At 28.8% G+C, this 144179-nt stretch overlaps 4 protein-coding genes across 4 annotated transcripts in view; 3 read left to right on the forward strand and 1 right to left on the reverse strand.

The window, feature by feature from the left end:
• The first annotated feature begins 17870 nt into the window (after positions 1-17870).
• LOC107451157 (transcription factor E2F5) lies at positions 17871-30612 on the forward strand. The gene is made up of 9 exons (XM_016067172.3): positions 17871-18031; positions 19467-19576; positions 21482-21752; positions 22941-23048; positions 23162-23401; positions 24038-24197; positions 26325-26420; positions 28049-28096; positions 30242-30612. Exons 1-9 carry the CDS (start codon positions 17924-17926, stop codon positions 30361-30363), a joined length of 1263 nt encoding a protein of 420 aa, XP_015922658.1. The 5' UTR covers positions 17871-17923; the 3' UTR covers positions 30364-30612.
• A 6943-nt stretch (positions 30613-37555) lies between these two features.
• On the forward strand, positions 37556-91300 carry pav (kinesin family member pavarotti). The gene is made up of 24 exons (XM_087161367.1): positions 37556-37721; positions 40050-40233; positions 42782-42881; positions 44275-44411; positions 46237-46346; positions 49118-49279; positions 50739-50973; positions 52218-52323; positions 52912-52994; positions 53905-54024; positions 55025-55157; positions 56427-56479; positions 60985-61096; positions 65506-65564; positions 74241-74369; positions 75350-75481; positions 76310-76571; positions 82084-82208; positions 82890-82980; positions 85714-85859; positions 86494-86600; positions 87447-87492; positions 88103-88146; positions 90682-91300. The coding sequence occupies exons 1-24, from the start codon at positions 37711-37713 to the stop codon at positions 90692-90694; spliced, it is 2700 nt and encodes an 899-aa protein (XP_087017493.1). The 5' UTR covers positions 37556-37710; the 3' UTR covers positions 90695-91300.
• A 375-nt stretch (positions 91301-91675) lies between these two features.
• Tmx3 (Thioredoxin-related transmembrane protein 3) lies at positions 91676-117223 on the reverse strand. Its single transcript, XM_016067162.3, has 13 exons — positions 116935-117223; positions 116795-116849; positions 115189-115228; positions 111450-111613; positions 107624-107704; positions 105076-105190; positions 103058-103208; positions 98859-99036; positions 98157-98210; positions 97367-97565; positions 95633-95701; positions 95025-95163; positions 91676-91916 (listed from the first exon to the last, which is right to left on the reverse strand). Exons 1-13 carry the CDS (start codon positions 116969-116971, stop codon positions 91891-91893), a joined length of 1308 nt encoding a protein of 435 aa, XP_015922648.1. The 5' UTR covers positions 116972-117223; the 3' UTR covers positions 91676-91890.
• A 13637-nt stretch (positions 117224-130860) lies between these two features.
• sing (MARVEL domain-containing protein sing) overlaps positions 130861-144179 on the forward strand; it is a 20261-nt gene continuing 6942 nt past the window's right edge. The window contains exons 1-3 of the mRNA XM_016075276.4: positions 130861-131099; positions 137318-137500; positions 138601-138741. Of these exons, the coding sequence (XP_015930762.1) occupies positions 130986-131099; positions 137318-137500; positions 138601-138741 (438 nt within the window). The 5' untranslated portion in view covers positions 130861-130985. The remainder of the gene's footprint in view (positions 131100-137317; positions 137501-138600; positions 138742-144179) is intronic.

Consider the following 144179-nt stretch of genomic DNA (forward strand, 5'->3'; position numbering starts at 1 on the left):
TAAGTTGTTTATGTTATACATTTTTAGAACTTTACTTTTTTAAGAATATATATATATATATATATATATATATATATATATATATTATATATATAATCTTTTTTTGCATTTGCTAGGAAAAAATTTGTTGTACCAATTATTCTTTCATTGTATTATTTTTCACTGTTCATTATGTATTCTTCATTTATTTTATTATTTTTTCAATTGTTTGTTTATCTTTACTATACTTGTAAATTATTTCATTTTTGTAAGCTACTTCATTATAGTAACTACTTAATATATTTTGGTTTAATTTATTCATTTTCTTTTTATTTAGAATTGTGTTATGTAATTTTTCAATTTTTGTTATACTATGAATACTTGAAATTGTATTGCATTACCTTATCTATCAAAAATATAGTCATTTAATACAAATAAATACTATATTTTTAATAAAAATAAATTTAATTTTAATAAAATTAAAAATAATTAATAAAATTTATTTCTTACAATTAAATTTTGATTTTTAACTATGTTTTTATTTACTAGCTTTTGTCTCTGTAACGATGGAATCTTACAGCTAAAATTTCGACCACCTGCCCAATTCGACACTTTATTTGATCTCTATGATCATGTTTCCTGACTACTACCAAAAGAATTTTTCTCACTGTTTTGTCAATCTAAATTTTGATCATAATGATCCTCAATCGACAAGCTTGAGTTCTCAAACTTCAACTGGAGCTTTGTCCTTGATGACAATATTGTGATGCAATTGTAAAAATCCAACTCTTCTCTGGATCACTTGCGTTGTTCTTTAAATTGAACGCAAGAATATGTGCTACAATGGTATCCACAGGGTTCAAGAAAAAATTAATTCCCTTACATTGCTCTCATAGAAATTCCGACCACCATCCGACATTAAATTCTTAATAGATTATTAAAAAAAAAATTTCTAGAAATAATCAAACTTTTACAAGTCACATTTTTCAAATAAACTAAAACGATAAAATTTTTGTCACGCTTTAAAGAAAAAAAATAAGCTCTATCAGGTTGTCCGTATAATAGTGTTAAAAAGCTATCTTGTAAATATGTTACGGTGAATGACCGAAGTCTCGAAAATGTCGACATTCACGTAGTCGCTTGGTGTATGTCCGAAATATTTGCTAAATACCCTTATTTCTGACTTTCACCGGTGAATGTCAACAATCACATAGTCGCTTTGGTGAATGTCCGAAATATTTGTTACATTCGATTTGATATGAATTTATTCGTGGATATAATTACATTTATTCGATATTTTAATACTCACTGGCTATAGATCAGAAGAAACATCAGTGTTTGGAGTATCGGGCCACATTTGTCCGGTATACATTTGCTCGGTATACTCTACACTGATGATTTTTTAAAGTTAAGTGCCACTGCCCGGTATACAACAAGTATCGGGCAAATATACACCGGGCAATGGCACTTGACCTTAAAAAAACATCAGTGTAGAGTATACCGGGCAGTGGCACTTAACCTTAAAAAACATCAGCGTAGGGTATACCGGGCAGTGGCACTTAACCTTAAAAAAACATCAGTGTAGGGTATAGCGGGCAGTGGCACTTAATCTTAAAAATGCATCAGTGTAGAGTATACCGGGCAATTGTATACCGGGCAGTGGCACTTAACCTTAAGTGGCTCGGTATACCCTACACTGACGTTTTTTTAAGGTCAAGTGCCATTGCCCGATACTCCAAACACTGATGTTTCTTCTGATCTATCGTCAATAAGTATTAAAATACAGAATAAATATAAATATATCAAATAAATATAATAATATCAAGGAATAAATTAATATAAAATTGGATATAACAAATATTTCGGACATTCACCAAAGCGACTATGTGATTGTCGACATTCACCGGTGAAGGTTAACAACCACCTATTTCGGTCATTCGCCGTAACAAATACATTTCATACATAAAAGTTTGATTAAAAAATAAACAATATATATATATATATATTACATAATGTTTAAAATTCTTTACCAAATTCGAAAGTGATTTTCTTTTCTTGATTACTGATGGTAGAAATCTGATCAAACCATGAAACTTTTCACACATCACAATCAAACCATGAAACTTTTAGCCCGTAAACATCTTCAACTGCAGCTCCTGTACCTTTTGATTCTTTAACTTTTTGTAACTCTTGTTTAAAGGTTGTCCTAATGCTGTTTATCTTGTTGTTAACTTCTGCCGGTCCCACTCGGGGAATATTTATGGCTTTCGTTATTCATAATAAGGCTGAGTCCCTTCTTGCTTCCATTTTCAACTATCTAGTTTATCTATCCTACAGCGCTATTTCAAGTTTGAAAATGAATTTTGAAGAACTGGGAGGAGATTTGTAGAAAGCCCTCTAGCGGCCGAAATATTCTCAAATCCAGATTTTATCGAACTTCTTTATTTTAACAAAGATTTCTGTAATTTGATTGGATAAGACTCCAGCTCGCCGCGGTACGTAGTACGCGCGGAAGAAAGGTTGTTACAGGGCTCGAAAAATCTCAGAAATTTTACCCGTCCCCGAGGACAGGGCTAAAGAGAGTAGAAGGGCTGGTTCACTCCTTTGAAGTATCTTTCGCCGCGCCGATCCTCCGACGTCACTCTAGTGACGTCACTTTGGCGCAAAGCTCTCACTTTTTCTTTAAGAACGGAGCGTTTGGCCTTACTAGCTCTAACTAATATTGGATCATTTCTTTTTGCGAGATATTCTAAGACATTTGTTATTTTCTATAATGACTTTCCTCAGTCTTTGCAGTGAATTTACAAGAATTTAAAACTATTATCGAAATACCAGTTTGCGCGATTGCAACTTGCAAAAATTCGGATATAAAAACAAAAGGAAAAAGTATAATTTTTTGCGTGCTCCCTAAAGTAAATGAACAACTATGTAAAGAATGGATTCCGAAATGACACAGTTAATATAAAACAGCAATACGTTTATTCTGTCGTAAAGAACTTTTATAAAAATTCATTATCTAAATAGAAACCGCCTCGTTACTTCATAAAGAAAGGCAGGTGAAAAGAATTAAAAAATAGATAAAGTCAAAGAAAATTAAAATGTAGGTAAAAAGTATAAATAAAATATATAGTATATAGTTGAAATTCTCCTAATTTCATAACATATTTTTTAATGTAGTTATTCTAAATATTTATGATTTTTTTTAAAAATTATGCTCTCTTCAATTTAAATATCTATAAATTATATCATTTTAAATTGAAATGTCTATAAGCAATTGTAAAATTTCTAATGTCATTATGAACCTAAATTATTATTTTGTTTCAGTAATTAGCATTTAAGGTTGATGTTTCCTAATGATTAAGTATGAACAAATTGCTATTAACCACATAATTTAAAATCAGGGATTCTAAATTTAACTTAACTTATCTTTATAAAAGAATAAGTAGATAAAAAAAGTGTCGATATATGCCCTTCATTTTTCTTAATAGTTAAAGTTAAAACTGAACTTTTTAAAATAAAGTATTTATCGTGTCATTTTCACCAACTAGCAAAACATTTTTATAAGTTTAAAATTGTATTTTTTTTAATATAATAACCAAGAAAGTTTTTTTTTGAACTATGTTTATGAACGGAAATAATGTGTTAATTACGTAAAGTTTGAAGGCTAATAACCAGAAAAAGTCTAACTTATTTCTACAAAGAGAAAGATGCAAAGTTATCATATCTTTGCTTGCGATCTCCGAGATCTGTGGACACAGTGACGTCATGAGGAGGGAAATCGTAACTTCAGCTCTAAGAGCGCAGTGAACTAGCCCTTGTATTCTCTTTAGCCCTGCCCCGAGGACGGCTTGTCCAACAATATACCAGTCCTCCTTAGAAACTGACCCGTAGCTTCTAAATAAATAAAAATTTAATTTTCTCTTATTTATTACAAACATTTATATAAATTGCACAATGAATTAGTAGTTACTTCGATTACAAATACTAGGATTACATTATACAGTAATAAAAGAAATACTAGGTTACTAATAGTAACCTAGTATTGCTTTTATGAAATAATTTATTTCTTTTATGAAATAATTTAAATGACAAAGGTCAAGACGGGAAAATGCCGTCCGCGCGGACGTCGGATTCGAGAAATTCGTTGTCCGCGGGGAATTTTTGACCGCCGAGGACGGGCGGACGGGCGGTTTTTCGAGCCCTGGGTTGTTATAAAAAAAGAGTGTGAAAGTTTTTTAATAAATGCATACTAATGTGCAACAAATGTGATTAGAAGTTTGTAAATTCATATTGTATGGATGAAATATGATTGTTTTAATAAGGTTTAACATTGCCCATCGCTGATCGGAACGAAGTATCCCTTTATTAACGATATTGAGTATTCGGCCCACGACCTACAAAGGCCTTAAGCACTTAAAAGATTTTGGTACTCCTTAAATGTAATTAAAAATATCAACACAAATAAAAAGAAATATTTTCTTAAATGAAATTAAAGTGAGTTTATAAAATTAAGCAGTTTTTCCAGGGGATTTTTAATGGGAATAAAATATTTTTCATGACTCCTTGAAAAGTTTTTAATGCTAACCACAAATTCTGTGATATTAGAGCTGAATTAAAACAATTTTGACAGTTCTGTTGTTTTATTTTTTTAAAAAATTCCGTGTCCCACCAGCTATTTTTCTTTTTTTCATTTTAATTTTATGAAATATAACATAATTTTTTATTTAAACTTTCCGTGTGTTCCGTGATGTTTTTTTCATATGCTTTTTAAATTTTTCCTAAAAATTAATTAAAAAAAAGAAACATTTTTACTCAGGGTCTCATGTTAATATGCATATAAAATAAGTATTGAACTCTACTGAATTTTTATAGAGATAAAAAATGCATATAAAAGCTCAATACTGTATAACAGCGGAAGTAATAATCAATAAAAATAAGAAACAACTTTTTTTTTCATCTCTGAGAGTGTTGGGGAACCTGTAACGATTCTCCGTGAATTTATAAAAGTTTTACTATTATCTACAGCATTTATTATTATTTTTAACTAAGTTAGCACGATTTTGAGAGAGAGAGGGAGAGAGAGAGAGATCAGATTTTTAATTAATTGTTAAAATAACTTAATTTAACTAGTATGTTTTATTGTGTTCAGGATCTTTAATCCATATAAATAATCTAATACTATTTTGAAAATTTTCATATTGTTCAATTATGATTTTAAAGATGGATTAGAAATGTTTTAATACATAAAGCTAATACATTAGTATAATATGCTGTTTTATTTATGTAAAACAATATATTATAAATCATATTTCACTAAAACTGTTAATTAATTTTCATTTTAACAGTGCACACATTCAATCTTACAACTACTTTTTTTTAACTGTTTCCTACTCTTTTTATTTAAAGAAAATATAAGAATTCATAAAGCGTCACTATAGTAAAGTAATTAATTAAGTTATTAAAATGAAAGTTATTAAATTTAATCTATTAAATTATGAAGAAACACATAAGGCTTGTTAAATTAGCTGACTTTGAACAACCTATTTTTCAATTTATACTAAACTGGTTTTAATTATATTCAAAATACTGATGCAAATTTTAACTTTAAAAATAATGTATTCAATAATGTAGTGTCTAAAGAATAAAATAAAAAATTTTATCATAAAAATGAAGAGTATAAAAAAAATTAATCTGACATATTCAATATTTTTTAAAAATAAAAACTTCTAAAACTGTGTCCCATAACATGAAGAAGAAAAAAAAACAATTAGAGAGAATTTGAAAATCGATTCGATGTTTTCTAATAAAAAATTTGTCACCCCGAATAACTTTTCATTAAATAATCAGATTTTCCTGTATGTGATAGTGGGTCAAATCTTAAATGTGCTTGTTGATTAATTCAAACGATGTTTTAATTATACAGTAAATTACGAATTCAGACACAAAAATGTACTTTCTCTCAAAAACGTGCCTTATTTCTGCGGATATATAATTCTGATCCTCAAAATATAGATGTTAGGTAATCGCAATCTGGAAAATATGGTCTCAAAAGTTTAAATAAGAGGGCAGTCGACAGTTTGGAACTCTTAACCTAAATTTCACCCTTTTTGCGTATCCGCTAAATCTCGAGATATTTTTAAGGAATCAAAAGATTAGTTTGTATATAGTTATAAAATTCATTAATCCAAAAATAATTTAATTTATAAACAGTTTTTATAATTATTTTATCTAACAGTAGACGAAAAATTTCTCTGTTGTAATATGTACAAGCTCTTACACCATTATTAAAGTATGTAATTTTAAATAACAGTCTACAAAATTTGAATAATGTCTGAGTTAATAAATTATTAAAAGTCATGTATTTAAAACTTCATTTCTCGAAAACCATTTCCCCAATTTCATTTAAATTTTGTATTTTTTTCCATTTAAAATTACAAACTTAACCATAATACCTTACAATTTAAATTCCCGTCATTAGATGAAATGTATTATAATATTTATTATTTCATAAGAAATTATATTCGAATAAAAGAATTTTATAATTGTGTACAAGAACCATTTTGATTCACTTATCAATTTCTCGAGATACAGCGAAGTACGCAAAAAGAAGAATTAAGATGAAAGGGTTCAAACTTTTAATCGCTCACCTGTATAAATTATTGAGATAATATTTTTCAGATTGTGGTTTACTACCCCATATTTAAAAATACCAAATCTGTTGAAAAAATTTAAAAAAATATGTTTATTCTGAAAAAGTGCTTTTTTTGTGTATGATTTTATCACTTTAATCGTCGTCAACATCAATTAATTAACATGTTTAAAGGTTAAGTTCATCTTCGTCAATCGAAGTCTTAAATCGACTATTTCGAATATATATGTTCAGTAATACAGGGTGCCCTTACACTGGGTGTCTCAGGATACTTAAGGTTGGTAGGAGGTGTAGTGCGTTATATCGCAATAGCGAGAATGCGCCTTGGGCATCGAACTTTCAGGTGTGTGAATGGCAACGGTTTGAAAAAGGATGAGCTGAAGAAGATCGTGAGCAGTTGGACACGAAGCACGATCAGTGAATGACGCGCTATGTCCTATTGGACCACTCTCAACACGAATGTTTAACTATGTAATTTCTCTCTAATATTTTATTTCTAATTTATTAATAAATATGTAGTCTAGTTGATTTAACTTTTTATTTTTTTATCTCGATTTATAATTAACAAGGTTATCTATAGAGGCCCCCACAAGGATCAAAAATTACATAGCTACCCGTGGTCGGAAGCGTCATGGGAATGGAAAAGAAGTATGATAGGTGAAACAAAATAATACGAGACTAAGATAATGTTTATTGATCAAAGAAATTACGTGTGTTGTGGTAGATGATGAGTGAAAATGTCACCATCACTGCTAACGATGCATGCGTTTACACCGTCAGGCCAGGGATTGGGGAACTTGCAAAAGCGTAGACGATTCTTGCAACCAAATCCATTTCGGAATCCACAGGTGTTACACTTTCCATTGCATCTCAAAGAAAGAAATCAATGCTGCTTAAATCAGGAGAGCGTGGTGGCGGAACTAGATGCACACTTTGTTCGGCTTAAACGGTTTCTGTTTACATCACAGATAATTTATCAAACTCTATTAATTTAAGTCATTATGAAAAAAAGTTTTATATTATTGTCAACAAATTTTTAGTGAGTACTCTCCTCTTGGGAACAGAAACCTGATAAATGAAATATATTTCGGGAAAAACTTGAAAATCAGGTTCTCGCTTGCATCTTCGAATCGGTAAGCGCAACTCGTCACGTGCAGTGTGAATGGTCCTTGGATTGCGTGAAAATGGTCTTTACTTATTATTGTGTGTCCCGCAATGGACTGATCATTTAGACACGGTTCCCAGCAGATCACCGAAGTCAAGCATCACTGGCTGCGGTCAGTGTGCGGGTGGGTGACCCACTTGGATCAGTCTGTGTAGGGACCGAGGGTGTGCGGTATTGGTCCTCGTTAAACTGTGCTACCGTAAAGTGCTCGACTTCGCGTGCAGGTCGTTGGGCTACCGAAGCGGGGGTGCCATCCCCTCTGCAGAGGATCAAAATTGTGATGGTATTTCTTCGGATCATCCTCCATGATGTTTCCCAGACTGTCGCCAATAGCCCATTGTGCAGCTCTAGTGCGACGTAAGTTAACAACAACAACTACTTATTATTGTGACAGAATTCTTCCACAAATTATATATGTAAAATTATGAAATGTAGTTATACAGTTTCTCTTATTTTCTTCAACACACATGTCCTTGTTGTGTTTAAGTTTAAAAAAAAAAACTTAAAATTTGTCTGTACTTAATTGTAACCATCAAAATCAATTAACAATCTAGCTATTTCTCTGCATAAAACAAAAAAAATCATCTTTTTACGCTTTTTCAAAATTGACTCTTATCAATTTTAGTACTCTCTCCGGGATGTATGTCATGGATAACAATCAATTACCGATACCCACAACTGGCTCAATTATCGCAATTTGAATCAAAGTAGGAATAAAAGTGGAATATCCATCTAAGTAAATTACGTCACATCAAAGTTAGAGACAATTTCAAATACAGGGAACTTTTCTTATATTTATTTAATTTTAAAAAGAATAATTTCGCGCTTTTCTTTAACTCTTATTTCTCGCTTATTTTCTTATATAAATGTCTAATTGGTGATCGAAACGGACTGCAGGTGGCGTAGAGCTGAACTCTCTACCTATGACAACACTTCACATGCTTTCCCCATTAGAGTGTGGAGAGTCATAGAGGAAGGAAGTACGTTAGTTTCTCTCCTGATTTTCTCGAGTATATTTGAGGTCACCTCAAAACTATTAAGATTGAATCCAAGAACCCCTATGAATATCCGATCAAAAGTTATTGAGGGTAGTCCCCGTTTGCTTGTTTATTTATTTATTGATAATACATTTATTTATTGATTTATTTATTGATTTCTGAATATTCTCTCAATGGTAAATTTTTAAAATGTGGCTATATATGTCAATTAAAAAAATTTAAAAAAAAACGTCTATAATTTCCATAACGCGAGCTAAAATTTTTAGACATGAGACCAATAAATAATTTTCATTTTTGTAATGGTTTGTCTTGAAAAGACCCTCACAACGATACAGTAACCGAATTAAAAAGGTTTATAAAATTGATATTTTATTAACATTTTATTTGGAGGAAAAGAGTAGACAACATAAATAGCTTTTTTTTTTCCTAGTCAGATTTCTTCTGTAAGATGTCGCAAGTTGGTAACATTAATGTAGAGCGAGCAAAAAAAAAGGACCACCCTGAATAACGTTTGATTTAATGATCCGATCTCCACGTTTATTTGAACACCATCGTATAGTTCGAGGGTGTGACCTCAAATATGCTAATTAATTAGTGCAGACAATATTTTAAGTTACATAATCAGACATAAAAACATACTTTCTCTCAATAACATAACTTTTGTTCAATGGTTTCGATTTTCTAACCCCCGTAATATAGGGGTATCCGTAATCTGGGAAATATGGTCTCTATAGTTTGGTCGGGTGGGCTATCCTAGGTATGGACCCCCAAATGAAAATTTTATTTTTTTGTATTTCGCCATAGCTCGAGAGCTTTTCATGGGAATTAAAAAAAATTTGCACACTATTATAAAATTCTTTTATCCAAAGATAATTCCATGCAAAAAATAACTTATGGTAAATATTTATTATTTTTCATTTAATACGAGTCTGAAAATATTTTGAATTGTAAAGTATACAGTTTTTTGCATCATTTTAAAGTATCTAATTCCACGTGGAAAAATACAAAATTTGAGCGAAATTTTGCATTTTGTCATGTGGATAACTTTCAATATTTCATAATCCACTTTATATGTGAACAAGTAACTTGTTTTCATAAATATATTTGCTAACATGATACATAAATAGCTGCTGTTGTTGTTAATTTACGTCGCGCTAGAGCTGCACAATGGGCTATTGGCGACGGTCTGGGAGACATCCCGGAGGATGATCCGAAGACATGCCATCACAATTTCGATCCTCTGCGGAGGGGATGGCACCCCCGCTTCGGTAGCCCAACGACCTGCGCGCGAAGTCGAGCACTTTACGATAGCACAGTTTAACGAGGACCAATATCGCACACCCTCGGTTCCTACGACATAAATAGCTAAAATGACGGTTCGAGATGGAGTACAGAAACTTTTTGAGTGGGATCCCGGTCAAAAATTTTGCCCCAGGGCCTAGAGATCCGAAGTTACGGCACTGGTTACAGCACCTTCATTATTTAAGTTGCAAAACTTTCAGAATTTGGAATTCAAATATAGCCGACATCCACAAATGCTGAAGAGGAAATGAACTTTAAAATGTATTTTAGTTATTGTTGAAATCAATTTTAGTTATTGTTGAAATGAGTTTCAACAGTGTCCGCCTAATACGAAAACATGTTCTTGTGGGGATGGAGTTTTCGATCATGCCAACCTTCATCTATCAAAAGGTACCTCGTGATCGAATCAAGTTAGCGTGTTGTTGTGATAATCAATTTAGGCAGACATAATAACTTAATAAAGCTTTAATTAGCAAAATTAGGCTAGCCGCTGAGGACTACGTACTTATAAACATAAATAGTAAAACAATTGAAAATCAAGCACAGTTACAGTTAAAACAAGATGTTAATAAATATCACCACATTCACCCCGAGCTATTTTAAGAGTTCAGGGAGTGACTTGAATCAGTCAGTAACAAAGTCTGAAAGATAAGCAGGTTGTCTTCGTATTGTGGATGTAGTAGGAGGCAAAGTCTCTTCCTGTTTTGGTCTCAAAAATGAGTCAGTGTTTTCCGAAGAACAGGTCTCATCAAGTGAGGATTCCAAAAGTTGATCATCAGTAGCCTCGTGGGAGCTGTCAGCAAGTGGGGTTTTTAATAGAGGGGTTGCTAGCATATCTGCATCAAGGGCCTTTTCAGGAAGTAACCCTCTAGGAGCCAGATGACGGACATTAACAGTAGTTTCCCTGCCGTCAGGTAACCTGACATGAGCATATCCCGGATTAGCCTCCAACAGCTCCACTTCTTGAACCATGGGCTGATACTTATTACTACGATTGTGGTTTTTCATTAGAATTGGGCCAGGAATGGTGAGCCATGTAGGTAGAGAGCAGCCAGTGTGGGAGCGTCTCGGATGTGCAAACATTCTTTCATGAGGGGTCTCATTAGTGGCAGTACATAGTAATGATCTAATCGAGTGGAGAGCAGGTTGTATCATGGCTTGCCATTGATTTGTTGGAAGCCCTTCAGATTTAAGAGCCAGCTCAATAGTTTTCCAAATTATGCCATTGTATCTCTCGACCTGGCCATTACCCGCTGGATTATAGGCTGTTGTTCGGCTGGTAGCAATTCCTTGAGCTGTCAGGTATGATTTTAGTTCGTGAGACATGAAAGAAGTGCCCCTGTCTGAGTGGATATATGCAGGCATTCCAAAAAGATAGAAGAGAGTCTGCAAACAGGAGATGACAGTTGAAGTTGAGATATCGGAGCACGGAAAAGCAAATGGGAATCTGGAGTATTCATCAACAATTGTCAAAAGAAATCGATGTTTAGAAGAGGATGGTAAGGGGCCTTTAAAATCTAAGTTGAATCTTTCAAACGCTGAGGTTGCTTTGATGAGGACTCCAGAGTTTTTGATAAATTTTGGTTTCAGTTCTCTGCAGATGTGGCAATTGTTGACAGTAGCTCTCACATCAGTGATTGAGTATGGTAAATTTTTAGAACGGATCCAGTGGAACATTCTGGTAACACCTGGGTGACAAAGAGAAAAGTGGAGGTCTTTAAGGTCAGAAACCTGAGGGACAATAGATGCGGACACTCTGGACAAAGCATCAGCAGTCGAATTCTTGCTTCCTGGGCGGTAGACAATATCAAATTTGAAGCAGGCAAGCTCAAGACGCCATCGCAGTATCTTCTCATTTTTTATTTTGCTATTGTGTTGTTGATTAAACATAAAAGAGACTGAGCGTTGGTCGGTAAACACCTCAAAGTGTCTCCCTATAAGGTAATGCCGCCAATACTTCAGAGATTCCACTATGGCATATGCTTCTTTTTCAATAGATGAATGTCTTTGCTCTGATTGATTTAGGGTACGTGAAAAAAAGGCTATAGGGCGACCAGCTTGGCTCAATGTTGCCCCAATGGCAAAGTCAGAAGCATCAGTTTCTACACGAAATGGAATGTCATTTTCTATTGCAGCAAGAGATGCATTGGCTACATCATCTTTTACTGACTGGAAGGCTGTGGTAGCTTCCTGAGATAAAGGGAAAGAGTTGCAAGCCAAGAGGGGACGAATTTTTTTTGAGAAAGAAGGGATCCACCTTCCATGATGGGCGAACATTCCCAGAGCACGTTGCAATGAAGCAGTATCTTTAGGGACAGGTAGACTTAAGAGTGGCTTCAGACGTTCTGGATCAGGTTTAATATTTTTATTCTCAATTATGTAACCAAGTAGGGATATAGATTGAGAAGAGTAGTTACATTTTTCTTCATTTAGTGTAAGATTAAACTTGATTGCAGCAGATTTGAACCTTGCAAGATTTTCATCATGTTCCTGTTGGTTTGTACCACAAACAGTCACATCATCTAAGTAAGGGTAGGTATCTGTAAGACCTTCTTCTTGTACAATTTTATCAATTGTTCTTTGAAAGCATACCACACCATTGGTAACTCCAAAAGGGACACGTTTAAACTGAAAAAGCTTTCCGTCTGCCTCAAAAGCAGTCATGTGTTTTTCAGAATCCAAAATCGGGAGCTGATGATATGCATTTCTTAAGTCTATTTTACTAAACACTTGGTAGGTAGCAACCTTAGATATGAGTTCCTCAATTTTAGGTAGAGGATAAGCATCTAACATTGTAAATCTGTTGATTGTTTGAGAGTAATCGATGACCATCCTAGATTTTTTGTTTTCACCTTTCACCACAAAAGCTTGTGCTCTCCAAGGAGAGTTGCTGGGCTCGATGACCTCTTCTTCAATGAGTTTTTGTACCTCTGAGGTATTAAACCGTTGATCTTCTAGAGCAGGGGTGGCGAACCTTAATACACCAACGTGCCATTTTCTTTAAAAAATTGCTTAATGAGGTCATAAACGTGCCGTCAAATAATTTTGACTTCGTGATTATTGGGAAAATAATAATACTAAATACTCAAAACTCTTTATTTACATTGAAAAAAATATATAGTATATATTTTGCAATGTCTCAGTTATACACGTAATTCAACTTAAAGTAATATCAGTGTGACTTCTGTTGTTGCAGATTAGATGACCAATAACTTATATTAGGTTGTAAAATGTTAGTTTAAGCAGGACTGTTGATTTTTTTGCTAGTTATTTACTGTTAGCTTGCTTTTTGCGGTTATTAATTGTTTTTTTAGTATTAATTTTTAATTTTTTTATTAATAATTGTTTATTATTTTGTTTGTTTCTTGTGAATTTTAATTTAATTGTTACATATGCTTCATAGTGTAATAACATTTGTGTAATAACAATTCATAGTGTAACAACAATTGTGATCGGTGGAGTGCCCAAAATATTTTGGTTCGCCATCCCTGTTCTAGAGGGAGACGTCTTGACTTAGTTTGCACTGGTTTGCAATCAGGCGTCAGGTTAGAAAACAATGATACAGGTTGAATTTTAGCAACAGCTAATGAGCAAATTTGGAGGGGCGACTTGCTGCCGTCAAAATTGATGACTAAGGAGGAATGGAGTTTAAGAATGTCATGACCAATCAGAAAGTCAGCACATAAATTCTTCATAACCAGTACTTCAATCTGTTCATACTTGTGATCTAGAAGGTCAAGAGTTACAGTTGCACGCCCAACCACACTTGAGGTAACAGCAGAGTTGGCCATAGTGATAGTTCCAGAGTATGACTTCAGTTGAAGATTGCATTTCTCAACATGTTTATAGTTTAAGAAACTGAGTGAACTCCCAGTGTCTATTAGAGCAACCAATTTTACACTATTTACTGTAACAAATGTGAGGGATTTTTGGAGACAACCAGGGGCTGGCGACACAGAAGCAATTAGATGAGCAGAGGCAGTAGTATTTATTTTATGATGCCGAGTTTTCGCTCTACACACACGTTGATAGTGACCTTTTTTTCCACACGAATGACAAACACTGTTTCTAGCCGGACAGTTATTTCGTATATGATTATCACTATTACCACAGAAAAAACATGATCCACGAGGAATTGCTGCAAGGGTTTCTTTTTCAAAAGCATCATCAGTACAGTCTAGTGCAGCAGAAGGCATAGGTTGTGAGTTAGTGAGATATGAAGCAGAATGAGCTTCAGCCAGTTCAAGAGCACGGGCTTGGTTGACTGCATTGTCTAAAGTGATTGTTGTATTTTCGAGCAGACGCTCTCTAATGCGGGTATTCCGCAACCCTCTAATGAAAGCATCACGTATATACTCATTTTTATAAGTTTCAGCCGAGACTTGTGTGAAGTTACAGTTTTTACTTAGTTGCTTTAAAACTTGAAGAAATTCGTTAACAGTTTCATTAGATAGTTGGTTTCTTGAGGCCAAGCAATGACGAGCGAAAATTTCATTCCTCTTTACTACGTAGAGTGCATCCAAAACAGAGATAGCGGCCGAGTAGCTGGTGGCTTCACTTATTGACTGAAAAACATTTGCTGATACATAATTAATTAGGAGTGGGAGTTTATTATCTTCAGCAAGATTAGGCACCTTTGACAAAAAGTTTTCGAAAGTTTTCTTCCAATGTAGCCACTTATTTTCAGCGTTAGCACACGTGGGGTCGAAGTCGAAACGTTCCGGTTTCAGAAAGTTTTCCATGACGATGAATACCAGTACTCACATTTATCAGAATATAATTTTGCTAATTAAATTGTTGTGATAATCAATTTAGGCAGACATAATAAGTTAATAAAGCTTTAATTAGCAAAATTAGGCTAGCCGCTGAGGACTACGTACTTATAAACATAAATAGTAAAACAATTGAAAATCAAGCACAGTTACAGTTAAAACAAGATGTTAATAAATATCACCACACGTGTCTTATATACCAGTGAATTGATGTTTAATATTCGTAGTGGTAGTTACGCTACAATACTCCCCCACTAGAATTTTATCAGGGATAGAATTCGATGAACGTATACCACTAGTTGCAGTATTTGTGAAAGACCGGGAGAGCTGAATTAAGGTCACCGGGTTTTAGCGTGTGGAAAGTCTTAGAGGAAGGAAGTGCGTTAGTTTCTCTCATGATTTTCATATAGATTAGAATCTCTTAAGTTGAAAAACTGTATGGAACTGAAAACTACATTGAACATAGTACTAAAGAAAAGTATCACGGAAATTTTAATAAATATTTTTATTAAATAAAAAGGAAAAATATTAAGAAAAGGGAAAATACCGTAGTAAATTCCTATACAACTGAAAAGAGGAGGAAAGGGAAGGGAGAAGAGCCAAATGCATTAAACCAGTCTCTCCCCAGATGGCGTATTCGAGCGTTGCGATCGCCAATACAATATGATTTAATTTTTTAAACTTCATTAAACAATTTTACAATTTGAATGAATTTTATAAACACAGAGATCGAGATTATTCATTTGATATACCATACTCTCAACCAGGGCTAAAGAGAATAGAAGGGCTGGTTCACTCCTTTGAAGTAACTCTTGCCGCGCCAATCCTCCGATTTTCTCTAGTGACGTCACTTTGGCGCAAAGCTCGCACTTTTACTTCAAGAACGGATCGTTCGGCCTTACTAGCTCTAACTAATATTGGATCATTTCTTTTTGGGAGATATTCTAAGACATTTGTTATTTTCTATAATGACTTTCCTCAGTTTTTGCAGTGAATTTACAAAAATTTAAAACTATTATCGAAATGCCAGTTTGCGCGATTGCAACTTGCAAAAATTCTGATACAAAAACAAAAGGAAAAAATATAATTTTCTGCGTGTTCCCTAAAGTAAATGAACAACTATGTAAAGAATGGATTCCGAAATGACACAGTTAATATAAAGCAGCAATACGTTTATTCTGTCGTTAAGAACTTTTATAAAAACTCATTATCTAAATAGAAACCGCCTCGTTACTTCAAAAAGAAAGGCAGGTGAAAAGAATTAAAAAATGGATAAAGTCAAAGAAAATTAAAATGTAAATGAAAAGTATAAATAAAATATATAGTATATAGTTGAAATTCTCCTAATTTCATAACATATTTTTTAGTGTAGTTATTCTAAATATTTATTATTTTTAAAAAAAATTCTATTCTCTTCAATTTAAATATCTATAAATTATATCATCGTAAATTTAAATATCTATAAACAATTGTAAAATTTCTAATGTCATTATGAACCTAAGTTATTATTTTGTTTCAGTAATTAGCGTTTAAGGTTGATGTTTCCTAATGATTAAGTATGAACAAATTGCTATTAACGACATATTTTAAAATCAGGGATTCTAAATTTAACTCAACTTATCGTTTTAAAAGAATATATCTCAACTTATCGTTATAAAAGTGTCGATATATGCTTTCATTTTTCTTAATAATTAAAGTTAAAACTGAATTTTTTAAAATAAAGTATTTATAGTGTCATTTTCACCAACTAGTAAAACATTTTTATAAGTTTAAGATGGTATTTTTTTTAATATAGTAACCAAGAAAGTTTTTTTGAACTATGTTTATGAACGGAAATAATGTGTTAATTACGTAAAGTTTGAAAGCTAATAACCAGAAAAAGTCTAACTTATTTTTACAAAGAGAAAGATACAAAGATACATATCTTAGCTTGCGATCTCCGAGATCTGTGGACACAGTGACGTCATGAGGAGGGAAATCATAGCTTCAGCTCTAAGAGCGGAGTGAACTTGCTCTTTAGCCCTGACTCTCAACAACAGTGGATGACTTTTTTTCCCCATCGCATTTTCCCTTTTCCCTAAAATTTCGTAGTTCCCATTTTTGCTTTATTTACTTTTATGATGTACTTTGAATGCGCGCGCTTACTTTGATCGTGTCAACCTGCCTTTATACAATTAACATAGGGTTATAAGAGGATTGATGGATAAAAGCTAGCGCCAAGTTCACTCCGCCCAGATACCAATATTTTTTCTTTTCTTAATATTTTTCGTATTTCATTGTTAAAAATATTTCTTAAAGTTTCCTTCCTGAAATTTCTTTTAGAGCTATGTTTAATGTAGTTTTTAGTTAAATGTAGTTTGCTAACTAAATTGATTTTAATCTATTTGAAAGTTAAGACAGAAAGTAACATATTTACTTCTTTTATGACTTTCCATGCTCTAATAGTGAAAGTATGTGTGGCGTAACTACCATTGCAAATATTAAATACCAAATCACTAGTATATAAGACATGCTAACTTAATTCTATCATAAGGCACCTTTTGATAGATGAAAGTTAACATAGTCAGTAAAACAATTCCCCTCATTCGTGACCTGCGAACGTGATAAGAACTTGTCAATATTGATTCATGATCCACATTAAACAGTTGATTTGCTTAAATATATACTGCTCGAAGAAGTCAAACTTCCCCCATACAAATACTGAACGCAAGTGCAAAGAGTTGACATGATTAAACAATTTTGTTTGCTGTAAACGCCATCTAGAGGTAATTAAGACTAAATGCGAAATCATTTAAGCGCCATCTATAACTTATTCATATTCTGACTGTATACATTTGTCATTTTTTTAAACTTCAGAAATTTCTATATACTGAAAATAGAATAATGTAAAAAACTATGTTTATATTTTTAGCATGTTTATCAAAATTTTTTGACACTTTAATGAAGAAATATTCAGAATAAATTTTTTTTTGTTAGTAAAGTTTTGATTATTTTATTTTTATGATTTCGATTCCGAAACTGGCATTGTTGCATCATACAACAACAACCGTTATCCAAAATGGCTGATATTATTCCTAGTAGACATGAAAAAAGCCTAGGATTATTGACTACAAAATTTGTATCGTTATTGCAAGAAGCTAAAGATGGTGTCTTAGACCTCAAAGTAGTAAGCGATATGTGCATGAACGAAATTTCTTGTTTAGAACTATATATTTCTATCGTTGAATTCGTATCACAAAACGTCAATGGCGCCAGTTTAAATAGCACAAGTTAAAATTGCCGCTTAATTGCGCGTAAGGTTGTTTATATAATGTACTTTAAGTACAATTCAAAAATCAAAATTTAGTGATATAATATTATTATTTACTCTTTGAATGCAATTTTCTTTATATTTGTGTATTGTTACTCTTATTGCAGCATAAAAACACACACAAAACTACTTTTCCTAAAGATATTTCAAAAAAATAAAAGTTTCGTTTTCAATATTTGTACAGTGATCAGATTTATAAACATTTGTCAAAACATAGTTTACTTGAATTTTTTTAAACTGTGCTTAAGCCGTTGTTATTGTTTAACAAAAGTTTTTCATTGTTTACAAACATCAACACGTGACCGTTACATTGACAGGGGTATGTGGGAAAATAAAATCTGTCATATCTATGTGAAGACAATCATATTCTAAGAAATGAGAAGGACATCTATCAAAATTGTTCTTTCTCGTCAAACTTCTAAACATACTTCTTTTGTAAAAGTAAAGTAATTTTAATGTATAAATGTGTCACTTAAAGGAACATACTCTTATTGATACAGGCCCTTAATGGTCAAATACTTCCTAACTTCAAGAAATACAGTACTTTAAATACATAAATTATATTGAATTCAACACTTATCTATATAGTAAACAAAGCTCAGTTATAATTAAAATATAATTAGTATCATAAATAACATGAACTTCATTGTTAACAGTGTATGCCAATGTCTTTGTGAATTATCTGATTATACAAATATCGTAGAATAATAAAGAACAGTTAGTGTATGCCAATGTATACTGGACATCATACTAACGTGAATAAAGTGCACTCATTTTGAACTTTGTTTAGTCTTAAGGAATTGTCTCATAAAACAATTACAAATATCAGGATAATAAAGAACAATTAAAGCACTTCTTATATTCTGAATTTGTTATTTATATAATCAATGAACCTTGGTACAACCTAATTTGTAAATGATCTTGTGAAAGAATATTATGGAAATATTATAGTTATATGTGTGTAATTCCAAGGTGACTAAAGTTACATTTTAATAGATTTTCATATTTTTTTTTAACTTTTTTTCTTTCATAAATATTTCATAATTTTTTATAAAAAACAATGTATGGAATGTTTTGGAAAAGATTTATGCAAATTGAGTTTTATGCAAATTAAACAAGTGAATGAGAAACTATGTTATACTGTTTATCTTAGGCTACAGATACCCTAGTAATAGAGCCAAGTATCTAGTGCTTGTTTAGCAGGAAAAAAAAATTTTTCTTGTAAATCATGTTAATTGATATTTATACAAATTTAAGATTTTTAATGAGAAAATGTTACTGTTCATCTTAGGCTGCAGATACCCTAGCAGTGCGACAGAAAAGGAGAATATATGATATAACCAATGTCTTAGAAGGTATTGGCTTAATTGAGAAAAAATCAAAAAACAGCATACAATGGAAGTAAGAACAAAATATATTTTTACTTATTTTATTGGTACTTGAAATATAAAAATTAGTTAGTAAACATATTCTAACTAATCCATCTATGTATTGGCATTGTTTCTCTTGAAATACTTAAGTTTTATGATGCTTTAAGAAATTGTTTCTTTTACTCTGCGGACTTTTGATTTAACAAACGCTGAAATAAGCCAACAAGGAGTAACACGTAGTTGGTAACAAGAAATCTGGAAATCTTGAGACCTAAAGTTTTAAAACTCTAGCTATTCTGTAATAGTAATTGTTAAGTTTTTATATGGTTACTAGCTATAAAAAAAAATTCAAATATATTAATTGTATTTTTTTTATATATTCAAAGTTGAAGAAAAAATACTAAAAACCATTATTTATTTATTTTTTGTTTAACCAGGTCTTTTTGGTTTATTTAAAACAAAAGGTTGAATTGAATGTTCTTAATTATTCTTAATTGAATTCATGTTCTTAATTAAAAGTATTGTAAATTGTTAGTCAATTTATGTATGAAAATTCTCGCTTTCTAGGATTATTTATAGCCATTAATTAATTATATTCAATTTACAATATTTGTATCAATTTAATTAGTATAATGTATATGTTCCCCAGTTAAATTTGAACAAACTTGAAGGAGAACATAAAAAATTTACGATAATTTATTTTTAAATTCAAGAATATTGGAATGATGAAAAGGACTAAAAACATTAAATTGGCTGGATACATGTATTTTTAATAGTAAAAATATGTTGATGTCATATGAATTTATGATAAATGAGAAATAAAATACTTTTTTTGTAATTTTAAGTATATCAATATACTTGTAAACAGTATTAAATAAAATAATATACATTGATAAAATTTTAAATTAATTTTTAATATTTTTTTAATTACGCTCTTTTATATAAGCATTGTATTTTGAAAATATTAGAATCAATAGAAACATATGTGCAAATAATAATTTGTTTGCGTTGATAATAGAGAAAATTTAAAAATAAACTGAAATGTAAAATTCAAAAAAGTACCTCATTCCCATTTATACTTTTGATAGTAACAAGCGTTATGTATTTATGCTTGCTACATTCGAAAGCATAATTAACAAGATTAAAAAATTCTTCTGAATTCAACTTGCTCTATAATTGCAATCTTTGAATAATTTTTAAAACTATCTGAACATAAATGATGTTCTGCATTATAATTATATCTTAGTAAAAGAGCAATAATACATGAACTTTTAAAAATTACATACCACATTTATTGATTTAAAGTAACATAGACTCACATTAGAAATTAAACTCAAAATTTAAAAGATTTTTATGGGAAAATATGCTATTTTTCAATCAGTTAGGTTATATTTAAATTATATTTATGTAAATAAAACTAGTTATTTAACAGATCTTTTTTCTCTTAACCCCTTAACGATCGGTTAATTTTCAAGAAAGCGGTCATAAAAGTGCCTATTTTGCCAAATACACATATTTGATTAGTGCTGACATCTGGTTAAAAATAAACCATTTACAATTACCTTAAAAATATCCTGGTACTGCCATCTGGTGTGTAAAATGAGAAATAAAAAATTTTTCAGGCAAAAGAAATGAATTAAGTTTTATTCTTATTGGCACGTTACTACTGAACACTCCAGCCCGAAAATTTCACGGGAGCAATAAATAGAGGGCGAAACCGTACCCCATCATTTTCACCGGAGCGAGAAGAAAAGGGTTAAAAATCACCTTTTTTTTTTTTTTTTTTTTTTTTTAAGCTTTTGTTTAGATCATGTTTTAAATCACAATGGTTTAAACCAACCAACTCAGTTATATATAAATATTTATAATTATTATATATAATTAAGTTATATATAAATATTTATACTAATTTTTTTCTCTCATTACTTTCTTCTAGGGGTGCTGGTCCCGGTTGCAATACAAGAGAAATATCGGATCGTCTCATTGTCCTGAAGAAGGAGCTGGAGTATCTTGAACAAAAAGAGAAAGAATTAGAACAACATGAACAGTGGATGATTCAGAGCATATCTAATATCAGAGATGAGCCAGAAAATAATGAGCTTTCTTATGTTTTATATGAAGATATATGCAATGCATATGAAGGTGACACTATGATAGCAGTGGAGTGCCCAGTTGGAACTGAACTTTCAGTCCAAAATGTTGAAGTTGTAAGCAATAGTTATAATTTCCTGTGAAACAATTCTTAATGCCTTTACAAGTTGACTTGAATTTGAAATTTTTTATGGCTAGTAAAAATAATATGCAGTGATTGTGCTTACACATTATATTATGTTGAATGGGTCCACAATTTGTTAGAGGGACAGGTTAAAAAGATTATGATGTGTCTTTGTGACTGGTAATTTACTGTTGCAAGAAAAAACAGTGCTTTAACAGAATGTAGCAAGGATTGAATTAAATTTTATAAAATTTACTTATTTTTATTATGCATTATTAGCAAGAGGAGAACATTAAAATAATTTTTAATTTAATTGATTTAGAGTTTTTCCTTATAATTTTTTTAAACTATATCTGAATAGGATGCTAATCATATTTTACTTTGCTTGCCAAACCATCATACAAAATCTATTAATATATCTTAATATTATATAAAGATAATATAACCAAACAGTTGATACTTCTAACCTAAAAGTTTAGGATAATTATTTAATTGTTACGAACTAATCGCTGAAGGAAATGTTTATTTTTGTACAAACATATCATCCTTACATTTTATGGACAAGAAGTCAATTTGTTATCTAGCGAAGAGTTAATTAGTTTATATCGGAATACATTAAGGAAAAGAATTATTAAAAGTTTCTCTCTGCAGAACAGGTCTTTATTATTGGTATAAGCTAATTGTGGTATGGTGTAAATGCTAAAGGGGTATAATTGAAATCAGTTTATTACCAGTAATTTATTTTATATACAGCTTATGGAAAGTTATAATTTAAAAGCTGTATGCCACTTAAAGTATCTCCCCCCCCCCTTTTTTTTTTAGTATACTTTAAAACATAATTAATATACTTAAGTTCCTCTTTCATCATATCTTTGGATAAAATCTTCGTTATCAATGAAATTTAACATTAAAAAATATTTTCTACCTTAAGAATATATTTATTAATAATATTGTATAAAAGTATTTTTGACTTATGATTTATTATTAAAAAAAGCAATCGGTTTTGCATCACTATTTTTTTTTTTTTTTAATCATACTCAAATCATGATTTTAATCATTTTTTGAATCATGCCAACCCTTTTAATTAATGGAAAAGAATTTTTTACTAATATTTTAAATTCAATGTATGTATTAAGTTTATTTGGTGTTTGTGCTAATATTTTTTTTAAAAAATTTCTAGGTTGATGGACCTATACCACAAAACAAATACCAATTGAATATGTCATCATCATCAGGTCCAATAAATGTGTTGCTTGTTAATAGAGATTCAGCTCAAATGCCTCCCAAGGTACTTTATTATTATTAATAATTTTATTCTAGGAAATTTCAATTATGTTTAATTTTAATCATTTCTAATTCTCATCTAATGATAAAAACTGAACCTTTTAAAAAAATTTCCAGGAAATTATAAAAGAGCCTCCTGTAGTTCAAGAACACTCTGAATTACCTAAACCAGCTGAGCCCGTACAAATTGTTCCAACACCACCTCCGCCAGAACCAAAGAAAGAAACAGTACAACCTAAAGCACCCAGTCCCCCTAGAACATACAGTCGCCAAACCAGACAAGCTTCCATAGGGGTCAAACGAACTATAGCAGCAGTTATTGGAAACCGGTCCCTTCAAAGAAAGAAAGAACTTGAAGTAAATAAAAATTTGAACATATAAATAATATTTGTATAATAAAATATAAATGAAGTTTAATTTTGAGTTCTCTTAACTGCTGCTCGCTGGATGAAAAAAAGAAGAATATTGTTATTTTTTAACTAATTCAATATGTTTGCACTTATTTATTATTATTTTTTTTAACTGGCTGTTGAAATTTGGTCTCATTGTTATTTTTTAACAGTTGGTAAAATTATCGACTTGTTTGGATGTCATTAGATAATCTTGTATTATATTGAGTAGAGAACACTAAATACATTTATTTCCAGTTTTTCTTATTGAAATTAGGCATTTTTGTACTGTAATATGCTTTTAAAAATTATAGCACAGGTTTTTTTTTCTCCCTTTCTCAGAATTCTGTTTGGCAGTTTAAATATTAAAATCATTTTCAGTAAATATAGCCATTGTTTAAAATCAACTTTGTATGCATTTCAAATTATTTTTATTTCCTGTCTAATCATGTTACAGTGTTTAATTATTGAAGTATATTTATTTTTAATACTGTAGTATATTTTAAGCATTCAGTTTCCCATTATAAACTTTTTATATATTGTTAAATTGAACTGATATTGTGTTTTCAAAAAAATGGATTATTATTTATTTATTTAATTATAGGCAGCTGCTGAACAAGAGAGCAATGCTTTAAATTCAAATCGAATGGCCACACGGCAGTCTCCTCGTAAAGGTCCACCACAACCATTACCTTCTTTAAGTCCAGTTACGCGGCGTCAAAAAGTGAACCCCAAACCAGAAAATATTGAAACCAATTCAGCTGGTAAGCAAATTAGTAATAAAGTCATCTTAGTACATATACATTTGTGTATGATTGAAAAATACTAGAGCTTTCATTAATCTAGGGTTTGGCTTACATATGAATTCATTTAACTAACAAAAAAGAATGCAAAAATCTAATTAAAACGGCATATTGTGTAAACACAACGATATGAGATTGCCCAGATGATGAGGTTCTGTTAAAAATCCTGAATGTCTGCTTTGTTATTGTAAATGTTTTTTGTTCTGCATAGAAAAAATTGGGACACATTTTGTAAAATAAGTACAACGTAAGTATAAAGAAAACAGTAATTTTATGCATAGATGTCAAAGACAGTTGTAAATAGATATGATTCCTACCTATTTCTAGAAGTGATTATTGGTGAAAAAATTTTGTTATATTTTTATGTGAACTATTTAAATTATATCAGATTAAGGAGTTATATTAGCTTTCATGTTATTAAAAGAAATTCATGCAATGTAATAATAGCTAAAACAGTGATTGAAATCGTAAATAGTCCTAGACCTTTAAATTTAGACTGATCACAAGAAAAGAACCTTTAGTAATCTGAGGTCTAAGTCAACGGTACATTATATGTATATGTTAGATATGTTTTATAAACAGTGAAAAATCCCATATCTGAGACCGTCAGGACTTCAGCTAGTCCGGAAAGTAGATTTTTCCGGATAATAAGTTTTTAAGGTAAACAAAGAAGCATAAGTCAGAAAGGAATGAATGAACAAAATCAAGGGTGGGTCAATGATATCATCAGCTGTAAAACAAACGCTTCCCCTGCGTTTTTTCCAGGAAATATGACTCTTCCACTAGTCATGGGGTGCCTTTTTTCTTCAACTGGTTGTTAAAAACATTTGAATGTTAGATGAATAAATGGCACTGATGAGCTTGGGATGACCTTGTATATTCTTACTATTAAAATGTCAAAGAAGAATTTCTAGCTTTCAGCTGAAGGTCAGTAAAGAGGGGGAAAAGCAGTATGTGAGAATTTTACACGTGGATAAAAGATTGACCGCCCTAAACAGAGTCAGTTTTAAAAAAAAAATCTGTTTTCTGAAGCCTGATTTAAGAAGCGAAAATGGGGAATATAGAAAATTGTTTTAAATGCTTGGGAGCGCGCTTTTCCTTTCTTTTTCTTTTTTCATTGCTGATATTTCTCTCTTTAGAGTTTGATCATCTTCCCCAGTTTATTTATTTTTTTTATCGCTTAATCTTCAATTCTGATCTTCTGTTGCATTTTTTTTATTAATATTTTTGTTTTATTGAAATTTTGATATAGCTTGTTTTTAAGTAATACATTTTAAACGCCTCCCATTAAGAGGAGGAATTATACTGCTGCATTTAAGCTGTCAGCAATTGAAAGGGAAAAAGAAACTGTGATAAATGGCTTCAAAAAAGTGGAAATCATCTGAAGACAAAATGAAAGTGTGAGTGATGAGGATGAACCCGAAATAAACAATGAACTAATATACCTATTTTGCTCTTATACAGAGAGTTCTGATTTTGAGGGATTTTAAGTGCAGTGATATGAATATATAGTGACATGGGATGTCTAAATAAATTATTCTTTAACAGAAAAGTGAAGGATTCTCTTACCTGCATCCTTTTTTTTTTACAAGTTTTTGTATATTTTGGTTGTTAAAATGTGTCCAGAAGAAAAGAAAAAAATCCAGTAAACAGTTGTCCAGATATGGGACTTTGTTCTGTATTTAAGTTTATTGACAATTTTTATTTTTAAAAATTTGAGCAAATATGAGAACATGCATATTTTATTGTTAAACTTTAATGCAAACCAATCATATTGTTTGAAGAGCATCAGACTTGTAATTTTTTATTTTTCAAAAAGTGTTTAAAAGGCAAAATCTGGTGAGCTTGTCAAGTTTCAATTTGAATTTTGCTTCCAGATTAAGGAAACAGACTTATATTTGTAAAAAAAAAAAACTTTATACTGTATCTGTGTGAGGAAAAAAATGACTTGTGTAACAATGATTCTTATGTTTAATGTTTTATATGATTCTTGTGTTTTTTATGATTATGTAAAAAATGACTCTTATGTTTAAATGTTATGCAGTAATTTAGGTTATTTGTTAATTTTTTTAATCTTATATTTTACAGCTACATCACAAGCTAGTTCCACCAATGACCCAAATCTAGATAACCTTGATAACTTACTCGACATTTCAAGTGATCTTCTGTTTAACCCACTTTATGGTATGGAAATTTTCTTATTAGAGCTTTATTTTAAGGTATAAAAACTTAAAAGGAGACATAAACTTTATCTTATTTACCCTTACATTATATTAAAAACATTAACTCTATCAAATCTCATTTTAAAACACATCAAATTCCTTCCTTATTAAAGAGCAAAGGTTCAAGTTTATTTATTTTATTTTCATGTATATACATATATATTGATTTAACAATTTTGTAAGGAACAAAAATATCTACATGATTTTCTACAAAATTATTAACAGTTACTAATGAGAAATATTATAGCATTGTCAGACAATAAGGTGGAGAAATAATAAAGCTAACTTTTTGCTTGTTTTATATTTTATAAAATCTTAAGACCTAGTTTCTAAAAATATTATTAAAAGGTAGGATTTCCAGCCACATAAGTATAATGATGAAGTAGTGCATTCAAAAGTAACCTTATTTTTAGTTGCTAAACAGAAATATAAAATCTCTAGTCTGTACAATCTCTAGTTCTAGTAGTTGGTAAATGTTGCAGAAATGTTTTGTTTTAAGCAACTTTATTACAAATAACCCCCGTTTAACACATAAAAATTTTAACATTGTTGAATTCTTTAATTTGGAATCATATAGCTTTAATTATATTTTAAATATAAGTTTCCAAGGTTATATATTAATTATTTTCCTTTTAACAACTGATACATACATACTGACTGATTATGCCTTAAATGAAATTTGGATCAACGGATTGGAAATTCAATCGACAGGTTTTAATCATTAATGCAGGGTTGCCACAGGCGACTAAAATGCAACTATTTTCAGCATGAGGCGACTATGGCAACTTTTTTTGCCTGAAAAGACTAAAAAAGCAACTATTTTCAGGAAAAGGAGACTAATAGGAGACTTTTCTGTACTCCTAGTAATTTTTTTTGGCATAAATTGGGTCGAAAACCTGCAGCCGCGAAATCTTCTGAACACACTGAATTTCTTTTCTTAAAAAATAAAAAAATGTAAATTAAAAATAATAAAATTTAAAAAAATGAAACAAATAATTAAAAAATTAGAAATTTTAGATTTCAAATTTGAGTCATCATTTTTTAATGCTTTCAATTTGCACAGATTCTATTGTAAGTCTATTTTGTTTCTTGATCGCTTTTTCAACGGTTTTTGCTACGAAATTCTGCACGATTTTTTTTTAAAAAAATTTAATATGATATTACGATGCATGAATTTTGAATTTGAGTAATCACTTTTCGCAATCAATTATTGATAAAAGGCGAAATTTCTTGGATTAGTGTTTTTTTTTAATGAAAAAGTATTTTTTGAGTGAATTCTAGTAATTAAATGTATTTAATTTTCTGCAAAGATACTAATTTTTTTTATATGAAAATTAAGTGCTAGAACACAAACGTTTGTATAAAAATTATCATATTTGCCACCAACTTGACTAAATGGATCATGGTATATGACAATTAAGTCATTTAATAAAGTTTTAGTCTTATTTTTGTTATTTAGGCAACTATTTTCATGCTCTAGGCTACTAAAAGCAACTATTTTGTTCATTTTCTTTCTGTGGCAACCCTATTAATGTTCTCATTATATTATGCTTGTTAGAATACTAAGTTTATATTTTCTTTTTTGTTTAGATGATAAAATAGAAGAACAATTTTTAGAGGAGCTGATAGCAAAAGAGAGTAAGTAAAATTATTTATTTTTCAGTTATTCCACTGTAAAAAAAGTTTTTTTTTCCATTTAATATATTTATTTCTGTATGTAATGTTTAGTTCTGTGACTTCAACATGTTTTTTAAACAAGAATAATTTCATTTTATTTTATTTTATAACCGTCGTTGACTTTGAGGTCAAAGTCCTAAAACTTAAGAACTGGAGGGGAGTTGCCATGGACAGAGGGAGCTGGAGAAGGCGTGCTGTTGAGGCAGCCAAGGCCTGCAAAGGGCTGTTGCGCTCCTGTAGAAGAAGAACCGTCGTTGAACAGCCGACCCAATTTTATGGGTTTACGACTACTAATGTTCAACTCTGTAGTCTTGTAATTTTGAACATATACAGGATTCCAGTAAAAACATGGTTCGTAATCATCTCAAATATTGGAAAAACCGGGTATTGCTAGGGAAAACTGGATTTGAGAAGAAGAAAAAAAGTCTGGGGAAAACGTGATTTTATTCGAAAACTGGAAATTATCAGGAAAATTTGACACCTTATCAAATTGTGGAATTTTACTGTTCCATTCCCAAAACCATAATTTGCGCTTGCATAGTAGAGTATGAAATAAATAACAAAACAATTAAAACAAACAGATTTTTTCCTACGTCGACAGTATTTGGTGTATCTTAACGATAATTCAATAATTCGTATGCGTTTCTGAAGATGAGAATCAGTAATTGGATGCCCGATTTGAAATGTGAAACTTCTACCTTGAAAAACTTGAAGTACATTTTTATTCTTTTTTGAAACAATTATTTATTTTAAAAACTCTTATAATCTTTTTATTGATCAGAACTAGTGTTATTAGTTTTTCCTTTCTGGCAAGTTATGTTTTTTTTTAATCCACTTTTGTTCTCAATTTTCGTTATCCCATTTTTGCTATGACAAATTATTTTTCTAGAATTTTGGATAATAAATTGTTAGAAACAAAACTTTTTTTTAATCATTTTCTATGTTTATTTATTTAACGTCTATTAACGAAACCAATATATTATATAAATTATGTTGTTTCTCTGATATAGGAACACATCTGCTTTCTTTAAAAATTGTCTGCTTTTATAAAAGTAAAAGCAGCGATTTTTTTTATAAAGCAGCTTGCTTGTTTTCACTTTTCACAAATGATACATTTCTGGTTCCACTACCTTTTGAGCTTTTTTTTCATTCACTATAAATTAATTTTGTATACATTAAATCTTTTCATCCATTAATTTTAAGAGTTTTTTTTTCTTTTCTTTATAGCAAAATCTTACATATGTTACATTTTTATAGTTAATTTTTGTTTTGATTGACTGTTGATAAAATGCGTTATTTTTTAGATTATTTTATTTTATTTAACTTCGATTAAATATGGATTTTTATATATTTCTTATTTTCTTTTTAAATTAGCATCGCTTAGTTGAGTTTCACCCACTTATTGGTGCTTCTGTTATCCAAATTTAATTTTTTAATAATTTGAATTGGATGTCAAGTGTCATCTTAACTCAAGTCCGACTCACGTTTGTAACGGCACTTACCGGTATCTAATTAAATCTGATTTTTTATTTTATTGCAACAACTTTGAACTAATAATTCTTTTTAAGTTAAAAAAGATCTTGGAGTTTTACGCAAACCTCTCAGGAAATAGAATCTCTTTTTTTTTTTTTTTTTTTAGCATGAACCCTGGAAAAGTTAGGGATAATTAATTGATTTGAGTTTGAAATGCCCATAAATACAATAGATTTGCAACAACAAAAAAATCTTGTAATATTTTTGTTTTTAAATTCTTTATTTTCTACTATAAAAGCAAGAATGGATGTTCTATTCTATATTATCTGCACAAAAATGAGCCAAAGTGAAAAATAATTGCTAAAATTGAGACCACTGGTTACAAAAATCAGAAAAATTCATAAAATTAGAAGTTTTTTTTAAGTATATGTAATTATTCTGAATAAAAAAATATGCAGCAATTCATGTATGATTTTTAAAACTATTTTAAGTTAGTAATATGAAATAATTTAAATTATATCTATGTTTTTTTGATAGGGCTGTACTAACTGTGTATACTTTACCACTATGGTGATCTTTTTTTCTTCTTTTTTTTTTATAAATTACTTTTTTATATCTTAGTTTCTCTTTCAGCATTCTCTCCTCTCACAAGACTGAGCCCACCCCCTGGAGCTCGAGATTACTTTTTCAATCTTGATGATACAGAAGGGATGTTTGATCTCTTTGATATACAACTTCGTACTTACAATACTTAAATGAATATTTTCCCTGTACAGAAATGAAAATGTATATTTTGTTATTTTATAGTGTATATATCTAATGTCAATTTTTTTTTTTTTTTTGTAATCTGTTTTAAAATTCATTATTATTTAAAACATTATCATTAGGCATATTTTTGCAATTTTTTTTTCAAAGTCTTAATTTATCCAAAATTCTAATTAGGTTAAGCTTTTACAGTTAAACATTCAAACCTTGAGAGATATTTGTACAAAAAAAAAGAAAAATAATATGAATTGTATTGTTTACTTTTCCAGCATTTTGATTTTATCGATTATATCCCTGAGATTATACTCTTTTTGTCTTATCTCTGAATCAGACGACTGTATTAAAATTAAATATTTAAAAATTGTTATATTAGCAATAAGGAATTGTATTTTTAATGCATATATTTATAACACTGTATAATTGGAGTTGTGTTTCAACTTATTAATTTTATTCAATTATTTTTGTAGGTTTTTATCTAACAATTTGATTAACAATGAAACTCATTTTTTTTTTCATTTTTAGTCAATGTACTCATTTGTTTAATTGTCATTTGTAATTTAATGCATTTTAGTTTATTATATTTCCAGTTTTAACCTTTATATATTCTTGCGACTCATTGAAACTAATATCTTTATGTTTCTTTCAATTTCTTCATGAAGTAGAGCTTTATTACATTGTCATGTTATTCTTTATAAGATACAGTCGGGCAATTGCTTGTTAATTTTTATGCAGCATTTAATACTAGAATCCTACCCTAGCTTCCCAAAAATATTGATAGTAAAATTCTAATGAACATTTTACGCATATAAAATTATTTTTTTTAAAAATGTATCATAAAAATGTCATTTATTAAGTGAATAAATATTTTTTAAAAGAAAATATTTTTATATCATTTAAAATAAGTAGAAAATTATTAGTATTTTTAATCGCGTTTTGGCTTATTTTCATCAGAGGTACTATAATTTTATTCTTGTTTTACGTATTATCTGTTATAGCACTATTCAATTTTGCTACATTGAATACATAACAAAATTTGTCTTTTATTGATATTGTCATTTCTGGCTCTAGTGGTGCTTCAATCAACTAACCAATTTATGCTATTTTATTATATACATAACATTATATACTAAAATAATGTGTAAAATATTAATTATGTATCTGAAACTCTGATATAGAGTTATCAACATTTATGAATCTCTCGAAAATTGCAAAATTTAATATTCTTGTCATTTCTTTGTAAAAAAATTCTATATTTAAATTTAAAAGTTTTATTTCTTTCATGTGTAATTTCTGAGTTCTCAAATTTTTTAAATAATTCTATGAAATTTCCTACTTAAAAGTTTTTGTATTGTTATTGCTATTATTGTATTAGAATTATGCCTTGCTGCACTAAAAATTTTCAACAATTAAACAGAATATATTGATTTTTGATTAACATTTACCACAGTGTTGGTAAAAAAATTTAATATGATTTTTACTTGCTTCGTTTCTAATTATCTGTAAAGTCTTAATTATGAAATTGTTTAAGTTTATTCTCCACTCCTAAGCTCAACCAAAGTATTATTCATGTGCTTAAGTTCCTGTGATTCTTTTTTTTTTCTACTTTGGCTTGAAGATTGTTTCTTGGTATATGATGAGTGGTGTTCAAAGTTCTTGAAATGTAGTCATAGCCAGGTGTATATTTTTTTAACTTCTTTTGTAGGTGTTATTTACGCCTTTATTTTCATGCTTTTTTTATATTTAATTTAGAGTTTATTGTGTTTTATATATTCAAAAGTTTATTACATTGAGTATTTTTAGAAAACTCAATAATTTTGTTAATAAAAATTTGATAAACCAAAAAACTTGTTTCCTTAATGCAATGACTCAACTATTATTTTAATGATAATGAATAATTCAGTGTGCGTAGCGTTTTTAAAGGTGCTTATTTTCGTTTTTAAAAACCCTTGAAGGTGCTTTTTTTCTTTGGGTGTTTCTAAAAAATGTTTAATTTTCCCTTTTCCAAAACAAAATATTATTTCTTGACCATGTCGATTTTCGCCACGAATTATGCCAATATGCCCATAAATTTAAAGACATTGTTCAAATTAATCTATTCATCATTTTCACAATTCATTTAATCTCAATCTATTTCAGTGTACCGTTGGTCCTATCCGTAGTGTATGAAAGACATTGTTCAAATTGTTCTATTCAAGGTTTTCACTATTAATTTAACCTCAATCTATTTGAATGTACCGTTGGTCTGGTCCGCAGCTTATGAAAACGCCTATTGTTTTACATGCTTGATGAAACACTTGCGGATTCGAGTGTGCATATACTGAGCTGGATTCAGTGGGAGGAATTCTCGCTCTCTCATGTGCAATTCTGCTGTATTTTGCATTAGATTCTCAATTTCAGGGTTTTAATTTTCACCCTTTGAAACAGAATTGAAAAGTCTCTTCGCTAAAAAGAATTTTCGCTAAATGCGGGGCCCAACTAAACATTGTCTAATCTTTTCAGTTAATTTCATCGATGGTGAAGCTCCAGCGTGTTCGTCACTAGCAGGCTAATGGCCTTCTTGTGATATTCTATTTATAGATCAGTATCTTTGAACTTTACTTGGGAATCATTCGTTAATTAAATATTTTCATGCCATCTCCCTTTTAATCATTAAATTTAAGAATTAATTTAGAATTTTTAACGTAATATTTTTACCTGAGAGGCCGTCCACCAATTGCATTAAAAAAAATTAATTTTTTTATGTAATTGCTAATTTTTTTCTTATTACTTTTTATTAATTATTGTATTATTTTAAAGTTTTCAGTACTCTTAAGTTGTTTCATGAGATAACTCAATAATATTTAGAGGCAAGATTTTTAAAAAGTATGGAGAGAAAGGCTTTCAATATTATAAATGCAGCAGAAAATTCTATGTTTAGTTATGTTGAAAAATTCAGATTTGTCTTTCCGAAAAAAAAGAAAAACAATTCCTTTCTTATGATTTTGTTTTAAAACAATTGAAATAAAAGGATGAATTCCTCAGATTTGATAATTATTATGAGGACCATATAATACTTAACTTCTGACTAAAATGTTTAGCTTCAATACTCATTGTGTGTACATTTTGACAGTCCAATTCAGCACCCCCAGCGGTACCAATTTGTTAAGGGAACATATTCTAACAATTTTTAGCTATTGCATGATAGTTTTTATGCTTGGTCCAGAAATTAGAACGTCCTTTGGGACCAAAAAATTTAGACTTTTATGCAGCCTACACAGTTCTTATTGTACAGCTTCACCCTTAACACAAATCTGTTCAACATTATTTGCTAGATGTACCTTTTGAAACAAATACTTCCTGAAGAATACCTAAAACTTTTATATTATTACTTTTTTATAATTTTTTTTAGTATCAATCATTTAAGAATTAATAGTCTGGACAGCCTTATAAAGCTGTAAATCTATGTCAATAATCTACATTTCATTGACACTTATGAAATTATCAAACTGTATACAGCATGTGTACTTTATGCGTCACAAGTTCCAAACTATAGTTTGGAACATATCTATAGAGACAATCTTACATAATTCCTTTCTAATGTCTTAAATTGTGAATGTAATATATTTCAAAATGCTCAATACAATAAGGGTTCTAAGTCAGAGGTCCAAATAATTTCCTTTAACGTCCAAAAGGCAATTTTCAAAATCTGGTTGCATCCAGCGAGAGTGATTTAAGCGGGAATATGCTTATTAGAAGCCTTATGCTGGGGACATGCTGCACAAAAATTTTTTAGTAATTAAAATTTATTGAAATTAAATTTTTTTTCTTTCATTTATTTATAGTGCCGAAACGTATCTACAATGTTTTCTAATTTATGATAATGAAAACAGAACAGGTTATTGTCTCTACATTTCTAGGAGCCGCGTTTAAACAAAAAATTCCCGTTTAAATTTCAAATAATAAGGAAATTTGATTTATTTCGACATTTTTAGATAGTTAGGTGGTGTCTTTAAACGCAAAATTCCTAATTTACGAAGTTCTCATATTAAGTACACTTCATAACGGTTTGCATGCTTTCACCAACAGCGTGTGGAGAGTCATAGAGGAAGGAAGTACGATAGTTAGTTCTTTCATATAGATAAAAATCTTTTAAGTTGGAAAACTATATGGAACTGAAAACTACATTAAACTTAGTTCTAAAGAAAAGCATCACGGAGATTTCAAAAAATATTTTTATTAAATAAAAAGGAAGAATAGTGAGAAAAGGGATAATATCGTAATACATTCCTATATACAACTGAAAAGAAGAGGGTTGTTGTTGTTGTTAATTTACGTCGCACTAGAACTGCACAATGGGCTATTGGCGACGGTCTGGGAAACATTCCATAGGATGATCCGAAGACATGCCATCACAATTTTCATCCTCTGCGGATGGGATGGCACCCGCGCTTCGGTAGCCCGATGACCTGCGCGCGAAGTCGAGCACTTTACGGTAGCACAGTTTAACGAGGACCAATACCGCACACCCTCGGTCCCTACGCAGACTGATCCAAGTGGTCACCCACCCGCACACTGACCGTAGTCAGTGATGTTTGACTTCGGTGATCTGCTGGGAACTGTGTCTTAACGATCAGTCCACTGCGGGACGAAAAGAAGAGGGGAGGGAAGGGAGAAGGGCCAAAGGCATGAGACCGGTTTCTCTCCAGATGGCGTATTCGAGCGTTGCGATCGCCAATAAAAAATGAAAGTGTGAGATTTTACAAAAACAAAAAGTAGAAAAATTGTTAAAATATTCTTTGTTGTTGTTGTTGTTGATTTACGTCGCACTAGAGCTGCACAATGGGCTATTGGCGACGGTCTGGGAAACATCCCTGAGGATGATCCGAAGACATGCCATCACAATTTTGATCCTCTGCAGAGGGGATGGCACCCCCGCTTCGGTAGCCCAACGACCTGCGCGCGAAGTCGAGCACTTTACGGTAGCACAGTTTAACGAGGACCAATACCGCACACCCTCGGTCCCTACGCAGACTGATTCAAGTGGGTCACCCACCCGCACACTGACCGCAGCCAGTGATGCTTGACTTCGGTGATCTGATGAGAACCGTGTCTTAACGATCAGTCCACTGCGGGACAAAATATTCTTTGAGAATGAAATTTCAAAATGTTTATTTTAGTAACATAAGTAAAAATCCATGACCGGAAGTGGTTCATTTTTACTGGGGCATCGCAAAGTTGACAATTCTGCAAATGGATCGAATTAAATATAGAGTATATTTCCCTCAAGATTAAAAAATTAATATTACCACTGCTTCAGGATATTTTTGCCAAACGTGATTCTTATAGTCACAAATCAAAAATTAATTCGTTAAACAATTGTTTAACGATCTCTAGAAATGTTCAAAATTTAATATTAATATTAAATTTGCACATTTCTGTTTCGGGAAAACTACTAGGATAACAGTGAATTTTTTTAAAGGTACTCTAATGGTAAAAATATGTAATTAAGTAATTTTGATTGACTTTTTTCATTGCCTTTTTATAGTCTCACTCTATGCCACTTAAAACAAACTGGTAAGGAGTGTTAGGTATAATCCAAAGGAATTGGTCCTTGAAAAATTTAAAAATCAAGATTTGTGTTTTCTGTTCATTGAAAAACTATGTTTACTTTAAATGCTCATATTTTGAACATGCAGTTAAATCCCTTGTTATTGTTTCAACTTCCTTAAGTTTAATAAAACCGTCGGAAGGTATTTTTCTGAAATATAACACAACCACAGGTATCGAAGTTAGGGAGACTTTCTCCAATGCTCAGTTTTTGCTCTAAATGTAGTGTATTGTTAATCAATATTGTTTAAAGATACAGTTGTTTCGGCGTTGTAGTCAATGGGTATAAGTTTACCAAAGTAATTAGAAATTTCTTAAAGTCAATCCCTTAATAATTATTGACGAATGAATGAAAAAAATTGTGAGATTTCCAAAGGATTGCAATGGTAATTCTCATGTTGACTGTCAAGATCTGGATACGGTTGGATACAGCTTTGATCAGCATGCGAAGGTTGAGAGTGCACGGTATCAGACCTTTTGTTACTCTAAAGTGCTTAACTTCATTCACTTTCACGGGCTATCAAAGCGGGGCAGCCATCCTCTGTAGAGGATCAAAATTATTAAAATCTCACTTCCTGCTACTTTTTTCACAAGCGAGTGAGAACTTGATTGGTGAAAGAAATTCACCCGAAAATAAATAGCTTGCTGCTTTAATTTAGTATGGCCTAAAGCATTATAGGTGGACTGGAAAGTAATGCCGTTTGATACATTTGCTGTTTGTTGATTTCATATTTAATCAATAATGTATTCACCCTCGATAGCAATTGGCGATCGAAATGGGCTGCAGGTGGCGTAGAGCAGAACTCTTTTCCTATGGCAACACTTCACATGCTTTCCCCATTAGCGTGTGGAAAGTCATAGAGGAAGGAAGTATGTTAGTTTCTCTCTTGATTTTCACATAGATTAAAATCTTTTAACTTGAAAAACTATATGGAACTGGAAACTACATTAAACATAGTTCTAAAGAAAAGTATCATAGAAATTTTAAAAAATAGTTTTATTAAATAAAAAGGAAAAATATTAAAAAAAAGCAAATTATCGTAGTACATTCCTATACAACTGAAAAGAGGAAGAGAGGGAAGGGAGAAGGGCTAAAGGCATGAAACCGGTCTCTCCCCAGATGGCGTATTCGAGTGTTGCGATCGCGAATAACCTTTCAATGCCTATTTAATGCGCCGATAACGGATATTTAATGCGCCGAAGCGACATTATTTTAGGGTCCGCCGACTAATCAGGTTATTCTTTGTGTATGGTTGGTGATCGCTTGCAGGGCGAATGTTTTCGTAATAATCAATGTTTCTTAAAATGTAAAAAGCGATTTTTATGGTATTTAAAATTAATTTAATAAAATGAATTATCTATGAATAAAAAAAAATATCCTTCTCAAGAGCCATTCCCGCTGTATGAGAAAAAGTTGCTAGATAATGAGAACCTGATTGGTGAGTTTTTGGGAGGTAAATATATTTTCTCCAATCAGGTTCTCATTCATATCTCAGAACGTGCAGACGTGCAATGCTTTGTACGCAGTGAGAATAGTTCTTAAACTGCTTAAAATATTTATTTATTTTCTTAACCGCATTTATGAATGTTAAAATCACTGTGACTTTCGTTGTTCCCATAATTCCGCCGATTTTAATTTGAAAATCAAAGCTGATAATAAACAACTGTTGTATTAAAATATGGTGTTTTAAGTAATTCTTGTTTGTCGAATATTTTGAAGTCGTAAGAGATTTTAAAAATTTCTAATTATAATGAAGCCCAAGTTAGTGATTTTTAGATTTTTTAATCATTTTCAATTTATGATGGGTTATTGTATTTATTATTATGTATTAAAATAGATTTAATTGTTTATTACCAAAGTGTAAAACAATTTTTATATTGAGAACTTTTAGATTCTCCTATCTTGTGTGAAATTTCAGTTACAAAAATGTTTAGAAATGTTTTTACGTTAATTTAGTGTTCGCGCCAGAAAACAAACAAAAACATTCTCCTAAAACCCGTGACTCAATTTAATTCTAACACAATAAACTAAATGTATACTTTTATTATAAATTTATACAATATAAAACATAAGGAAGAGTTGCACTTAATTTCTGAACTTGAATATCAATCAGGATCACTCTGTTTCTGGGGTAAATAATGATCACCTAAGTTTTATTTTAAAAAAATAATTTTTTTCTAAATTTGAGATATGGACAAGAATGCTTGTACACTTTACTAAGGTATAACTACATTTACTTAAGTTCTTAGTTTAGTTTCTTGTTTAATCTAACAAAATAAGTATCTCTTTAAACTGCTTTCTGTATTTTCCATTTCAAAAATGGGTTTCAAAAAGTGCACATTTCTGCAAAGATCTCCCTCCTTCTCTTAATAATAAATATTTTGAGTTACTTTCTTTTTCTTTGATATGAAAGTAGTGTAAGCTCTTGTTTAATTGTTTCACATCTACTGTAAACATTATAATTGATTGTAGGAAACTATATCAAATGTTGCCCCCTACAGATGGGATAATTATTGATCACTGGGGTAATTCCTGATCATTGTCATTTCTTTTCATAAATAGTATTAAAATAAGCTAATTGTCTTTTCTTAAGTAACAGTTCATATTTATCAAGAGGAATGACTATAAAATATATTTTAACTCAATTTAATCACAAAGTTTGTTTTTAACCGTATGCTAGATTAATGTGTTCCGATTTGTCTTACCTAGCTTCTATCTTAATTTTAGGCGTGTACATTGTTAGAATAATTTTTAAGTTTATAAATTAGCCTAATATAAATATGGTGAGAAATTATAAGCCTAAAAAGGATACTAAGCTTCTAGAAAGCAAAATCAGCTCTAGTAATTAAAATTTCTTAATTAGTAAATTTCTTTTAATGATTGAAAATTTCAGTGTGAGAGCTGCTGCCAGAGCTGTTGACATACTTTACTTAACTTTACACTCTCCCTTAATAAAGTTACAAAATCCAGCAAAAGTAACCCATGTGGAAACTCTTTCTTATATTCCAGCAGAACATAAGAATGAGTTGGCTGCTTGCCTGAAAAGCTTGGCTGCTTGCCTGCACGATACAAAGATTTTTGGAAAATTTAAAGTGTTAACCTTTATTTTTGCTTTTTACATAAATCGTTTTATTAGCTGCTTAAACATATATTTTTGATTTATTTGTTTGATCTTGATGTCTTATTTGTTATTACCACTGTATAATTATTTTTAAACAGCCCCTTTATGATTAAAACTGGTGATCAGTAATTACCCCAAAAGTGATCAGGAATTAGGTACCCCAGAAAGGATCAAGAGAAGGGGTAATTCCTGATCACTAAAAATTTAAAATATTTTAAATTCTAATTAGATTTTCAAACAAAACAAGGTAACCTAGAACTCATCTCCTATAGCCTCAAACTTCCAGTAAATATTATAATTCTATCTTTAATAGTTTTCTTACAAAATAGATGTTAGCATTTTTTGATCAGGAATTACCCCAGGTCACCCTAGTTTTTAGATTTCCTTATTGTGATCTGTGGCTGAATAGTTATGGTTAGTAATTTGAAGTTCTTAGCATGGGCCTTGTTTATGAATAGAAGGAAAGAGAAGGAGTAAGAGTTCTCTGATTCAAAATGTGAGTAGATATTTAGATTAGAAAATTCTTAGATTCTGAAGTTTAATGTTAGTTTTCAGAATAAATAATTAGCAATAGCTAAATGAATCTGAAATGGACTTTTTATTAAAGTAGGTGGTTAAAAAAGAACCTTTTCATGAAAAAATAAAATAAAAATACAGCGTTCTAAAGGGATGGTGGTTTATTTCTATAAAAAGGGCAAGGATGGCGCATTTACAGGGTTAAAAGCGCAGGCGGGTTGGGGCACCCTTCTAAAAAAACTAAAGGAAAACACTAGTGTTCACTAATTCCGGCGCATATTTGAAAATACTAAACTATGTAATTTATTAATTTTTGTTTATATTTCTCATGGTTTCTCTTTGTTTTTCCCTTTTTGCAATTTTAAGTCTGATTTTTAACTTCTGTCAGACAACTTATGTTACTCTACTAATGTAACATTCAATTTTAAACTTCGTTTTTAATTTGGTTTTAGCCGTCCTAAAACACCTGGTCGAAAAACGCCGGCTAGATTTGCATCTCCAAACAAGGATCCTATTGTTGTCTATTGTCGCATTCGTCCATTGTTCGGTTCTGATCCAGTGTGTCTAACACGACGAGATAATAAAACTGTTGTGTTATCAGGAACAAATTCCCTTTCTAAAGGAAAAACCAGTGTAGTGAGTATATTACTGTTTTATTTATATTCAAAATATGTCTTTATTCATTTGCATAAAATTAATATGTTAGTACAGTAGGAAACCGATTATCCGGAACGATCGGGACCATCGCTATTCCGGATAACTGATTTTTCCGTTTTACTGAATCGCTACAGAAAGTCGTTTTTTTACTGTTAAACCCAAATAAAAAAAAATATTTGGAAATAATCTTGAAAAAACGAATTAATACACTAATGATTATTTCCAAAATGATGCTAGGGTAAACATCTTTCAAAAAAGAAAGAAAAATCCTAAAATCTTATGAGGAAAAAAAATTTATTTTTTTTAAAAATAGCGGGAAAATTTATCAAATTTCGTTCCGGTTTTCCGGTTTTCTGATTTCCGGATAACGGGTTCTGTACTGTATATATTTTTTTATCTAGTAAATATGGGCCATATTGATACAGAAGCATATTTTTGGTGCCAGAGTTCATTGATTTAAATTGTAGAATCAACTTATTTTTTTTAAAAAAAACTCATGGATTTAAAAAGAATTATTTTTATTTGAGTACTAGATTTATTTGATATTTTATTATGAGTCTTTAGTTGTATTATACTGATTTTTCATCAGTTTAAATTTATTCTAAATATATTTCTTTATCATTCAGTTTCATTTTGTAAAGTAATAGGTGGCTTGATGCAGTTGAGGGACCTAAAGATAATAGGAATAACTAACTGGAAGGCCATGGCACAGAATAGATCAAGATGACAAATACTTAGTGGGACGGCCTTGGCCTGTCATAGTCTGTAATGTCCAAGAAGAAGACATTTTATTAGATACTAAATCATGTACCATTATATACAAATATAATTATGATTTATCATATATCATATTTGAAAAATGTTGCAAAAATTATTGAAACTATTAATGGTTTTTCTAATGAAAATCTTCATACTTTAAGACCCTTATTATAACTATTTGGTTTATATTATAAGTCATAACTATGAGTTGTTTATTATTGATATAAATATTGATTTTAATTCTTTTATGTTGTAATTTAGGCAGATTTTTTGTTGATTAAATTAAATTAAAGCGTTCTCCAATAATTATCTGATCTCACTGTATAATTTTTTTTATTAATTCTCAATATTTGTTATTATTAATTATATTCAGGTAAGTAGAATATGTATAGCCACACAAAAGGAAATTCAGGCAGCCATGGGGAAATTTTTGGTCTAAAAAAATTTCTACAAAATTTTTTGTCTAAAAATGTGTTGCTTTACAAAATTTTTTCTTGTTAAAAAAACATGTCAAATGTATATTTATTAGTATGAATTTCTTTAGTTAATAAGACCTTAAATTTAATTATTACTATTTATATTAGTTTATTGAATAAATTATTACTATTTCAATCTATTTTAATTTCTATTTTATAATACGTATGCTTGTTTCAAGAATTGTGTAAAATCAAATGATTTTTTTTATTTATAAATTTTATTTTCCAAAATTTTTATTTTTTTGAAAAAAAGAGTTAAAATTCTTAGTTTATTAAGTTCACTGATTAATGAACTAATTAAAATTTATAAAAATTGTTAATGTTTAAATTAGTTAATAGTTTTTTCAATTAATGAATTCAATGGTTTTACTAAATCACTATTTTATAGTTATTAAAATAAACTTCCTAGTACCATGTTTTTTTATTATGTTACAATAGCTTTAGTATCTCTACTTTCTGCACTATGCAGCTCAGCATCAATTGAAAGAATAGTTTTAAATATCGGTCTTATTCATACAAAACAGGAAAATGAATTTGGAGTACAAAGGACATGCTTTGGGGAAAGTTTTGTAGTTGCATGCTTTAGGGAAAGGAGGAGTTAAAATGGGAGTAAATGAAAATGATTTTAGATATAATAAAGAAGATGGCTGTTAAGTGTTTTTTTTTCTTTTCTTTTAATTAAGCTGATGGCTTACGTATTTTGATTTCAAATATTTTTACAAATGACCAGATTGGATAAATTTAAATTTTACTTATTTTTTTTCTAATTATTTACTATTTTCTACACATATATTTGGGTTATTGACAGTAATTGTCAAAAGAAGAGTTTAATATCAAAATAATTCAAGAACATAATTGATTGATCATTTATAATTTTATACATGTGTTTATTTATAAATACTTCTTATTTATAATAGTTAATTTTTATCCTTACACTAAAATTTTGGATTTTTCTGGGGCTTTAAAATTTTTTTTGTCGGACTTAATTTTGTAGGTTTATGTTTTTCAGTTTATTATATATATTCAGTTTATTTCATTGTCTTGATCAGAGCTGTGAAGTTGGAAACAGAAAATGTTTGAATCCAACTCTGAATAACAACTCCAAATTTAATGAATTCTGCTTACATTTACGGGGTATTTTTTTTTTTTTTTTTTGAAGAGATGGTTAATATTTTCTTCTAAATTTAATTACTTTTGTAATCAAAGAGAGTTGAATGTCTTTAATAAAAGTTTTCCGATAGTCATTGTAAACAGCCTGCTAATTTTCTCTAATTATTTCTTGCCTTTTTCAGCATTCCTTTTCTTATGTTTTTGGGGAGGAAACAACTCAAAAGGAGCTCTTTGATCATGTTGCACTGCCTTTAGTACAAGATCTTCTACAAGGTTACAATGGTAAGATTTTAATTTCTTGTAATAATAATGCATAAACAAAAATTTAATTTTGCAGGATTTGTCTATATTTTTAAAATTAATCTTAATTTTGTAATAATGTGTGTACTAATGAGGCATGAAAGAAAATTTCACCATCTTTCTATTTTTAAGAAAAATAATAAAACTAGTAAGTCAAAATTAGGACATTCAGTCAGGGCTGATTGTGCTCCGGAAAAAATCTGGACTTTCGGATTTTTCACTAACCGTGATCCAGACGTTTAAAAAAATCATTTATCACAGAAGTTTCCGGAAATCGAATTTTCAAAGGTAGAACTTAAAAGCACAGTTCATTTTATTTGCTTGTAAGGGAAAGAGCCAGATACTTTATAAGCTTATACTCATGATTAATATTCATTTTTTTATTTTAGTAAATAATTATTATAATCATAATCTCAAGAAAGAAAGACGTATTTGTAAATTTTAATTACTTCTCCAGGTTATCATTGGTATGTGTAAATGGTATAGGTATATGTAAAACTTTAAATATATTTTGAGCAAACTAAGAAATATTGAGAAAAAGAAAAAAAAAAACTTCTTTAAATTTTTTTCTAATTTTTCAATTTAAACTTTTTTTTTTTTTTTTTTTTAAACTTATGAAATTATCTGGAATTTGACTTGGGCTCACAATCACCACAGTACCAGAAGTGGTTTTTTCGATTTATTGAGACATATTTTATTAAACGCTTTACTAAGAAGAAAATTTTCCTCTGGGAAAATGATATACCATGATTAAATAAGTTTAATGTTTTATTGAATAATTACTACAGTAGCAGCTAGACATTTAGATTTTGTTTTAAAAATGAAACAATTGTGTTGGGCAATTTCATGAATTTTCTTTGTAATCATTAGAGTTTGTAAGTTTTGACATTTAACGGTTTAATCCAGTTTTAACCTTGGTTTTATTTGTCTTGAAAAAATCCTGTAGTTTTTGGTGTGAGGGTAATTATTAATATTATATATGAAGTATTTATAAATTACATACATGTAAAATTATAAGTGATCAATCAATGCTCTTGAATTGTTTTGACATTAAACTATCTTTTTGTAGAAAATATTAAAAATTATAAATAAAAATGTGTAAAATAATTTATACAATAAGTTAATCCAACCCATCCTCAGAACAAATCTTTTTATAAATCAAAATTTCTCCGAAAAAATTTTAGCATGTTTTTTTTCTTCTCTTTTTTTTAGTACAATAATTTTTTTTAAAGACATTTAAATACATTTTTGCTTATAAAAGTAAACAATTTATTTGGTTTTACTCAATAAAGCGGGGGGAGGCACTAATTTGGTACATGAAAGTCCTATTTGATGATGCATAAAAACTAAATAGTTTGTGATTCTCTAATTTCAGGACTTTTATTCACCTATGGTGTAACTTCTTCAGGAAAGACTTACACAATGACTGGAACTCCTGAAGATGGTGGCTTGTTGCCGAGGTCTTTAGATGTTATATTCAACAGCATTTCTGATTATCAAGCTGAAAAATATGTAATCCTTTATATTTTGCTTTTAGTTTTAATAGTTTAGTTAATGGGATTTTTATGGTTTGATTGTAAAATAATTTTACAGAAACCCTTTTACTTAAAAGTTTGTATTTAAGGTGCTTGCAGTGTTAAATATGCCGAAAATCATTAAGGGGCTGCAAAAAATAAGTTCTGTTGCATCCCTAAGGATGCATAAAGCGGAATACATTGCAAAACTTTTTAAATAATTAGCCTGCCATCGGATATATGCAGGCAAGATTATCAGAACTTAACCCCGTCAGGGGGCATCCGGAGAATACAGAATGCTCTAAGTGTGCGCACGTGATCTCTTAGCAAAAGTAAAAAAGGATTCAAAAAGGTAGGCGTGGTGGCGATCCATAGCAGCACCAGAAGACCTCAAAGAATTTAGTGAAATCTTAAAATTAACAATAGTAGTTACTCAGAAAATAGAATTTAGGAGTTTGAGTGTTCAAACATAATAGGCAAGGCATCAATTAAATGCAGGCAAAATTATAACTAAACTTTAAATATTATAACAATTTTTTCTTTTTATTAATGGCTGAAGGAAAAAAATAAGAATTTTGAGTATCAAATTATATGGTTGCTTTTCCTTGATGCAGCTGTTTGATCAGTCCTAGTAAAAAGCCTTGATAGCTCAAATATAACTTTTTCTTGCTTTGAAATTCTACTTTTGTCTATCAGTAGATATAATAATTTTGAATGTGCATGTTAACTGATGAAGGTTAGGAGAGTTCATATTGCAGAGTAATTGTTGCCTATATAATATACTTTTAACTTCTTGAAAATGAAGTGAAAAAAGTATGCTTATTAGAAGTCTTAACTTTAAATGGGAAGATAAAAAATGCTATCAAAATCTTACGAATAATTACTGAGATGGAGAAGATGAGAAACATCAACATCTCTAAAATCTGTCTTCAATTGAATTTGTTTAATGAAAGTTTTTCATAAAGTTGATATTTGTAAAATCTGTTTTGTATTATTATTATTATTTTTAATGTATAATTAGAGTTGTATGAACAAACTTGAGAAAACAGGGTGCATAGCTTTTTTTAAAGTGCTTAAAGGTGCTTATTTTTAATTTTTGTTTTTTAAAAGCCCTTAAAGGTGCTTTTTTCATTGGATGTTTTTAAAAAGTGCTTAATTTCCCCTTTTTCAAAATAAGATTTTTCCATTTTTCCTTTACCATGTTGATTTTCATTACGAATTATGCAAAAAGACACAGTTCACATTGTTCTATTCAATGTTTTTCTAATTAATTCAACCCCAATCTATTTCGACGTACTGTCAGTCCGTAGCATATGAAATCGCCATTCGTTTTACAGGATTCAAAACTTCAAGATTTTTGACACAATTGTCAAACACAATGCCAAAGGTTTTTTTTTTCTTTTTTTGGCATGATGGTTAAAACCAGATGAAGCCCCCAATTGTCAAAAACTTTCCAACCCTGCCTAGTTATGATATTTTTTTAAAGTGCTTAAAAATATTGTTTCAGTGCGTGAAAAGTGCTTAAAAGGTGCTTATTTTTTGTTGAATAATTTGGCTACGCACCCTGGAAAAATGTTTCAGGAGTAGTAAAACCTTTTATTTACTGTTTTCAAAACTAGTGACTAAATTTCTAAATTTTCCTAATTTCTCACCCTGGAATGAATATATATAAATATATTTAGAATTATTAGAATGTCTTTCAATTATCCTGTCTAGTAAAAATGAAATCAAGAATCATAGGACTGGCTTACATAGTTTTGAGGATTTGATAAGTATCTTGGTTAACTTATAAATTTCTTTTATGTGTTTTTACTTTCTTTTAGATTTTTAAACCTAATAGAGTCAATGGATTTGAAATACAGTCTTCAGAAGAAGCCTTTAGAGATCGTCTAAAAGAGCCCAGTTATGTTGCCAGAACACCAAAACCTAAGGGGTTAGTTGTTGTTGAAAATGAAGCTCAGTTTGAATGACATAAATTTATAAAAATAAATGCAGTACAAGATATTTTATTATTTAATCATGTAAATGACATAAAAATCTAGATAACATAAAATATATCAATACAATGCATTGATGTAAACCAGGGTTGGCAAGATTTTGCCGCATGTGGAAAAAACCATGGTAAATACCGGTAAAAACCATCCTGGCAAAAACAGGTTTTTGCCAAGCAAATTGGCAAAAAGGGGCAAAAACCTATATTTTCCAAGATGAGAGGACAAAAACACATTTTTGATACAACATTATTCCTAAAATTGGAATATATACTATAAATATAAATAATTACAAAAAAATTAACAAAATTATTATTCCATAAGTAAATGATAATGTAATAATATCATTCTAGTAGTTTAAAACATTATTGATTGGAAAATTTGTGATTATTCTTTTTTTTTCCCAGTGAAATGAGCTTATTTTAAATTAATATAACTATAATTTAAAGCATAAAATATCTATCAATATGTGTAGTTAATTATTGTACAAATAATAATTTTTTATAATAAATAATAATATTATACAAATAATAATATTTATTTATTTGTAAAAAAACATTTATTTTAGGATTCTAAAATGAAAAGAGATCACAAACTTTCAATCTTTTAAAAATTATTACCATTATATTAATTATTAATATGTTAAAAATAATTTTTTCATGTAATGTATCAAAATTATTATTCCTTATGATTGATTTAAATTTGTTTCAAGTATTTTGTAATAATATTTAATCAGCAATTTAGATAATTTGGTTTTTGCCGGTTTTTACCAGTTTTTGCCGGTTTTTACCAGGTTTTTGCCACTGTCCTGGCAAAAACCCCTTTTTGCCGGCAAAAACTCCAACCCTGATGTAAACACAAATGAATTCAGCATTACATTATTTACTTGAGCAATTTTAATTATATCAAAATATTGGTATAGTGCTATAGGCTTTCAGGAGAACTCCTCCAGACGCACGTCTCGCCTCGTGGCGGGTTCTATGGTTACGAGGAAAAGTCACTTCGAATAGGGGTGAAATAGTTTTGTTTTTATCTTAGCGTAGGTCGTCGTGAGTAAACCACCTTCTTTCCTCCATTTCACCCCATTAGAAATGTGCTCTCGCTTGTTACCATAGCAGCAGACTGCCCTAGACTTTCAGTCTGGAGGAGTTCTCCTCGAAGCCGCACTATAATTAAAATTTATACTCTTTGTAAAGAGGAGTGTCAGGGTAATTACTTTGAATATTTAAATGAAATGAAACAAGTAATTCCATTGGTCATTAATCTGTTTACTTAAGTATTTTCACAATTCATTATCGCCATTTTGTCAAAATGCAATAAGTATTTCCATTTAAGAGTTACGCTGTTAAATGTTTTTTTTTCATTCACAACATTAGTTTATGAGATATAATGCCTGTTTTTGATTCGACATCATTGCTTATTGTGTTTGTATCGTTGACTCCTGACTATCTGGGCCAGGGTTCTCGCTATTGGGTCAAATCGCGACAAAAGGCATCATTTGGTGGCGAAATTGCCACGTTCGTAAATAGAGAAAGATACAAAAAATATTTTATTTTTTGAAAAAATTTACAAAGGATTGTTAATTTTCTTAAAAGAAATAATTTACAGTGAGTGTATCGAATAATATACAACGTGGTGCACTTTTCTGCAGTAATGTAGATTGCTAGACAGGGTTCAGTGTTATTAACACAAATAAAACGAAATTTAGACTTTGAATGTATAGAGAAATGTAAATTTTATAATATCTGCTTGTGTGAACATTTACACTACAGCATTGTACACTTTCAAAAATGCATTTGATGTGTACGGATCTAGGAAGAACAGACAAATACTAATAAGAATTGAGTATTGTTTTATGTTAATTGTTATTCGCAATTTGATTTCATCAGAAATATTTTTTATTTATTTAATAAGCCCATTAATGTACCATTCCATAAACTAGAGTTAACTTGATTCGAACATTTGTATTTTACAAGAATCTTATTGCCTTTTTTTTCTTCTTGATATTCTAAAGTATAATTTGTTTTCGTAGTTTCTGCTGGTGATTGTATACAGATCAGTAAGAAGGGAAGAGCAAAATTATTTAGCTAACATTCTTTTCATTTTACTAACTCTGTAGATTTATCAAAGTTTTTTCGTAGGCCACTAAGAACACTGATCCAGTCTATTGTGGTAAAAGGGTAGGTTAGGTAACAAAAATGCTGGGTAGAATGGAGTTTCACTTCCCATACTCTCTCCCATATAATTAAAAACTCATGCTACATATCTTAAAATGAATAATTTGTACAAAATAATGAATACTTTAAAATTATTATAACAATATCTTTAAAGAACTAGAAAGAGTCATTATTCAAATTTCAGTTTTACACTCGTGTATTGACCAAATAATCGGGAGTATACTGTATTAGCATTTTTGTTTTTCACTTATTTTGTGTATCTGTTTTGAAAAGAAGAGCATGAAGGAAAAGTCTATTTTGTTTGCATGTCAAATTTTATAATAATTTTAAAAAATGAGAGAAAATTTTAGGAGCGCAATGAAAAATTCTGTGATAAAGAATAAAGGTGTCTAAAAGCCTTTACTTAACAACTTTAATGTCAAATATAACTATGTAATGCAAAGAGTTACATTTCAGAATTTGTTTATAATTTGACAATTTTTAATCCTTAAAGTTATAACAATATAAAAAATATTGTGTTTCTTTATTATTTGCAGAAGAGATATTAACAGATGGAATAACCGTATGCCAGATTGTAATATAATTGAAGACATTTGTAGTGATATGAGATACTCTGTATTCATATCTTATGTTGAAATCTACAATAACTATGTGTATGATCTTTTAGAAGATATATCTGATGATAGTCTGAGAAAAAGGTATTGAAATTTCTTTTAAGATGATTTTCTTTGTTCTTAGATGCATGATTAATTTTTTTTAGCTCCAGAAAATTCGTTTCTCAAGTGCTAAATGCAACAGCTTTTATTTATTTATTATTTTTTTCTTTTCGACAAATAAGAAATGTATACAGTGTAAGAAATTTTTAGTTTATTGACCCACTCATTGGTAAATTTCGGTTTTGTGAAATTAATTCATGTGTATTTCAATTAATTCATTTTGATATTGAAGTGGGGTGTTACTAGGGTAAAAAAAAGTGAATTCAATAAGCTTTATACAGTAGGGAACCGATTATCCGGAACGATCGGGACCATCGCTATTCCGGATAAGTGATTTTTCCGGTTTTCTGAATCGCTGCAAAAAGCCGTTTTTTTTATTGTTAAACCCAACTAAAAAAAAAAAAAAAAAAATGGAAATAATCTTAAAAAGAAGAAAAAACGATGAATATTAATGATTATTTCCAAAATGATGGTAAGGTAAACATCTTTCAAAAAAGAAAGAAAAAATCCTAAAATCTTATGAGCAAAAAAAATATTCTTTAAAAAAATGGCGGGAAAATTTATCAAATTTCATTCCGGTTTTTTGGTTTTCCGGTTTTCTGATTTCCGGATTACGGGTTCTGTACTGTATTTGTTTTCAAACAGCAACAAATTTGCAATAAAACTATGTCTTGCTGTTTGTAATTAGATTTTCAATATTCTGTTTTCGTACATATATATTATTTTTATTTTTTTAAATGGGAGTTGTTATGATAGAGCTGCATTTTTAACAGTGTTTCTGACAGACATTATCTCTTTTAATGTTTTCTAGATTTTTTTTCTTTTCCAGAAAATATTACTTCTAGCTTTAACTTTGTTTTAAGAATTAAAAAGTTATTTTTTTTGTATTTTTCTTCAAACTTTACAACTTTACTTTTTATATAAGTTGAAAACATGGGGAAAATAGTTGTAAGTCGCTTTTTTTTTCTTCGTTTTTTTTAAAAATATCTAATTATCTTTATTCTCTTAAATATTAATATTAAAGTTTTTTTTAATCTTTACTCCATACTAATAATTCATCTAAGTTTTAATTATTTTTAATGACTAACTTATTTCAATATAAAAAATATTTATTAATAATTTTTTTAAAAACCATTCTATATTCGACCAAATATTCTGTATTTGGCTATTCAACGAAATCACTATTTCTTACATCCCTAATTTTGAGCTCTAATATAGAATTGTATGAAACCAAATACTTTATAAATATTCAGGTAGACCAAAAATTTTCTTCAATGCAGTTCAAGCACCAAATACTACATAAACACAATATTTCTTACAAAAATTAATTGTAAAAATAAAATTATTTCAGTAATTTTAGACAAATGTATTTGTTTTAGCATGTATTATATGCTTAAAATATTACTGTGTTTTGAAACTGAAATGTGTACTTTGTTTACAGAAATTTTACTTCAAAACAAATTCGCAAGGATTCTAATAACAATATGTATGTTTATGAGGCTTCTGTAAATGAGGCTAAAACTGTAGATGAGGCTCTGGAACTTTTCATGAAAGGACAAGTCAGAAGGAAAGTTGCCATCACTGCTCTTAACTCTGAGTCAAGTCGAAGCCATAGTGTATTTACCATTCGAGTTGTGCAAGCACCCTTGGATGATTTGGGCCAAAATATTGTAGAGGTAAATAAGATAATAAGATTAATACTTATAATTTTTATTTCTAGCTAATTTTTAAAAGTATTAGCATCCTGCAGTTGGTCTGCATTCATAAACTCATTTAGTGGTTTCACAACTTAAAATTCTCTCACGATTGAGTGAAGTCCGTCTCCAGTGGATCCCTTCTCACGTTAGGGTTCTGGGCAATGATATCGCCGAGACTCTGGCTAAGGAGGGGACAGAAGAAACTTTGAGTCAAAATTCACTCACCTTCATGGAACTGGCATCGAAAAAGAAAAAAGAAGACAATGTTTCCTGGCTCGTACTCCCCAAACATCACTGGTACCAGAGCACCCGTCCAGGAGGCGCACTCAACATTCGGTGCAACCGCAAGAACCAGACGGCACTTACCAGCTGCCACCTTAAGTATCTTTCCTTCGAGGATAGTATTAAAATCTTCCCAAACTGCCCCAGGTGCCACAACATGCAGGCTTCTCCCCAACATATCCTGGACTGGACAAGAGAGACATACTAAATAACCCACTTTTGGTGGCCGACATCCTCCGGGTCATGAATTTTATGGACATTGTTTAGCCCTGCTAATTTTGGGGATAAGAAAGAAGAAGTAGTGGTTTCACATTGATCTTTGTTGGTTGTCGTTAGCATATAAATTTTTGAGTTATGTCGTTTTATCTTTAATATTCAGTTATCTTTTATTTGTTTGAAATAATTTGACTTCTTTCTTTTTCAACCCTTGAGCATTCTACCGTATAATGTTTTAGCTTATAACATTCAGAACAACTATATAAAACATTACTTCTTAGAACAGGCCCCTTTTCAAACAATAAACATTATAAGTTATTTTGATTAGCGTATAAAAATACTAACCTCCCACTAAAATGAGGACTAACTGCAATTTTTTGGCATCACAAGCTTGGGGGGAAAAAATGCTTGTTAAATCTTCTCCATTCCTTGTGATTATAAAATCCAGTATTGCAGATTCTTGTAAAAGGTAAGTTTTTTCTTGAATTTGTCACTATAAAGGTGTGATATGTCTTTAGTATTTATTTTAATTATAAATACTAGTTCAAAAAATTATATTAAATATGAAGCATGTTTGGTATATAAATGGACATCTTGATATCTATTTTTTGTTCCTAATTTTTTTACCTTTGTGTCACTATCACCCCCTGTTTCTATCATATTTCTCTTTGAATAGCTATCGAAGTCCACATATATTATAATACCATAAACATTGCATTTTTTAGGATGATGATAAAGTGATTATTAGTCAACTATCTCTCGTTGATCTGGCTGGCAGTGAACGTGCTCGAAGAACAAATATTGTTAACCACAAGAATAAAAGTGAAGCAGGTAGTCTTTACTTATATATTGAACTTAGTACAGAAGCAAAATTATATAATTTGTATCTTGTTAACAAGTTGTGTGTGTTGTTAACAAAAATATTGCTGTTCATGTTTGATAGATTTATTTCAATTGATTGTGTCATGAATTGTTTCCGATCATTACAGTATATGATTTTTGTTACAAAATAATCATTTATTGTTGTTTTATAAGTTGTGCTTGTTATTTAAAAAAATATTGCTATATATTGTCTTGTACTATGTGATCGTTAAATGGTTTCTGCATATTACAGTATGGCTTCACCACTTAATTCTTGTATCCAGATTAAACAAAATCTAGTGTTTGTTCGCAATTAATTATTTACTAAGTATGACATTTATGGAGTCTGAATGCATTTTTATTTTTGGTAAAAAGGCTTAAAATGAATATGAATGAAAATATCTAGACATAAAGATAAGAAATTTTAAAAAAAATCTGAAACAAATAAAAATTACAGAACCATACAGCTATGCAGCATTGTTTGATTGATTAATCTTATTAACAAATTTTTTAAATGCTGTTGTTCTCCGCTTTTTAAACAAATAACTTTTTATTTAGGTAATATCAATAGTTCTTTGATGCATCTAAGAGCTTGCATTGAAGCATTGCGGAACTCCCAAAAATCCAACGGCTCAACTCAAGTAAGTGGCTGATATAAAATGTTTAGCTCTAAGTTATCGCACTGATGTTTTTATTAATATATGTAATAAATTTAACTTAGAGCTTTTAGGAAAAACCTGTTAAATGATATTTTAATAAATAAAATTAAAAAAAAGAACTAGATTTTCTCAAATTTCAGATCATATGGAAAAATACCATTTATGAATGTATTAAGAAATGTTAAAGTTATATGCAAAACATCTTTTCTCTTTTTTTTATTTTTTATACCACCTTTAAATATTTTGCAGAATAAGTAAATTTTTTATTGTATTGTTGCAACCAGTCATAACCTGTTCGTTAACGTAATGCCATTTGATGTGTTCTCTTCGTATACTTTTTATATATTTTCTAAACATAAACACAGATATGTTAATTTTCAGAAACATATCAATGTCTCTTAACTCTTGTGCATTCTTTCTAAACATTGAAATACTTTTTGAGGCCTAGGTTGCTGTTCCTAAAACTCAAAACTTTATTAAACAATTATAAAATTTAAAAAAAAAAAAAAGCAAAGCATTTAAATATCTATTATTTCAAAAAATAAGAATTGTAAAAATATTTATTTCTTTTGCTTAGCTGAATAATTTTAAGGAACTTCGCATAAATGACACATAATTTTAACTGAATTTGTAAACTAGTGTGAGGTTGATATTGATGTCAAAACTTAAAGTAAATTATGTCCTACATAATAAACAGATATGTTTCGATTTTTGAGAAATGTGTTTAATGTTTCCCCTAATTAAAAATTCATTGTTTTTTGGTTTGTGCTTTGTCTTATACAATGCTTTCAAGTATCTTAGGCCTTTTTATATCTTTTGTTATAACTGTACTTATAAATATATTTAAACACTACTTTTCTCTTTGTTCTAAAATTTTTTTTTTTTCTTTTAGAAAGTTCAGTATAGAGACAGTAAACTAACCCATTTATTTTCAACCTTCTTTGAAGGTGAAGGGAAAATTCGAATGGTGCTGTGTGTAAATCCTAGAGAAGATGATTATATAGAAAATACTGTAAGTTACCCTCTCCTCTTCATTAATATTTATTATTTTTGCTTATTTTAGGGAAGTTTATATTAGGTGAATAAATAAGTTTTATTGAATATATAGTTTTATTCATATATTTTTGAACAGGTTCATATGATTTTTTTTTTTTTTTTACTGTTTCAAAAAAAAAAAATTAATGATTTTGCTATACAATATACTAAATACAATTTTGAAAAAAATAATACATTCAAAAATATATGTGCAAATATTATTTTTGACAACATGTATTTTGATTTAATATTCATCATTATAGTGTTTCTCTTCTGTAATATAACATAAGTATAAGATTTGTTTGGTGAAGCTTTCAAATGCTTGTATGCGTTGACTTTTAACTTACAAGATTTGACAGGTTTTTGTTGAGTAAGTAGTTTAGGACTCTTTCATCAAATATTGCAGTGATTTGGAGGAAAATTGTTTTTTCCATTTTCCTGAATACCAAAACACTTGAGTCGTAAATTTATTGGAGATATTCTCATTTGTGTACTAATCATGTAAATGTATATGTACACACAAATATATATGCAGTGGCTGGGAATTTTACATTTCCAGTTAGCCCTTTTCGTTAATTTTTTAGTTCCTATTTATATATTACGATTAAACTCTATGTTACTTAAAAAATTCAAAAAAAAATATTTTTCATTTATGTTTTAAATTGGTTATGCCAAAATTTGGAGCTCATAATGTATACAATGACTAGAATAATTCATAGCACTAACCATACATATAATTATAAAGCATTAAACTTGCATCATTGTGACAGTGTAACAGGAGTAATGGTTATATTTATCAAAAATATGCAAAATATTATGTGTAAGCCTAAATGCAGTTTCATATTTGTTGCCAGGTTAGGAAAATTATTTTGAAACTGAAATTGCTACCATTATAAACTTAATTGATAAGTTAATTACAAATCACCTTCGTTTAGCTTATTACAATGATTTTACTGTTCTGACTTATCTTTATCTAGCATGTTTTAATGTTTGCTGAGATGACACAAGAGGTTGAGATTGTACGATCTACACCAATAGCCACTCCTCAAGGACGAACTGGACGAGGTAATATGTACCGAGAAGCTGTCAAAAGAGCAATGGAGCATGGCTGTAAGTTTTGATATATTCGAAATTAAATAAATAACTAAGGAAATAAAAAAGTTTTGAAAAAAAATTCAATAATTTTCTTTAAAAAGAAATTTCTGTAAAATTTATTTAATCTATTGATTACTGAAAATTTTAATTTAAACTTTTAGTGTCAGCTAAATATTTTTTAAAAAAAAAAAATTCATCTTAGTTGTTAAAATATACAAATTGTTTTGTAATACTGTAACTAAAAATTTAACTCTATTGTTTGTAATGTGTAATAAAGTTAAGAAAATAGAAACTAAAGATTTATTATATTCTTGGAATTAACACTTTGAAAGCAGCCAATAATGCTGATTTGTATTTTACTTATCCTATGATTTCTCGAACCGATAAAAACTGATTTTGCATGAAATTTAAGTGCTTTTTGACTCTTTCCACTTCTTAATTCAGCCACATTATGTGGAAAACTTAATAGTTACACATGGTCTTACTGCAATAGTTGAATCCATGCTTTCATTCAATATTCTAATGCTTAGTTCATTTATCTTAATCTCAATTATAGAGCAATAGACTTCCTGTCAGGATCAGTGTTTTTTTTTTATTATCATTTTCCTCTTTTTCTAAATTTTCATTAATCATTTTCTGATTTTTCATTATAGTTTTGAGAATTTTTAAAAATATGCATACTGAGAAAAATTTATAATCGTATAATTTTCAAAATGTATAAAAATATGCTGAATGAAACTTTTCCTTTTGATTGATGAAGATTGAAGTTATGTGTTGGTAATTAAGATTTAAGATAAGACGTGGCTTTTTCTGGATTTTCTTCAATTTTTTGCTTTCATATTTTTATTATTTTGTAACATAATCTTATAAAATTATAATTTATTTGAACATTTTTCAAATATGACTGGTTGGTCTATTAATAATATGATTTCTTAACCTTCTTGTTAAGTTGTAAAAACTTGCTAAAAATTATTACTTTATTGCATCAAATTTGTTACTTTTCACTCTAATATTATTATTTTTTATATTCATTCCAGACAAAATAGTTTTCCTAATTATTTTTTTTTTCAATCATATCTCTGAAAGTATTTAATTTAGAAAACTGGAATTAGGTGGTAACTTAGCTTATCTAACGAAGATTTATTTAACTAAGTTCTGTTAATAAGTTCAAGATGTATTTGTGAAATAATATAAAAGTTATGTTCTCTCTCTATGTGTGCAGAACTTCATTTATTTTGTATGTATTTAATAAATAATTAATTAGCTTTGATAAAATATTTTCAGTAACTGTAGCTGAAGTTTTAGCACCAGTGGTCTATAGCCTTCCTGAATTTCCTGTAAGTATAATTACCAAACTTGGTGAAATATTTTAACAGTAATAATAATTTATAACTTGCAGTTTCTGCTCATTTATATTTGTTTGGTTATATAATTATGTAAACACATATTGTTTGTATTATTGAGACACAGGGGTAAATATTTGAAGTTGGAAGAAAAAAGTTTTATTTTTTGAACAATTCTTTTAAAAAAAATTGGCACTTTAAAAATTCATTTATAAGATAAACCAATAATCATAATAAAATTGCGCATGGTGTCAGTTAATGAATTTTAGTGCTTAATCAGTTATGAGATATCTATGTGCTCCATTGTATATATTTCATAGAAAAAGCAGGAATTCAACCAAACAAAATATTTTGTCAAATTTCGCTAAATTGAATTTAGAGCTTCATTTATTGATTTACATTAGCTGATAATTAAAATTACATGTTATCTGAATTAAAATTGCATGACATCATGCTTACATACTATCTGAATAATCTGATATCAGCAAATTCACTTGAAAGTTAATTAGGATACATATACGAAGAAATCTTATATATGTTGATCCTCATTTTATCTAGGTTCTTTTCAATTTTTTTTGGCTGCTTGCTGTTATATATATTCACTTGAGAGAAAGCCTAAAAATTTTATATTAAATTTTTTCTAAATAAAACATTTCATGTAACTCATGCAGAAAGCACACAAACAGGCGCATGTAATTTCAATTACTAATAAATCTTTTTCTATAAACATATGAAACTGAAAACTGTTCTAAGAATCAACTGCAGAATAGGAACTCGGATACTAAATGCCGTAGAGAATTACAGTTCTACGTCTCGAAAATATTCCATATGTAGGTGTAGAGTTAAATTCACTCCACTGGTCTTGTATTAGGTTAAGATTACTGAAGATTCTACGGAATAATTCGCTATTATACTCCTGGAACTTTGAATTATGAATATTTTATTGCTACACACTTTTTTTTTTTTGTTGTAAATTATTTACAAAAACAGGGTTCCCACGGTCCTTGAGAGTCCTTGAAAGTCCTTGAATTTTTTTTGTGCCAAATTTAGGTCCTTGAAAGTGCTTGAAAAACGTCTTAGGTCCTTGAAAAACTTGATAGGTCCTTGAATTTGTCCAATACTGCCAGCGGCCCTTTTTATAAAACACCCGCGGATCTTTCTCGTTCTTTCTGTTTTGTTCCCGAGCTCTCTCGCGTGGTTTTTAACGCCACAGTTTCTAACCGGGCCTAGCGTCTTGGTGTCTGCCAAGCGCGCGGACCACAGCAGACAATCAATGCGTTCGGGGCGAGACTCCACTTCATCTTCCTTCGCATATGCTTAGATCTTCTTTTTTCTTATCGAAACTGCAATACTCTCGAATTTTGTAACAATATGTACCTTGTAGTTTTCAATAAATTTGCCGTTTTACCATCCGCACTTGTCCTTACGTTTGCGTCATTTCAAAACTTTATTGTAAAGTGTATTCGCAAAGGCACGGCTTCGTATTTGTGTTATGTAGTTTAGACTAGTTATACCTGGGAAGTGCTATTTTAATCCCCAATGGATGGATAATCAAGCTTATAAAGAATGGATTTTATCGATGCCCGAAAAGAAGTTCAGAGCCAAGTGCTGATTATGCATGAAGGAGATCGATATCGCAAAAATGGAAGAATCTGCTCTGAAATCACACATGAAAGAAAGGTAAAACAAAAAAGCAGTCTCATGCCCTGAGTTCTCTTTTTCCAAAGACATCAACATCTAATTCATCTGGTGTAAATACTCCTTCAACATCGTGTGCCCCATGTGAAACAGAAACTTTAGTGCCCGAGGTAACATTGTCTTCTTATCTAGTCAAAAGGAATGTGCTTGATGCTGAAATTCTCTGGAATCTGAAGTGCATCACTAGTAATTATTCATGTAACTCCTGTGAAGGGATTAGTAAATTGTTCTCCAAAATGTTTGCTGATAGCTGTATAGCGAGAGAATTTTTTTGTAGTGCCACAAGGTAAGCCTATTTAGGCTCCTTTGGATCGACACTATACTTCAAAGGGATTCTTATAAATGAGCTGAAGAATGTTGATTGCTACACTGTACTCTTTGATGAGACGTTAAATCAGTCTCTACAATCTAAGCAGATGGACATTATGGTAAGGAATTGATAATAAAGTTTGCACTAAGTATCTTACCTCCCAATTTATGGATCATGGAACTGCAGAAAATATTTTGTCCTCTTTTTACAAATGCATGGATGATGGTTAAAAGCTCTCTAAAATACTTCAATTATCCATGGATGGACCCTATGTCAATTGGAAATTCTATTAGAAGCTTCAGTGTGAATTAAAAGAGAAATATTCCCACCAGGTCATATTCATTGGCAGTTGTGGATTACACATAATGAATAATGCTTTTAAACATGGTGAAAATGGGATATGTTCCTTCTAATTTTTATTTTCAGAGAGAATTGTTGCTGCATAACATTTAGAGAAGGTTGTGTAAATTATGGATGAATAATTTCAGAAACGATGTTTAATAGAGGAGAGGAGGGGGTTATGGAATAGTCATGGAATATGGAATACCTAAGATTTAGCTCTGTCTTTCATGCAACCTTCACATGGAAATACACAGGATTAAAGGATTTCACCATTAACATCTCATTACCATTAGTTATAGATTGTGCTGAAAATGATTTTGTGAATTAATATGTAAAACCAGTAGGGTTGTTTTTAAAAAAAATATAAATTTTAGTCCATAATACATATACTCTCTTCTCTCTATATAGGCAAAGCATTTAGGTATTATATTTGAAATTAATTATTGCCACAACAGGCATTGTTGCTTCTAGTAAAATAGAAGAAAATAATTTTTAAAATTGGTCTTAGATTAAGGTCCTTGAAAATTTTGTTGAGGTCCTTGAGAAGTCCTGGAAAGTCCTTGAATTTCAATCTCATCATAGAGTGGGAACCCTGAAAAAGCAGAGTTTAGTTGAATGTTTCGTTTATAAAAACATTAGAGTAAGTTTCCAAATAAAAAGATTTTGTACTGAAAGACTTTTTCATGGCTTTCTCTGTTTTTCCACAAACATAGTAAAAAATAGTAGTTTCTGCCAAAAATCCAGTCCTGGTTGGAAAGATTAAATTTTTCAAAAATTAAAAACGTATATTACAGGGTGGCCACCCACCTGGAAAACCTGGAATTATCAGGGAATTTTTTTATACTGGAAAAAACCTGGAAATATCAGGGAAATTTGGATAAAAACCTGGAAAAATCAGGGAATTTTAAAGAAAAGATGGAAATTTTTTCTTTGATAATTTTTTTAATTTCACTTTTTTAAATTATTTACTAATTTTCTTAATTTAAATTATTTCATCCATTATATTCACTTTTTTTAACGGAAATGTATCGCCAAACAGTTGAAATATCATCAATTTAGCTATACTTTGCTTGCATCAAAATTTGCTCCATTACAGCTGTTAAACTAGAATGTCACATAAAATTCTCCTACTGTTGCTAAACGAATGCAGAGACCTTTGACCGCTATGGGACTGTGCAATTTAGGAAAGATTCTGGTGTAGGTGGAAAAAGATTTAGGATATTAGCTTCTATTTTTAAATGCTGTCTTTGGGCTGAATCCATTTATGGCTCAAGTTTGTTCCGATGCTTTGGTGTTAATTTTTTTTTTCTATTTTGACAAAATGTTTTTGTATTTTTAACTTTATAAAATTCTCCAAAAATTAGTTGGTTATAATTTGATAATAGATTTTATATTGCACTCTTTTTCTGAAATTTTTTCTACTCCCATTCAAGGAAATCTGTGAATTATTTTTTCTCTGCAAGCCAACCAATCACACATTTTTTTACCATCGCTGACAGCAATGTTTGTCGATAAATCGTTACAATTGTTGCATTAATGCTAATTTTTTCTATTTCATTTTAACCTTTTATAACATATTTTTAAAAAATGGTTTTTTTAAGAACCAACTATATATTAATATTTAATTTTACTCTTTTGTTGGTCAATATTTTGTACCAAAACATTTGAAAAATAAATAAAAAATCTTGCCAAATTGTCAAAATAACATTTTGAATAAAATATTTTATAATATAGACACTTTTCTTGTACACATCCTACACTTAATAAGAAAAAAGAAACGAAAACCTGGAAATTTTAAGATTTTTATCTGGAAAACCTGGAAAAATCAGGGAAATTTGAAATCTGATTTGAGTGGCCACCCTGTATTACTTTCTACTCCTAAAAATGTCTTTAATTGTGTGGTGTTTTGTCTTTAAGGAATCCTATTGTTCATGAACAATACTGTAGGTGCAAAACTGTGAAGCCACTATAAATTGTTGTTTGAATGCTTTTCTTTTTTTACTTAAGGTGAACCAGTTTTCATAACTAAAAGCACATTAATTAACAGTTTTAAAGTGTCTTTTTGTTTCTGCTCCAGAAAACTTTTTTTTATTCCAATGTAGGTTAGCATTGTTTAATGAGACTTAGAAAATGTATCTTTTTTCCTTAGGTTGACTTATTGGAGAATTCAGATGATGAAGAATCATGTGATATGTTGCTGCAGTTTCTTGATGAATATATAGCTCGCAAAGTGGGTTACTGGCAAGATGTACATCGAAGGCGTGAGTAGCTAAAGTTTTTTAAAAAAGCAATGAAATCAATACAGTTATTAAATTATTATTTGTTTTATTGTTATCGTTTGTAGAAATTGCATCAGTAATTCAAACTCTAACTGAAAGACAAAGGGTGCACAACCTTTTTCAGTAAAGAGTCACTTGTATAGCAGGTTAACTAACGAAAGGTCGTATGTATATTTAGTCATGTTAGTGACAAATATGATAATTTTTATGTAAACATTAGTATTCTAAGAACTTAATTTTTTGTGAGTAAACTTGGTAGTGTATTTGTAAAAAATTAAATGCTTTTAATCATTAGAATTTATCCTAAAAGAGTAGAAAACATGATTTTTAATTTTTTTCTTCCTTTTTGTCAATAGTTGATTTATTAAAAAAAGAAAAAGAAAAAAATTATATATCTGTATATAAATATTGGAAAATAGAAAGATATATTCTAACAAGAAAAAAAATAATGCTCATGAAAGAACAGTTAAAAAAATAAATAATATATATGTATTTTAATAAGTAATAGAAAATCAAATTAAATTATATAAAATTTAAAAGGTTTAATTAAAAATTAAAACAAAAACATTATAGTACAGAATAAGATTCTATATTTATTTCGTATTATACTGTTTCTTGAATTCTTGAGATTTTTTATGAATTTTAAACAGGATTACAGGCTACGGAATTTTAAAATTAAATTACAAACAGTAAGCAGTGTAGAAATTTGAGTTTCTCTCCACTTTTCTCATTTTTTTATTGTTGCAATAGCATCTATATATATATTTCTCTTACACGGCGACAAAAAAAAGACTCATTACAACTCCCCGAATGGCAACGCTAGAAAATCGACCAATTATTGCCGCTAAAAATGTCACATGCCAAATCTAGCTGAGAAGGCTCAACATATAGCGCTTTTAAAAACGGAAACTGAAATAACCAGAGAGAGCATAAGCTAGGCAGAAGTGAGTTGTCTTTGTCGACAGATCTCTATTTTAGTATTTTGTCGAAAGTGCTTTTTTTCACAAATTTATATATTACGAATTTATTTGACGATTTTTGATTTATATCACTAATTTATTTGTTTATGCAGGTTTTTCCATTGCAATTCACTTACTTCAATTTTTAATAGACTTAATCATAGTCAAAATTTGAACCTTTTTAAAGAGATATTTTTAGAAATTTTATCTTAAGATTTTATACTATAGCACATTTCTAATAGGTTTAACGAATTACATGTCATTTATTTGAATTCAAATTTATTTTAATGACTTAGTATTTACTAGAAAGATGAAATTTTAAAAAAAAAAAAAAAGTTATATAGATTTGAATGATTGTTTTGAATTCTTAGAATTTTGTGCATTTGCAGTGTACCTAAGTTAGAAGCGAGCGAAGCAAACCATATAAGTTTGCGTAGCAATTTTCGGGGGTTGGTGAACGTTAGCGAGCAGGGGGCGCAGCCCACTAGTTGTAATAAAATATTTGATTTCTAAATACCAGGTGCAAATGCATAACGCTAACTATCGAGAAAACAAGGAGGAAATAATTTACATTTATGATGAAATATGCACAATTAATAACTTGTATGTCATAATAACATAATTAAAATAGCAGGATCATCAATTTCATGCAAAGGAGCATCAGAATAATTGCAACAAAAACAATCACTTCTGTTTATGAAGAAATAAAGACAAATAAAGTGTGTTTATAAGTAGTTATTTAAGTACATGATTTAAAGTTCGCATGTCATAATAAAAATCAAATTTTTTAAAAACCTGAGGTGATGTATTGTAAAAACTGCTGATAAATCTGCAAAAATTAAATGCACAAGTTTTAAATTATGTGCAATTTAAAACTTGTGTGTTGTAATAATATTGTAGTAAAATCACATTTAATTGTAAAATGTTCTAAATTACATGGAAAAGTGTAACAATAACTGCCTTTTAAAAATCATTTAGATTTACGGTAAAATTGGCACAAATTAAACATGTCAAAAAGTGATAAATTAAATGCTCGAATCAAAAAGAATTCATGAGTTTTAATATCTTAATTAATGTATTAGAATTTAAAAAACCTCATGGAAATTGCAGGGTGGCAATCCTCTGGAAAACCTGGAATTATCAGGGAATTTTTTTTAAACTGGAAAAAACCTGGAAATATCAGGGAAATTTGGATAAAAGCCTGGAAAAATCAGGGAATGTTAAAGAAAAGCTGGAAATTTTTTTCTTGGATAATTTTTTTAATTTCACTTATTTAAATTATTTACTAATTTTCTTAATTGAAATTATTTCATCCATTATACCCACTTTTTTTAAACAGAAACGTATCACCAAACAGTTGAAATATCATCAACTTAGCGATGCTTTGCTTGCATCAAAATTTGCTCCATTACAGCTCTGTTAAACTAGAATGTAACATAAAATGCTACCACGGTTGCTAAACGAATGTAGAAATCTTTGATCGCTGTGGGACTGTGCAATTTAGGAAAGATTCTGGTGGAGGTGGAAAAAGGGATTAGGATATTAATACCCGAATTACAATGAATTGTAATATCTTAATTAATGTATTGGAATTTTAAAAGCCTCATGGAATTTGCAAGTTATAAATACTAATAAAATGATAGAATCTTCACTTGAATTCATGATAAAATTGGCAACAATAAAACAAATCAGAAAGCAACTGCTTCAATTTGAAATTCACATATCGTAATCTCGTATTAAAAATAATGACTTTTTTAAGCCATTTTATGTTTTGGTTTTTAAAATAATTTTAAATCAATTCAAATTAATATTATAAAATATAGAATTCGCTAACACTCAAAAACATCATTCTTAAAAATATAAAAGTTGGCAGTTAGCAATTTTTTAATTTTTAACATAAATGATGTTAGGCATTATACATGTCTTGTTTTATTAGGCTAGCAGTTGCTCACCTATGTGTTTCTTTGACGGCGAGTGCTTGTAATTAATCGATAAAGTAATTAAAGTGAAGCAATTTTTAATTTTGTGTGTATTATAATTTAAGTATCTCTATTCAAAATTTGAATTTATCAGAAGCTGTGTGTATAATCCTTTAAACTGTCTTTTATATCGTTTCTGGACCGCAGGTCGTGGACGGTCCGCAGATTATTTATAATAAGAAGTAATATGAGTTTATTTATATTTAAACAAATTTAAGTTTTCATTGTAATTTTTCATGTTTTTGATTTAAAGAGAGTGTAAACAATTCAAAATAAACTAGTCAAAAAATTTTATGTTCCACAATTTTGTATATGTAAAAATAATGCCACTTGTCCAAATTACTAACCTTACCAGTCTGCGATAAAGCATTGAAAAATTTTAATGGCCCATTGAGTAAATCAGGTTGAAAAACACTGATTTATATCATTCTGTTATATTGTAGTTTTTAGTGCTGATTGAATGTGACTCATGATTGTGAAAATTTTATTTTTTGAATTTTCACTGCATAACCATATCCAGCTTTTGTGACTTAATCTAAACATTCATCTAAATCCAAAAAATATCTTATTATTTACTATATAATTGTAAGCTGTTTATTAAAGCTTGTTGATTAAGGAAATGTGTTTTTTTTTTAAAAGTTAGTTAGTAACCATTAGATAGTATCAGGGTTGGCAAGATTTTGCCGCAGGTGGAAAAAACCATGGTAAATACCGGTAAAAACCGTCCTGGCATAAACAGATTTTTGTCAAGCAAATTGGCAAAATGTGGCAAAAACCTATATTTTCCAAGATGAGAGGACAAAAACACATTTTTGATGCAAAATTATTCCTAAAGTTGAAATATATACTATAAATATAAATAATTACAAAAATTAACAAAATTATTATTCCATAATTAAATCATAATGTAATAATATATCATTTTAGTAGTTTAAAACATTATTGATTGAAAAGTTTGTGATTATTCTCTTTTTTCCAGTGAAATGAACTTATTTTAAATTAATATAACTATAATTTAAAGCATAAAATATCTATCAACATGTGTAGTTAATTATTGTACAAATAATAATTTTTTATAATAAATAATAATATTATACAAATAATATTTATTTATCTGTAAAAAAGCATTTACTTAAGGATTCTAAAATGAAAAGAGGTCAAAAACTTTCAATCTTTTAAAAATTATTACCCTTATATTAATTATTAATATGTTAAAAATAATTTTTTCTTGTAATGTATCAAAATTATTGTTCCTTATGATTGATTTAAATTTGTTTCAAGTATTTTGTAATAATATTTAATCAGCAATTTAAATAATTTGGTTTTTGCCGGTTTTTACCAGTTTTTGCCGGTTTTTACCAGGTTTTTGCCACTGTCCTGGCAAAAACCCCTTTTTGCCAGCAAAAACTCCAACCCTGGATAGTATGTAATATCGATGTATGTATATTTTTAGAGGCCGATTTTAGAAGCCGCTTAACTGAAATCGATAAAGAAAATGCCAATTTGAGAAATGTAAGTATATTGATTCACTTCATATTATATAATTAGCTTAACAAGTTAATTTATTTTATAACATCCTCGATAGGGATTTGTCAGAAGTGCTTTTTATTACTTAGTCTACTTAGTTATGCCTTACTTCTACCACATTTTTATAATGTAGTAGTCATGCCATTTACTATAAATGTTTTATGATTTCTATGAATTTTTGTTCACACCCCTCTATTTGATTACGCAGAGTTTTTGAATAAAAATACTTCCTTAATATTTAGTAATTTTTTCATCAATGAATTTTCTTATAGCCAGTTTTATTTTTATTTATTTCTTTTACTTCTACTGACAATTATTAAGAAATCAAATTCAAACCAATCTTTCTGCCTTTTCTAAAATTTAAATATTTAATCTTTATGTAATTAAATATAATAAAAACCTAAATATCAAAAATTAATGTGGCTGGAATTTTTTAAAGTCAATTTAAACTAAAATTCTTTTCTCTTGCAGGAAATTAATTCTTTTAATCTAATAATATCTAATTTAAATGCCCTATTTGTCTGCTTGAGTTATATTTCTGCTGATTATTAATTTTTGCAGGGTATCCGCGTACCTGGAAAGTCATGAAAAATCATGGAAAGTCATGAATTTCAGTATTGAACAAAATTTGTCATGAAAAGTCATGATTTTTGCTGTTTTTTTGAAAAAAATCATGGAAAGTCATGGATTTTGGTATTCCAGTGTTGCAAGTACTGCGCCAATTGTGGAAACCTGGGCCTATATGCTCCAAATTGAAGTAGTAGGCTTAAATTGCCCCGATCTGAGCCAAAAGGGATATTTTCCCCTGGGTATCGCCAAGTCACAATTTTGCGGCAACCAAGCTACTGCTATGTGATGGGTTGCTCTGGATTCAGTGGGAAGGATTCTTGCACTCTCATGTACAACTCAGCTTCATTTTACAAGATATTCTCAATTTCAGGTTTCATTTTCCACTCTCTGAAATGGAACCGAAACTTCCCAGGAATTTTCGGGGACCGACTAAACATTGCCAAAGTTTAATAGCAAACGAAAATTTTATTTCTCTTGTTTAATTTTATTGTTATTGAAGTGCCATCGTCTTCGTCAATGGCAAGCTTATGGCCTTCTTGCTCTATTCTATTTATAGAATAGTACTCATGATCTTGGAATTAACTTGGGGACCATTCACTAAGTACATATTTTCATGTTGATCCTCAGAGCAGTCAAGAATCAAAAAGCTTCATAACCTCAAAATTTCCATCTCCCTTTTATTCATTTAATTTAATAAAGATAAAAATTGAGTTTCTTAAGTGTAAATTTTTTCTGAGGGACCATCCACTAATTGCATATTGTTTTTAAACATTTATTACTTTTTTTTACTAATATTTTTTTTTATACTTATTGCATTTTATTATAGCTTCAATACTCATTGAATTTGCATTTAAAAATTATTTTTTTTAATCATTTCATTAATGAAATACTGTACTGGGTAACCAATTTTAGTTTTAAAAAAAATTAGGGGTCATTCACTAATTTACATTTGTAATATAAATTTATTAAAGTTTGCTTAATTCTTTACATATTTTTATAAATTCCGTATGATCAATATTAATCTTGTTAATGTTTTATTGAATATACTATTATAAATAACATTTTTTTAAATTTTAAGAAAAATATACTCAATAACGTTAAATAATAGTTAAATTCATTAGAGTTTTAAATTACCTTTTACAGAATTAAATAAAGTAATTATTAATTTAAAAAATAGTATGAGCCACTCAATATTGAATTTATTTAAATTGCTTTTGCCAAAAGCTCCTTTTTAAGTAATATTTCACCTATATTAAATAAATGTTTATGTTTTTTCCAAACTGAGACACCATTGATTCACTTGCTGTATTATAAAATGGTGTCTCTAGTTTAAGCATTGTTAGGGCGTTTTTTAAAAGAGTTCTGCTTTTCTTAGTTTGACAGGAAAGGACTTAAAATCTTTGGATGTAGAAAACGCAGAAATTTGGCAAAATTCAAATTTAATAGATGTTGGACTAGATACCACAAATACGATGACATCATTATCTTCTTCAGTAAGAAATTCTATGTATTTAGGTGCCAGGTCTATGGCACATGCAAAAAAGTTATTAAAAGCATTGCCTCTTGAAAATAGGTTACTATACCATCTTAAATTGTTGCATCCTGTGATGAGAATGGAATTCTATTAAGGTAATAAGATATCTGGCAACAGTAACCCCATTCATTATAAAACCTGAAGAGGCATGTTTGTTACTGTTACGTGTAGAACCAGAAGGTTATTCTTGTGACTCAAATGAATATGCACCAATTGATGTGTTTTGGAAAAACTATTTTGTGAAGAAATATAATTTGGGAAATATCAAATATTCTCTTATAACAAAGCTTTTTAAAGCTCTTTTGTGCATACCACATGGGAATGCCGATGTTGAAAGAGGTTTTAGTACTAGAGAGGTTTTAGGTTTGTTCATATGTGTGAATAAAAAGCTACTTGACAATAGGGCAAGTTTAAATTTGCATAGTGTTAATGATTTGAGACAAGTTGTGTCACTGGGGATTTAAATAACTTTAAAGTTGACAAAGATATGATTAAAGGAACTCGTGCAGCATTTAAAAATTATTCTGCTTGATTAGAGGTTGTGAAAAAAGAATGTGAAAACACTGAAACTGAGGAAAGCAGATTGAAAGTTGCTGAAATTGATTTGCTAAAAAAATTGAAGGCTTCTCAAGATCTCTTAGCCACAGCTGAAAAAAAATATTAAAGATGGGTTAAATAATAAAGACATGTCGATTATAGAAAGCTGACAGATCCTCTTATCTGAGGCTAAGTCGAGCATAGCAGAATATTTAACAGAATTGGAAGCTACCAAAAAGAAACTTAATTTGTTTATGCAGGGACCTTTAAAAAGTGAAAAAAATAAGATATGCCATTAATGAACAAAGTTGAAAACTCTTGTTTTAATTCTTTTTATTAAATATGCTCCAAATCTTTGTTTCGCTGCTCCAAAATTGCTTTTGTGTTGCTCGAAAGATGCTCCAAAACCATGTTTTGCCTCTTGCACCACTGGTCTCCGAAAAATCTAATTTTTAAAATGGAATCCCCCCCCCCCAATTTCATCCTGTTCCAAACATCTGAATTCCTAACAAAATCATCACTGAGGCATATTTTATTAGAATATAAAATGATTTTATCATGTTCTTTAAAAATTATGGTGTTCTTTCAAAAAATGAAAGAAAAAACAATTTCTAGATCGAATTATCTTTTAAACTCTTCTGTCATTTAAAAATTCTTATTATTTATTTTATTTAATTTTATCAATTTAAAATTCTAGTTGAGGCAAACCAGTCATTGCAAATTTTTTTTAATTCCTAAATGAGAACAGAAAAATTAGGAGTATTTCTTTCCTTTCAGATGAACAAGAAAAGTATCTTTAGAATATAATTCTACAGAAAAAAAATTTTTTGCTTTTGCATTTTTTTCTAGCTATTTTATTGTTTTAATTCTTTCTTTACTCTGTTTTTTAAATTTAAAATCTATAAATATGAAGATGCAGAGTATAGTTTTGGTTATGCCTTTTATTATGTTATTATAATGCTTTTTTAAATGCATTGTTGCGTTTTTGTCGGAGAAAATAGTAACTTCATTAAGTCATGAAAAATTCTTGGAATTAGTCATGGAAAATCATGAAAAGTCATGAATTTGAAAATCTAAAATGTAGCAGATACCCTGTTTTTGGAAAGTTAAGAATCTCAAAATCTCATGTGTAATTTTTCAGTTTATTATTATTTATTTATTCATTTTATTGATATTGACATTTTAAAATGTTTTAAGGGTGATTAAGAAACTTCATACGTAATTTTTTCTTTTTGCATATAGTAATTATTTTTTTCCCCAAGCTCTTAACTGTTATTTTTGTTCAATAAAATTGAAGTATATTTTAAATTGTTAAAGAGGCAAATTAATCTGAACTTCTGTTACGTTTAGTTCATACTAAACGTTTTTGTTTCAACTTTTTGTATAAAATGCAGTAAAATGCAAAACAGATTTTTTGTGCTGTAAGTTAAGATTTTTTACTGTATCCCATACAGTATTTTCTAGATAGTGGGGCTTTTATTATCTATTGAAACTTTTGTATAAAATGCAGTATTACTTTTGTATAAAATGTACTCAACTTTTTGTATAAAATGCAGTAAAATGCAAAACAGATTTTTTGTGCTGTAAGTTACGATTTTTTACTGTATCCCATACAGTATTTTCTAGATAGTGGGGCTTTTATTATCTATTGAAACTTATTTTTTATTATTTATGGCATATTGATGAAGTTTTCTATTTTGCATTTAACTTTTATATATATATGGTTATGTGAAGAACTTATTGTAGGTTACTGTCTCTAATAGTCGATTGATATGAAATTTTAAAAAATTCCAATGCTTTGATCGTTTAATCTCTATTTACTCATATATATATATATATATATATATATATATATATATATATATATATATATAACGTCGTTGCCGAGTGGAAGGATTAAAACAGGTCATAGGTCGGGAAGGAGGGTACAAAATTTATTTATTAATTATTAGACAAGAGCAGTCATGAGATTGAGTAAAAGTGCACATGAAAAGTTGCGCTCCTTGGTTATATGTTAGGGAAAATCTTGCAAAGTAAAATCCGTAAAATGTCTTAATTTAGGGAAAGAGGGAAATCTTAGTAGTTGCTATTGGTTTATGAGATAGATCGAACGTTTCCCACACAAGAGCAAAGGGAAAAATGTCCTGATCTTAATTAAATGCATAGTTGAGCCAAAAATAGATTTAAGAACAGGATGTGGCTTTTAAAAGTGTGAGAAAGTATTTCAAATAGAATAATTAATTAGGAATAAAGTAGGAGTTGTTTTATAGCAAAGAAACTGACATAAAAAGATTAATTGAAGCTTTTTATGTTACATCCCCCCTCGCCAAAAATGCTTAGTTACAATCCAAAATTTTAAAAAATTTTCCATTTGCAAAATCTTCCCTCTGATTGAAGCACTTTTAAGATAATCAAATTTGTAATTTTAACAATATATAATAGTAATTTGAATTATAAAACATTTTCATATGTTTTCATGGTAAAAATTTTAACACAATCAAAAACCTGTAGTAGCATTATCAGCAAATTTAAAATTTTCATTTTCAACAGTTTTTTTTTCTTCTGAATTAACAGCTTTTTCAGTTTCAAAAATCTTTTGTTTAAAAATCACAACACAGCTTTTGCACTATAAGAAGTATTCTTCATAAAAACACTATTTACGTTAACTCTTCAATCATGATGACAAAAATTTATAAACATTTGCTAGAAATGTGTAATTTAAAATGTAAAACACAAAAAACATTTTTACAGGAAAAATTTCATTCTGGAATTAGACTTGAGTATTGTTTACCTTGTTTGAAAACAAAAAATAAAAAAATGACACAGTGATTGTTATTGTCAAGTCCAAGATTTCAGTATTGTTTTTATTTCACTTTATTTACCTTTCATTTTTTGACCCTTTAATAGCAAAATATTTGAAAATTTTTTTTTTTTTTTCAAAATCACCTGAAGTTAGGAATTTATTAATTTTCTTGGATTTGCACAATTCTGTCAACATAATTTTGACAATGTTACGCACCATTATCATATTTAGTCTCAAGAATATTAGAAAACACAAGATAATTTTCAATTCTGCTATTTGAATTTTTTTTTTTTTTTTTTTTTTTTTTTTTTTTTTTTTTATGTCCAAAATTTGCTTTCTGTAAAAAATTTTTCTTTTCCTTTTCTCTTTTATTTTTCTTTCTACTTTCTTTCTTTTTTTTTCTCTACATTTATTTATACTTTTTCTTTATTGGTATTTTTATTGCAATTATTAACCCGGATTTCAGGAAATATGTAAAGACAAATTGCTTTTATAATCAGAAAAGGTAATCAGTCTTCTCAGATTTTGCATTACAACCTGTTTAACACAATCACTAATTGAAATCCAAAACAAGCTTTCAAATTTAATATGGTATTAAGGTAAATCAGTTTTTAAAATTTGACTGACTTAGCTATTTTCCTTATTTTTAATCTGAAGTGCAAGTTAGGTTTATTTGCAAATTACCTTTTATTTTTTTATTTATATCTTTCATTCTTTCTTTTTGGACATAATTTTTTTTTTTTTTTTTTTTTAAAATTTTAGCTCGGATATTTTTTTTTTTAAGTAATTTTTGTGCAGAGATCTTAATTGGTAATTTAATTTGTCACTATTGTTAGGGGATTCAAATATTTTCATTTCTATTTTAAACGTGTTTTTGAAGTGTATTTGGTTACTAAATTTTTCAATTTGTGTTTGATCATTTTCCTATCTGTATGCTGGAATTAAAGTTCAGAAATAAAGAAACTTTGTTTATTTATGGACATATCTGAGCTAGAGCTGAGCTATGAACTAATTACCTACGTTGGACTCAAGCATTAATGTTTGGTTACTCTTCAATTCAAATTCTAAAAACAAATATTTTATTCATTTTTCCAAATTATTTGTGTGAGTTTTAACATTTCTTGATTTAATTTTTGCCACACCGTAATTGCATTCATATATTAAAATTGAATTTCAATAATTATTGCAGTTGCATTACGAAAAGAAAAAAAATTTAAATGGCATTTTCATTTAAATCCTAATCACTGTAAAACAAAAATATAATTTCTACTACTCAAAAAATCATAGAAGCTGTAACACTTAAAACAATATGAAAATAATTTCTCGAAACACTTTTCAATCAAATAAATCAATTTACTGAAAATAAAAATTTAAAGAAAAAAAATTTCAACAGTAAATATTATCAATATATAAAAAGTAGTTTCACTTTGAAACATCAAATATGGGAAAAAATTAAAATCATAATCATTTAAGAAATTGATTTATGAGAAATGTAAAAAACTTTAACTCAAAGGATACCTGAAAAAGTTCGAATTAGTCCGAGATATTTTGAAAACCACAACAGAGATGGGAATGCGTTGAAATTCCGTAAACACAATTCCAAAACCAAAGACGTGAGCTGCTAGGGAAAAAATTTGTTTCTTCGTTAAGATGAATCGTAAATTAACACCAATAGTGACGGAGAAATTGAAGCTTATTTTTCTTTTGAATGTCGAACATCTAAGGAGACATCGTGTGAAAACAATTCATCGACGATAAGATCCAGCTCAGCACTTAATGGCAAAATCAACGCTTTCTCCAAGGGATAGGGTTTCAATAAAAACATTTTAATTATCAGGATTTCGATGCAGTTTTTCTTTTTACTCCAAGGAAGGAAATTGAAGCTCAGCTTTCTAGTATTCTCAGGAACGTAGACAAAATATGCAGCATAGACATGGAAAACGGATGATCGTTTAGTTCCACTGTGCGTAGGTATAATTTATAATAAATTAAACGATTGATGATTGAAGAGATTATTTTTTTTTTGATGAAGATACAGGATGAATTAATTATTGCCATAAGTTGAAGAAGAATTTGACTGCTTATTTACCAAATGTCCATTTGAATAAATGAATTAAAGTTATTCCATATTTTTGAAGTACCCTCTTCCGAAGTTGATTTATTTAATTTCAAATGAGATATTAAATATCTTTAATGTACCGTACGAACTGTACCCCTTCCCGACCGTTAAATCCTGGCGACTTATAACGTCGTTGCCGAGTGGAAGGATTAAAACAGGTCATAGGTCGGGAAGGAGGGTACAAAATTTATTTATTAATTATTAGACAAGAGCAGTCATGAGATTGAGTAAAAGTGCACATGAAAAGTTGCGCTCCTTGGTTATATGTTAGGGAAAATCTTGCAAAGTAAAATCCGTAAAATGTCTTAATTTAGGGAAAGAGGGAAATCTTAGTAGTTGCTATTGGTTTATGAGATAGATCGAACGTTTCCCACACAAGAGCAAAGGGAAAAATGTCCTGATCTTAATTAAATGCATAGTTGAGCCAAAAATAGATTTAAGAACAGGATGTGGCTTTTAAAAGTGTGAGAAAGTATTTCAAATAGAATAATTAATTAGGAATAAAGTAGGAGTTGTTTTATAGCAAAGAAACTGACATAAAAAGATTAATTGAAGCTTTTTATGTTACATATATATATATATATATATATATATATATATATATATATATATATATATATATATGTATGTATTCTGATTATCTAATAATGCCAAAATAAACCATTGGTGCAATCAACCTAATAACCGCCAGGGTTTATAATAAACTGCAATCTTCGGATCTTCCTCAGAAATTTTTTCCATGCAATCTCCAATATCCTATCACACACCTCTAGTGCAACACAACCTAAGTACTACTTCTAATAATCAGTGCAGCTCAAATTAATTTTGTTTTTAACTGTGCTTGTCTTTTATGTATTTTATGAAATATTTTAAATGTTTGTGCACAAATTTGACACTAAAAGCTACTTTTGCCTACTTTTTTCTAAAACATGTATATGGAATTGGTAAAGCATTAATATTATCAATGAAACTAAAAAATAAATTTATAAATCTTGTCTATAATATATTGTTGTAATCCACTATTGATTTCATTAATTGTTTTTAATCAGAATAACGTAAATTAGATGTAATGAATTATATTTATGATGATCTTAATAGAGTGTCGCTCTTCTGGAAAAAGATTTGAAAGCAAGAAATGAACAGGTACACTTCATGGAGAGAGAATTAGTTCTATCTGGAGATCAGGTCAATAATTTAGAACGACAAATGACGGAAGTGAAACATCGGGTAATAATATTATGATGCAAATTCTTCTCTTACTTTTCTTTAAAAAAATTTTTTCTCTGTAACTTTTTTTTCTTATTATTTTATGATTTCTTTTTCTGAAGTAGAGCTTCTTTAGAGTTTCAAAATTCATAATAATTCCTGGAATAATATGTTGTAACTTTGATTTTTTAACTATGCTCTGAACAATTTTTTTTACAAAAATCTATTTTAAACATTTTTATTTGAAGGAAATCTATGTAAAACTAGATGTAATTCAGTTGACAAAATTTCTTTGTTTTTTCTACAATATTTACTCTATTTTTTGGTGCATAAAAGATAAAAGAAAAACTAATAAAATTAGCTTTGTTTTGTTTAAAAAAATTAGTTATAGAAAGTTTTTCATTAGATCAATGCATTTTAAAACAAAATTTATTTAATTGAAAAGGGAAAAAAAATAATGGGAACAAATAATAGAACAAGAACTAGGTTAAAAATATAAGTAATTTTTAAATGAATTGAAAGTATTTATTTAGTTAGTTTAAATGACTCAGTGTTTTGCATTTTGGCTAGTTTGCTGACAAGTTTTTTCTTTTCTGGTTGAATATTTTTGAGAGTTGAATATTTGTTTTTCGCTGAAGAAAAAACATCCTAGTGTAAGAATCTTTTCAGACATTGAAAAAATTCAGTTGGTTTAGGGTATTAAATTGAAATTGCTAATTATTAGAAAATAAGTATATTATCATAAAATTTTCTATTGTGCATTTTTCTATATATGTATAAAAACTAGAAAAAATTGTGTTTAAAATGCATAAAAAAATTTTTTTCATTAATTTCTTTATATCCTTCAAATAAATGTTTTAGCATGTTTCTTATTTAAGGAGTGTTTTCAAATCAAACTAAATTTGAAACAAAGCATAGTTTTTATTTTTTTATTATGTATAAGTGTTTCAATAAATTGTCATGTTATATATGCTTTTTTCCCCCTTTCTGCTATGTCACAGTTGGGTGAAAAAGATGAAATGATTTCTCAACTAAGACACGAAAATCGTGAGATCAGGAGTGAAAACCATGAAAATAGAGCTAAAATGCAAGAGAAACTTGCTAATGAAAAAGATAAAATGAAGAGAATAATGGTAAGATCATACACCTACCAAAATAGATTTTTTATGTATAATTGGATTGTTTTGAAATGTTTATATTGCTTTTGAAACTTGCCATTATGACTGCTATCTCAACGCTAAAGTTAAAAAAGTTTTTATAATCCCCTTAAATAAACACTGATTCAATTGTTTTCATATTAGTTATTTACATATTAGAGAATATTAATAACACTCCTATGTTTGGCATGACTTATTAATCATACAGAGTAGTTTAAATTATCCTTTTTAGACCAGCAAATTGTTTGTTTCAGCGGACAGAAGTTGATGAAAATCAGTTTATGTGTTATGTGAACCTTAAAAACAAAATGTGCAATTGAAAAAACTTTTTCACTGTCAGATAGCGTTTTTTGTGTAAGAAAAAGTAAGTTTATGCAATTTAGGGTTGTTTAAAGAGCCAGTAATCACTGTCATAAAATTATTCCATACCAGATCATAACAAAAGAAATTATCACAAACAATTATGCACTAGGAAGTTAGAAATGTGTGCAAGAAATTATTTAAAAGAAGTTTTTTAATGAAACTGACTTGAAAGCAAACATAATACTGTATGTTTCTTTAATAGATCAATAAATCTTTTGTGTTATGCTTAAGTTCATGTGTGTTTTTACATTGCATTAATTAAATAAAGTTTTAATATTCAAATTTTATTTGTTTTTTTCTGTGTGTTCTTGATGGTCAAATTTAAGTTAATTTTATTTTTATTTGAAATTTCTTTTTCCACAGGTCCTCACAATATATATGTATATTGAGTTTAATTGTCATTTATCAACTAATGAATCTATATTTTTTTCTTATTTAAAGGAGAGAAGATTGGCTGAAAAGCAAGCTGAGTTGGAGGGAAAATTATGCTTCAGTGGTGAAAAGTTTAGGTTGCTAAGAGAAATATTGAATGCTGGTGAATGGGATGACCTTATAGATATGAATGGCCCGCCACTACCCTCAGCTGGTCCCTCTACTGTTCCTTCTGATTCATCTGTACCACAAACGAGATCCAAAAAAAGATCTTCTGCCAGTGAATCGTCAGTAACAGAAGTGAAAATGACCATTTCAAGATCTTCTAATGGTAATAAGACATGTATTGTTATAGCTTTCATCATGTAAGTTTTGAATATTTTGTAATCTAAGATTATTTAGTGAAGATAGGATTTTTTTTCATTACTAATGAAGAGGTAAATAACTTAATATGATAAGACTTTGTCTGCTATATACATCTTTTTATTATTCTTATCTTTTGTTCACTGAAATACCTGAAATGCAAATGCCAGCTCTAAACACTTTATTTATATTTTAACTTGACATGAAAAGCTGAATAGTGTTTCCATTTGGCTTGACTGTCACATGGATTAACTTTAATAAAATGAAATAATATTTAAGTACTTAAAAAAAAAAATTCTTCAAAATTTTTTCCTTAAATTAATCTCCATTAATTTCTTTAAAACTTCAAAATTTTAGAAAGTAATTTTTCCTGCTGAATTATTCAAAAGATGCCTTTCTGAAGCATCAGAAGAGAAAGAAATGCTCACGATTTTTTATTCTCATTCTCATCAAATTCGATAAATACTTGCATCTGCCAAATTTCAAATGGCTAATATATTTATATATATATATATACTAGGGGCAGGGATGAGATTCTTCCGCGGATTCGCGGATTTCCGCTTTTTCTCAGATTTTTCCATTTTTCCCGCTAATTTCCGCTGAAATTCTTTTTTTTGCTCAAGTTAAAATATTTTATGAGGAATTAAATTTTCCGCGGACCGAAATTATTAAAGTCCTCATTCCTCCCTCTGAAGTTTCTCTAAAAATCATTTCCTTGGGATAAAACTGGTTGATCTTTATACAGGGATGAGATTTTTTTCGCTTTTGTCTCTCGAATTTCAGCCTTTTTATCAAAAACTCAGATTCTTTAAAAGTTTCGTTTTTTTATTTTTTATTTATTTATAAATATCCCGTTTTTTTTTTAAAAAAAAATTCAGTCGTTGAAGTCAAATTATTATATTTATTTACGATTTTCAAAGAAAAACAGAAATTTCAAACTACGTCCTAGCTGCTAATCCTTCCGCATGTTTACTTATTTCAGCTATTTTCTCCGATTTCACGCACAGAAAATAAGATTTTCCGTATTTTTTATCCGTCGGCGGGATAGCTCGTATTTTCGTAATTTAGACGTCGCTGCTTCTTGTATTCTGGAGAGAAAGCAAACAAAAAAAGCGAAAAAAAAAATAGAGGTGGATTTGTGGGGAAAATATTTATTTGCTCATTCAATTAATCTTGTAAATTTTTATTTATTGTGTAAACAAAAAACAATTCAAACAAGCCTTTTAGAACTCCCAAGTCCAGACTCTGCAAATATCTCGATTTTTATTCACGCGATTTTAATATCAATCATCGATTTTCGTATTTACCTGATTTAAAAGTTGTGCATTGCAATTCTTATTTACGCTTTTTAAATATCGCACATTATGACTCGTATTTATGAGATTTAAAAATCTAATATCGTGTTTTGTATTTTTGCATTTTTAAAATCGCGATTTTATTATCAAACATCGATTTTCGTATTTACCTGATTTAAAAGTTGAACGTTGCGATTCTTATTCAGGCCATTTAAATATTGTACATTGCGATTTTTATTTACAAGATTTAAAAAACCAATATCGCGATTTGTATTTACGAGCTTTTAAAACCCTATGTAGCTACGCGAGCTTAAAATCCAATGTCGTGATTCGTTTTTGCGGTTGTAATATCGCGCGATTTTAAAATTATGCATCTTGATCTTAAAATTACGCATCATGATTTGTATTTTCGCATTTTTTAAGTTCGATGTAGAGTTTCATATTCACGTGATTTAAAAGCCTCATTCGGGATTTATAATCACATGTATTACAAGTTTAAACAAAAATTTGACAAAAAAGTGAGATTTTTATATATATATATATCTATATATATTCTTGGATTTCCTCTTTTTTACACTCTGACTACTCTCATCCCTGACTAGGGGGCTCCGCCCCATGCTCGCTACCGCTCGCCAACCCCCGAGAATTGCTACGCAATTCTTTTTTGTTTGCTTCGCAAACAAATTTTAATACATTTATATAAGGATATAAATGCGCGGCAGAGCATAAGGGATTTTATTTAACAATGTACTAATCAACTTAATAATCAGTAAAATACAAAATTTTTAGTAAATTGCAAGGAATTCTATCATAATAATGAGATTCGAATACATATATATTAGAAGTTATTATAAGGGCATTAGCCAGAACTGAAGTTCCGTTACCGAAGCACGCGTGGCAGAGCAGATTTGATTCAATTCAGAGGGAATCATATACTGGATGCTGGACGCTCCCTTTAGAGTGCTTCCTCCCCCCCCCCAATTAATTGACATTCAAATTATAAAAACAAAAATAAAAAACAATCACAATTTACCATAATGGTTATCAAAATAAAAACTATGCAAAAAAGTAAGATATTTACAAAACTTCTGCATAAACAATGTTCTTAAAGCAACATGATTAAATTCAAAGGGAATCATATACTGGATGCTCTCTTTAGAGGGCATCACCCCCCCAATTAGTTTACATTCAAATTATAGAAACAAAAATAAAAAACATAATAACAATTCACCATAATGGTTATCAAAGAAAAAAATATGCACAAAAATAAGATATTAACAAAACATCTGTGTAAACAATGTTCTTAATTGAGGAACTTTCAATGTCACTATTTGCACCAACAATCTGAATTTTTATCCCAGACATGCTCCGGCACCTTGATAAAGCTGGTTGTGGCCATTGCGTTAACTTCCCCACGAAGAGCAACACAGCTTATACCTTTAAATTGAATTTCTTGGTTTGCACAAAATGCTGCCATAGCAAAAGACGAATTGTGAAAACGTATATTTTGCCTGAAATTTATTGAGTCATTGTCATTTCCCAATAAAAGCTGTTTCAAAGTTTCTGGATACGGATGAGTTGGGTTCAGCTTTATCTTGCCATTGTGACAGCAATTGTGTTTTATTCTTCCATGCTCTGCTACAAAGGATAGTGCCCTGCAATGAGAGCATTCTACAGACATAGATTCAATCAAAAGAGGTGGACAGTCATCACTGTACGATTCTCCCAAATACTGATTTTCATCTATTTCTCGAAGAGGATTAGCTGCCCTACTTCGATTTTCTCTTTGGCGGGCATTAGTAAGCTCTCGATTATTTTGTCGATTTATTCTTCGACGCTCTTGTTCATTTTGACGAAACGTGGGATCCAATCTCCGCTGTCTGCGATATTCTCGATCGCGATCTGTCCTGTCAGACATTATACTGAAATTCCAAATGATTGAAATGAGTTGAATAAATAAATGTGATTTAAAATTTAACCATTTTAAGGTAAGCAAGCCTCAGTAAGCTTTATAATAGCAAACAACAAAAATGTGAACATTAAAAGATATCAATCACTGGATAGGCATAAGAATGATAAGATAAGATGAGATGTAATCAGCAAAAACCAACTCAAAGTAAATCAACAAAAAGCTTTGACGCGAATGCATTCTCTTTTCTGATTGGCTTAAAACTGCATCCTCGCTTGGATTGGCTACTTCTTTCATACTGGCACGTGATACCTTAGATTTCATTGGCTGGTGCGACACCATCATTGGATTTTTATATATAGTTAGATAACATGTATTCTCAGATCAAGTTTAAAAGGTAAGCAAGGAGTTTAAAAGGTAAGCACTTCACTTTGGAAATCATGTTCCTTCCTTTCTGTGAGGCATTTTGTCTCTTGGTTCTTTTTTAAAGAACTCCTCAATAAGGATGACCAAGGATTATTTCAGTTATAGCTTATTTATTTCATTATTCTGGATTAATATAATTATTTACAAAAAAGTTACATAAGCTGTTGAGTATAATGTTTCGGAGCGCTATTGCTCCCTTTTTCGTTCATGCTTTTTCTATCATAGTTCAAGGTTCAACTAAAACTCAACTCTTCTGCGTTCAAAACTAATCTGATCTAAAAAATCCTCTTTCTCCTCAGAAACAGTCATTTGCTCCACCCCCAAGGTAGGGGACGACACCTTTAGTGTGTTCACCCTCTGACCCTCAGATCAAGGGGTCAATCCAATGCGTGGGAGAGGAATCAGGATCCTGACACTTTCATTTTTTTAAAGGACACCGTCTTATACATTTTAATTAAATATGACTGTGAGTGTGTTTTGCGTTACAGATTCAAATTTTTAGCAAAAGAAATTATTAATCAATATAATACATTTCCCTCCTTTTTTTATATAAATTTGGTTGAATAAAATCTATCAAATACTTTTAATATAGCACATATGAAAATTTTATATCACTCATTTTAGTCATTTTTGTCGTTTACAACTCGCACTGATTCCATCGTAAATACATGTAGTAATTTGATAATTTTTTCAACAATTATTGCTATAACAATTATTTTTATTTTTTAAATCAGTGTCTTTTATTGCTCAGTTACTATTATTGATATTGTAATTTTTAAAAAAAAAAAAAAAAAATTTCCGATACTATTAAGGCACGCAAATTTCGAATCGCAGGATCAAACTCTGCATCGATATCATCTTTGATCCATACGATGTTTCAATGTTCCTTCGACATTTATTGCTACAAATTTAAACATTTTTTAGAAAAAAATCCTTGATGTCTTTTAAACAATTTTAATACACATGAAACTCTAATTGCTTATATGATGATTTACTTTTATAATGCTACAATTTCATAATTTCTTTGACATTTTAGTTATAGCTAGGGCTACCAATTTCCAGTTATCACTCAGTTGATATTATTTCTACATATAACATTTAAATCACATATTCAAATAATCATTTCCTGGTGCAAATTAAAAATTTACACCAGTAATATCGTAAATCCGTATGATTTTGACGTAGTTTTTAAACTTCGATATTTTTAACACAAGGCTTATCACAACAACCGAATCTGGAAACGAAACACTTATTTGAGTAACTCTTTTTCACGAGTGTTCGTCGTCAATCTTTTTTTCTAGTTACTGCAACGGATTTCTGAATTTATAATTAGTTTTTCTAATGTGATGATTTACAAATGCGAAAAGGATAATTACCATGTTTTACCCTTTTGAAGAATATCACCCATAGTATTAGAATAAAAAAATATTGCATATTCTGTTAAAAGAAATTATATGCAATTTATTTTATCCAAATAGAGTTTTTCCTTGTGAACGATGCTTTTATTACTTTAAATTAGTATATATATACATATTAGTTATTATTAAAAGTATCTTACAGTAAGATATTGGTACTTTAGCAGTTTGTTGCAGAAAGTCTGAAAAAATTCTGCCACATGGTTCTCAGTAATCAATCTGTATTCTGTTAATGGTATGAATTCTTTCTGGGGTACTTAAAACAGACTTTGCTCTAATATTGCTGTTCGGTTAACAATAACTTTCTGACCGAGCAAACACTTTTATCTTTCAGAAATACAATTATATAATATCATGCAATAATATTGATTGCAAATATTTTAGATGCCTCTCTAGTTTAAAAGTCATCAATTTCATTTGGTTCTAATTTTTCAGATTTAGGTAATGCTGCCAAGAAAGTGCGCTCTCATCGTTCCAGAGAGGAAATCATCCCAGTTTCAAAAAATGAGTTTGATTCTCTATTTGCAAAAGAGAATAAACCTCCAAGTTCATCACAAAGGGTATGTGTTTATTTTTCTTGAGATTTCTTCTCAATTTTTTTTCATTGTTTTATTAGTTTATAAAATTTTTTTTTAAAACTATGATATGTAGAATTTTATTAGCCATGAATATCATGTTTTGTAAATTCAGGAATGTAGCTTTTAGACAAGGAGTGAATTTGCTTCTCAAAAATAGATTTTTATCAATTCACAATAACAAAATACATTGTTATGAATATACTCGAGCAGTATCTGTACTATTTATGTTAATATTACTACTCTGTAGTGTTAAAAAGTAAAATATTTCATGTTATTAAAAAAAAGAATGGCATGATGATTGGCGAAATTTTATTGTGTAATTATGATTCCCTTCTCTCTCTCTCTCTCTCTCTCTCTGTTTTTTATTTTATTTTATTATTTTTTTTATTTAAAAAAAAACTTAAAATTGTTGTTTTAATATTTTGTATTTTAATTTTAATGTATTTTTTTAGTGACAATGAAATTTAACTAAGAATTTCCTTGGTAATCAAAACATTTATTATCCAACTTCGAAAAAAAAAAAGAAGCAAATTTGTACAAGCAAATTTTTGTTTCATTAGTATCCTAAATACAGCTAGTTGATTTGTTCTAAAATTATTTTTTTTATTTATAATTTGTCGATTTATTATTTTAAACAATTGGTAATTTTTTTTTTTTTTTTAGAGTATTGCTATTGCAAATCTGCGTCATAGAAGAACATCTAGTTCTGGTGATGTGTGGGTAGAACATAAGCCGGTTGGAAATCTGGAGTTAGGTAATTGTATTAAATAATTGAAAAGCAAAGTAGATTCACCTTTTAAGTACTATTTTTTGGGGTAAAAATATTTATTGGAGAAAGTACTGTTATCAACAGGGGTTTCCAACTGGTGGCCCGGGGGCCACATCTGGCCCGTGAAGCCTTTTTTTGTGGTACACGAACTAAAATATATTAGTTGTCATTTTTTTGTGGACAATTTTCATAAAAAATCTATATGGCTTTAAAATACTTTTCTCGTTAATAAAAACCTAATTTCTTCATTTCTGTAAAATTTAACATACCAACGGTGCAAAAAAAATTTTTTCTCAGGTTTTTCATCCCAGAAAATATTTATTCAAATACAAACATAATCGTGTATGTTGCTCTTTTTTATTTCATTTTTTTGTATTTTGTGAATATAATTTAGCATGTGCGTATCAGAAATTCTCTCAAAGAAATTCTCCGATTTAACTTTTTGAAACCACTTATTTTGGGCGTAAATATATGCACACACTTATAAATTTAAAATGTAAATATCTATTCTCTAGTGGTTGTAGCAGACAAACCTTAATTTTCTCATTAAACATTTTGTGTGCTACTATGTAAGTTTTAATACCAACCTTTTTAAAGTTTTATGTCTTAACAATTAGATATCTGTTGCACATTAATTATTTAATGCATAGGTGCATATTAAAGTTATTGTAGCCCAATTTTTTTATTAATAACAATTAAATATTTTTAAAAATCTACTTCTTATTTTAATTTGTAATTCAATACTTTTGTTTTGTACAATTTGGTAAAAATCTGACAGTAATATTTAATGTTCCTTCAAACATAAAAGAGTCCTACATAAAATTTTGATAAAGTTGCGGCCCGCCATTTGATTTGTGTTTTTAATTGTGGCCCCCGGCCTCATGTAAGTTGGAAACCCCTGATATACAACATTAATTTATTTTGCTACCTCTTATCATTCCAAAGCTCTCAGATAAAGGTACTAAGTGGCAATCTTTGAGTGTTTTTGGTGTTAAAAAATGATCCAAGTGCAATTGACAACAGTCAGTGAACAACATTTAAAAAATCTCTATCTTGGCACAAGGCTGAGATACAAAGAGTATGAACGCTGAAGTTTGAACAGTTCAAATGAATGTAAGATTAAAGATTTAGAATTGGTGATCTAAATTAAAAAAATAAGATAAGAATGAAAGTGTTTACATAGTTTAATTTACTAATACAGTATATGTGATTCATTGTTTCTTGTGGAATCTTTTATTATGAACTATAGATATTTAAAAAAAAAAGAAAAATGAATGTGTGTCCTTAAAACTTATTAAGCATAACATGAAATATTAAGTGACTTGAAAATTAATGAAGAGTAATTACAGAATAATAAACTTTAAAATTAATAAGTTTACTATAAGTATGAAAAATTATGTGCAATTTGCAAAAATACCTGCAATGCAAGAGAATGAACAAATTTATTTGAAGGAATTTGGTCTACATTGGTTCCATTCGTTTTTCATAATTCAAGATTTCATGATTTTTGACAATTGTCAAAAACAATGCCAATAGTTTTTTTTTTTTGACAGGATGGTTACAACAAGATAAAACCGTCAATTGTTAAAAACTTTCCAACCCTGCCTAATTATGATATTTTTTTAAAGTGCTTAAATTTTTTTTTTTTTTTTTTGAATGCTTGAAAAGTGCTTATTTTTTGTTAAATAATTTGGCTACACACCCTGACATGGCAAAGCAAAAGATTTTGGAGCAGTTGATAAAGGTTCGACTGTATAGGAATAAAACACTACTAAAACAGTTTTTTGAAATTTAGTTTTTAGTAAAACTTGCTTTTTTATAGATTTAAATTTTTTTGCATAAATATTTAATGAAAATGATATTTTCCAATAGAAATGGTTTATTTTAATTAAAGCTATTGCTAATTAATAGGAGTAATTGTACCCATAGTTAAACATTTATGCAATTGAAAAATAGACTTGATAATGTTCAGATTGTTTGATGATTTTGCTTTTCTTACATATCCTTTGTGTCAGATATTTGTAGTTCCATTTCGTATTTGAATTGTTTACATTCTGTAAACATTCTTAACACAGTCATATATTCTTCTTACTAGCGAAATAACTTATAAAATTATTATTTTTGATCTTCTACACAAGTTTTGCTGTTATCCTGAAATCGTCAGTGATTGGTAAAAATTTGAAAGCTATCATTGTAACTTTCAAAGTGGTTATATAGTTTTGACAAATAAATTTGTGTAACTAAAAACAGGACTTTTTACAAAATTATATTTATAATACTTTAATATTTAATATACTTTAATTAAATAAAATATTGGAAATGTACATTAAATAATTAAGCCTTTTTGAATTATAGCATCAATAACTTAGTAATAAAGTATAGTCTCCCTTAAAGATTAAATTCTTTTCCATGATTAGAAATAACTTTTGAAGCTAAATTAACTGTGCGATTATGTATCTTCATTTTTATTTTTTAAAAATTGATTCCCTACAGCTGTGAAATACAATTTTTTTTATTCCAATGGAACTTTTAAATCACTCTTATAGATGGTTTTATGTGCTATAAAGTGTTATTTATTTATTTTTTTCTCTTTTGAAAAAAAGAAAGCTAAGAGAGAGAAAAGAAAGCTGAGAATTTCAAATATGTTGAAGGAAAAAAAAGCAGCAAAACTGTTGTATTGTAAATAACTGAATTTAATGTTTCATGATATCTGTTAAGGCACTGTTTTGCAACCAAAAATGAAGAAGCGCCGATCAGTAACCAAATTGAAAGTAAAAGATGTCACCAATAAAGATGCTTCCAAGTATGTTCTCGAACACCAGGAACAAGATTCGCAAGGAGATATTGAGACTCAGTTATACAAGGTATGCTACTAAGTTTTTTTTCCTCTGAGATTAATGATATTGCCTCTGTCAGGAAAAAGAACAAAAACATTTATAATGACTCGAACAGAAAAGTCTTTGATTAAAGACATACTCATAACTTGTAAAGTCACTAACGAAAGAGATCGGTAACACTCATATGCTCATGGCCCTGATACATAGTAACTATATTGACAATACAGCAGACAGTATCAAATTGGTTTGTCAAATTTCGTTCAGATAATTTATTGTAAAAAATTCTCTTTAGTTCTGTTATTTTGCTTATTATTTTATGTTATTGAAACATAAAATAAACTGTTATGAAAATTTTAACCATAACAAGTTTGCCAAAAATACAAACCTGCTTTCAATTGTTATTTTTTATTAAAATAATGCATCTCAAAGAATAATTAATTTTACTACAAAAGTTGGAAACTAGATCACAAACTATATTTCTATGCAACAACATCTTTAAATTTTTTATTGTGAGGATAATAAAATTTTTTTTTTAAATATTTAGATTTTTATAAAAAAAAAAAAAAAAAAAAAAAAAAAAGAATTACCGCTATTAAAGCTATTTTTTTATCTTACATTGTTATATTGACTTGTTAATTTTTTTATTCCAAACAACTTTTAGGGTGATATAATACCATCTGCTGGTGGGGGAGCTCAAATAGTTTTTAAAGATGTTGAAAAGCTACGCCAAGAATCACCACCTGCTGCAGCTGCACCTTACAATTTTAGGTTAGTTTTTCAAGCACATTCTTCAATATTTTAGTTTCTAATCCACAGATTATAATTGGTATTTCAAAGAATACCAGGATGTTATGTCAACATGCAAAAAATGCATTACTGTTTTTAGTTTCTTGTCCAAAGAAAAAATTCTAGAGGCTTAACTGAAGTGTTTCATTTTATGTGTGGAAGTAAAATAAATTATGCCTTAGAAGAGTGTTGAACTAAATATCAAAATATCAATACCTCTCTTTCTTGCATTGCAAAAAGGGGTAAATTTTTTAATATTTTTAAGGGATGTTTGATATATTAAAATCGAACATTTGATAGATAATTTTAATTATATAAATAATTAGAATGCTGGTATGTGAGAAAAAAATGAAAATATTTGTACATTCAAAAGTGAGGAAAGAAGTCAGGGCTGAAGCACACACAAAATTTAAAATTCAGTAAATGTATTTTAGTCCTTATCTAAAATAACAATACCCATAATGTAACTCTTTTTATGATGCAAATTCTTTTTAATTATGGAATAAAGTTTGCTAAATATTTTTCAGCTCTGAATATCAAAATTTTTTATTGAGTATTGCATCTATTTTCTGTGGTCAGTTTATCAAGTTGTTGTAGGCTTTGTTTTGTTAAGGAACTGTGTTATTAAAGTAAAACTTTCTGAAAGAAATTTTTTTAACAGTCACCTGAAAATGTTATGAAATATTTTCACTGTGTTAAGATTTTTTTTTTCAAAATGGTTATTTTATTGTTTTCTCATGCCATTATTCAATTATCAATAATATAGTTATATAAAGCATATATGAGCAGCACACAGCAATTTTACTTTAAATTAATTTTCTTTCATAGAAAGAGAAGCAATGAAGGTTTACCACTTCGAGAAATTGAGGACCGGGTAAGTTTATGTTTCAAAGAATTAAGAATCTTACATATTTTATGGAAAGTAAAATGAGATTAACAATCTCATACAATTACTGGTTCAAACCACCAAATGATAAATGTAATAAACTGCAGCTAAATATAGTAAGGAACTAAAATGACTTGAACTCAAGCTGGCATTTAAAATGCTACTAAAATCAGGGTGAGGCAACTATGGTTACTATTTTTATATTCAATAAGTGATAACACGAGTATTTAAAATTTCAACCTTTAAAAAACCGTTGAAGCTCTATCAAATTTTTTTTTAAATGCGATAAACAGCGGCTAAATAAACAATCAAAAAAGGGATGTGGATTTATGATAGAATGTTAGCAAATCAAATGTGTTAAAAAGTGATAACTCAAGTTATGTTAGCAGCTTTGTCAACTTATTTGCATGCCTTTTGTAAGAAATAAGCAGGTTTAAAATATAAGTGAATGTATTGTTATTAAGATCAAAAAAGAGGTATTACTCATCATATGGACACATTTTTTAAGCAAAATTATTTTAATTCTTCCTACATTTTTTTAGCATTTGAAACCAAATGTTCAATCACTATGTTAATATATTCAATTTAATGTTTTTAGTGCACAGTAGCTGTTGAGTGTCATGGAGTTCCATCGAAAGTCATGTAAGTTCACTATTTTTTTCTTCTGTTATATTTAGGGTTGATATTGTAATATGTAATGCTAAAGCAGGGTTGTCATTCAAATATAGAAAAAAATTCTCAGTGTTTAAATTGTACACAATATATTAAAAGGAAACGCATAATGTGTTCATTTATGAGCTATATTAGCTATAGTAGTTTTAATTACTGAAAACTTGAAGAAATAAGAAACAGTTCAACATATTTTATGTATAAATATACTCAGCTAAATGAAATTGTATAGTATGGCTGAACTATCTTAAAATATCCCACTTTGAGAGGTTACCAAAGTTAATTTCCTGTTATTTCTGAGTTTATAAGGAAATAATAAAAATTCCTTGTAGATGATTTTTAAATGCTCAGTTTTCGTTGTAGAGTACCAACCCTGTAAAGTTTCTCATCCTATTTATATCCATGGCTTAAAAAATTTGTTATGTAATCTAAAATTTCTGATAAAGATCTAATTATTAGAAGAATATAAAAAAAACTAGGTCAATAAACTAACTATTGATTACGAATACTAAATTTCTTTACCGGAAAAGTGTTTTATGAAAAATTTGGTTTTATTTTAATGAACATTATTTTTTTTTTCATAGAGAAATTTCGATTGTTTCATGAATTATGGACATTTATTCAAAAAAAATTATCTAATTTTTTTTTCCCAACATCTTTTACGTAAAACTTGTTTTATATGATTTACAAAAATATTTCTCTATTGAAAAACGTTATTGTCTTATATATTTACTGGAATCTTTATTTGATGACATTTCTTTAAATAAAGAGAACATGCTTCAAGAAGAAACAACTAAGTAACTTTCATAAAGCAATGGATGTAATTGAATCAGCCAAAATGGCACTTTTTGTGCTGATTCTTCCTTAACAAATCGTATGCAAAATGAAAATTTTTAATTTCGTTTCATTGTCAAAGATATTCTTCTCTTTCGGGAAAAAATATAAATATTGTTCTTTGCAAACACAGAGAACAATATTGATACATTTTCATGATAGAAATGTTTAAATTTGTTTTAATTTTTAGATTTCATTCTTTTTACTTTTTAATTGATTATTACAAGTAATAATTGATTATTACATGCAATTATAAGTTTGTTTTTGTGATTTCTTTTAAATTGCTTTATTTGAAGTAAAGTTTTGGGAATGTCTCCATGCCGAGAATATTTATATTTTTATTCTTTATAGAAAAATAATTTTAAAACTTGTATTTTTTAGATATTCTTTTTATTTCTTTACTTTACTTAATTATTACTGTTAATAACTTATTTGTTAGTTATTGTTTACAAGTGTTATTTTTGACTTGTTATAAATTGCTTTATTTGTATAAAGTTTTGAGAATGTCTACTACAGCTAAGAATTTATTATTTTCATTTCTGGAATTAGTCAAGAGTTCAAAAATGTATTATTCTAGAAAATAAACAAATGAATGTAGATGAAACTGCCAACAGAGCTACTCAATTTATTGAAATTTAAAGTTCTTTATTTTATTCTATGGAAAGAAATGTATACATACCTGCTTTAAAAAAAAACAAACTTGGATTATTTATTCATTCATTGATTTTTTTGTGGCTGGGTTTGTCGTCGACCTTCTGAGCCCAAGTCTGCGGGTTCGATCCCCGGCCCAGACACTGGATTTTCGGGACTGGAATCCTCAGCGGCCATGTCGTATGATTATGCAGCCTGTAAAAGATCCCTGGGGGTGCCTTATTGGCTCTTGGCACTTTAGCATCCAAATAGAGTCTCGGTGCTGCCATCTAGTGTGGCAGAAACTAGACGTCCAAATTAACATGACCAACGGTATCTCACCCATTGTGGTGGTCCTAAAAGAGTGGATACCACCTCTGGAGAATGCACTAGGTCTGCTCATTGGCAAGACCGATTGTGCAGCTCATTGGAAATTAAATTTTTTTTTATTCATTTTGCAAAGTTCTCTTTACTCTCTCTACTTTATTCTCTCAACTAGTTGTAGAAAAGTACCTTCATTTTTGTAATTGAAATGAAAAAACAACTAGGGCTTTATAAATCTACATAACAATCTGGATTTCAATTCCAAAAAAAAAAAGAAAAAAAGGAGATTAAAATGAAATTTACACCTAATAAAAGAGTTGAGGCAGAATAAAATATAAAAGTAAATTATATGTAGTGTATCTACCACTACAAAAAAATACAATCCTAATTCACTAGTATATAAGACCTGTTAACTCGATTCTATGGTGGGGTACCTTTACATAGAAGGTTGACATCGTCGACATTCCTAGTAGCTACTCTCCCCACAATAAACATCTTATTTATATATAAACATACATTTTTTATTTAGATTAGGTGTTTGTCTGTATTGACAAAGGAGTCAATTGACTTTAGAGTCACAGCTTTTAAAAAAAGTTTGGAAACCTTTGGTTTTGATAACCAGATGTACTTTCTTTAATATTTTAAAAATTTGGGTATTATCTGTGTTTAGTTATTTTTAAAAGAAAATAATTTAAATCTTATACTTTTTTTTTAATACAGGAAGAAAAAGTAATTACAAGTCTCAAGAACATAGAAAAGAAAGTTGCTGTATATGAACTATTAATTTTTTTACTCCTTTCATTACTCACTATGACGTCCATTCCAGAGCTTGGGGAAAAGTACTTATTTATTGGTTATATTGCAGGGTTGCTCAACCATTTTCTGATACCGGGCCACAAAAATTGAAAATAAATGCTTTGTCGGATGACGAAATTATAAGAAATATATACTGACATTATAGCCATAAAAAGGAATTGTTACAATTAAGTTCAGAATTGCCGTAAGGCAATAAATGAATAAAAAGCCAGGATGACCAGAAGAAAAAAAATTTATTAAAACAAAATTAACTTTCTAATACAGCAGTATTTATATTTATAAATAAATTTTTTTATTAAAAATACTTCATATTGCTCATTATTATACAGTTAGTGGTCCGCAGGCTATAAGTTGTGCATCCCTGATGTATTGTATCAAAATTTGTATTTTAGAAATTATCATACAAGCTTTTATGTTTAGTTGGGGCTTGTTTTATATTAGAGTTCTTGTAAATTTGATTACTTTTAATCGTTTGTAAAAATTTTAAAAAGTATATTTTAATAAATATGTATGTATAACTTTATATTCGTCAAATTTGATTTTAACTTAAAAATTTATTGTTCACTAATCTTGTACTATTGCAAAAAGGTGCATAAAATTTTCAGAATTTAATTCTTTCATAACATGAAAAATTTAGATCTAACTAGTTTAGTATACCTTAGAAAAGTTACAATTTTTTTTTATAAAAAATCTATTTTAACACAAAGTGAACAGGTGGTCTAGTTATAAAGGTTTTGCTCTCTAATTCAGTTCTTAATAAATTTGACTATAGAGAGATTTCTGAAACTAATACCAAACACTAAAGTTTTCATAATATGAGCAAGTTTGCACCACTTTGCAATTCCCTTTCCTTGTGAAACTTATTATTTATAAGACTATTTCATAAGATACCCAATAGTTTTTTTTTGTGGAAACAGTTTATTTTAGTTTACAACTATGATACAAAAAATAAGTTTAAGAGGTAAAATAAATACATACAAATGTCTACAATACAGTTTTATAAATATATTATCACTTGATATAGTCAAGTAAAACATAAAAACAAATAGTACAATAAAAATATAATACTAAAACAGTTAACAAAACAGATTCTATATCACAGGAGATGATCTTTTACTCTTTCTTCTGATGCCTTTCATCTAATAATTAAAAGAAAAGGTTGTCTTAGAATTATTATCTATTTCATTATTTTTTTTATTGCATTACAGATACTTGCATACTTTAAGCATGTACAAATCAAATAGTCTCTTAATAATAAAAGTGGCAACACCTGTGGTCATAAATATGAGCTTAAGATTTAGTAAAATCCTAAAGATATATTTATATTTTATTTCCTGGGACATAAGTACAATAAGGATTAATTTTCAATGAAGGTCAAAATCCATGATTTTCAAGGAAACCCTGGAATTTGCACAAACACAATTTTCAAAAAGCTCCAATGAGTAAATACTTGAAGATGAAAGGGAAATACATAATTTTTCCTTCTTACTTTTTTTCCCCTCAGATAATCGTGCACCTTGATATTTCGGAAGTCAGAATCTCTATGAGCTAATGATTTTCATCTTTGTATAATTGTTGCATTAACTTAATTTTTTTATCGCCAATAAGAAACATTTAGTTCTTGAGATTCTCTGAATTATGACAAATGTAAGTGATTGTGATTTATGAATCCCGGGTCTCAGTGAAGTGATTTGTAAAACACTCATCGAGGTTGGCATTAATATACTTCCAGAATCAAAGTGATACGCATTTAAGTGTTTTCTAAATCATATATCAAAATTCTCATTCAAGCTAATCACGCATTGGGATTAGTGTTTGAGATTCTCATTAAAGGGATTTAGGAATAACTCATAGTAATTCTTTCAGTTACTAATAAATCGCAAATATCATTTTGCATTAAAGTTATCAAAGAATTACGCAGCGTGATTTACATTTGAGTGGTTTGTGTACTGCGATTTAGGACTAGTTACTTTCTGCATTTTTCGAATTGCACCTTGATATTTCGGAAGTCAGAATCTCTATGAGCTAATGATTTTCATCTTTGTATAATTGTTGCATTAACTTAATTTTTTTATCGTTTATGTTCATATTTTTACTGCCAATAAGAAACATTTAGTTCTTGAGATTCTCTGAATTATGACAAATGTAAGTGATTGTGATTTATGAATCCCGGGTCTCAGTGAAGTGATTTGTAAAACACTCATCGAGGTTGGCATTAATATACTTCCAGAATCAAAGTGATACGCATTTAAGTGTTTTCTAAATCATATATCAAAATTCTCATTCAAGCTAATCACGCATTGGGATTAGTGTTTGAGATTCTCATTAAAGGGATTTAGGAATAACTCATAGTAATTCTTTCAGTTACTAATAAATCGCAAATATCATTTTGCATTAAAGTTATCAAAGAATTACGCAGCGTGATTTACATTTGAGTGGTTTGTGTACTGCGATTTAGGACTAGTTACTTTCTGCATTTTTCGAATTGCACCTTGATATTTCGGAAGTCAGAATCTCTATGAGCTAATGATTTTCATCTTTGTATAATTGTTGCATTAACTTAATTTTTTTATCGTTTATGTTCATATTTTTACTGCCAATAAGAAACATTTAGTTCTTGAGATTCTCTGAATTATGACAAATGTAAGTGATTGTGATTTATGAATCCCGGGTCTCAGTGAAGTGATTTGTAAAACACTCATCGAGGTTGGCATTAATATACTTCCAGAATCAAAGTGATACGCATTTAAGTGTTTTCTAAATCATATATCAAAATTCTCATTCAAGCTAATCACGCATTGGGATTAGTGTTTGAGATTCTCATTAAAGGGATTTAGGAATAACTCATAGTAATTCTTTCAGTTACTAATAAATCGCAAATATCATTTTGCATTAAAGTTATCAAAGAATTACGCAGCGTGATTTACATTTGAGTGGTTTGTGTACTGCGATTTAGGACTAGTTACTTTCTGCATTTTTCGAATTGCACCTTGATATTTCGGAAGTCAGAATCTCTATGAGCTAATGATTTTCATCTTTGTATAATTGTTGCATTAACTTAATTTTTTTATCGTTTATGTTCATATTTTTACTGCCAATAAGAAACATTTAGTTCTTAAGATTCTCTGAATTATGACAAATGTAAGTGATTGTGATTTATGAATCCCGGGTCTCAGTGAAGTGATTTGTAAAACACTCATCGAGGTTGGCATTAATATACTTCCAGAATCAAAGTGATACGCATTTAAGTGTTTTCTAAATCATATATCAAAATTCTCATTCAAGCTAATCACGCATTGGGATTAGTGTTTGAGATTCTCATTAAAGGGATTTAGGAATAACTCATAGTAATTCTTTCAGTTACTAATAAATCGCAAATATCATTTTGCATTAAAGTTATCAAAGAATTACGCAGCGTGATTTACATTTGAGTGGTTTGTGTACTGCGATTTAGGACTAGTTACTTTCTGCATTTTTCGAATTGCATCGTTTCGATTTACGAAACATACGCGTTACGTTTTAATTTGCGAGCCATACATTATTTACGCGACCTTCAAGGCTTGATTCACGTGTTTGTATCAGGTTGTTGTAATATTGTTGATTCACGTGTTCTGTTTGTATACATACAATTTATAAATTTGGTATACTGAATCTTATTCACAAAAAAAAAAATAATAAAATAAAGCTTTATAATTTATGATCTATTTTAAGGTTAAAGTTTTTTTAAATAAAGTTTACTAAATCTCAGTTTGTTATATAATATTATACTGCAAAATATATTATGTCCAAAATGCATTGCTGATATTCAGAGAAAATAAAAAGATATGATTTAGAATTGAAATATTTTTTTTCAATTCTAATATGCTTCATTAAATTTTTCATGAAAGTTTTACTGGTGCCAGTTTTTAAAAGTCGGGCAAATATGTAATGTCAATTGGAATTTTTTTTCTTCTTAATCTTCTGATTTAAATCACAATGTAACTATCAAACTATTCAAGAATGTAAAATTGATACATTTAATATATGCTATGTATTAAAATCCATTTGACATGTATTTTAGCATTATAAATACTACTGAGTAGGTCCTCAAAATGTCCTTGAATTTTTCTTTTAATTGAATGGGAACCCTGGTACATTTCTCACAGCAATTTAACTAGCATTATATATTTAAAAAAAATCACAATAATGCTGCTAAAAAAGCTATCAATAAAATAGCAACATCAAGAATAAAGCATTTTTAAATTTACCTGAAGAATCTGATTCCTCGTCTTCATCACCAGCCTCTAAAATATCAACACAACAAGTAGTGTAGCATATGATACTGAATAGACCAAAGGGAAGGCCAAGTAATACAGTAGTCAATACAGGGTTTCCTTTCCACATACCCTGCAATAAATATTTTCAATGTATGTAATAGAATCTCATTTTCAGGGATAGAAAAAAAGTTATTTTATATTATTTTTAATAAAAAGTTTTAAACCAGGTTCTACTTTTTGTTCAATTAAAATAAAAGGGTTAAAGTAGCAATAAATTAAAAATAAATGAACCATTAAAAAGTATTTTGAAGAAATCTTTTTAGCTATTGACTGATATTTTGTATAAAGCTTATCTATCGCTTTATAACTTTACTTAAACATGGAAATGAAAATTAAACATTATTATATTAGCTTTTTATAAAATGTAATAAAAATTAAATAATTTGGTTAATTTAATTAAAAAGAATGATTAAAAAAAATAAATGTAAGAAATTTTAAAAGTAAGGAAATATGTAATGCCTATTATGGCATCACAATGTATGAGATGCGATTCTTAAAATACTTTAGGTATACTTAATAAAATATTTTGAAATACTTACATATAGGGAAGTTTTGACACTGTAATAAGTTCGATATACTCGATGCATGAAACTTTCTCCTCCAAAAGCCTGTAAAAAAAACATCACGATTAAACTTTTTAACATTAATTTTGTTTTTAAATTTATCAAATAATTTCCAAGCATAAATCTAAATAACATACTTTAATATATAACTACGATTTTCACGCTTATCTAAGTTGTCCAAGGAAATTTTACAAAACAGTAGTTTAGAAATATATTTAATTGTTAACACAATAAAATATTCTAGAAACATGCATATAATTTTCCATGTCTCAAAATGTTGTAAAATATATATATGTGTTGTGTAAGGAAAACTAATTAAATCTATAATAATAAATTTTCATCCTTTGCAAGTTTTGGCCTTCATTTTTTTAATGCATAAACATAAAAATTAGAAAAACAAACTGATTTTTGTTACAATGATATCTTTAATTAAAGAGAAAAAAAATTTAAGAGAAAATTTAGTTACAGTACAGCTCTAATTTTAGAAGAATTTAAAGATAAGAAAAAAGTAATAATGGATTTTCATGGAATTTATAGATTAAAAAAACACACACACATACAAACGTTAGGAAAAAAAAAAAACACAAATAATTAATATTTATGTTTTTTTATGGCAGAAACTCAGAAAATGACATAAAATAATTACTGATATACAATAGATAATACACATGTAAACTAATTTAATGTTAACCAAAGTACAATTTATTTACCATATTCAAATATTACAATGTTTGCACTCTGCAGTAGTCTATAACAAAAGACAAGTTTTGATGTGAGTTCCAAACCTAAACAATTCCTTAATTTATTATGCACAAATGAAAAATTTGAGAAGATTCTCTATAGTCCAGCAGAACTAGCAGTCATGGCCATCAAGGAACAAGCAAAGTTTATTATTACGTTACTTTATTTCATATAAATATTTGAAATACTAAAACTAAACTCAGCGGCGCGGCAGCCCAGAGGGCCAAGGACTACTGTGCCCATCTCAGTTTTCTTGACCTCTGGGGTGCAGGAGCAGATGTTCCGGTTAGGTGGTCAGCCGAACGCGAAACCCCCAGTGTTTAGTTCCCAAGCATGCTTGGTACTCGTTTATCGACCCACTGAAGGGATGAAAGGCTGAGTCAACCTTGCCGGGCCCGAGGATCGAACCAGGGACCTGTGGCACGACAGCGCGAAGCACTCAGCCACCGGGCGTCATTTGAAATATTACACTTTATATATAATATAAACAAAATAATATATTTACAAAGAATGTACTGAATAGTTTGTTACAGTTATAAAAGATGACTAGGCCAAAATTTCTAATGAAGCAATTTCAGTCTTTTAATTTAGCAATTTTTTTTACATTAAATTATTAGCTAATAATTATCAAGCTTTTACAATGATGAAATGAAGTTACATTCTTTAGTTTGCTTTAACGAGTGTCACTTAGCAATTACAAGAACTACTCAAGAAATTTTTTAGTTTCTGCCAGCAAAAAGCCAACCTTTGTTTTAGGAAAACTCAGTGAGTGTGGTACATTATTTTTTTACAATAATTCTACTTTTTTGCTTTCGTAAAGCACTATGAGATTGAAAAATTTTAGAAATAAGACATCAATGGAGCTTAATATTTAAACAAATTGTCTCTCAAATATACAGTTTTAAGAAAATCTGTTTTAATACCTTGAAAATAAAATTAGTTTAGGAAATACAGTAAAAGATGACATACTTGAGCGCTGTCATTCTTTATCTTATCTAAAAGTTCCAAAATACTCTGCGGGGATGGAATTCTCTCATCTTCTTCTAAGTCAGGAGTATAAAACTGATAAGTAGTTGTATTCACTACAATGAGGCTTGGAATCTGTAAAGATTCCATGGCAATATTGTTGGCAATATCAGGTTGCCCAAGCCAACCAAAAATGAAGTAACTGTAAAAGAATATTAAATTTTTTTTAAATAAAGTTAATCATGCAAACATTAAAATTCATAATCTGATAATATATTAACTACAATAACAATATCTGTTTTGATATGTTCTGGTTCCTTTATTTGGATTTTGACTGGAGAGATACTTAAACCTATATTAAATATAAATGAGTTATAAAGTATATATTTTAATTTAAATTTTTTTTTTCTGCAACATATTCTTACCGTAATATATTGTATATATTATATTTAAAAAAAAAAATCATGTATACAAAATCAATAGAATCCATACATATTAGTAGACACAAATGTCTATCGTGTAAAAAGTATTTGAATTTCTTTGAAAATAGTAAGGTTAAAACATGACATTCAGAAAACAGCATATTTTTATTAAGCTAAAGCAATTATATAATAAAATAACTTATAAAATTAATGCACCAAAACTTTTAATTAAAATTGAAAATAAGATTTAACAACTAAAAATATCAGAGAAGGTACATTTAAAAGCATCCAAATTGAATAAATCACAACTCACTTTTCTCTCATTGCAATATAATTAAATTAACAACAAATGATAAATTTCATTAACTTACTCATGAAATAAGTCTTTATTATTTATAGCAATTGCTTCAACCACATCTCGAAATCTATAAATATATAAAAAAGAATTAATGAATAAACTGGAATGTAAATTTTCATGCAAATTATACAGAAAGAAAGGGTCTATCTAGTCTTTTTCTTTTAAAATTCTGGCATTAAAGTTGCATAGTTAAACAATATTTTATACCAAGCTAGTTTAATAATGTGGTCCAACAATAATAACAAGTTGCAATTAATAATTTTTTAAAAAACTAATATTAAACATTTTCTAGAAAACTTAAAGAGCATTATTTTTCCTTTTGAGGTTATTTTGGGTGATTTTTGCAGAATTTATCTAATTTTTTGTTGTTGCAATTTTAAAGAATTGTTTGGTCATCAACAACCAGCCAGGATCTTTATAATAAGAACAATGACCCTTAACCTTACAGGCACTATACTGCACAAGGATTAGATTATTAATGCATAACTTAATAATATATTGCTTAATAAATATCTGTAGTGCAACTTCAGGCTTTTATCACCTAAGATAGGTTGGGCCTAATTTTAGCCGATTGAAGGAAGAGGCATTGTAGAATCTCCAGACTTTGACCAACTATTCCCACTTTAGCTGGTTAAACATTGATTTATCTTTGATTTTTACTTCATTCGTAACACTCGCATATTGTATAAAATTGAGGGAAATAAGAAAAACTCACTCAGACATTTTGAGAGTAAGACCTCCAATTTGATTTTCTTCTAAAACAGCCATGACAACATACTTATTTGTCTTCATCAACTGATGGAAGTTACCATGTGAAATTTTAATAAATGCAGGGAATCTTTCTTTGTTTATCCAATTATGAAGCGTCATGTTGTCTTCTTCCAGATATTTATCTAAAACAAAATTATAAAACATGTTTTTAAAATTTAGCATTATACAGATAATTTTTTATTGTTTTTTAAACTGTTTTTTAGACTCATAAAATCTGAATATTTTGGTCTAAAATTGGAGGGAAATTTTTTATTTTATTTTGAGATTATTATTATATCACAATTAAAAAATATATATTACAAATGTATTTAAACATTTATTATTTTTTGTGCATATACCAACAGGGCCGGCCCCAGGGTAGGGCGATCCGGGCGGCCGCCCGGAGCGCGATGATCTAGGGGCGCCAAAATGATAGTTGATAAGATTGAGAGGCGGCAGGCGGAATTTATCATTTTTAATTCTAAGCACATAATTCAAATAATATAATATATTTAAACATTAAGGCAAAATCTAGTTGAATTCAATTCAACATGACAAGACCCCTCAACCACCGCCTTTCAATAATTGACAAGTTTTTCGGTCCGTGGTAACACGACTGTACAGGGAACAACAATTTTGAAACCTAGCGAAACAAGATCTAACAGCCCTTTTTAACTGCATATAAAAAGGAAGTAGACTTAAAACAATGCATTATTTGCCACTAGATTTCGGCTGGTGCGAAATAAAATAGTTTGTTTAAATTATTAGTGCAAAAAAGCTTTAAAAAAGTGCTTGTGGAAATTGTCCAGTGCGTTTGGCTTCTGTGAAGGTAAGTGTTTTAATTTTTGTTTTCATTTTTAAAAACGAATAAAATCCATCAGACATAAGCCAAAAAAAGGGTGGGGTAGATTTCAAAAATTAGAGTTTAGATCAAAACATGGCTTGTGTGTTATCAAATGAAAGGTAATTGAGTCTGGAGTTGAATAAAATGCATTTTATTTTTTTAAGCCAATGGCGCACAAGGGGGGGGGGGATTTCAAACATTAGAGTTTAGATCAAAAAATGTCTTGTGTGGTATCAATTTTTTTTTTTTGGCCAGTGGAAGTACCTACAATGAAGGGGGATTTGGTGTTAATCGTGTGAGCTTAGATGCCCATAAATTGTCAGAGTATTTTTCATTTTGTTTGTTTTAGTTTGTCCTTCGTATTAAAAAAAATTGGGTAGTTATTCTAATTCCAACTTCTTCAATATTGTTCAAAAGTTATATAAATTTTTTTCTTCCTCTTCTTTTCAATGGGCAATATTACGGAAATATATTGATACTTACACCCTAAAACCATTGAGTGATACGCGACATTAAAAGCTCTGCTGTTTCAAATTGGTCCAATTCACGATGCTTTGTACAGCATATAGATTCAGAAATCGATAATATGATCAGAGACAAGGCCAGCGGATTATTAAATAATTTGAAGGAGTTCAAATTTATATGCTCTGTTGTGATCTGGTACAAAATTTTGAGTCATATTAACCCCATCAGCAAACTTTTGCAAACTGTAAATTTTGATATGTCACAATCTATTGACATTTTTAGCAACTGCAAACTCTTCTTTGAAAACCTGAGATCAGATGAAACTTTTGAAAGCATCATTTTAGAAGCAACCGAGCTTGCTTCAGAGATTGACGTGGAAGCTAATTTCGAAACCACCACACCACGTCATCGTGTCAGAAGCAAAACAAGAACGTTTTTGTATGAGGGCCCGGATAAACCCGTTCAAGACCTCAAACAAAAATATAAAATAGATTTTTTTTCACACTATAGATCAAGCAATGCCTTGGAAATCAGATATAATTTGCTAAATACTCACAGTAATTATTTCAGCTTTTTGTATAATATTTTTGGTCTAAAAGATATGCCCAGAAAGGAGCTACTGGGTCATTGCAAAGATTTGGAAGTAGTTTTAACTGATGGAAATTCAAGCGATCTTAACGCCCTGGAACTAGCCGATGAAATAAGCATTGTTTCGTCATTATTAACAAAAAAGGAAACCTCTGTTGAAGTTCTCATGTTTATCGCTACACTTAAATTCGCACCAAACCTCAGCATAGCATTAAGAATCCTACTTACATTGCCAGTCACTGTGACTTCAGGGGAAAGAAGCTTCTCAAAACAAAAAATAATAAAAAATTATCTCAGAACGATGCAGACGATCGTCTCAATGGATTGGCAATGATAGCTATAGAACACCAAATTAGTGACAAATTAGACTTGAAATCACTGGTTCGTGAGTTTGCCGAAAGAAAAGTTAGAAAAAGGGCATTTTAATTACTTGGGTTAGTTAGAATTTATTTATAATACGGGATATTAGTTTAGTTAGCATTACTACATTTTAATTTTTGTTATTTTACCTTAAGTACTAAATTGCTTATCTTGTTATCTGATGATTGAGTTTTTAATAAAACGTTTTTTTCTTATTTATTTTTCAATGTTTTCTTGACTTTCTGATATGGTCGCATGAGACTTACTTAAAAAAAACGGGGGGGGGGGGGGGCGCAAAATTAAGGTTTTGCCCGGAGCGCCAAAATGTCTAGGGCCGGTCCTGATACCAATGAAAGCTTGCATAAAATATATTAATGTTTAATATTATTTAAAAACAATATTATATCTAAAGTATTTAATATTTCTAACTAAAATGGTTAAAATTATTATATAATTATTAAACTAATCACTGAAAAAATTAAATCATAGATGTTTTTATTTGAGCTCAATATTTCATGAATTTGTAAAGACAGAGGTCAAATTTGTCAAATATCAAATAGAGAACAAATTAATTTAGATCACGAAACATGAAAAAAAAATTATTCTAAATAATACTCATGACAAGTTATTCAGCATTTATATACATAAACTACATGTTTAAGAACTAAATTGATATAATTGCATTACATCTATTAAATGGAAAATTATTTTACATACAACTAATGGAAAGTTATAATTTAAGTTTTATGTTGTTTTTATCAACAATTAGTCTTTTTATTTTTTAGTCTATTTTATACAGCAAATAATAATTAACATAAAATATCGTCTCATTCTTTCTCAGGATAAAGCCTTTAATATCAATGAGATCAGACTTATAAAAAAATCACTACCTTAAAAATATACTTCTAAATTATAATAAATATTTTTTTTCTTCTTCTACTTAAATCAGTAATTTCTTTAGAAAAAAAAAATCAAATGATTCAAATCTTGCAAACCCTGACAATTTAACAGAACATTTTTCAAATCTGCCTTCCTAAATTGAATGAATTCATTGATTACACCTGTTTCTGTTTTTTGATCATTGTTTAGTAAATTTATTTAGAAATGAAAAAAGGTAATTTTAACAGATTTTTCTCTGGAGCAGAATTCAATATGCCACTACTCCAACACTATTTATTTTAATTAGAGAAAGAATGGATTCGTGTGGTGATGTGACAGGTAAGTTAGACAGTTTTAAATAAAGACTATACCATGTCAAAGATATGACTTGAACATTTCAATCTTAAAATTATTTAAAAAAAAACACTCCTTTTTGAAAAAAAATTACATTTAAAAATATTTTATCATATTATACATCAAATTAAAGTTCTTATAATTCTTTTTAAAATTAGCTTTGATGCAACTTTCTGGTTCTCACGGATAATAGCATTTTAACCTTAGATAACTGAATTTACTGTAGCAAATAATTTGACTGATGGACTAAAAAAATATGCATAATTTATATTTTATTTATGTCAATAAACTAGCATAGTTTAATGGAAACACTCTTAAATAATTATTAAAATAAAAATAAGTGATAAACTTTAACACTTGCAATTTTTAAAAATGTTAAAGTGTTACAGTAACATACCGATTACTAAAAAGCTACGGACTATACAAAGCATTTCTTATTTATGTAGGGTTATAGAGCTGTGGGCAAGAATGAAAAATTCTTATTCACTAATTTTAAAATTTAATAACTTATAAATAAAGATAGACTTTTCTTTTTTACCAGATCTGAATTTAGATTTTCTAAGAGTTTGATCATTTAAAATTGCATAAGAATCAAAGATAGTGTGTTTTTTTTCCCCTGATTGATGTGATATTGTATCACCCATTTCTATTATAGTCAATAACTTTTGTATTACCCTCATATTGAAAGCATGAGCCATCTTTACACACATACACAGCTTCTTCTGTTGGCACAGCAAGCCCTTCAACTTGAGCAATACACTGAACAGGAACAGTATAAAAACTTACAAAAATTTGAAAGTTTTCAGCAGCTCTTGTATAATTATCCTATAAACAGACACTTACATTACTTAATAAAAATACATTGCTTTGCAAAAATACAAAATTAGCATCAAAAGTTACAAATTAGTTTTAAAAATTTGCTTTTTTTTTCGAAATAAATTACGAATACACAACAGCAAATTAAGGGGTATTGAATATTTCAAAATTTCGAAAAACATTTTATTGCATTTTTGAATCTTTGTACCCTTCCTAATGTCTGTCCAAAACGATTTCTCTGTACCTAACTTCGTTTGGAAGTCATACCGGAAAATAGAGAGTCATCGCTAAGCAGGTAGAAAGGCCAGTTCGGCCGGATTGGGAGGGCGACATTCATTTTGTGTCTCATCCTTTCTGTTGACTGTATATAGAAACTTATTGTAGGCATTTCATTTATCATCCATTATATATATGAAATTAAACATTTTCCCCTACCATAAGTCAAAAATTTAAAAGCGTTTTTCTCAAAACGCTGTTTTTTGACCTGGCCTAACGTTTTTCTCATGATCTATTCAACGAAATAAGCTGTTCTTTATTTTAAATTACGTAAAAATATATTCTTTAGAAAGTAGCATAGGATTTTTTTTATATTAGTATTTTAATGAATATTTTTTTAATGAAAAACAACTTTTTTTTAAGTTGGTGCCATTTTGGTAATTTTGCGAATATCAAAAAACCTCTATGCTACTTTTTAGATAATACTTTTATGTTTTAGAACTTCTAAATCCATGAGGCCAGTGAGGTGCTACTTTTTGATGACCAGCCACACACGGAGCTGCCATCAACTTATTTTTTATTGTTTTGTAAAAGAAATTTTTTTAAAATGGACTTAAATTGAAGCTAAATAACATAAAGAAACAAGGAGACTCTGCATTGTCTCTACTACTTAAAAAAAAAAAAAAAATTCAAGAAAAACATTAATATTTCACCATCTCAGAGTGGGGTTCCCCCTTAAGTATTATCTATGAGTGAAAAAGGCCACAAGCACAAACATAAATCCTCAGAATATATTATTTGCATAATAAAAACAAGCAGTAGTAAAAAGTAGTATTTACACAATTGTTATAAGTTGGATAAAAAAAAAGATAAAAAAGAAAATTTGAGATATACATAAATTTATTATCATCTATCAAAATTTTAAGTAACAATCTATTGATTTTGTTGACTGATACAATTTGTTATAGCCACAGTTGCTGAAAAGCCTAAGCACTAGGTCACTAGAGTGACTAAAAAATCTAACCCTAGTAAATAAGCATTTTTAAACTGAAAACCAGAATATTTTGTTTATAATTAATAAATAAAGATTTTTCTTAACATCCATTCAGAAGAATCATAAAATCAACTTTTTTCTGCAATTCATATAACTTCATAGCTGGCACAATCTTTCATCACTCAATCTATAATTATTAATTTTAGTTGAAAATGAAAAGAGACTGTGCTCTACATATTATAAAATTATCTGACAAGAAATGCACTTCTGCAGATCCTTTTGTAAGCAAATACAATGAAAAAAATATTGAAAATATTAATATAGTTTGAAAATTAACATTGCTATAAATTAATAAAATAAGACAATTTGAAATCAAGGAATTTTAAACTGCCTCTAAAACAATACCAATCCATTCAAAATGAAAAAAGAAATTGATGATAGTGAGAACCCCCTTTTTTTTTTAATGTTTAGTATCTCATACAATTAAACTTTTAAAAAATCATATGCCTTTAATTTATTCACCTAAAAGACTATATTCTTTGCATTACACATTTTTTTCTGGAAAAAATTTCAAATTCATGATTACTGTGACACTCTTACAAGATATTTAAAGGACAAAGTTTTGTAAGAGAAAAATAGCTTAATATAAATAATAAAAATACTAACTTTAAGTACTTCTTTGTCTTCAATTTTTGCTCCATTTACATGGATAAAAAAGACTTTTTTGTCTCTTCTTAAAGTTTGAAATTGTTCACAGCTAGAAAAATGCCTCACAGCAGGTCTAAAAATAAACAAAACGAATAAAGCATGAGATATACTATCAATCTGAACTTTCAAGTCAACAAGTTCGATAAAGAATGAAAATCAATGAACTATAATCACATCCAAAAAGCAACCTTGTTTTAAAAAAATCATTAAGTTCCATTTACAAAAGTTAATCATAAGTTCCACTTAATATAAACAGGAGTAAAAAATTGTGAAAATTTAGTCACTGGTCTGAAGAACCAGCAACAAAAAAATACATCACATTTAAAAAAAAAAAATATATTTATTAGTATAGTAATATTTATGTCGATATTTTTGAAAGTGAAACAAGCCTACTTGGGAAGTGGCATAAGTCAGGGATGAGATTAGCCAAAACGCAAAAAAGCTGAATTTCCACAATAGTAAATTTTACGCAAGCGCAACCCTTTAATAACAAATTCCACAGTTTAAGGTAATAAATGATGTGTTGACATACAATTGTGTACTAATCTATTATTATAAAAACGATTACATTGATACTTAACATTTAGTGGAAAAAAAATTACCAATTGAAAAAATAAAGCTAAAAAATATATTTTTCCTCAGTTCACATAAGAAACAATTATTACTTGAAAAACTACCTGGTTTAACAAATTAAAATTACTGAGAATATACATTAATATTTCATTTCTTTTAATAAATACTGTTATGTGATTTATAGCAAATATATCAGTAATATTACTTTTTAAATTATATTGGAAAAAAAAACTTTAACAATGGACCGAATCATTATGTTCATATTATAGTCTAATCTAACTACAACCCTCTGAAACATTTCAATAACAGTGAAGTAGAAATATATAGTAACTCCTTAACATACAAAAATTGCTATTTTAGTTTGAAAAATTACATGACAATCAGCAACTGTTTAGATAATTGTTTTTCATTTGATAAGAATTTTGCATTTTATAGCATAAATAGCAGCAATTATAAATAAAATTTTGATGAGTTAATTAACTCTTTCCCCCCCCCCCCAAAATTTTTTTTTTAATTAAATCCCTTTTTAAGTGATTGCTTCTGTTTGCTATATCTTTTATGTTTGCTATATTTAGTCGTTAGTCCATCTTCAAACATCTTGTGACAAATCCTATTTTTTCTTCTTTGCAAGCACAGAATGTAAGTTTTGAATATATTCTCTTCCAGTTTCTCTGATGTTGTAACACTTACATATACTAATAATCGTCGTTAGAAAAACAGTCACCCTTATAGTAACTAATTAAAAAAAAAAATTTACTTCTTACAAGAATCGTGGTAGTTGATCTTAAAATTGCGTGAATATGAATAACAATTATGGATTTTGAAATCACATGAATATGAAACTAGATATACGATTTTGAAAATAAGAAAATACAATCTGGGATATAGAATTTTTAAAAAGCGTAAATACAAATCACGATTCATAATTTTTAGATCGCGTAAATACGAATCATGATGCGTAATTTTAGATTGCATAAATAAGAATTATGATGCATAACTTTTAGAATGCATGAATGCGAATCCCAATGCCTTATTTTAAAATCACGTATAAATACGAAGATCAATGTTTGATATTATAAACTGCATGAGCAAATCAACACATTGAATTTTAAACTTGCGTGAATACGAATCGCTACATAGGTTTTTAAAAAGACGTAAATACGAATCACAATATCGGATTTTTAAATCTCGTAAATAAGAATCGCAACGTACAAAATTCAAATCGCGTGAATAAGAATCGCAACAAGCAAATATGAAAAGCTATGTTTGATATTAAAATCGTGTGAATAAGAATCGAGATATTAGCAGATTCCAGGCTTGGGACCTCTAAAAGGCTTGTCAGAAGCAGCGTCGTTTGAACTACGAAAATCGGATCTATCTGGAGGGCGGTAAAAAATTCGGAAAATCTTATCTGCTGCGTGTAAAAGGGGAGAAAATTGGTAAAATAAGTAAAAATGTGAAAGGATTGGTAGCTATGTAGTTTGAATTTTCTGTTTCTCTTTGAAAATCGGTGAATTTTCTGAAAAAGCAGATAACTTGTTTAAAAAAATGAAATTTTTAGAAAATCTGAATTTTTGATAAAAAAGCTGAAATTTAAGAGATAAAAGTGAAAAAAGCGGAAATCCGCTAAAAAGCGGAAAAATCTCATCCCTGATAAGTTCAAAGCTTTTAAGGGTTAGCGCCAAGTTTTAGACTGAATTTAATAGCATTGGCAAAGGTTAACTAATTTGAGTGATGTTTTTAACACTATTTGATTTAACATCAAAATGCAACAGTGATTATTAAAACAGAAAAAAAAAAAAAAAAAAAAAAACGACATTTAAGCTCCAAATAGATTTATTTCACTTTCCAAAATGAGAATGTTTATCACTCCATATTTTATAGGCTGTCATTTATAGAATAATTTTTGTTTATATATACTAACAATACTCACCCATCCATTCTCCTAGCAAATTCTACAATTTCTGTACGCTCCCTATCCCCACGATATTCAACAGTTTTATGACCTTTAATACTGCAAAATACACAAATTATTAAATAAATAAAAAATACACATTCATGGAGAGGGTGATGTTTAAATCAATTCTTTACATTTTAAGCTATTTATGCAAAACTAAATATGCATTTCTCTTTTTAAAAAAATTAAAGCGTTATAATTAATGTAGGGAACAGTTAAAATTTTGGAATTCTGATTTATATTCTCAGCCATTTACAAACACTTCTTTTCAAATATAAATAACATTTTGAAAACAAAAGTTAAAGAAGTGGTAAGGAATAGAATACAAGCTAAAAACTAAGTATTACTTTGTTTAAATTAAAAATAAATACACATTTCCTTTTAAATCACAATCATAATTTTTTTTCCAACCAAAAAATTTATAAAAACCCAATAGCAGTAATATATACATAACTCAGTCCTAACTAATATGAATAAAGGTTACTCTAACTAATATGTTACTCCTAACTAATATGTGCATATTGACAGCTCAAAAGCTGTCAATAGCACATTACCTAGCTAATCTGTAAATTAATGATAATTCATTCATTAGAGTGCAGGAATTCATTATAGTGTGGGATCAAGAGTTTCACAATTTACCAAGGTAATTAGCACATTAATGGTCTATGTATTTTTACAGTTCAAAAAGTTTGTTTGATTGTATTGACTTGATTTTTTAAATATCTAAAAATAAATAAATTACATTATATTAATTTTCTCAATGGTAATAATATTTTAAACAACTCTATTCTTCTTATTATATTTTTTAAAGTGATTGATTCTATCTTCTAATGTGTTGAGTGCTGTAACTTAATTTTTTAGATAATGGTAAAAAACTAACATTGTGCAAATTTCTGCGTCCAAAAACTTTAACGTTTCAGCAAAGGTCTAGTCTTCACTTGAATACCTATTTGATAGTTTTTAGAATACCTTGGTTATTTGAGAAATGAAATTTTTTTTTGACACTTTAACGGATCATTTAAGTTAGAGGTGCACAACCTGTGACTTGTTGCCTGTTGATGTGCAGCCTGCAGGAACTTCGAAACGCAATAAAAAAATATTAAAAAAAATCTTAAAATTAAAATACTTAATTCAAATTTATATTACTCTATAAAATGCATATATTTTTTGCACTTTCATTCTGTAAGCTTCTTTTTTGTTAGAATTTATATCCCCCTATATATATATATATATATATATATATATATATATATATATATATATATATATATATATATATATATATATATATATATATATATATATATAGGGGGATATAAAATATATATAATTAATTAACTCAATAATTAATTTCTATATAGGGGGATATAAATAGAAATTAATTATTGAGAAAAATGGAAAAAGTTTTTTTTTTAAAAAAAATATCAGTTTTTTTAGTTTTAAACAAATTCAAATAATTAAAAGTATTTAATTTTCTGCAAATATATTATTAAAAGATCACTGGCAAAATTATTTAATGCTTAGGGCACTAATGTTTACATAAAAATTCTCATATTTGTCGCTAACATGACTAAATATGTGTGTGGCCCTTCGTTCATCTACCTGATGTGCAAGTGGCCCTTCACTCAAAAAGGTTGTTCACCCCTAATTTAAGTTAATCTGCACATTAGTTAGTTAATCTGTAGAATAACTTTTCACTACTTTAGCAGGGTAACATATATATATTACATTTCCAGAATAGAATTTAACCTGGGAGGACGTCCAAGGGTCATTTTATGACCCCATGCATTGCATAAGTTCTGATTTCTAAAAAACTAGACACCTGTTCTTCCCCTTTTTTTAATTAATAGTTGAGTTTTTCATCTTTATCTGCCTTCTGTGAAGTACTAGAAAGAACTTCCAATATTTTCCCTCCCCAACAGACCTTTAATCTGATACTGGTGTGATAGAATGACTCTGATGGTCTTCCGGTTTGTTGTACGAAACATTTTATTTCTTGCGGTTGCCAAGTTCTGTGCGCTATTTTTTGTTCCCAATTAATGTAATTTTTGCTTGTTTACAATGTTTATGAAAGTTTTGCTGCAATAAGTACAAAACTGTTTTCCTATCTAACAAAAGTCCACTAACTGTGCATGAAAACCAACCACGTTACCTAAAAGCTTATGAAAATCAAAGATCTCGCTACGTCACCTGTTAGTGATCAATGCAGTTAATCTGTGCTCGAATCATGAAATACAAGTTCACATATTAAACAGTTTTTGTCAAAAATCACCAAAATAGAGATTAAAAACTTACTCATAAAGAAATTTTGTTTGATAAATTGAGAACTATTGGAACTAACAATTTGTACCCAATTTTTTGCCCAAGGAACATATAATTTCTGTGCGAAACTGTTATCTTAAATAAAACAAAATATAAATAAGTGTTACTATATACGTTCATGTCTTCATTGAAACAATCACATCGAGTATAATATAATAATTTATATATTAATTTTCAGATAAATATTATGTGTAAATAAATTTTACCACAAAAAGAATAGTAAAAAACTTTAAATAGTTAAGTAATATATACAGGGTGGCCACTCAAATCAGATTTCAAATTTCCCTGATTTTTCCAGGTTTTCCAGATAAAAATCTTAAAATTTCCAGGTTTTAGTTTCCTTATTCTAATTAAGTGTAGGCAAGAAAAGTGTCTATATTATAAAATATTTTACTCAAAATGTTATTTTTTTAACATCTTGTCTTGAAAAAAATAATTTATTTCGACAATTTGGCAAGATTTTTTATTCATTTTTTAATCTTTTGGTACAAAATTTTGTATCAAAAATCATATATTGAGCAACAAAAGAGTAAAATTAAATATTAGTATATAGTTCTTAAAAAAAACCTTTTTTTAAAATGAAAACATGTCATAAAAGGTTAAAATGAAATAGAAAAAATTAGCATAAATGCAACAATTGTAACAATTTGTCGATAAACATTGCTGTTAGCGATTGTAAAAAAAGGTTGTGATTGGTTGGTTTGCTGAGAAAAAATAATTCACAGATTTCTTTTAATGGGAATACAAAAGCTTTCAAAAAAAGAGTGCAATATAAAATCTATTATTATTATTAAATTATAACCAACTAATTTTTGGAGAATTTTATAAAGTTAAAAATACAAAAACATTTTGTCAAAATGGAAAAAAATTACCACGAAATCATTGGAACAAACTTAAGCCATAAATGGATTCAGCCCAAGGGCAGAATTTAAAAACAGAAGCTAATATCCTAATCCCTTCTTCCACCTCCACCACAGAGCTGTAATGGAGCAAATTTTGATGCAAGCAAAGTATTGCTAAGTTGATGATATTTAAACTGCTTGGAGATACATTTCCGTCTAAAAAAAATGGGTATAATGGATGAAATAATTTTAATTAAGAAAATTAGTAAATAATTTAAATTAGTGAAATTAAAAAAATTCCAGCTTTTCTTTAAAATTCCCTGATTTTTCCAGGTTTTTATTCAAATTTCCCTGATTTTTCCAGGTTTTTTCCAGTATAAAAAAATTCCCTGATAATTCCAGGTTTTCCAGGTGGGTGGCCACCCTGATATATCCAATGTATAACACTCAAAAAAAGTGTTAGATTTCAAATCAAAATTAGAAATGCTTTTAGCAGTTTAGCAATGCGGTAAATGAATTTCCTCTACTGCACTGCTAAAGCACGGCGGAGACGTATGTCCTCCCAGTTTAATATAAAAATAATGTTGACAACTTAAATTCATCTATAATTTTTTTCAAAATATTTATTTGATACTTACAAAAGAATAGTAGGAAATCCAGCAACAGAAAACTCATGGGCTACATTAGTGAATCTTGTACAGTCTATCCTACCAACTCTAATTTCAGTATCAACTAACGATTGGGCAACTTGATTCCAAACAGGTTCTAAATTTTTACAATGACCGCACCATGGAGCATAAAACTAAAATGCAAAAATGTTTTATAAGACACTTTCCTTATGTAATGTTATTATGTCAAAGTTTTTTTAACACCTAGTTGGCGCAAGAGCAAAAAACATTTAATCTTAATAAGGCATTTTGAAAAAAATGAAATTTTTATTACATGTTACATCTAAAATGTAACACAATGAAGCATAAGACTAAAATGTATATTAAAATTAAGATAATGATCAATAAACCGTTATTTTTAATACATAAATAAGAAAGTCTATATTATATCATAACTTTCACAAAAATTCACATCACAGAAGAGAAGAGCTAATGCTGATAAATGCAAAATAAATATTGTACCATATCAAGGATCATTTTATGAAAAACTTCGTATTAACAAACATGAAAGTATTTTCACAAAATTAAGTACTTTTTTCTCAAATCACAAAAATGGACCTTTCACAAATGTCTGATAAAACTGGTCTGTATTTGCCAGTAGCTTTCATCACTCAAGATATGTAAAATTTGATTTTTTCTTAAATAATTATAAAAATTCAAAACATTAAAGCTTCTAAACAAAAACCTGCTCTTTACGCAATTTTTATTTGGGCATATAGAGTACAACAATGATTCAGTATTTTCTGGCGTGTAGGTCAAACATAAAAATTTTAAAACCTCAAACTAGTGTGGGGATGGAGTTATCGACAATGCCAACCTTCATCTATTAAAAGGTACCTCTTGATTGAATCAAGTTAGCATGTCTTATATACCAATGAATTGATCTTTAATTTTTGTAGATGATATTTAGATGTTTGACTTATACACCAGTAATACATAGATAAACTAATTTTTTTTCCCAATTAAACATAACTGATGAAAAACAATTACGAGAAAAATAAAACAATTATAACACTATCAAATAACAAAAATATGACTTTTTACAGCATGCTATACATCTTTTAAATTAGTAGGTACTATAGAAGCAGAACATTTTCAAATGTACATTCGAACTTTATTAATCTTTTATTGAATTATTTTTGAGTTACTGCCAAGAAGTTATCGATGTTTTACAAAAAATATTTTTGGTAAACACATTTCACATCAACTCAAATCAGTTTTTTTTTTCTTCTAAAGTAGGGGTGCACAACCTGCGGCCCGCGGGCCAAATGCGGCCCTTCGACTACTGAAGTGCGGCCCGCGAGAGTTTCTAAACACAATAAGAATTTTTTTTAAAAATGGCAATTTTTAATCGCACTTTAAAGTCATCACGTTTTGACACAATCAATTTTAACAGATTCTTTAGTAAATGTACGTTTAACGCGCTTTCTTGAAGCCAAATTTATTGTAAATATAAATGATTTTTTTTAAACAGTTATTTCCGCTTTTTCTACGTGATTTTGAAAATTCCGAATTTTTATAACGACGCGAGTTTCAGATCACAAATTTAAATAATCACTTTTTGGGCACTTCAATTGTGACGATTTCATCTTAAATCTAAGTGATTTTCTATCTTTTTTTTGCAATTCTTTCTTTTTCTTCAAAAATTTTTCTCGGCAGTTATTGCTATGCGTTCCTACGTATCATAAAAAATTCCAATTATTCTGCTACGACATGCAAATTTTAAATCATGCATTTGACGCGCTTTATTTGTGCTGAGTTCAGCATAAATATATTTTTTCCTAATTATTTCTATACTTTTCCTTGTGATTTTGACGATCCCGTTATTTAACTATGATGTTATTACGACACGTGATTGTTAATCACGCAATTAAATAATCACTTTTTGATACGGTATTACCGTACAGTTTTATCGTAAATCCTAGTTATTTTTTCTTCTTTTTTATTTCCGCAACGAATACGATTCGGTCGAATGTGGTAATGAATTGTGTTTGATCAAAAACCAAATATTCGGCAAAAAGAAGAAGAAAAAATCTATTGAACACCGTTCACTTGGGGCCAAATAGCAAAATCTTTTAGCAGTATAGCAACACTGAAACTAAAATTTCAATGCTCAGAATAATATTTCCTAGAAAAACGTTAATTAACTCTAAAAAATAAGGCCAATCAAGAACGTTTTTGAAAATGTCGAAAAGCGAAACAGAGAACATAAAAATCAATCTTAATTTTTGAAATTTTTTTTTAAAGCTTAACATCTCAATTTTTCAATTACCAGAAAAAGCCAAGAAAAAAGAATTAAGTCAACAGAAATGCTATTAAAAATTACTGCGTTATAATGAAAACGTCTAAAAAAAGTTTTTTTTCTTCTTATTTACAGAAAATAAAAAGATAGAAAAAATTTTCTTAATTTTTTAAGTGAAAATCTTATGCCGAAAATCTCAATTTAAATTTTTCTCATTGCCATAATTTTAGAAGAAAAAAAATTGCTATAAATGTTTTTTTTATTTGTAACTTTATTTTTAAAAAAATGCTGAGTCATAATAAAAATGCCTAAAAAAAGAAAAACAGAAAAAACAAATTTTTCTTAGTTCCTGAAACAAAACTTTAATGCTGAAAATCACACTTTTCTATGTTACTGGTTATTTATATTACAGTACAGGGAAAGAGTGATAATAAATTAATAGTATGAGACGTTCTGTTAAAATGCTGGGTTATAATAAAAACTGCAAAAAATGGATCCTTCTCAATTCTCAAAGTATCGAACAAATGACAAAATTGACTTGTCTGATTATAATTTGAAAAAAAAAAAGTAATATCTATAAAAATTCAAAAATAAAAAAAAACTTAGAAAAATGCATTTCTAAAAAATATTTTGCCAAATATTTGACTGATCATTCAACCAACTGAATTTTTCACAGAAGGGCCAAATACTCCCTCCCTAATTTAAATGCAATGTTATTGCAACTTGAGAAATTCATAAAATGGCGGAAAACGTGAATTTTTAAACTGCTCACTGTTAGTAGTTTAGATTTCAATTTTTTGTTGCTTAAGTGATCTTTTTCGATAAAAAAAAGGAAAATGTTTACGATATAAAAAATCTAATAATTAATAAAATAAAATAATAAAGTACATTACAAAATAAGCATTGAATTTTATTTTGAACTATCACAGTTTTGTTTTTATTTTAGGCTTTTGTTTAAAACCTATAAATTTTCTTCAATTAAAATATTTAATTTGAATTTATATTACTTAATTACGACTAAACTTTATCCTACTTTCATTCTGTGGGCATTGCATTTTTTTTTTTAATTTATTAGAATTTAATTCTAAAATGAGTTTTCATATTGCATGATATGATAAAAAAAAAATATTTCTTTTCTTCAATGTTTATTTATTTTGATAAATCTATTGTTCATATGAAAAAAATAGCAAATTTTTTTGTAAAAAAAAAAAAAAGTATAGGTTTTTTTATTTTTGAATGAATTCTAATAATGGAGCACTACTAAGTTATTAATATTACTAAGTTTATTAATAAAAAAAATGGAACGCTAATGTTTAAATAAACATTATTACATTTGTCATTAACATGTCTAAATACATGTGCGGCCCTTCGTTAGCCAACCTGCTGTGCAAGTGGCCCTTCCCTCAAAAAGGTTGTGCACGCCTATTCTAAAGGGAAAAATAAAAAGTATAACGTTAGCAAACTTACCATTACTAGCCACATACCATTGCTACGAACTTCAAGAAACCTAAATAAAAAAACATTAAAATCATTTTATAAAAGTAACTCAAGTTTAAGTACAAACGCACATTATAAGGGATGCATTAGCAATCTAAGCTAACACGTGTATTTTCATTCACAGATATTCCCAATATACAGGGTGTTTATAAAGTCCCGAACCCATTTTGATGTTTAATAACTCATAAAATAATAAAGATAGATTAAAATTAATAACATAAATGGTTAGACAGACTTAAAAAGTTTCATGACCCTTGTCAATCAACTTCCACGTGTGCCCCCTTCGTCGCACGGAGAATATCAAGTCGATAGTCAATTTCACGCCAAGTAGCGGCAAGCATGTCGGCACCCACAGAGGCTATTGCAGTTTTCTGAAGCTCATAATGTTCTCCGACGAAGCATCCTTTCATGTTTCTGGCATTGTTAATCGCTATAATGTGCGCATATGGGGATCTGAAAACCCCCATGAATACCCTGAGACACAAAGGGATTCCCCAAAGGTTAATGTGTGGTGTGGACTAATGCACGACCGAGTCATTCGGCCTTTCTTTTTTACAGAAAAGACGGTCTCATCAGTCGTATACTTAGACATGTTGGAAAACTTTGTATTACCACAACTAGACGAGCTTCAGCCACATGTCTTTTTGTAACAAGATGGTGCACCACCCCATTGGGGTATCATCGTTCGTAGTTCTTTGAATGACCATTTTCCAGGAAGATGGATTGGGCGAGGAGGTCCAATTCCTTGGCCACCCAGATCACCTGATATAACGCCGCTGGACTTTTTTCTTTGGGGATTTATAAAGGACAATGTTTACAAGAGGATCGTGTCGAACATTGATGACCTAAAAGCCAGAATTACAACCGCAATAGCCTCTGTGGATGCCGACATGCTTGCTGCTACCTGGAGTGAAATTGACTATCGACTTGATATTCTGCGTGCGATGAAGGGGGCACACGTGGAAGTTCATTGACAAGGGTCATGAAACTTTTTGAGTCTATCTAACCATTTATGTTATTAATTTTAATCTATCTTTATTATTTTATGAGTTACTAAACATCAAAATGGGTCCGGGACTTTATAAACACCCTGTATAATAGGTAACAGACAATGAAAATTGTTAATTAATGTCAATTAGTTTTTCTTATGTTCCCAGTTTAACAGGAAAAAAAAAGGTTCCTTTTTTTACACTGAGATCAGGTGTTTTTCAAGGATGTATATTAATTTGACAGACCAAAAAATTTGCAAACATTAGACTTACATTTAGCCATTAAATTTTTTATTCAAGAAATAATATTGACGCCTGTGATACTTAATTAAATTTAGTGATACGTATGGGAAGATTTCCGCATAGGTACATAAAAAATGTACAATAGTAATAAGCGTTAACAGCCCTTTGAAACCTTAAATTTTTACCTTAAAATTTGACTCTGAATTGCAACAAAATCTTAAAAGCATAGGAGTGAAATTAAGTATTAAATCTAATCAGTCATATTGAAAACAAAATTTTAATATAGAATATTATAATATAATATAATGAACGGAATAACTGGATTAATAAAGAAATCATATTACCTGTCACTAAGTTCTAAAACCCGGTTTGAGGCAATAACAGAAACGAAGAGCAAAGCTACAATAAAAAATAACAATTATTTTCAATGCAAAAAATTAATATAAAGTAGTTAAAATTATTACTTTAATTATTCTAAGTTCACCTGAAATAACAGCTCTGGAAAAACTAAAAAGGTGCATTTTGCTGTCAAAAAACAGTAACTATTATCTGAATTCGAGAACTATCATGCTAATCACCATAACGATTGTTAAAATCACAAAAAACTTCTTTTTTAAAGAATATTTAGACTTATTAATGTTAAACAACAAAGTAAGCTTTCAAAAATTTCCTTCTTGTTATAGCTTTTATTTATTTTAACTTTCAATTGCGGTTATTAAATTAGAAACGCATATAGCTACTTATTTTTGCTTAACTATAAACCGGCTCATAACTTTTGCAAATTTGAATTCCCCACGTAGTGGAGATTTTTTGTAACTATAAGAAAGGTCTGGGTTTTTTGGTTTTTCCCAGGTTTTCTGTTTATCGATATTTTAAACGCCATGATTAAAGCACCTGGGATAACAATCTAAATAAAATACTAATTTTTCAAAAATATAGAGTAAACTGCTTGATTTGTTTAAAATTATTTCGTAAGTATAAAAATTTTATAAAGAAAATAAACAAAAAAAAATTTTTTTTCTCCCTTAACTGCCATTTCTTTCTGTCAAAAACTTTAGTTTTAAATTTCTCTTCTTCTTTGAATTTAATATTTGGCTCCATTTGTTACAAAATAACCATAATGCAAAATAAAGAAAAGAAAATTAACTTTATTAATAATAAGTTTACACTATTGCTTGCCACATACATTTTTCAATATCGGATTTTGCTCAAGCAAAAATATTTATCGCAGAAGACGGTGAAATGAAATGATTTAGGAGAAAATTAGGGGAAGGGAAGTAAAATTAATTACAATATTAGGGAAGAATATAAGTGGAAGGGGGTAATATTAGGGGAATTAGGGGATTACAAAGGGGAAGAGAGGGGCATCTAGTTTAAAATATGTTTAAAAAATTCTAAGTAGTTAAAGTATTATTAGTAGTGTTTTATTCATTTTACACTAGAGCTGCACATTGGGCTGTTGGCGATGGTTTGGGAGACATCTCTGACGATGATCTGGAGACATGGATCACAATTTTGATCCTCTGCAGAGGGGATGGCTCTCCCGCAGTGGCGTATCTAGGGTATGGCAGGCATGGCTAGAGCCATGGGCGCATTATTTGAAAAAGGCGCAAAATCAACCAACACCAACGTTTCTTTCGTTTTTTCAATTTTTCAAAATATTTTGATATTTTGCTTGTTTTAAAAAAATTTATTTAACTCGTATACTAATACAAATTTTAAAAACAATAATACAAATTTCAAAAAAATAAATAAAACATTGAAAAGAATCATTTAGAAAACTCTCCAGAAAGCAGAATAAAAACTTCCAATGATCGGATCCTCAGATAAATCTTTCTTTTTCCAGTACCACAAGCAAAAAGACAAGATAAACATCTCTTCATATCACATTACCAGGATGTAAAAGGGCAATTATATGGGGATGAATAGAACACCTGCAGGCATAGGAAATAGCCCTTTGGTGGTGACAGAGGGCAAAGAGATGTGAAAACCATGGGGTGTCCCTGTCCAGTTTAGCCCAATTATCTTAAATTTTATCAGGGGTGAAAATCACTTTGAAAAGCGACTTTCGAATTTGTTGAATATACAAATAGAACCCTTGCTGTAAATTAGCGTAAATCCTTTCAAAAAGGAAAGTTTTGCCACACACGGTGGGAATCACTGTCACAAAACATTTAAATACTAAAAACAGGAGGTGCCTCTGCCTTGCTTAAACCAGACAGCCATAAATGTAATTTAAACGAAGTATTAGGATTTTTTGAAAATCAAGGATTAAATTGTAAGTAATCATTTCTTATGTATTGAAATCATGCTCACTTCATTATTTCACGTTATATTTTATAGCGATCGATATACTTTCTAGCAATGCCAACTGCTCCACTTTCTTTAAAATATTTTATTCAGTGGTAGTCAAAAACGAAACCATGCAGAATTTAAGATAATTCTGGTAAAATTTATAATTCTCAAAATAACCAAAACAAAATAACAGTAAACAAAAGTATGTTTCACGTGATTTTTTTCAATTATTTACTATTTAAACGTAGAAAGGGAAAATGGTTTTACATTAAATAAACAAAGAATCATACAATAAATGTAACTTTTGCACTCAATAAAAAATATTTTTCTATACGGAGCAGAGCAAGTTTGTATCTCTGTATATGCAGATTCAGAGGGGCGTTTACTACATTATAATATTTTGCTTTTGTATATAATTATTTTTATAAAACAAAATCGTTTAATATGCACAATGATATTTTGGTAACAAAAAGTGAACTTCGTGAATTAAATGCTCGTTATTGTATTATTATTAAAAACAATGTCTTAATGGGAAGAAAAAACGAATGTTAAAATTTGAAATGTTGGAAACATAATTGCAATAAGTAAATATTTTTGTGTAAATTACGTAAATTACGTAGCATTACGAAATAGATTTCCTTTCATTCATTAAAAGATAGATTTTAGGTTTAAACACTCATAAAAGTTCAATTTATTTATTTTTAATTGGTTAATTTATTTATTGAATGAATAGATTAAGGAACGTATCGTTAATTGTTCAAACTGATCTTTTTTTTTTTTTTTTTTTTTTTTTAATTTTGCCCTTAAGTCACAGAAATATTATTCACACTCAATTTTAATTTTAAATTAATGACTTAAGCTCAAGTTTAAATAATTCTTTTGTTTACAAATTGAGAAAAAAAAGAGTTGTGTAATTTATCAAGACCTTACTTAGTATTTTTTTTAATTTCAAAGCATCTTATTTGTCCATTATAATTAAAATAAAATGGAAGAAAATATCACTGAGGCTTATATGTATTTGAGGCTTATTTTTAGGCACATATGTATTTTATAACTACAGTGGAACCTGTAAAAGTGACCACCTGGGTAAAGTGAACGCCTGAGAAAGGAGACCATTTTCTACAAGTTTTATTTCAAGAGTCCTTTTTAAAGAGTCTTCGTAAAGTGACCACCTCTATATAGTGACCATTTGACTTGGTCCCGAGGGTGGTCAATTTAGAAAGGTTCCACTGTATCTATTAAAGCAGCACAATAAAAAAAAATTTTCATTAATTAATTCCCTTTATTTTAAGAAAATAAGAAAAAATTAATAATAAACATCTTATAGAAAAATTCGAGCTTGTTTATTTATTAAACATATGCATTTTTATAAAAATTCAAAAAGCCCTCTGTCCTCAAAATATTCAAAAGATTTATATTTCGCTTTTTTTTTTAAATTTTGGAAAGACTTATTCGGATAATGGCTTCGTCTAAAAAATATCGATGGTTATATCCTTTATTTTAAATATTAATTATTTGTTGCTTGTAAACTGAAGTTGCATTTTAATCTAAAGGTTCTCGATTGGGTAAATTTTTAACCGCTTAAAATTTTAAACTTACTTATTACCCCAGACATTATTTAAATTTAAAAAAAATGTCTCTGCACCATTAAATGTTTAAACGAATAACCGCTAATGCAAAAATTTACTTTATTAATAATTATGTATTTGTCGATCTATGTGTTAAGATTAAATTTGATCATATGAACTTTAAATCATTTTTTCTATAAACGTGCATTTCGTCTCTCCCAGAGCCGTTTTTAAGGATGGGCCCAGTGGGCCCTGGCCCAGGGCCCCGAGTTCCATAGGGGCCCCCGAAAAGTCTAAAATCTCATGGCATTAATTGTTTTTTTTTTTCTCTTTAAATTCTAACTCATTTATTATTTATAACATAAAAGGTCCCCCAGATCCCACTTTTTTCTTCTTTTTTAGAAAAGTTTTATTCGGAGCTGGAGTCCTCTGAAGCCCATAATACATTGTTTTTCTTTTTTAGATTGTCGGACGCCTTTCAAAATCTAAACGAAGAAGTGTTTACAATTATCTCTTCACTTTTCTATTCAAAAGAGCAATAAAACACTCTTTCCGGTAACGAAAATATCCCCTCTTTCCCAGCTACCACCCACAGAGTTGTCAAATAGCCTCCTCACTTTACTCTGTGAGAAAATGCTTTTAGTTTCTTTAAATTACCTTGGGCTCTTTTTTTCCCAGCTTCCGAAATATCAGATATCCTCGAAACACCCTTTTGTCTGATTCCTGGTCATAAATTGTTTGAAACAAAAAATTCTTAGGGCTGTAAATAGGGGAAGGGTCTTCTTAGTATTCTTTGGGTCATTCTGTCTCGAGATTTGCGTTTTGTCACATTATCGTTAAATTGGTCCTCGTTCAATTTTAATTTTTCTTTTTAAACAAAATTTAAATATTTTTCCTAATTTATTATTTTTTTTCTGATTTAAAATTTAGATATTCTTTAATTATCTTAAATGTTCCAACTAGCTTAATTGTTTAATTTACTTAATTATTGTAACTGATTTTATTTTGTAATTTTCCAAATTAATTGTACATGAATCCGCGAACGAGGAATTTCTGTATCAAATTTTTGTAGGATATCAAGAAGACAGAAATTTTTCACCTGTGGAGGTAAGCAAATGTTTTTATTAAATCAACTTTTGTTGCAGTTAGGGAAAACATGAAAAGTTTGCACAGTTTTTTATTAAAACATTTTTTAACATAATACATTTTAAAGTTGAAATTATTTATTATCTAATAGCTTATAATATTTGTCCCCTGTTTACATCAATATTTTTTACCCAAATTCGAAACTTTATCAAATTAAAAAATATATTTTATAAATAATTTTTTAAGAGCTAAAAAACTGGGTCAAATGTTCTTATTAAAGGGTAATTTGTCCCAATTTATTCTGAAGGATGAGTAGTTAAAGAACCAACAAAGCAATAAGTGTATAAAAAAATTTGATAATTTTGTTTAAAGAAACATCAAATTTAATAGTTATTTACTAATGAAAAGTAAGAAATCTGAAGCATCATTTGTTTAAATCTCCTGTATGACCAAATTTTCCATGTTTCCCCTAAATATGAAATATGTTTAATTTGTAATATTATATTTCAGGCACAAAATTCATTTATTTAGTTAGCTTATGATTTTATTGTTTATTGATCATATTTGTTTCCATTTTTAACTCCTTGATTTTTCTTGTTAAAGTTATGTGTTTAAAGTTAAGAAGGCTTCTAAATTTTTTTTATTTAAAAAGGCTTTTAAATTTTTAAAGCAAAGTCGAAACAACTTCTTAAAATTGTAAATCGAAACTATATATGAAATTTTGGCCGCTTTAGTTTTATTTTAATGAAGTTTTATTTTCATTTAATTTAATAAAATAAGAACAAATAAAAAATATAAATAAATCACTGGATAAAATAAAATACTTCGTTGTCATTAGACGGGAGCATATTTGTTAAACAATTTGAATATTAATAAATTATTTAAAAGTAAGCAATTTTTTAGTGTAAAATATAAAAAAGTTTTTGATTAGTTTAAAAGGTAATTTTGCCCCATCATTCGATCATAAGAATACTTAATATCTGTTCCTAAGGATCAGAATTCCTTTTTATTTTACTTTAATATTGTAAAAGTGATATATTTAATACTTTCATGTGATATGCTGCAGTTTTAAATACCTAAAGAATGACTGAAATTGTCAATTCAAAATAACAATTAATTAATACTTATGATTATGAATTTAAGTAACTTCACACGTATTTATATTATCTCATTATTTAGAGCAGACAGATGCTTGCGGGTGTGTGAATGATACAAGTAAAAGAGGTGTATAAAAAAAAATTAATTTCAGTTAATGCTTTCAATATTATATTTTTAAACTCCTCGCAAAAATGTAGTAAAAAAAGGTATACAAATTAATTGTCGCAAACAAATTAATATGAAGTAGGAACGAAACAAAAATGGTATCAAAATATGCTGAATCACAAGTGAGACAGGTGGGATGAAAGGCATCGAAACCAATTTGATTGAATAGTAAAACTAGAAAATGTTTCGAAATCCGGAAATCTATCTGGCTTTAATTTTTTTTTCTGTCACAAAATTTATCAAGGGCTATTTGTTAGATTTCAATATTGGCTATGTTCTTTCTTTGATTAAATATTAGACATTAAGAAATATTTGTCTTTTATAGTATTTCATTCTATAATAAAAATAATTATTCTATAATTGTAATTATCTTAAACTAATTGCTAATTGATGTAACGTTTTAGTGTGTTCCTTTGATATATTGAATGCTCGTTTTGGCTGGATGCCCGGGGCTGTTGCTCTTTTACATCCTAGTCATTGTACACCAACAAGAGCAGAACTGATACTTCAAACCCGTATCACATTTATTCTCTCTGATATTTAATAGACCTTGTAATAAATCCTTAAAAATATAAGCTGAAAATTTAGATAAATAATGATAATTATTATTCTTGCACAAAAATTTGACAAATGTACTCAAAACAATTAAAAAGAATGCAAAAATTATGAAGAAATATTTTTAATATAAACATCAATTGAATAATATCAGCTTCTCTACCTTCTTTCTTTTTAATATTTTCAACTAATTGACGCTTGAGTGCAAATTTTAAGAAACGACATTTTTATTAACTAAGATTTAACGTAGTAATTTGGTCACATATCAGCCTACTTTGGTTTTAATAAACCGTAACTATAGAAAATTCTCAGAACTATTTAAAATATTTAATAATAATATTACATTACCTTCCTTTAAAAAGCATTTTATGCCAGCTCGAAATAATATTTTTTTAAACTAATTCTTTTAGCAATTTTTTTATCATATCTTTTATGGATTTTTTTAACAATACCCTTGGTACCTTAGCCATGGCCATGTTTGGAAAAATAAGATTATTGCAAAACAGTTTTAATTTATTGCATTAATTCAGAATATTTCTTCTTAGAAATAAAGCTTTTATCCTCCATTTTATTTATTTTGTGAAATATGCGAAAATTATGTGACAAATTCAAATATGAACAAAAGAAATCAATGTGTGTTATTAACATTTTAATATTAGTGCAGATTTTCTAAATGTGTTTTCAGTTATTATTGTACTTTTGTTACTTTTTTGTTTCTTTACATAAAAATAATATTCTATTTAGCTCAAATTTAAAGGAAATATATTAGGGGGAGGACTTGTTTTCTAGTCTAAGGTTCTGGGGAATACGAAGATCAAAAACCTAAATTCGATGAAAAATGTTTTTATTAAGGGGAAGTATGCTTTTACATTTGATTTTATTGCTCAAGTTAATGTATGCACTAATTTCTATGGGTTTAAAGAAAAATAAAGTAACTTACAATTTTATCGTAATATTTTGTAATTTAAAATAAAATATTTAACGTTTCCCTATCGAACCATTAAAATTGTAATAATACATGATTATCTGATACTAATAATTAGGATTACCAAAGGTCAAAGGTAATTCTTTTTCTGGTTTACTTGATGGGTTCCAACCACCTTCGGACTTATGTGTATAAAATGAACAAACAAGAATTAAAGATAAGAATTTTTAATTTAAATATACAAACTTTTAATTAAATATTTAAATCTTTTGAATAGTTCCAAGTCTACCATACGATTTTAAAAAAAAGTTTTATAATCCTAAAAAGAAGAAAAATTCGAAACGAAACTAAAATGTCTATACTTTAATTGTCTTTATTTTCCTTTTAAAAATTTCAAGCACGATGCCGCAAAAATATGTTCATAATAGTTTCCATTTTCTCAACCTACTTAAACATTAATTATTAACAATATCATTAAAGAAACTTTTTCTTGAATTATCACTAATAATCACTCGAGTTTAGAATATATTAAAGATAATAAAATTAACCCGATTGCGACTTTTGATTTCCAGGATCTTTTCAATAGCATTCCCCTTTTTAAACTAAAAGATGTCTTTTTGAATTATTACTATGATTTTAAAAATATCCTTTATTGCGATTTTCATAGTATTTTTAATAACTACCTTAACAATGGAAAAGAATATTTTTTCAAATTGATGGAATACCACAAGGATCTAATCTTTCATCTCTCTTAGCTAATTTATTTTTGCACTATTATGAAGAAAAAAATCATGCACTTATTATTAAATATGTTTTTAGATTTATTGGTGATTTAATTATCTTTAATTTTCAAAGTTATACAATTTTATTAAATAATATTTACCGCAAAGAATTAATCTTGCTTTGTAATCATGATGATAACATTAATTAAAATTTTTTAGATTTGGGTATAATAAAAGAAGAAAATATTTGCTTTGTTGATTTAAACGATAAAAGAAATGATTTTAATGTAAATAAACTAATTACTTAGAATTTTAATGTTTCTAAAATATCTATTTAAATACGATGTTTAATCAAATGAATAGAAATAAAAAAACATAAAGTAATGGTTTTTTTCTCCAAAAAAATTGACAAACTCTTCAAAACTTGAAAGAAAAAAAACAATTGATACCCAACTAAAGTGATAAAATTCTATGTGAAATCATTGAGTTAATTGTATGTTATTATAAATAAGTTAATTAAAAACTTCTTGGTTAATTTATATAATTTTTACCACGTGCAAATCTATTTCGGGCAAATCCGTGGCTAAAAATATGCGCCAAACGGCAATTCATGCTTTTTTCTCTCTTTTTTTCTTCTTAAATAAATGTTATTTTTCTAAAATCATTAAAATTGTATAATTAAATGTCAACCTATTAATTATTAACTTATCCAGAATAATATCAACTCGCGCACATCCATTTTCGAGCCAATCCTTGGTAACTTACAAATCAAACGCGCTTCAGTACTGTATTATATATATATATATATATATATATATATATATATATATATATATATATATATATATATATATATATATATATATATATATATAAAATATTTTAAGAAGGGGCGCCGATAGGGAGGATTGCCATAGGCGCCATTTTCTCTAGATACGCCTCTGCTCTCCCGCCTTGGTAGTCTGGTGACCTGCGCGTGAAGTTGAGCATTCTACGTTAGAATAATTTAACGATGACCGATACAGCACACCCTTGGTTCCTTCCGCCTGACTTCAGTTATTACCTGAGAGCCTAGACTTGCAATTAGTTCTCTGTGGTATCTAAGTGGCTAAAAAGAAATGCAAATGTTTTTATTAATTATACCAATAACTTTTATATTGAAAATAATAATTTCCATAAATTACCTTCAAATTCTTAAAAATGCAATAATATTTTTAGAAAAGATTATTTCTTTCCATTCAAAATAAAAAGAAAATTATATTGAGTATCCTGCCCTGCCTCTTGTTCTTGTTGTTCATTTACGTCGCACTAGAGCTGCACAATGGGCTATTGGCGACGGTCTGGGAAACATCCTTGAGGATGATCCGAAGACATGCCATCACAATTTCGATCCTCTGCAGAGGGGAGCCTGCCTCTTGTATGAGGCAAAATGGGGTAATAAGAAAGCTTAAATAAAAAAAGAAGAAAAAAAAAGAACTTATAAACTTAGAGGAAATAAAGAAAAATATGTTTGCCTTATATTTATATAGTTTTAGGAGATAAAGAATCGAATCCTGAAGACCATGCAAGATAGTACGGGTAAGATATTACCAATGTCTAATGGCCGTACATTTATTTTAAACTATATTTCAACTATAAACATTTTTTTTCTTTCAGCAATCACTTAAATTCTAAAAGGAAATCTTAGTTTTTTTTTAAAATTTTGCCGATATATTTAAATTGTTATGTTACGTAATTATAAGGAAATTGATGGTGTTTTAATTTGTTTTCAAAAACAAAAATTAGTTCATATCTTTTCAAATTTTTAAACCTGTTCTATCAAAATGCAGTTTCTATTTTTCATTCCTATTTTTAATTAAAAGAAATGAAGAAAAAAATGTCTTGTTTGATTACTGTAACACAGATACATTGGTATTGAGGGGTTATTACAAATATTATTATTTAACTTTGAAAACTACTGATGCTTAGATTTGTTTTTTCCTTCCCTTAAAAATAAAGTAAAGCTAAAACATAAAAATAAAAGAAAAAGAAAAGCATTTTTTCCTCCAAAATTTGAAGCGCATATGGTATATTGTACAACGTAATTATGATCTATTACACACTATGTATTTCATTGTTTGATTTAAATAAAAGCAAACTTATAAGCTTATAATTCGAAGCACGAGGCACATTACTTTTAACCTAAGAATACCCACCCGACTACATTCTATTCGGATAAACGATAAATAACCTGTTGTACAATAAGCAAAAGACACAATTTGTCGTTAAAAACTAACATTAAACTAGTATATTTCAATAAAGAAATTAAAAATAAATTTTTTACCCAGTGTATAAAGGAGTAGCAGTGCTCCATAAAGGAATTCTTTGTATTATTTTATAAGGAAAAAAATTGAATTTTTTCGTAAATTGTTATAGGAATTTTTTACTGTAATTTATTTTTATATTTAAAAATAGTAGGAACCACCATTGTTTTTCATTGTTCAATTCTACTTTACATTTTGTTTAGCTGCTCAAAACAAAAGAATTCTAAACTTTTAAATATGAAGATATACAGTAAAATGTACAAAGAGTTCTTTGGAATAAAAATTTTAACTTAAAATTTAATATTATTGGATTCAAAATTAAATAAAAGATCTAATAATTATGAAATATCAAGTACATTAACTGAAATTTGGAATTTGAAGTATATTATGAAATTTTAATTAATACATATTCTTTGCATGATAAATATTAACAAAATTTTATAAGCATAAGAATTATTTGTACAAGAACAAAATGCAACGATACAGCATCAAACTCAAGTTAAAATTTCACAGGTACAAAGTTAAACAGTGCAAGAAACTATGTTTGACGAAAATTTGAGAGAGAAGGAAAAAACAATGAGAGTATAAGGAATTTGCAATATTAAATAATTAGTTCAAATTTGTTTGTAAAATTTATAGTAAATAGAACCCAAATCGCACTGCAGCCCACAGAATTGCAACTTTAGAGTGGAAATTTCATATACTTGATGGGTCATTTTCATTTGTATATTTAACCTTATTTTTTTAAATTCTAATTTATTAGAAAGTTATTAAAATTTTAATTGCATTTTTTACGATTTTTTCTCACTTTTTGCCTTGAACAGTTTATATCCTTTGTTGCGTAGAGAAGTAGAAATCTCTTGAGATTTTTATTTTATGTAATAAGATTACTCTTCTTAGTTGAAGTGAAAAGTAGATAAAGAAATGGACTGCTTTAAAATTGCTAACCACAATTTTTATTCTTAAGCTTATTTAACCAAAAAGAAAAAAAAGAAAGAAAAAAGAAAGAGTGTTTCTAGTAACATAAGAGTCAGAAATTTCGCTCCGACTGACTATGATGTTACGAGTGAATGTGATGATAGGAGTATTATAAAAATAAGATTTTTTTTTATTTTCGTAAGTAAATTATGACAAAAAAATAAAGTAAGAATCAGAATTAAGCATGCATTCTTTTTAACCTATATGAAGGGGGAAAAAGATAAAAAAAAAAAAAAAAGGAAAAAAAAAAAACAAGGAATAGAGAGCGGAAAGTCGCTAAAAACTGTAGACCTACTCCAACTATTATTTTCTAGAACACCTAAACGTTTTAAAAACACCTAAAAATTAAAAAAAGTGTAAATCAAATGAGACAGTAATTAAAAAAAAACCAGTTGATTTATAGACGAAATACAGTTGTCGAAAAATACCGAAATTTGCGCAACCATTAAAGAAAAAATTTAGTTTGACTGAAGTTCCAATCTCCAGAGTCAGTTAGTTAGAATGACAAAGTTTTGTAGTCGTTGGAAAAATTTTCATTGTTTGCCACTTCTTGTAACGGGAAGATGCTGCTTAACTTCCCTAATGTTGTCATCGATAGGGAGTTTGTCTTAATATGCGTCTTTATAATTGGATTCAAAATTACCTAAAAGATCTAATAACTATGAAATATCAAGTACATTAAATGAAATTCGGAATTTGAAGTATATTACGAAATTTTAATGAATGAATATTCTTTGCGTGATAAATATTAGCAAAATTTTTCAAGCATAAGAATTATTCGTACAAGAGCAAAATGCAACGATATTGCATCAAACTCAAGTTAAAATTTCACATGTACAAGGTTAAACAGTGCAAAAAACTATGTTTGACGAAAATTTGAGAGAGAAGGAAAAAACAATGAGAGTATAAGGAATTTGCAATATCTATATGTAATAAGCTTTCCGAATGAATTGAAAATCATCGATGAAAATATCTATTTATTTGCTTCCTGTAAATATTTTCTAAATATTCCAATGGTGGTTGTAAAAATTATGCAGATTAATTACAATTGTTTTTGTGAGAATGTTTGTCTTGAGGTAAATTTGTTTACGATATTTCAGATTAAATTAATTATTAAAAGTTCGTCAAGAAATATAAGCTACTATAAAAATTAAAAAAAAAATAGTGGTAAAAAAGTTCTAGTATATTTTGTCGTAAAATGAAGGATGGCGGTTGTGAGCTGTTTATTAGCTGAAGATGATTACGCTAGATAATTTATGCAAAAATACATATGAAATTGAACGCTGTCTAAAATTAAATTCTGGCTACGGCTCAGGATTATAGATCTTCACACTTTAAAAAGGCTGAAAAAATAAATAAATAAAATTAAATACCAACTGCAATAAACTTTTACGCTATACATTTAGAATATACAGCAGATAAAATGGCAAACAAAATCTTTTTAATTAATTATAAATTATTTCCAACCATTTCCATAAAAACTTGGTCTACAGCAATAAAATACTGTAAGAAACTACATTTTGACTCTTAATCACTTCTCGATCGGCGACGCATATCATACATTCAGTGTTTGTGTGCTCGTTTGGTAAGCGGCCTAATATATGCTAAATAATTAATGCAGACGATATTTCAAGTTACAGAATCAGACACAAAAACGTACTTTCTTTGAATAAACATACCCCTTTTGCGACGCATTTGCATTAATGACCCAAACCAATCTGCAGCCCGTTGTGAGCCAGGGGGTCACAACGGGCTGCTGCGGAAGCCTAAGACTCCACATGAAGCCTAAGACTCCACAATTTCATGACCAGCGCCCTTATTGTGGCAATGTGGTCAGCATTGTGCACAGGCCTCCTTTACTTCCTAGGCAAACTGGTACCCTTCGATCTGAAGCTGGATGGGCTTCAACCCGCCCTGGGGATCGAACTCCAGTTCGTCATACAGACAGTTCAGTGTCTTAACCAGTGAGCCATCACTGCTGTCAAGTCTGAGAAAGATGGTCCTAATTGTTAGGACAGGAGAGCGGTAATAAGTTTGAACTCTTTAATGTCAATTTTATTTTTTTGCGTATTTCGTCATATCTCGAGAACTTCTTAAGCGAATTATAAAATTTTTGCAAACAGTTATAAAATTCGTTTATCTATAGATAATTCAATGGATTATCTATAGATAAACTATAGATAATTGTGATAATTCACAATATCTTCACAATTTATTATTTTTTATTATTTTATTTAATAACAGTCGAAAAAATTTTAAATTGATAAAATTTTTTCATTGATAAAATTTTATCAATGAATTTAAATTGATAAAATTTCTTCGAAGTATAAAAGTTTTTACATCATTTTAATGAATGTAATTTCATAAGGCAAAATACAAAATTTCAGTGAAATATGCCTTGAAAAAGCGAATTTTAAGAAAGTCGTATATTTAAAATCTGACCCCTTTAAACCATTAAGATTAAATCCTAGATGGTTCGATTATTAGATCAAATTTCCTTCAGAGTAGTCCGTTTATTTTTTTGAGCACTGTATATATATTGATGTAAAAAAAAGAAGAATAAAATGTTAATTGTTTAATTACAGTGACAATTAGTAGTGAGTACTGAAATTTTCCCCCCACATTTTGAAAACTGTCTGCCTGTTTAGACAAGCAGCATTAGACGTTCATTTACCTTTGCAGGCTATGACACTTTACGCAATGTCAGTGATTTCTGCCAAGAATCTTTTTTTCGAAACCGCGAAGAAACATCCCATCCTTCTCTTCCTCAGAAACTCCTCAAGTGCATCCTTGATCTTCATCTTCTCGGGATTCTTGAACGCAGAGCACGTACCCGAACGATGCCTACTATAATGATGACCACGATGCCGGCGGTTACGCAGCAAAAACAATGCTGCTCGCTGCATACTGATTTCCTGTCCAGACAAACTGGACTGTGTAAGCTTGCGGAAATTGTGAGTAAAGCTAAGCATGAGTCAGTAATATTCCTTTTCCCTTTCTTTTCTTTTCTATAAAAGAGTAGTTTGAAATATACAGCCTTTGAAAGTATTTTTTTTTTAAAACTTTTATTCTACAACTATCAACTAGCTTCTTTGAGAGGCCCCTACCCCCTCCACATTAGGTTTTTAAGTCAAATTATTAATTTGTGTTTTCTTGATATTTTTTTGTACTTAACAAACTTTTGATGATATAGTATTATCAGATAGTACTATATCTTACAAAAAAACCAGAAAATGAAGAGGGTCGCTTTATTTGCCTACAAAAAATAGCGCTGTGCTCGCTCGAAGCATTTATAGAAGGGCGACCCGCCTTGCTTGCCCTTTGATACCAATTAATATGCCCCCTTGGCCATTTTTGTAAAAATAAGCCACCATACCTTAAAAATACTGCATTTCATTCATGTTCCATTTTAAAAAAGATTAATTGACTGTTTAAATAATAATTTCACCCAGGTAAAATTATCTATGTTAATAGGTTTAATTCTGATTATTATTACAAATATTTACCTTGTTAGGATTATTCTCAACTAGTCAAATGCTTACAAGTATATATTTTATTTGGGAGACAATATAAAATACATTTTTTAAGTAGTTTAATTTAATTCAAAATTATTTTTTAAATAAAAAATTTTTTTTAAAATAAAAAATGTACCTTTAAATATTAATTTTCTCATAATTCTCAGTTTAAATTATGGAGAAAAGCTCTCAAGTTGTGTATCAATTTTTCTTTCTCTAGTTTACTTTTTTCGAAGAAAAATTATACACAGATATTGTATTTTAGCATGCCTTTAATCATTTTTCTAAACTACAAATTTTTCTTCTATTCTGATAACCAGAGAGAATTACTTTTAAACATACACAAAAAATATAGTATTAGAAGGTAATTCAGAAACTGTTGGGGATAAAATTCAATAACATAATATTACAAATTTTGATAAAATTTTATGGTGTTGAGTGAGTGCCCTTTTAAAACTCAAAGTACCCTTTTATGAGAGGTAGTACACTGCCTTTTTTTATTCCTAGGGCAAACTCTGACAGTGTTTTGTAACTTTTAAAATTCTATGAATTTTTCCACAAAACTATAGAATAGAATGACGTGATTTTTATTTTGAGGAAATATTTTTAAACTGCACGTTTTCAGTTTTCAGATTTTTAAAATATAATTTTACTGTAATTTATTTTTATTGCAGAAGCAATTTTTGAAGCGTGGGATATTATTGAAAAATGAGGATTAATAATGCTTCAAGTTTAAGAAAAAAAATAATATGGAACGAAATTTCTTAAAGCTAAAAAAATCAACGTAATATTTTTTAAATATTTTTTCATTCTTCGATAAAAAATCTGGAAGCAATTCCATTTGCTTATGTTTAGTTTTTTGTGTAGTAAAGTTTTGCTTAAGTTTTTTGTATTCGGATATAGCAACAACTGGATATAACGAGCATTTTTCTGTTTCTCAAGTCTCTAGTAATATCCGGGTCCTGGTTCTACTGTAATTAAGTAATTAAGAATAAGCAATTGTAATTGTAATTGAGAATTGAAATTAACAATAAACAGTGTAAAAAAGTTAATTAAATGTTATTATTTTTTTTAAAATCGTGACAAATTTATAAAAAGTTTTTAAATTGTTTTTCAATTTAAAACTTTTCTATTTTATTTAATATATTTTATTTGAGATTTTTAAGTATGTGAAAATAAAACAACATAACCACATCTCATAATGGTGCAGTTATTTATGTAAAACTTCATTGAAGTGGACAAAAAGATCCTTAAAAGATATTTTCATGAGCATATTTTCCACGTTATGATTTAGAATCTGGGGTAAATATTTTATTAAGCCAAATGTAGTAAATTAATTTAGTTTAGTATACATATATAATATACAGGATGAACAAAAATTATTATTCCAAATTTGGTGCTCAATTGCAGGAGTTAGCAAAAATTTCTCCAGTATAGTTCAAGTTCAATAAAATACTTGTTCAGGCTTTTTAGGAGTGATTTTTGTTTTCACCTAACTTCGACAAAGAAAAGCGTAAGTTCATGCCTAGAAATCACTGAATAGCTCATGAGTTATTCAGTATAACTCTGAATAACACTTTTTTTAATTCAAATTTTTGCATTTAAGACAAATATTTAAAATTATTATTGCATGTTATTAAGTAATATTAATTTCTATTAAGAAGTGTACAAACATATCTATTTCATTTTTATTAGATATTATTGAGTGTCAAAGTTCGAAAGTTCGATCTTTTTTACCCATTCTTAATGTGAAATAAAATGGTAAATAGCAATTGGAGAAGTATGAAATTAATTTTCCAAATTTTTGACATGAAACTCTGATTCTCTTCGTAATGCTTAAGATTTTTCCTGATACAAGCAACTAGGAATCAACAAAATTAAAAAAAAATTCCAAAAAAGTGTAACTAAACATTTATTATGATTAGTTAAGGAAATTATGAAGAAAAAAATTTCAAAGAATACGAATGCTTTGTATTTGTCTTGGAGTTTTTTTTTTCCATGAGGAAATCTTAAGCTTTTTATGCACTTGAGATTTGGAATTACCAGATTTCACCTTGCTTTTATTTTCCAAATTTGCTCCCGGATTTTATTGGTCACAGTACAGACGTAAAAAAATATTATAAGTAGTAAACGGATCACAGAATCTCCTTTCCGTCGAACTAACCTTATAAGGTTTTCGTAGTTTTTATCTCCATGTAACGCAAATGCGGATTAGTTCCATCAAAAATCTTCTAGGTAGGCTAGTTTGTCCCAATCCATGATCCAGGGTTCTTATTGTCTTCTAGGTTTGGTTCAAATTACAACGCTACGGAGTTGAACATTGGCAATCCTGAACCAAAAATGAGTCTGGTGTTCAACACCGCTTATAAAATCAAATCATATTAAAACCAGTGTGGCACACTAGCATACTCAAAAATAATATATAGGATACATATAAGAAAATTTGATACATTTTAAAATTTTCTAGTTTACTGATCCTCACAAAAATTTGTGTACGATAGAAAGAAGAATGGAAAGTAAAACAAATTTGAATAAAAAAATTCTGAATGCGTTTTTAAATTAACTTATCTGTATTATTTATATGTTTCCTAATTGTGTAATGATAAAAATAGATGTTTTTTTAAATATTCTTTATCTCGCATTTTCTATAACGTTTATTCGTTCTATTGTCATTGTTGATGTAACTGTCAGAACTGATTTGAAAACGTGTTTTTAACTCAGTACTAAAGTGTACTAAAAGCACAAATGGTGTATAAGGTGAGTTTTTTTTTCTCCAAAATTCATGTAAATTTAAAAGTTAACAACTTACAACTATTACAACTTAAATATATATATATATATATATATATATATATATATATATATATATATATATATATATATATAATTTCAAGCTTTTTTTTTTCCGCGTAGGTGCAGTATTAAAGATCTACTTTAAATTCTCATGTCTTGCACCCTTTTTACGAATTTTATTTAGTGAATTTTAGAATGGTAATTTTTTTCTATTAATTAAAAAGTGATTTGAATTTTTTTTTCAATTTTATTATATATTTTTTAAGTTATTGAGGAGAAAATATAAGACAAAATGATTAATTTTTTATGAAAAATATCCATATCTCCATAAATATTTAAGATAGGTTTACAAATTTTATGCAATTTTTGCAAAATAACAAACAAATAAGCCGATGCAAGTTACAAGCTTATTGCTTTATTTTCTGACATCGGTTTTTCAAACATAGTTGTGTTCGTTCGTAATTTATTATCATTCTCTCAAACCTAAGAAAGCTTTAAACTTTATTGCTAAGTATGAGAAATTACATGATCCTAAACACCCCTGAAGTTTCCATTATTGCAATTTTAAACTTTTTATCTAGCCGAGTGAGTGGTGAAGCAAGTAAGTTTGGGAACCTAGGTTCCGAAAAGCTCTGAATATCTCTTTTTTTCTTATCTCTTCTTTCTAAAAAACCAAAGACTTATATTTTTACATGAACTGAAGTAAGTGTAAACGTATTTTTTAAAATAAGCAATATCATATAATATTATGTAAGACTCACGCCACAAAGATGGCTCTTAGCCAATCCAAATAAAATGAAATATTTTTCTAATATTGAAATACGAATTTATAATTCGTTCTAAATACACGAAAATACGCAGTAAGTCTGTTCATTAATTTAATTTACAATAAAAAATTTTCAGAATCATTTCCCTTTCGTTGAAATGTTATAAAAGTGCGAGGAAATTTCTCGAGGGGTTTCTTATGAGACCTATCTTTCCATCATTAGCCCACATCCAACCAATATCAATAAAATGATAGATTTTTGTACTCAATTTAAAATTATTATTGTTTTCACTAAATAAGCGAACACAAAGTACATAGACACAAATAAAATTCAAATCCTAATTAAAAAGCAATTTACATTTCTTTTTAAACACATTGAAAATCCACGCACATCTACCTGGGTAGCTCATCAATGCCTATCTACTGGTCTTGTAGATGGGTATAGCCCATATTGCATGTCACCGGCATCGAAGCCATGAGGGTCAGGACCCCCCCCCCCTCCAATAATTGGGAAGCCAGGGCCCATTTTTTTGAGAAAATATATATCTGTTTTGTTTCCATAACTTTTACTTTTTTTTTTTCTCTCTCTCTCTCTCTTTCTACATAGTGCAACTTATTATTCTTGTAGTGCATCTTGACGTTAGATACACTACAAGAGTACGTTGAAAGGAAACCCCGTTTTGGCTAATCCTCCCTCGGTCAACATACGAATTATTCTTGCAAATAAAATAAACACGTAGTGACATAATTAGCACTAATAAAATAGTTAAGTGAGATTCAGTTTTCTATGTTATAAATACGAAAAATTTTATGTGTAGTAACAGAGCACTGCACTCATTGAAAAAGAAAACGTTGGATCCCAAAACCGATACCAGCTCTTCTTTGTTTTCAAGCAAATTTGCAACAACATTGATACGGTTGTACCATTAACCTTTAATTTAACCATTTTACCATTCAAATTCAACCATTGAATCATGCAAATCAATTTTAACAACAAAGCTCAAACTATCACCGGACTAAGATAGCAACAAATTCACAAAATATTGTGAGCATGCTAAGAAATGTATGACTGTGTGCGGTTTCTCAGTCTCGAAGTTAAAGATGATAAAACTAGCCTGTCAACATTCTGTTCCTATTTATTACTTTGCTGCTTGTTTTGTTTATTCTAACGCAAAGCAAAACTTCCCTCTTCTTCTTCTACTAGCTCTAAAGCCAGCTGCTGGCCTTGATTGACTCAGGTAGCTTACTCGATTTCAATCTGTCCAACACCAGTACTTTGCATCTATTTATTCATAAATTATCGTTAAGTTTAAACTTTTTTTTCCAATAATAGCAAAAATTGCAAATTTTTCTTTCGTATTGGATAAGAAATGTTTTTAACAATTGAAAACCAAGGAGGATGAACGGCTTATGTTCATTTTTCTGATAAATGACTATTAGATCGCTATCTGATGCATTTTGAGGATTACTAATCGTGATAGCTCAATGGTTAGACTCCAGTCGGGATGGGCTGTGTTTGATTTTCGATTTCTCTAAGACCCAACGAGTGCATACGATATATGTGCTCATAAAATCTGTGGAATCGAAAGACCTGTAGTTGGTCTCTGAACGGTACCATGAATACAGGGATCTGTGGAAAATTTTCTTCCCCTACAGATCTATGTCTAAATTGAGGAAGTGCCCTCATAATGGGTGGAGCTACCATCTATCCGTGAGGTTCTGAATCAAGCCGTACTTGCAACCTTGCGGTGCTCTTTTGTCAAACGTAATGCGTACATTCCTGACTTAATTCGCAAGGCCAATGGCTGGCGTGCTTGGATAGTGCAAGTATCATCAGAAACAACAACAAATTTTAACATATCAATAATTCATATTTTCAAAATCATATCTTTAACATCGGTTCTCTCCGAGAGTTATTACAAAGTGAGGGTAAGTAGTTCTGAGGTTCCTGTAAGCTCGCTTCCTTCGTTTTTTCTTACAATCTGCTTTCATGAATATAAACTGTTCTTCCCTCTTAATCTGCAATCATTTTTTCTCTTATGCTTGTTATTTTTTTAAACAAATATTCATAAAAATTATTATTTTATACTATTTTTAGATTTTTGGTGGGATATGCGTCGGACTCATGATTACTTTTGGCACGCCAGTCTGGATGACTTTAGGCATTGCTTATCCTATTTTTCTAGTCAATGCTTCTGCTTCGCTGATATCTACATCAGTTAGTCTCTTCTGCTATATTACGTCTGAATACACCTACAGAGCTGTCAGGACAACCGTTCTGGTAAAATTTGGACCAAACTCTCTTAATATAAGTTAAATAGACACTAATTTAAAAACTTCTGAAAATACGACTTTTCACTGGTTGTCCCAAAAGTGACCAGCGATTTTTAAAAAAATTCAATTAAAAAAATTAATAAAAACGGAAGTACATAGAAATGCACGGTTTGCTCAAGAAATTTATTGCAGGAAGCTTGAAATTAGTTTCACAATTCCTCAACAGACATTCGTTACTGACCAACAAACTCTTTAAATTGTTTTATCCTGCGACTATTTCAACTGAAATACGAGCATTTACTAGTTTTGTCATCAGACTGCATAAAGTTGTTCCTGCAGATAATGGTTATTCAGCAAACATTGTTTTACAGTTTTTATCAATTAGTAACGCCATCTGTTGTTGACGATTTTGTAACTTGCTTGCAATAAGTGCTTCGTTTCTTAAGCATAAGGTGTCAAATCATGCATTTCTAATTCTTTTAAATTTTTTTAAAATTGATTTATCATATCCTTGAATTTTTTGGAACACTCAGTATTGTCTAGACTTATGAAATAGTTTAGTTTCCTAATAAATAGCTTAACAATGTTATTTTTATTCATTTTTCTTTCAGATACTGTATTTCATTGCACTATTACGATGTAAAAATTGTTATTCTACGGTACAATAAAAAGTAAACTTTATCTTAATTTCGTAATCTAAGATAATTGTAACAAAGAACCTTCTATTGACTAACCGACAGGAACTCCTATTATCTCCATTAATCTACAAATTCATTTTATTTTATATATTTAAAATATTAGGAATTCTGAAAAAATATTAGGGAAAAAGCATAATTTGATCGAAAAAGTAAGCAGAATATTTCATCTTAAAATATTTTATTTTAGCAGTTGGTCATACAAACATTTAAAGTTAAACCAAAAAAATAACAAGTATTTATGTTTGAAATTAATAATCCAAATAAACATTTCTTGAAAATTATCCTATAGAATATATGTTTTAGTATTGGGCTCAGATAGAAGGCTTGTCAGAAATGCCGAAAATATCTGATCGTATTTAATAGAGACTAAAAATATTAAGTGTAACAATTTTTATCTCCCTAATTTCAGGAAGTCTATCAGAATGCAGTGGCAGCCATTTTGTATGCAGTGGGTTCTTCATTTCTAATTATGCAAACTTCATTCTTTTTATGGCCTATGTACATCATTATTCCATACTTTCAAGCTTATCCAGCACTCATGACTGCAGGAGTAAGATATTTTATTATGCATATTTATTCCTTAAAATATTTATTCTTAAAATGAAGAACTTATAACGAAAAGAACATGTTTAAAATCGTTTTAACATGAGCTAATTTTCAAGATTTGCGTAGATTATAGTCTGATCCTATGTTTATAGTAGAACAATAATTTAATCTGATTGAGTTTTTAAATAAGACGGTTTTATTTAAAAATATGTTTTATAAACAGCTTCATTATGTTTTGTTAGTTCTAAAGTAATGGCATTGGAAATAAGTGCAAAAATGAAAATAAATAAATAAATAAAAAATAAATAGATAAAAAAATATTTTGAGGCAAATTTTTAATTAGAATCCAATCTAATAGAGTAAAATTTGGTTTAAAAGTTAACGAAACCCGGACGTCGGGTTACAGATTAGGCTTATTTTTAAAAACATTTAGTGAAGACTAAAGTATTGTGACTGTTTATTAATTCCTTTCACATACTTATTTGTTAGCAAATACGAAAGAAAAAAATGCGAATAAAAAAGTTGTATTTGTCAATTTATAAGTATGTAAATTTTTTTATTTATTTCTTGCAAATTCACCCGTTCAGTTTTTTCAATCTTTTCTTTCTCTATTCATTCGCTTTCTTTTGAAAAAAAATTTAATAAAATTTATAGTTACCATTGTGGCATCAAACCAATAATAATATGATCTAAAATTAAAAGTTGACAATAAAAACAAACACGCAGAGGGAAAAACAGACAAGCGCCAAATGGTTGTCATAGTAGCTGAAAATATTAAACGCATCGCAATATTATAAAACACCTGTTATTAGGTGATTTTCGCTTAAATCAAAATTCTTTCTCTCTATATTTATAAAGATATAATTTATAAACTTAACGATAAATAAAAAAAAATTACTTACATTGCAAATCTTCTAAAAGAATCATTCTAAAAATTTGAATTCACTTTATCAATATTCCAAAGTTACGTGAGCTTTTAAAGAGATGATTTCGTTCAATTTTGTATTTTGCCATTTAAAATTGCTTTCCTTAAAGTGGCATAAAATTTTTTATACCTTACTATTCAAAAGTTTTACGACTATTATTTAATATAAAGTAGTAATAAATTATAAATATTTACTAAAAGATATATTTAGAATGGAATTATTTTTGGATAAACGAATTTTATAATAGTGTGCAAAAAGTTTTCAATTCGCTAAAAAAGTTTTCGAAGTATGGTGCAACGAAAAAAATAAATTAACATTGAGGGGTCTGAACTTTGACCGTTCTCGTAATCAAACAATTGGGACAATATTTCCCAGATTTGCGGCAATCTGGAGGGTAAAAACACAAATTCGTTGGCAAAAAGGTATGTTAATTCAAATAAATTGAGTTTTCGCGTTTGATTTCATAAGTTAAAATATCCTCTGCACTAATTAATTAGCAAGGACGCCGGCAGGGGGTGCAAGGAGGTGCACTTGCACCCCCCTGGCTTTTTTTTTTTTTTAAACACTTAAAGAGATACAGAAAAACAATTTTGCTATAAAATTTTTTTATTCAAAATATTTTCACTCAAAAACAAATTATTAAGTAATTATTGATACATAACAATTAAAATTTTTTTTAATCAAACAAGAATTGAAATCGTCTTGTTTGCTGTCTAAATCTGTTCATAACTTTTTCAATGAATGATCTGGAGCTGCACTTACGTTTGCACTAGTACCAAGATTAGTCTTTTAAATAAAATCTGGAAATCTTTAAATAAAATATTCTTTGCTTATACTAGGGTTTAGACTAGAATTGTCAGCTTTACGTTTTTTTCAAAAATAACTTCTGATATCACTCATTTTAATTTGTTTTTACAAGCATGCCATACTTTCCTGTAAGAAGAAAATTAAATGAAGTATTGAGCAAACACTCATTCAGCATTAAAAAATACTACTCTCGGAAATTCATTATTGTAAATACTGATTGAAGAACTTAAAAAAAATTCGATTAAAAATTGAATACATAAATCTGTAAAAAAATACTTACGAAAAGTTACTTTTTTCCACAAAAAATAACAGAATGCAGTCAGTTTGTAAAATCTATTCATAAGTCGAACACTCGAAATTAATTTTTTATCTAAACTGTAAACAAAAGGTTTTTTTCTTGGGCAGATATCTGAGCTATATTTTTAAATTTCGTTTAACAAAAAATAAATAATATTATATTTTCTATTAGTTAGTTAGATTAACGGAGGTGTACAGTCCGCAAAAAAAAAAACGAATCACCCTGAATAACTTTCGTTCTAATGATCGGATTTTCACGAACTAAGCGTCAATCTTAATGGTTCCGGGGGGTGACCTCAAATATGCTAATTAATTAGTGCTAACTATTAATTAAGTTACGAAATCAGACACAAAAACGTACTTTCTCTGAATAAACATATATTTTTTTTTACATATTTGGATTACTAACCTTCAAAATATAGGGGGTAGCCGCAATCTGGGAAATATGGTCCCCATAGTTTGGTCAGGAGAGCGATCCAAAGTTCGTACCCCTTAATGTGAATTTCACTTTTTACGTTTTTAGTCATATTTTCAAAACTAATAAAGCAATTTAAAGAAAATTGCACCCACTCATAAAACTCATTTACCCAAAGATAATTTCATGAAAAAAATAATTTTTAATAATTATTAATTATTTTTTATTATTTATTTAAATTGAGGATGAAAATATCTTGAATTATAAGGTATGAATTTTTTTATACCATATTAATCTAGATATTTTTCTATTGAAAAATCTAAAGTTTCAACTGCTTTTATTTATTAGAAGCTGAGAAAAATTAAAATTAATTATTTTTAAAAAAATAATTTGGCGACAATAAAGAAATGATTAAATGGGGCGATTTATATTAAAATGTGATAAACTTGCGAGGAACTTGACTTCGCGCGCGTAGTGTAAAATTTCATTCATATTTTTTTCTCTAATAATCGTTTGCTAATCTTTTTATTTTTATTTCTTTCTAACTATAAAATAAAATGTTTCCTTTTTAGTCATTTAATAATTTATTTGCAATTTAGTAAAGAATTTTGAATAAAAAACACTTTATTCATCAAATGTCTAGTTTTAAAAAAGCATGCTTCTGATAGAATACACCAGATTGTGCTTATTTAATGTGATTATTTTTTTTTCTCAATAACTGATACAATTTCAATAATATACATACGTATGCATAGATTTGGAATAATATATTTATCAATTTCTTGAATATATATTTTATAAATATTAATAAAAATACGTAGTCAACATTTTTTAGCATCTCTCACAACATCGCAAATTTCTCAACATCTTATAGGGTAAGCTAACCAATGAAGAAACACTTAAGCTTAGCTTGCCTTTAAGAAAAATCATAAAAATTTCTAAATTTGTTATTAAATGCAATTGTTTTAAGCTTTTGGTGGTTTAAATAATAAGTAGTAAGATAACCAAGTGAAGGAACAGTTCTTACCAGTGAATAAACACTAAATTTTCAAGTGAATGAATACTTAATTTTGAGAATGTTTGATGCTCGTTAATAATCCATAGGCCACATAAATGTCTAAAAACAAGATTTTTCTTGGAATTGCAACATTTAACCACAGTTAACTTGGAAAATGTTACTTTTTTTCAGTCGTGGAATGGAAAGTAAAATATGTTTGAATACATAATTTAAAAATTGTTTTTAAATTTTTTTCCTCACAGTTTAATAGTCAATTCTAAATTATGAATGTTTATTATTGTGTAATCCGATAAAGCTTTTATTATTATTATAATTAGATCACTTTTTTGTTTACTCTTTTCCCCATATTTTTAAACTTCTTTTTTATCTTAAGTATTTTTTTTCTCTTCCTCATACTTTCTGCTTTAACTTTTTTTCAGCTCTTTCAATCTCTTTAAATTTTCGTTCTTTTTCTGAAGTTAATGCAAAAAAGTAATTTATTTATTTTTCTTTTGATTTAACCTTCCTCTTTTTTCCAAATTTTTGGCCACTATAAATGTATCTTCCAAATTTCTTTTGATTTTCCAGTACCATTTCTAGAATTTCTCACTGGATAATAAATTAGAAAAAGGAGTTTCGAAGTTTGTGTAAAATCCATCTCTCCTTGACTTATATCTAGTGGGTCATCAGCAGTACTTACCATTTACTTGTGGAACCGATTGTTTTTGCAAACTAACAATGCCTCAAGAGGACTTATCTCAAAATCAATTTTCAAGATACTTTCATTATCAATGTTAGTTGTCTCAGCTTCAGTGCCAAAATTTGATTAACCAAATGTTCTTTTAGAAATAAATTCTTCAATATTGAGAAAAGCACAGGCTATTGGATATTTGGGAGATTAAACTTTTCTGTCAGTGTTCCTTTAAAAATTTGCCACATAACTTGTGAGATTTCCATCTCAAGCTTCTGAAGAAATAGTGCATCGTTACTCTCGAAGCATGTGTTTTGTGGATAAGCTGTCTCGCTCATTAACTCTTGGTGTCTGTTTTGCATGCATTCGTTAAACTCAACGTTTTCTACATCAAATGGAAAAATATCACATTTCATAAAAGCATTTTAACTTCATCAGTTGATGCCTCAAAATCTTATTTAAAAATGGATGTAAAAATTTTCTCGACATATTGTTTTACAATTCTTTTGTTTTCAAGATCTAACGGGAGATTACAATGAATTAGGTAGAAAATTGAACCAGAAAATTTGTTTTGATAAACAAAACTTGCTCTGTTTCAAATTGATGTGAGATTTATACCTATCCAGAACAAGCGAAACAGGGAATTTGATAGAATTTTTAATTAGCCATGAGTAGAAGCATTTACAATATATTTGTAAAATGTTGCTGCCGTCATCGTTTCATTTCATGAATCGCTTTTTCCAATGAAATATATAGCAGGGACTGATTCTGTAATATCTCAAAGAATTCTTCAGTAAGGAAAAACTACCAAGGGAGGTACTTTTTCTTTTCTGGGTGCTTTAGAATATAAATCCTTATAATTTTTAGGGCCAAAAATTTTTCCCGTTTAAGGGCAGTATTCAACTCTTGTTTCATTCGCATTGTAAATGCAATCACTTTATAAAAGGATGCCAGGGCTACTTCCCTACTAAAGATTCTCTGAAGTTCTTAAAACCAGTATTTCGAATTTTATTCTCTAAGGGAAGTTTTGCTTTTTGAAATTATCTTCGCATTGCACTGAGTCATCGGTGGATGTCACCTTAAAAACCCTTTACCTGGATGATTGTCTTTAAATGGATTTTCCCTACCAGTTCCCGTTTGGACATTAAAGACCGCAATAAGATAAAAATTTGGCTAATTATTGGCACAAAAGCCTGCAAAGAAATTTTCCATTCAAGCTTTTATTATTATTTTTAGTCAGTAAACATAGTTTATTAAGGTGTCTAAGGTATGATGTAATAATTATTCACTACATTTACAAAGATAATAA

The sequence above is a fragment of the Parasteatoda tepidariorum genome, chromosome 4 (assembly GCF_982258835.1).
Source record: "Parasteatoda tepidariorum strain Cologne lab strain chromosome 4, Ptep-v5.0, whole genome shotgun sequence".
NCBI lineage: Eukaryota > Metazoa > Arthropoda > Arachnida > Araneae > Theridiidae > Parasteatoda > Parasteatoda tepidariorum.

Bases quoted from the DNA above. Each gene is read 5' to 3' on its own strand.
- LOC107451157 (XM_016067172.3), top strand. From the start codon at position 17,924: ATGGCTGATATTATTCCTAGTAGACATGAAAAAAGCCTAGGATTATTG. The intron at 24,198-26,324 runs GTAAGCAAATTA...TATATTTTACAG, and splicing joins TATTGAAACCAATTCAGCTG to CTACATCACAAGCTAGTTCC. The intron at 26,421-28,048 runs GTATGGAAATTT...TTTTTTGTTTAG, and splicing joins TCTGTTTAACCCACTTTATG to ATGATAAAATAGAAGAACAA.
- pav (XM_087161367.1), top strand. The intron at 44,412-46,236 runs GTAATCCTTTAT...ACTTTCTTTTAG, and splicing joins ATTATCAAGCTGAAAAATAT to ATTTTTAAACCTAATAGAGT. The intron at 74,370-75,349 runs GTAATAATATTA...GCTATGTCACAG, and splicing joins TGACGGAAGTGAAACATCGG to TTGGGTGAAAAAGATGAAAT.
- Tmx3 (XM_016067162.3), bottom strand. From the start codon at position 116,971: ATGCACCTTTTTAGTTTTTCCAGAGCTGTTATTTCAG. The intron at 107,705-111,449 runs GTAAGTATCAAA...TGTATTTTGCAG, and splicing joins GGATTTCCTACTATTCTTTT to TATTAAAGGTCATAAAACTG. The intron at 97,566-98,156 runs GTAAGTTAATGA...ATTCTTTTACAG, and splicing joins AATAAAGACTTATTTCATGA to TTACTTCATTTTTGGTTGGC.